We start from the raw sequence: 144,179 nt of genomic DNA on the forward strand, positions 1-144,179 counted from the left end.
TGATGAGCTGATGAGCTGTGCTTCTGGCCACTGGCTGTCATATTTTTACTGGGGATGCTTCCAAACTCAATTAGAGACTCAGCACATAAAAAGCCATCTTCTAGTTTGTTGGTTAGTATCTCTTGCCTTGTCATGTTTTTTTAGTGGATAAAACTCCATAAACCTACAGTTGCCCTGTCGCAGAAAGGAACAAGCAATATTCCACTTTACTTTGAAATTTTAATTTTACATTGATTTTATTTTTTAGTGCCAGCAAGCACAGATATTTTTCAAGCAAACTTTTAAAATAGGATCAGCCTTTTTTTATGAATAGCATCTAAAGCATCTATTTAAACCTATCGAAGTCCCATTCTTCCACCTGACAAGCTTAATGGGTTCACACATTCTACATGTCCTGAAAGCTGAAGATATTTTGTGGCAGCCTTCTGCTACAGACTGAAAATGGAAACTCCCAGTTATGGGATGAAAGCCAGAGGAAAAAAATCTAAACAGAGAAGTATCTACTGAAGAAACAGCAGCAAATCAGAGGCGGAAACACAGCCAGCAGGACACTGAGCTCTACAGTGCTCTGCAGTGGGAAATGAGATTCCGTGTTCCATTGCTGCAGAAATATAAGGAAGGACCCACGTTCTTTGAAGGTGCAATAAGGTGTGTTGAACAATTCAGATTAGAGCAAAAGTCTGCTTCTAGTAAAAATCCATTCCACTGTGCACGAAGCCTGAGTGAACAAGCAGGGGATTTACATCTTCCTGTACACCCAGAAACCTGCCTGGCATGCAACCTGCGCCGTGGGGCACGTGCACAGCTCACCACCCTCCCAGACCCACAGGCTCCGTTCTGCCTTACTGGTGCCCCGAAACAGCACCACGAAGACCTGATATAGTAGAGTCTATAATTATGTTTAAAAAGGCAAACCAAATTGAGTAGACTGGTCGTTTGATATTTCTGATTTTAAACAGCTGACTTGAATTAAAACAAACAGACAAAAATCTAAAAAAAAAAAAGCCAGCCTTGGCACACATTTAGGACAAAAAACTGCTCTCTATCAGAAAAAAAAAAAAAAAAAAAAAGATGCTTTCTCTTTTTCCAGTGCATTAAAAAAATTTGCTTATCACTCAGTGATTATTGTATCTGCAGTTTGACCTCTTTTTCTCCATTTTCAAAGCCATAAACCAGCTTATGATGCTGAAGCAGTTGTGGGACAGCAATTAGGAAATGAGGAATATAGCAGTTCCCAAATGATGACTCCTGTTCCACTGTTGGAAGATCTGCACACATTTAAGTGAAGATGATTGGTTGGGATTGGATAGGAGAATTTATTTCAGTTTTCTTTTAAAAGCTTAAAGAAGTCAAAAAGAGAAGGCAAGGAGTATATATCTCTGCCTACAGTTAGTGTTGGCAAATACCCTTCTGAGTATTTCAGATGAGACTATTTTAATTTATTTATAAACCTCACATACTCTGGAGTTTTATTAGTCTGCATTCCACTCCCAGGAACAAGTTCCAAAGACCTCCAGGAACACAGAAAAAGATAAAGGGGACTGCTGTTTTGCAACTGACTACAGAGGCTATAAAGTCGTGCCACTGAACAAGGGGTGATATCCCCAGAAAGGAAACAGTGTCAGGTACAGGAGAGAGCTGTTCACTTTGCAATTAGAGGCACAATGCAGCAAAATGTATGTGAGAGAGAGGTGAAGGCCTATGCAGTCATTAAAACTAGGGTCTGAATACAGGAGATACAACTTGCAGAAGTCAGGTATCAAAAATGCATCCTAAGAAGTTAGGAAATGGAATCTGCAGTCACTCTTATGATGGAGTGAGACTGATCCCAGTACCTAAATCTTCTGGCTGTTGCCACTCTCACCTCTGTGCCGAAATATACCTAACAATTCAGGACCAAACGTCATGTTTTTCTTGTATCTTCAAGACCTATTGGAAATATAGAAGAAAAAATAATTGTCTACAGTCTCTGCAACAGTTCCACACCTGAGTATCTCTCTGAGCCAAATGTAAAATTTCCATACCTGCATTTACTTCTCAGTATAGAGTCCAAGGAGTAGAACAGTAGAATTCCTTACCTAATGACGAAAAAATAACTGCTGCTCATTTTGCTCAGCTCAGAGTTTCAGGTTACAGCATTATTTTCTTTTTCATATTTCTAGAGTGGTGACAAGGATGTTGTAACTGCTGTTTGCAAGCACAATCTGTAGACTCATACCTACACCTTTCTTCGGGAGCTATCTCACATGTATCTCAGAACATCATTCTTCCACACCTTACTACAAATGTTTCACCTTGAAATTGTCCTGAAGCCTGTAACAGCCACCTGTGAGCCAAAGAACTCAAATTCCAGAAACCTGGATGGCAGCTATTGATCTAGGACACCTGCCATTTCGAGAGCTGTCTACAAGAAACCTGTTGTTCAGCAGTATGTGGAAAGGCCAAGCACATTGAAATGCCCCTGAGACTTCAGTCTTCCTATAGCCACTATATGGAGCAACAGCACTGGAAAGAGGAGGCAAGTCTGCCTGCAGAGTGCTGCCTGGTTTGTGTCTACCACATGTATTAAGCATCCATTAAATCTGGTGGGATTTACAATCACTTGTCTTGGATTTGGTGACTTCAAGATGAATTCACGTTAGTTTAGTGTCCCTTCTGAACACTTAGCAGTTCCTGGATACAGTTCCATCTTTTGTAGATGCTTCACAAGGAGATGCGTTTATTCCATAGGCAACATGTAGACCAAACAAACTGAAATTAGTCTCTTTTATTGGAAAAAATACGCCCGGCACAGAATTCAGATCTGCACAGTTCCATGTCATAGTATGAACTGGTCTTGAATTTACTTCGCTGGAAATATATCAAATAACAGTTCATCAATCACCTATCACTGGCATGGGAGAGCAAAAGAAACCTGAACTGTGGTTTGCACTGGAAAGAATAAACTGCATCTCCACATCAAGTAATTAATTTGGTAGCAACAGAGTGATACTGATCCAAGCAGAGACAGGAATAATTTCCTTTCCAAATGCATTTTACTTTCTGACTAGTGAATTTCTGAATGAAAATTAGATAGGACTTTTATTTTAATTAATCATAATTTCACTTTTCCATCATTCATAGAAAATTGTACGATTAGTAGGAAGTTGCCTACAATAACACAATCAATGAAAATGAGATAAGAAAGGGACCTCAAAAGATTATCTAGTCCAATACTTTGCTTCAAAGCCAGAGAAACAGGCTTTAGTTTTTCCTGTCCCATGTTTGTCTTCCATATTCAGTAACATGCACAATGGGATAGGACTTTAAGGAGAATGGCAGAAAGAAACGCTCTTCTCTAATGCTGTCTAAGAACTGAATTACAGGACGCACTTCACTACAAGTTCCACTATTTGGACATGACTATTTAGTGAAACATGAACCTCATTTCTCAACAAACTGTCTTGCAGTGCTTCTTTGGTCCATTTCTTTCCCATTCATAATCATTCATTACTAAAGATGAGGCCTGGTTTTTCCACTTCCTCGTGGTCTTCTGAACAAAGATTATGTGGTATTCACTACACAGATGGCTACAGAAATTGAAAGACAGAAAACAATGGCCTTGAAGATTTGAGTTCAAAGAACAAGATGAAAGTCCCAAGGCCCTTTTTTTGTGAATCTATTGTGGGAAGAAGGACAGGAAGGAAATATTCATTTTCTTCATTTCATCTCTTTCATTTAAGACAAGCAGCTGTGTTAGCTATTGATACGTCCACCTTGATAGCAGCATGCATCGTTGGTTGGCATGTTACTACCTCTGAGAAAACTTTACTCACTGTCTGCTATTCCAGATCTTGTCCTTCTCCCTGGGCTCAGAAGAAATAGGTTTCCTTCAGAGTCTTCCGCATCCTACATGGTTTAAGCACTACAATTTCACCAATATATTAAAAAAAATAAATTGCACCAACCCTTCTGAAACTCCTCTCTCTGGCATCAGCTTTTTTAAGTTAGCTATGGACACACAAACACTAAAACCAGTATAAAATAATTGTGTTGCCTTTAATCAAAAAGGCAATACTCATCCAAAGTGTGCTCTCACAGAATCCAAACAAAAGTCACACTCAATTCTTTCTTCTTCATGGGTGATTATATATGTTCTTAATTGCTTACACATCTGAATACCAATAAACACGTTTATGGCTCACTAGTCAAAATGCAGTACTATAGCAGCTATATAGCTCACCTCTTACTATAAGGTTTACCTCTAATTAGAAGACCAAGTGTGTCATGATAAGTCCCCCATTGTCATATGACCAGACTTGCTAAGCTGCCTGTTTTCTGGAAATACAATAATTTCCATGACATTTATCTCACCTGCGTTAACATTATTGGTATCAAATAGCCAGCAAATGAACTAATAAGTCACAATTCACGGAGTACTTCAAAAATACCAAGAGCAGTGAAGTGAGGCTAACAATAAATACCTATAAAACCTAAAAATTTTATGTTCTGCCTCTCCTTTCTCATCAAATTCAGGGAAAAAAAAAAAGGCATGGAAAGAATTGTGCTTAGACAGAGAAAAGATTTCTGGCATTTTTGATTGAAATATAAATACTTAGTAGTATCAGTGAGGCAAGAAGAAATTTATTGCACTTTTGCATTTAAAGCGATACTATTTGAAGAAGTGTTGTAACTCCCAGTAAGAGTGAAACCTTACTACTTCTCTGCTACTCAGTGAAGCAGTGATTTAGCTTTCAATGTGATATCTGATGTATGTCCAACTAACACATTTGCAGTTGCACATCTATATATAGCAGCCTATTAGTAGTTTAATACTATTCCAAAATACTATGAGTCCCAGTTAAGCTGTTTATTTTCAGTCTATGACTAAATAATTGATATAGAAGTAAATGGAACCAGTTTAGACCTACTGAGCCCCTGGCCCAAAATCTCTTAGTGTCAGCTATTCTGGTAAGAAATCTATTCTCAGCAATAAGTAAACTGGGAGGGAAAAAATAAAGGCATCAAACCTTACATCACACACTGATTATATTTAATCAGAAGCACAAATAAAGTAACTTCCTGCCAATTTTCATGCAGAGGTAAGTGGGTAATTATTGACAGCCCATGCCAATATTAAACGATAAACCATCCCTGGCTTTTGCAATGCAGACTCACTAAACCTTATGAGATCTTTGAAAAACAGAGTAATAAGAGCATACCAAGAAGATGAAAATATTATCTTCACAAAAATATGTAGGAGTACTGTCACCTCAGCAGCTCTTTGTTGCTGGGAGTAGACAAAAACAGAGACCACCTTTTTAAAGGGATTTGTAGCTTGCTTTCTTTGAATAAATGTAATTCACACCTTATCTGTCCATCTGTAGGATAATGCCCAAAGCTGATCCGTGCTTGACGTGCAAACACTAGGTCTATCATTTGCATGCACAAGTGATACGCAGGGACCCATTTGCACTTACATATGTAGAAGATGACATTTTAAAAACTGGCTCCTAGAATCATTCCTTCTGTGAATGTTATGCAGCCATCTGTACAAAAGTAGCAACCAAATACTTTGCCATCAGCAGAGTGTTAGCCTTTCAGATATGACTGGTTGAGAATGTTGTAGGGTGTTTTTTTTTGTCCAAACTTAATTTCAACATAAAATTGTTATTTTAACTAATACAATTTTTCTACATAATGTTAAATATGCTGTTGGTTTTCAGCTGAATCCTTCCTTTTCTCACCATTGCCTAATTTGATTGATCTGATAGATGCTAAGCATGTTCATAACCCCAGACTTCGGTTTTCTCTGTGCTACTATGATCAGGGATTCTTGTGACACATCCTAGCAGCTCAGCAAGAGAAGTGTGATCTCTTGAGGGACTGTGGCTTATGAAAAGAAAGACTACCTCAGATAACACCACAGCATTTTTGGGGAAAAGTATCGAGGTTCTTTTTCTTATCCCACTTCAAAAGCATTAAAAAAATCCAACAAGGAAAGAATTTTCTCTCCAGTCCATTCCAGTGAATCTGAAAATCCCAATTTGCCACACAATGCCACATCTTTCTTCCAGGTGGGAACTGTTTCAGGACAAAGGTCTTTTTCAAAGAGAACTATTGTGACATATTGTCAAAAATATTTCTTTGCATTAAGATCAATGTAAAGTCAGCTGTTCAAACCAAGTATAAACTGGTCAGAGCTCTGTTTTCAATGAAGTATGTTGTCACTTGATCAATGGAGTGGATGGACAAAGTATGCAATGAGAGAGGCATGAAGGGCAGGACCTCAGCTGATGAGAACCATGTATGAAATCCATGGGTCATGCACTGTGCAAAATGCTCAGTATGCTAAAGCTGTCAAGGGCTACACTGTTGAGACTGCAGTGTGCCAGATATTAAATACGGATGCTACATGTTAGATTATATCTGACTCAAATAACCTGAACACAGGTGATGGCCAATGGGAGAACCCACCAAAGTGCATGGAAACAAGAGTGTGGCAATTTTCCAAAATCTGCTGAAATAGCACACATGCCATGACAGGTGTCCTCTGCCTCTGCACACAGTTAATTAGACAAGGGGAAGAGGGACTTCTGTTTGTTGTATTAACCTGTGTAAATACTCATTCCATGTTATCCTTCCTCAGTATTTTATATGAGACTAAGATCATGTGTGCACACGTATTCACAGATCCGAGATGTGAATGGGATTTTTGCGGTGAATCATAATCAGTTTCATATTCTTTCAATCCTCAGCTTGGAGAAAAAAAAAAAAAAAAGGACTTTTATATTTTGTCTATACATTTAGGATAAATTTTGCTCTCAGTTATATGAGTATCTGTTGAACCAAACAGAATTTTATATGTGAGGTAAAACAAACAAACAAAAACCAAAAGCAACAACAAAAAAACAAAACAACTGCAACTAACCTCTTCCTAATGAAATGTTGCTGCAAGCCAATACCTTTTAGAAGGAAACAAACATTGCAGTGGACTTTACTCGCAAAACCTCTTTGGAGAGCCAAGGTGCCCAACAATGTCTGTGCTCCCTTTAGGAGGAGATATTTACAATTCACCATTTTTTTTCCTCCCTCTTTTCCTTCACATCTTGCCTTGCTGTTTAAAAGAACACTGAATGCAGGAACGAATCAATTTTATCCCACTTTGGTAACGCTTTATTCCCCCATCCTACTTTCATAGTGTTTTATACACACTTTCTGATATGGTGAATTATTGCACAGAATGCAAGACAATGACAATTCAGGATCTAGAAGCCAGTGGACTTGAGATTTTCTTTTGTATATGTTTGAAAAACGCATTTAGGTGCCCAGCCCTCAACTAGCAGCTGAAACCAGCCAGCAGTGCTTTGTTTTTGCTACCGGAAACCTTTCTAAGTCAAGTTTTAGTGAAAAAGTGGCATCAGGTAGGTGACAGCTTTTACGAAGTATATGTTTAAAATCATTCTCCCTTCCCCAGGCTGACATCCATTTCCATAGAAACAGAGGTGGAAATGAACCATTATCAGCCATGAGTCAATTTAAGCTACTAGTGGTCAATTTCTATCACTGAAAAGGAGCTTGAATTAGTGAAAATGGGAGTTATAAAATGACCCTTTAAAAAAATTTGTAATGTATTCTTCTGCACTTGCGAGGCTGGGTCTCTGTGGAACACACGACAAAAGCACTTGGAGCCAGCAGGGAAGCAGAGGAGGAGGATGAGAACTCCAGATCACAGGCAATAGCTGGAAATAAAAAGCAAAACAAAAGGCAGGTGACACTTCGGCATTCTAAAGCCCCAAAATTAAAATGCTAATCAAAAATTGCATAGACTTGTTTTTTTAAACAATGACTTTTTAATATCTTTGTTTGAAAACCAAATTCTCAATTCCCTTTAACAACTGCAACTATATTCTTCAGGAATTCACTTTCCTTGGAAAGGTACAATTACAGGAGAGAAGCAGCTATCTAGGTCATAGGGATATTTAGTTGCTAATCATATATACTGTGATATGTTGTTTTACCAGTGCAGTCTACTCCCAAAGACATGAAAGAAGGAATTCCAAAGGGTTGGTTTTTTTTTGCTATGTAATTGCAGAATGCTGAGCTGTAAGAATGCTAGACTTGAGGTCTCTTGAGATTATGGTTTAGCAGCATGTTACAGATACTGAACCTCACATTTCTTTTATTGTGGTGAAGCTCCATTGCCATTAATAGCATTACTCCGGCTTTCTAAGCATGAGAAGCTTCCTTTGTGGGAAATCAGGGCAATGAAAACCAGTTTTGCAGTGGCTGCTTTCAAGCCTAAGTGTGCATGTGTTGTGCTCTATTTGCACATTACATCAACCACAATATTCAACTGACATTCTTGCTCTTGTGTCTTTATATGCAGTTAAAAGTCTACATATTCTTTTTGGAGTTTGTACCCACTGCACAACGCTTTAAAAGCAGCAACTATGGGTCTGTGCTTCAAAATCACACTTGTATTTGAAGATAGTGCAACAGGATTTCTGCACAGCAGTTTGGACGCCCAGTAGCTTCTCCTCTCTTTGGATGAGTTTCACTCCCCCAACAGACGGTTAAAGGATGAAAACTACACGCTTAGTATTCTTTTTTTCAGGAATTCTGCCTGATTTCTACAGTGCATTGATATAAAGGTCAAATTCCAACAGCTCCTGCCAGAGAATTCTCTGAATTCTGTTCTTTTTTTTTTTCCAGGACATACAATGAAGCAGTATACTGGCCTAAAAATGTTTCAACTTTTGGAGGAATTGTTAATTTATTTTCTTCCAAAAGAAGTGTCACCTTTGCAAAGCATTAGTTGATTTCTGTATTTAGCTCCATTATTTCAGTATTTAGTCTTCGGCTTTGGGTTGCGTCCTTTTTTTTCCAGTCTCTAAAGCTCTCAGAAGCGAAAAAGAACATCATGTTCCTGTGGACTGCCCAGGACACATGCTTCACAGCTGTGCCAAGTTTGCAGCTGACCAATTGGCCTGCACTGCAAGAAGACTCATTTTCAAAATTTACAATCCTTTTTTTTGGTGTTTGCCAGATAGGCCGATTCACTGTGAGACTTCTTTGATTTCATTGATGTTTAGAGCCCCATCCAGTTCCCAGTGAAGTCAATGAGTGTCTTTCCAATCCCTATAGCAAGACTTGGATGAACCTCTAAATGAGCAGAACTGTTTCCCATTACCTATTTTGCCGGCTGAGACATTCAAAAGATCACTGACCCCCATCCTGTAACATTGTATAATGGCATTTATCCTGGAATTTAAAAGAGTTGCACGATCTTCAAAGGTAGCTACCAAATTAAAGGTGGCAACTGACTTAAACTAACAAATTCCCTAATGCTAAGCCTCTCATTGAAATGGTAATATTAATGGCGTTATTCTGTTTGATTTGTTCCAGAAATAATATGTGTCTTTCAGAGTCCTAAGTCCGCTCCCTGAACATGGTGGCTTGTCTGGGTGAAGGAAGCACATGAATAGTCAAGTGTCAGGAACCTAATCTAAAATATTACTATGTCATTTCACTAGCAGAATTTTTATAACAGTGGAAGAAGGTGTAATTCAACCATAAAACGTTTTGATTAGAGTTTAATGTCTGAAACTTTCAGACCGAACATTTCAGTTTACAGTCCATATAAACAGACTTCTGAAAAATCAGCATTTGCAAAGATGAAATCATAAGCTGGAAGACTCCAAACCCAGATGACATTTGAGTCTGTAGCCAATAATAGCATCAACTCTGCAGCATAAAACGAACAGGGCAGCAGAAATGTTCGTATATGTACTTGTATGTGTATGTTAGTATACAACCACAAAAAGCTTGTATACTCCACATGCTCTGATGCCATTTTTCTGGTGTGTGCAAAAAGAAAGAAAACAAGAAAAACAAAAAAACCCAACTGTACAGTTAGGGCTTTTTCTTCCAATCACTCACCAAACTATTGGAGGGAAATGAAAGAAAATGAGGCTGAATAGTTCCTCTCTGCAGTTGCTAGGGAAATTCTTTTCAGCAACCTGAAGTAGCATGATGTCAGTGTGGTATATGTACAAAGCAACAAAGGAGGAAAGATAACCTATCTGCTGAAAAACTGGACTCTCCTCATATCAATGTCACCTTCCAACTCTGGAGTCATTATACACAAAAGAGATAGAAATTAAAACCAAAACCAGAAATTGTTACAAGTAAATAGAAGAATATTTGTCCCATAGAAGAGCTGGTGCACAACACTTTTCCTCCTATACTTCTTGTGAAAAATCACAAACACCTAGTAATTCCAGCACAGTTAAAACTGCCGCACTCACGACTTTCTGGTATCTGAATTCTGAGTCTGAATCTGCTTAGGACTCTATATTTCTTGAATTGGTAGATCTTCATGCATATTATTTGGCACTGGATTGTTCACTCCAGAAAGTTATTGGAGTAAGTCTCCTGAAAACAAAAAGAGAGAGCAAGGTGCCTATTGTAGGCACAAAGGCATGTGACTTGTCTGAAGTGGAGCTAAATTTGGGTAACATAACAGGGAAAGTTTTCAGTAGTCATGCCTATGGGAACATGAAATGCTACACCAAATAGAAGAGTGGGAGAAACACTTACAGTGCTATCGCTCAAGGCACTTGAGAATAGGCTATATGGAACAATTTTGGCATGAAGAGCATGAACTAGAAGTATAATGGGTCCTTTCCATCTCCACTTTCTCCACAATCTAACATAATTGGAAGTGAACTGTTAGAAAAACTGGTAAAAGGTACACAATGTTTTTCTATAATACGTTTCTGTTAAGAGAAGTGAAATGCTATGAAATCAGCTAAGAGAAGCACTAAATCCAAGCAATTATGGAAGAAGTGATGTTAGACTGCAAGAAGAAAGGAAGAACAGATTTTCCTCCAAGAAGCGAGCAAAAAAAGAATAAAAAACTGTCATAGCCAACATTAACATTTGACTGTTTTCTCTCTAAAATAGTTTTAATTTCCAGTTGTAGTGTTTCCCAAAGAGAAAACAAGTAAGTCAGTCATAGAAGACTGACAAGATCATGCTACCACAAATCAAATGAGAAGTCCAAAAATAGGATAAGCATCAGCCCAAGACCCCTGGACAAGTTACTTACAAAGCAGTTTAGAGTCATACAAGGATATTAAACCTGTTTTCCCTTTCCTTCACTCTGCCTTCACTTTCCTTGCTCCCAACACACTCATCTCCATTCCTGTTCCTGCCCCACCCAGACAAAAGTAGATGACTGTACTGAGAAGGACCAAGGAATGACTTTTCATGAACCACTACATCTGGGGATCTGCAAAGTCTGGATTTTGTCACTATACCAGGAATGTAAAATATGAAAATAACAGAAATCTGCCCCAGCTACTGGACTGCTATTACTAGCCCAGTGGCTAGCTAAGGTAGCAGTCATTTTTTACTTATACTACATTATCATTCAGAAGGTTTGTATGGGCCAAGGTTTGTAATTGTTCACGCTATGTAAGGACAAAAAAAAATCCTCTCCTTGGGGCAGGAACTGTAAGGTAAAATGAGTGTCTTGAGGATGTGGTAATCAGTGAGGTGAAAGAGAAGAAGGAGGCAGCAGCTAGAGCACACACCAAAGAAGGGGGCTGAGAAACAGGTCTCCACTCAACACTTCTGCCGAAGAGACCTGATACCGTTCATGGGCTTAGCAGCACATCTTGTCACTTCACCTCCATGTCTGGGCAAGAGTGGCTCATACATGGGGAGAATCTGACTGTGAAAATGGCAGAGTGTGAAAGTGATGCACACAGGGTGGCTGTGCATGCATGTGTGTGAGCGGGAGGTCAGGTCATCTTTCTTGGGGTTTGCTAGGAAGGTTTATTCACTGTTCCCTGAATTTCTTTGCTGACCACTGTATCACCCATAGTAGTACCAAAACTCTGAACTACTTCAAATTAACTAGCCTCTGTACGCTGTGTATCCAGAGGCTTTACTTATTTATTGGAAATACACATGTGGGAGAGTGATTCTGGGCAGTACACCTGGCAAACAGCGAGCTAAGACTGCTGGAGCCGACTAGGGCTTCATTCTTCTTCTACACCTACCAACTACACCCAAGGAAAGGGAAGCTGCATAAAAATATTCTCAGGGCATTGCACCAGGGAGTGCTAGTGGTGAGGACAGGGCAGTGATCTGCCCCTGCAGTCACCAGCTCTGCACTTACAGTCATGCTGCTGACCTTTAAATGGAAGCATGAACTTAACTGCAGGACAAAGGGAAATGCCCCCAGAATGCAACAAGACAATCAGCTACTCTGAAATCCCAACTGAAGCAGCAGTGATGCTTGTATTGATCATGAAAACCCGTTTTTAGGATCATTATTAAAGATGAGCCAAATTTCTCTCAGCTTATTTGTAGCAACAGACTTTTGAATCCTATAACAGAAGCAGATAAATGCTCAATTAATAAATGAATTGTTATGTTTCTGAAATAATACTCGGTTCCATATGAGCTAACAATTTGCTTGGAAAGCAGCTGATAAAAATCTTAGACACAGAAGAGGAAATGGTTACTAGTTCCTTGCTCAATTATTTTTACTTTCAACGCTGCCTCAGATAACATTCATACATTGCCCACTGAAGAATTCCAGTTCTCTTTCTCAGAGATAAGCATACCCACGGCCAAGATGTTCTCATAAAAGATTAAAATTCCTTCCCATATCAACAACAAATTAGTCATTCATTTTCACACTGTTGCACTCTGGAATCAGAAAAATATAAATTATTAACTATTCTTATAATGCATTTACAAAAGCAACTATCTTAGTTAATTGCTAATTTGAGCATGGATTAAAAACAATGTAACGTAAATATTAGCACTGAAGTATATAAAGTGAATTCTACCAGAAACAATATTAGCTCTTACCAGGGAGATCTGGGGAATAATTCTTCCTAGGAATAACTCTTAATAAAAAACAAAGATTTGCTGAAGACTTCATTTTCCTACGTGGTAGTATAAAAATGGATCAAGATACTTAGGATACTATTTCTGTGTTATGTATCACTTATAACTAAGACTGTATTTTGTTCCCTGCTACAGAGGAGAGTACTTTTATTGGTAGATACAGGAATACGTTTACATGCACTTGTGACTATTTAAGAAACCTATGTAGTAACCTAATGATAAAATCAGTAAAGTATTAGCTATTGACAGAATGAATAATTATGACAAGAATATTTAACATGTTAGGTTCCATAACATTCCAGAAAGGGAATCCTTTAAACAGATCTGTCTGCCTCATACCCTTTTACTAGCAATGAACCCAGATACATCAATCAGCCAGTGGCATAAATAAATACTTGCTGGTTCACCTCAGATGAGGATTGACAAGCAGGCTTCAACAGGGCTCAAGGCAAGGACATGGGACTACGTGGTTTGGTTCTTTTGCGGGACTGGACATGACCATGATTTTCTAAGGAGTAAAATATCTTTTCACACAGGTAGAGTAGGTCCTGAAATTATAAGGAATGTTCAATGGAATGCATCATGCAAGGTAGTGGACATGTGTAAATAATATATCAGTCAGCAATTTTCTGGCAGAACAGAGGGCTGTACCTGTCTCTTAAAGCTTCAGTTCTATGAATTAAAAATTACATTCAAACATTAAAAAGAACGTTCCTTTTTCTTTCTTATTCATGCATCAAGCTCCCATTGGGCTAAGTTGGTGATCCATCACAATGTCCTACCAGGATCTTCTCCAGCTCTTCTGAAAATGAGAAGGCTTCAGCACAGACGCTCTGGCCAGATGAGTTGGACAGAACAAACTCCAAGCACAGAACTTCATGCTTTCTCCTCAGGCTACAGAATAAACAAAGGCTGGTGAGAAGCCAGGACTGTTGAATTGGCAAAGACATAGACCCACCACCCCAGGCTTATGTTCCATGGGCACAAATGGGAAAATGGAAGCTGCATACTTATTCTGCTGCTTTAGAGCATGTGCAGGATAAAGCTAATGTGGAAAGTGTGAGCTCACCTGCCACAGAGGAGGCTATGTGGGCTTCTAGCAGGTCTCTCAGTTTTGCACTGCTCTCCTCCAGCAGATCTGTGTGTTGCTTGATGCATTATGGAACAGATGTCACTGCCACTATCCAGAGTCTAACTGCAGGGAAAGCACACTGAGACTCAGGGTCTTTCTTCATTCTGGAACTCCTCAGCTTGACCCTAAGCCTGACTGTCCATTCCTGCCAACAACACTGAGGGCTACTACACTTCCCTGTTCTACCACACCACACCATTGAATCAAGGTCATATGTGCAAATCAACCCAAACAGCAGTTTTCAGGGAGAAGGAAGCCTCCAGCAGAAACAGTGCTGCAACAGTTCCCAGTCCTGGGCACAGGCAGGGGCAGTTTCCGCACTGAGCACAGAGGGAGGCACTGGTTGGGCTAAGCCCTTTACCTGCCTCTCACCACACGGGTCTCCAGGATGGACCTCTTTTTGCAGTGCCTGCGACAAAGACAAGCATAGCTGGGGTTCGGATCCCACTAATGCATAAATCCACACGGCATAAGCAAATGAAAATTGGGAGCTTTGGATCACATCTGTTGCTGTGAAGACATTTCTGCAACAAAACTACTGATAAGATCTGTCTTTTTACCTGGAAATGGTAACAGAAGTTTCCTCCTTTTTCTGTAATCACCCTGCCGTCATCACTCAGCATAAGCTATCTCAAGGAGGTCTCCTTTGACTGAGATCGACAGGGCAACACACTGAATATCCTGTTGTCTTTGTGGATGGAGGGAGGAAGAAAGGGAGGGAAAGAGGACTCTTCAAGAAACACTGAGGCTTCAGAACTAATACTGGCATTGGAAGTGAAATCTCTTTCAGGCCATCTCCAAAAATTGTCTCCTTTCAGCTTTTTCTTCCCAAGGTTCACTGAGATTCCATGCAATGCTTATATGATGATATGATATGATATGATATGATATGATATGATATGATATGATATTATATGATATGATGATATGACATGATATGATATGATATGATATGATATGATATGATATGATATAAAGCACTGTGCAGGAAACAAGCTCACTAGGCTTTCTGGACTTGATTCCCATCTTAGCTCTTACATTACTGTATGGCACACAGATACGTAGATCAGGCATCCATCCAGCTTATCCCTGTTCCCACTATAAGTGGTGGAAGAAAAGTTTCTATTATATGATCACAGTCCTTACAGAGAATTGTAACACTTCATTAAAAATCCAGAATACGTGATGGTCTCCAACTCAAATTAAGGTACAACTCCCAGCCTCGAGTGAAGAATACCTGTAGACTACAAGCTCCTTCACCTTTCTTTTGAATAAGGTCTCGATCAGTTCACTACTCCGTTGCTGAAATGCTATACTAAGCATTCTCTGTGATATTTTGTAGACCATTAGCAATCACAGGAAGAACAACAACAACAACAAACTACATAGTGGAAACTTTCAGTGATTTAAAAGTGAGATACTGGGCTGTGAATTCCACGGGCCCTCTCCCCTGTCCAGCTCTCCTGAGTGTAGCACCATGGGGTTGCATGTGCAACACAACACACTCTGATCACCCAGACCTCGCTCTGCCTCTCTATAGTGTCCATGGTCTCCAAGGACAACAGCTTACACTTTTTGTCACAGGTGAACCTACCACACCTGTCCCTATAACTCATTTTCCACGTGGCTTATATTACTCTCATTTTTGCTCTCCAGCTTCTTTCATTTCATTGTTACAACAAGCAACTGAGGGTAAGTTATGGCTAGACTAAGGCATGTCACTTGGAAAGGGCACATCATAGGCTCATCCAACTTGGAGTTTCCTTGGATGACACTTTTGTCATGAATATCTAAATTAAATTTATTACTGTCCTGGTTTTGTTAAAAACAAGTTTCTCTTTTAGTGAATTTGCCTGCCAGCTAAAGCCTTCACATTAGCTGCATTTCCTGGAGAACCAGACACATGTTTTGGTAAACCTAGCAATGGAATGCAAACTTACTGATAAGCACGGATGGACATCTCGCGAGAGGGACAACGAGAAACAAGTGACCAAGAAACTGACCAACTATGTATAACATTCCATTCACGTGAATACTTCATATAAAAGTGGGAGATCATGAGGATCTCGTCCCTTTGCCTTTCCCTTTTCCATTTTCCTTATGGCCGACATTAGGAGAGGACCTTGCAAGTTGTCCCTGCAAACTGAGGCCTAGTGACAGACTGAATCCAGCTCCGGTTGGCTGCAGAGTCCAATCCAGGACTTTGGGTGCCGGCTCTGCAGTTGCCGAGACTTTCAAGATTGGTTTTGTATATTTTGTATATTTTCTCTATTCTTATTAGTAGCATTAGTAAAACATCTTTAATTTTTTCCAACTCTCTTCTCTCTGTCCTTCTTTCCCTCCCGATTGCCTGGTCTTAGTGGGAAAGGGGGAGAGGGAGGGGTAAAAGGGGGAAGTCGGGGGCAGAGGAGGTTAACAATACATCTGCCAGGGTTTTATTATCACCCCGCAATCTAACCCTCGACAATTACCTAAATACCTAAAGGCCTCTGTGCTGGGTGCTCTGCAAGCACTGAGAGAAATCAGCCTTGCAGGAACATTGGCCCTCCCTGGACCATCATTTTCTGCACCCTGGCCTTCCAGAAAAATGAGATTGTAGTCCTCAGGTGCTGTGGGGCAATCAGAGACAGAGTATTTCCTCCCTACAGTCAAGCCCGTTGGCAGTCTTGAGCTCAGCCATATACAAGAACAGCCACAGTTTCAAAACACGTCACACTGCTTTAATAGCACTTCCTCTCATCAGCTTCCAAGAAAATGTTTGCTGTACCAGCAACTCTTCTGTCCTGCACTTAACCATGATGTTTCTTACTGTGCATCTGACCATATCACTGTGTTGCCACACTCTGTACATTTTGCGATTTTTCCCTTATACTCAAGCCATCAGTATCTTCTGCTTCTTTTAAGACTTTCTCTATAGAAGGACTCACGAAAGTCAAACCATTTCTTTCATGTGTCACATTCAAGATTTTTTATGTTGGCTACTGTCTTGATCCATTTCTGTACTGAGTTTAGCTATCTTTTACATCTTCAAGGCTGTCACAAGATCCCTCTGAGATCTGACTTATGATATGACACAGCTGATGAACTACAAGTTCCCCAAATTCCTCTACTTTAAAGGGAGATACTTCAGGAAACAGGCCAGAGGGCAGTCCTGTTTTTTAAAAATCTGGTGACCCTGCCATAAGCCACAGTTGCATCACATCAAGGGATATTTCAGCAGCAAGCTGCATGAATAAATTGCGCTGCACAACACAGCTTCTGCTTCCACCAGCTGGCATGCTCAAACAAGGGCCTGATGAGGTAGCTCATTTAAATCGTGATCTGAAGAGGATTGTGGTACCTTTGCACCAGCCACTGATTTTTGTTGGCCACTCAAACTTATGCCTATCCCAAAAAATGGCCAGCCCCCTACATCAGTAACAAATACGGTCAAAGACAATACGGCTCTGTTCTAGGTCCATTTCTTTCTTCTGTAATAGTTATTTGGAGGCACTCCTTTTCCAAAATGCATTTTGTTTCCAAAGTCATACAGAAGTGAAATGCTCATTCTTACATGAAACGTGCAACAACAATGCACAAATTGGTGAGTAATAGGCAGATACCACCATCCTTATCTTTAAACTTCCATTCTTCTCCTTAGACCCCAAAACCTTACTTTAAAATTGTGGTTTTCTGCCCCCCCCTCTCCTTTTATTTGTGGTTTAACAGATAAAGTCAGAATGGGAGGAGGTTTCACCGCTTTTGCTGCATGTAAAAACATTAAATTATTCTGTTATTCTGAGGCTCACTGATAGTATGAAGATGACAACTGAACATGAAGGATAGCACCTTCTCATTCTGCTCGTAACAGAGGGCTTCTTTGGTTGGGTTTTTCAGTTTAGCAAATTCCTGTTGCAATTGTCTTGATACGAGCTCTTGAAGTTTTTACCTCCTTTTTTTTTTCCCCAAATAGCATTTTTCTTTTCCCTATTTTTTTAGTTTTGCAAAGAAAACTTCTAAATAACTATCCAGTTTATACAGAAATATACTAGTTCGCATACGTTTGTCAAATCCTAATCTTAATCCAATTTATAAAGGTGTCCTAGTAGCACATACCAAATAAATATTTTCATAGAAATGTCATGTGTTATATATGGACTCTATCACATCCCAAATTAAAATAAAAGCCACTCAATTTTCATAGAATCACAGACCCACAGAATTATTTAGAGTGGAAAGGACCTCCAAGGGCCACCTAGTCCAGCCTCTCCAGTTAGCTCCTACCAGGGCTAGATTCAAAGTTAGATCATGAAAACAAAAAAGGGTTCCAAACAGTAACTGCTCATATAATTCCTCTCACATAATTTGCACTGGCATTCATTTAATAGTTTTGTAACACTTTTACAATGAAACAATTTCTTGTAGTACAGCAACTACACCGTAGCCTTGAAATGACACACTCAGAAAACAGACACAGTTAGCAACCAATTGCATGTGCATGTGTTGGTACACACATGTGATGAGGAGACCCATGAGGAATCACGCTGTCCTGTAGCTGCTAGGTGGAACTGACACTTTTGGTTCCACTTGCTGTTGCTACCAAGGAATAACAAAGACAACTTGCGGCCATGCATTTCCCCTGCAAAAGTGAGACTCAAATATTTTCGGCCTTCTTGGCTAACTGAGATTTAAAGAAGCCTGATTTTTTAAGAAGCAGCACGTATATTATCATTTTGAGCTTGTTAGAACGACAGCTTTCATGTTGTGTGATAATATTCGCAAAAAACAGGTGGAAGCCATGTTGCTGCATCATTAGTTAGCAACAGAATACCATGATACAGCCAATTAATCATGTTGCAAAGCTGTCTTAGAGTTCAAAAAACAGACAATCAGATTAAACAGCAAAGATTAAGTCTTTTATTGCTGAAAAACAAAACAAAACAAAACAAAAACCTACTTCCCTAGACCAGGCAGCAAAAAAAATACACTTTTCTTCTGACCCTGAGTTCCTACTAGCTTCACAGGATGAGCCCTAATTTTGTGTTTGCTTCCCAGCACTGTAATTGTTAGAGATGTCATTCAAGATATATTTTATGTAGGAGCAACAGCACATGTTCCTGCCTGGCAGAATCTGGATTATTCATGCCCATATTGCAGTGAATTTCGCAGGCTCCACAAAACCACATCTAAATTGGCAAGCTTTCCAAGGCTTGGTCTTGCATCTTATGCACTTTGCAAGAGAAGGGAAGGTACCATCTATCAAGTACCCATACTGACACTTACTGTGATGAGTGACTCCTATGAATAATTGATTTAGGGGCCAGGATGGCTCAGACAACTGGTAACAAGATGTGACCGCTTCCACCTCAGTGTTATTGGAAGAAACTAGACAACTCTTGATCTATACAAACCGACAGAAAATGACTAAACAGTCTCAACCTACATTAAACTGCGTCTATTATACTTCCCAGACCAAGCTCACTACTGCGGGATGTAAATTTGCCTGTGATCAGCTGTCAATATCAAAACCTACAAATGGCACCTTTAGGGAAACAGGCTCAGTAGAATACTCATCTACCAATGGCAGTGGAAATTTAGATATATTATTACTCACAGGGGTCTTACTGCTCTCGGTGGTCCTATTCAGATGGCGCTGATAGATGTCAGATGAACAAATGATATAGTGCACATGCAAACTTCCAAGATTTCTGTTCATGCTGCACCACTTGTTTACACAGAAGACATGAGCCTTGCACAGCTGTCAAGCCTAGACTTTTCTATCACTTAGTGTACAAGCACTGAAAGAGCAGAGGAGGAATTACTCACAGATTTCATAAAAAGCAGAATCTATGTTTATGTAATTTTACATGGTCGAAAGATAAACACAGATGTTGCATTTGCAGATATGATATTTATAACAATATTTTATCAATTATGCTGTGCTTCAGAGATAGAAAAACATGGTCTATTTATTTGTCTTAATAGCCTGTAGATCCAAAAAATAGATTTTCACAGATTTTAAAAGGTTTCTTGACAAAATGTAAATTTTTATACATTTAGTTAGTCAAAATTATGAGACTAGAGAAAAAAATTATATAAAAAGTCAACTTTCAGATGACTAAAAATAGTTGGCTTTTTTAAGAAAAATAATTTCAAGACTTTTCATGAACACGAAGTATTTTCTGGATGTGATTTGCACACAGAAATCTTGTTTTGTGTTTTAGAAATGTGCTTCAAAGCAAATTGGAGAAATTCCTTGCTAACAGATCATATTGCAGAGGTAAAGTCCTCTTCTTTTACAGCTACAGTCTTCCAGTTTTCAGATATTGGGTGGGAGCAAGGGAGTGATTTTTGGGTCAGTTTGCTTCTGGTGGGAAAACTTAGTCAAGAGAAAGTATGATTTCTCAGGGTTTGTGTCTTTTTCTGATAATTCATATATACATGCACTTACAGAACCACAAAAGGCCTCCAGTGGTCACCTGCTGCACCTCTCTGAATGGGGCAGGACAACCAGTATCTCTGCCAGGCAGCTGCTTGACTACCATTCCTAAAAACCTCCAGTGATGGAGATTCTACCAAAAGCCTTGGATGTCCACCATAGCATGAAATGAATCGTACACTGAAAGTGTCTATAAAGGGATATTTGTCTGATTAGCTGAGATACTGACATTCATTGCTGATGTCAGGTTTTTGGCTGGATAGAACCCATTCCGTCGTTTCCACAGAACCTAAATAAATTCAAATCACATCACGCTGTGATGCCCAGCATGACAGCACACTGCTAATCAGCTTCTGTCCAGTTTTAACATAAAGGTTGTCAGGCTTACTTCTCTTATTCTAAATATGATAGCAAGCTTTGCTTCTTTCTTTCCTCAATTCCTCTATCTTATTTTTAGCTTGTTCTTTCTTTTTTATATGCTAAAATGTTTTTAAGGAGTGAAGAAACTTGCTTTTCATGCCACTGTTTTGACTTCAGAAACACACTTAAGACCAAATTTTTGGGCAGCAATATTTTCTTTGTCCTACCTATGACAGGAGCACATCACCATTCACAGTCTGATGCTCGTCCTTCGTGTGATCCATTTTATTTATTTTGTATTTAATTCATGTATACAATACTGTTGCAGGGGTGTAATTTGGCCAGGGCCGGGGTGGGGGGAGTGGTGGTGCAGAGGAGCACATCGAGTGTATCTGCCACAAATAACTATGGACAGTTTTTCCTGTTGTTTCCCTGGCTCCCCACTATGGTCACTCCTTTGGGAATTATACATGAGTCACTTAGCGAAGTGTGCTAGTAGAACAGCACAGTTACACTCTATGAATTCATTTTCATCTTTGGGAGTAAGAAAGGATGTAAGAGTTGATTCTCTTTCAACTTCAGCCTTCAAATCAGTTGTTTGAAACCCCACTGTTGCAGGATGGTACAATATGGTGTCATGAATCACAAGATTCTGTTCTGAACTTAGTAAACGATATATGTTATTAGCATTCATCACAGCTAAGGTATATCCCAATAAAACTCCCCTGCATGGTCTCTTCAGCTTTTGCCCACGCTATCGCAGAAGATCAGATTCAGCACTGATAAAATTCACTAATCTAGGTATCTTACTTTACAAATGGATTTGCCTTGATATCTTAGAAGTAGCAGAAGGAAATGTCCCTGCTCAAAATGTGCTAAAGAAGAAAAATGGACTGTGCTAGTTGCAGTGGAAGAGATCTAATGCTCTGGGAACTCTGCTTTCCTCACAGATCCTCTGATGAATGCATTTTCCTCTCAGTTTCCATACTTCAAGATTTCCTTTCTGAAATCAAGCTGAACTTTTTTTGCCAGACAAAAGGGAACTTCCAGGGTAGATTCCCTCCAGGGCTGCATGACCTTTACCACAGAAAGCTCACCCAGTGGTAAGATGCAAAGGCTCAAATCACCTGACTGCTACTAGTACTGAACAAAAGACCTGCTTCCTTTTTTATTGCATTCCCCTAAGCAGCCTCTGGCAGAAAGGCTCAAGAGATCTCCTGACAGATGGAGACTACAGTTGTCTTCCTCAACAAGAACAACTGTGTATGGCTTGTACCTTGATTATCCTGCCCTCTACCCACATATCACCCTTCTCTCTTTTCTTCTTCCCACTGACTGTTGCCTTGACAATCCCTCCCATTTACCTGTTGCCTCAATGAGTTTTGACCTTTCAGATGGTAAAGAATATCCTTCTCAACAAACCTAGACCTAATCAAACACATCTACATGCATAACACCCAGTGTAATCTTTATAAGAAAAAGCTTTATGCATTCCTTAAGACCTCCTTAAAAGTAGCTATTGAAGAAGGAGCCCAGGTCTTCAACACGTGCATCCTCCTCCTTATCACACTTTACACCAGAGTACTGTTTTGCAGTGTTCCCGGAGCAAACCTTATTGCATAGCCTTTACCTACCAAGATTAGACATACGAAATTATTCCTGCAGACACTGGGATATTGCTGCGGTTGGCGGTGGAAGGAAGGTGAGAGAGTTGGAGTGATTTTGAGACAGAAGTCACAACAAGTCTGTCAGTAAAGCCAGCAAGCAGTGCAACAAAGCAACCTGCTGCTATTGCCTCTCCTCTTTCTTTGGGTCCCTTTCTCTCCTTGATCGACAGAGAAAGCAGCAAGTGAGGTGCTTGTGGCAAACTCAAAAGTCAAGTTCAGGGTGGAAAACTGGTGAAGAAAGCAAAGACTGAGCTGGTCATCTACTGCAGAGGGGAGGCAGGAAGGAGGTCCTCAACCCTGCCCTGCAGACTTTCTCCTCTAGTGAGGGACACCATGCCAGCAGGGAAGGAGCACTAGCCCTGCACCTCACCTGTGGGACAAGTCTAGTCTCACCAGTTGGAAACCATTACTCGAGTGTTTTTTAGTTCCCTTAAATACCCATTGTCAGGCCAGTGCCCAGGACTGGCATTCCAACCAGCCAGTCTGTCTAATCCCCTTCAAAACTCATGCTGTTTTTGCCCTTAGCAACAGCAAATGCCAGAGACAGCAGTCTGGACAGAAGAAATGGAACATTCTTTCTTAACTCTGCTTCTGCCTGCATTTTCAATACCACAAAAAAAAAATGTATGAGACAAGGGCTGGCATTTCCCTCAACAATTTTACTATTCAGTATTTACATCACAGCAAGGCTTTTGCTTATGTACAAACACCACCCTCTGTTCCAAAAGGAGTTTCTAGTTTAAAAGTCATTCTGGGTGTTTAGATTGCCAGATAGGCTAATGAGGGCATTTCTACCATCTTCTGGGGACTGGATGCTGTGATTCAAAGACTGCAGCCTTGCAGTGCTCTGTCACGCCCCTGTGGGGTCAGATCCACACTGCCACCTCAAGAGGCCTTGGGAGCTGTCATCTTCTCTCATCTGCAGTCCTGAAGTGAACAGAGTACTAATGAATCAATGTGGAAATGATTAATGGGTGTCAGGAAACATCCTTCTAGTGTCTCTTGGAAGCCTGCAAAGTTTCAATGAGGAGAAAAGTAAAATCCTCTCCAAAGCATAAGAGGCCATGAAAGGGCATCTTTTAAAGAAATTATAGATTATAAGGGATTTATACCTTTTCCTCATACTCAGTACAACCAAGTCGCTTGTTTCAGAACATTTTTCAGGAAAAATACCTCCAAAGGTCTAAGAATTCCAAAACCACGCTCTGACCTATTGCGGTTGGCAAAAACTGGTTACATCTTGTAGTAAAACTGCTCCACTTCTTCTCTCAGTTGTTCATGATCAGCCCATAAGCTAATTCACTGTTTCAGGATGTCCAGCTGCCAAATTAAAGTAACATGAACTCTTCCCTTCCCTCCAGCCAATATGTATTCTTCTTTCAATCCTAAGACTTCAGGCTATCTTTACCAGTCCTATAGTTTCTCATAGGGTATTTCAAGGCCTGATCCTTGCACGCTGTCCTAACAAATGCCTTGTTCTTGCTTTTGATGTTCTCCATATCTCTCATTTGGCTGCGTCTAATCAGGTCAACCCCTGGCACTTGTATTTGCAGCATGGATCTCAACGGACCTTTAGCTTATTTCTTGCATGGCCGCCCTTGCCTTTGCTCCCTGCCAGCATGGATGTGTTACACTTTCGCTTAAACCACTTTCTTCTCTTTCACAGCGACACCTACAAGGACTGACTCATGGTAACATATGTACGCATATTTAGTATCTAAAGATAAACTGAGACCTGTTCAAACATGGAACACATACCTCAGCAGCACAACTCTCTTGCTGCAACCTCGTGGTGGTGTGTCACACCCTCATGTTGTCAGATCCACTGGAGATTGTGTGCTCCTTGGGGCAGGGAATGTTACTTTATTCTGCCCTGCACAGAGCCCAGCAAACCTACGCACCGTGCGATGGTAATTAATGGTACCAACCGACCGTCCCTGCAGCTGCAGAGGCAGCTGCCGGCCTCCCCCCGCGCCACCGCCCGGGAGCTCTGGCCGGGCCGGGGGCGCTGGAGCGGGGCTAGGGCGGCGCACGGCTGGGCACTGGGGACCGGAGGCGACAGTTCTGCTCTGGGCACACTCCACCGATGTAACATATTACGTCAATTTGAGGGGGAGGGAAGGAAAAAAGAGGAGAAAAATCCCCAAAGAGGAACTCGGCAGAAGCACATGTTCCGCGCAGTGCCGCTCCCCGGCCTGGCCGGGCCTGGCCTTCCGCAGCCGAGGCCCCGCGCCGGGGGGAGGCGGCGCCACAGACTCTTCGCCGCGGGCGGGAGCCCCGGACGGCCCAACACCGCCTCCGCCTGCCGGCCCCGCGGGCCGGGGCTGGGGTGAGCCCGGGGCCGGGGCTGGGGGCCGGCGCGCACCGCCCCTCGGCAGCCGTCAGTCAGCGGGGCGGGCGGGGCGGAGGACGGCACAGGTTGGCGGGCGCGCCGGGGGCGGGGCGGAGGCAGCGCTGGCGGCGGGCACGGCGCCGCTCCGGCACTGGTGCGGGGAGCGCGGCTGGGAAAGCGGCGCCGGACGCACGGCGGGACGGGCGCGCGGCGGAGAGCGGGGCAACGGCTGCCCGGCGGCGGGAGAGCGACGGTGGAGGCATCGCCGCCGCTGCTGAGGTAAACGAGCGCCGCCGCGGACGCCTCATCTGCTGCTGCCCCGCGAGCGGCTGCCGGGGCAGGGGAGCCCGTGCGGGACGGGGCCGGGCCGTGCGGCGCCTGGGACCCGGGCACCGGCCGCCTCCGTGGCGTGACAGGCCGAGCGGGAGCGCCGCCGCCGCCGCCTCGTGAAACTTTTTCCCCCATCCGGGGCTGGCTGTGGCGCCGCCGAGCCCTCTGGCGCGGCAGGCCCGGGCGGGCGCCCGCTGCGGCCGGAGCCGAGCCCTAGGGGCGGTGAAGCTTCTCCCCCCGCGGCCGGGGCGCTTCCTGGTCGGGCAGGGCGGGCGGCGCGCCGTGCCGGGGGCGACACCCGGCGACCGCAGGGCTGCCCGGGAGCCCCGTCCCCGCTGTGTGCTGTGCGGAGCCGGGCTGGTGCCCCCGCCCGGCTAGTGTTCCCAGGGCGGCGAGAGAGGTGCCCATAGGAACTGCTGAGGCGGCCGTAGCCGGGGGGAGCGGACGGCGCGACGCCGACCCTGCCTGTCCCCAGGTCTCCGCCGAGGACGGTCCCGGCGGCTTTCTGACCGTCCCTGGGCCAGAGAGCGCCGTCCCCGCGCAGCCCTTCCCAGGCGGTGGAGGGGCGGCGACCCCCAAGCGGGCCTGGGGTGCAGGGACCAAGCTCCGGCCTCTGGAGAGCGGCAGCTCGGCGCCGGGAACCGCCGCCGGCGTGCATGTCCGTGCAGGACGCCCGGAGGGGTGAGCTTGCCGGCCTCCTGGCAGGATGGAAGCTCAGTCTGTATTGCCTTCCTATTTTTTTTAGTTAGTTTATTTCTTTTTTTCTGAAGCCGTCCTTATGCTCCCCTCCTTCTTCCGTAGCTTTGCAGCCTGTGTAAAGTCTTGGAGATGTTTCAGAATAGGACGTGCTTTACGGTGTTTGCAGTGAAGTTAATGTATTTCTTCCGTGTGGTATTCTACTGGTTCAGCAGTAGAATCTCCACAGGGTCAAAATTACTCTTTCAAAGATGGGAAGTGGTATAAAGGTGTTATAATATGCATCTCCTTCACAATATATCATGGACCTCACTTTCTTGCAGAAAATAATTTTCTGATGTGTTACTTGGTCATCTCCATTTGGAGAGTGACAGCACCGTACGTCAGAGGTAACTGTGGCTTGAGTTACAGGTGTATAGACACCTGGTGGGGAGAAGGTTCGGTCTTCAAGCACATTCCCTGCTTACACTTTGATTTGTGTTATTTCAGTGCCTCCCTGAGTATGTTAGTCTGCTCTTCTGTTGATGAAGCTCATAATTGCAGTGGAAGGGAAGTTCGTGTTAGGCAGTGTTTCCCTAGAGATTTTTGGAATGAGGGAGATGGCTGTATGAGGAGACACATTTTTTAAATGTGTTAATATATTAAGATGAAGAAAATCTTTGCTTGCCTTGTATAGGGGTGCTGTGCAGTAACACATACGCACCCCTCTGGTTGGGCTGGTAGTAGCATGGATTCTCAGAGCTGAAGTTTTTATACTCAGTCACCAAAGGAATGCTAGCTAGTGTGGGAGGAAATGCTTGGGTACCAGTGGAGTGGGAACCAGACATCATTTTTAATAAGGGGAGCAGGGTGGGGTGGAGGGGAAGCTTTCATGTCCCCTTCCTTTTCCACTTAAATTTACAAGAATCTCTTGTATCTTTCTGTTGAATTTTAAATTTTATAACTGTTGAAATGCCCAACATAAACCATTCTGCTGAGACACCAAAATTCTGCCTCAACTCAGGAATCTTTCATTGGGATCAAGCTCTTAGACAGTAAATAAAAAACAAATGAGCATTTGATTCTCTTACAATTCTTCTTACTCCTTTTCCATTCCACCAGCCAAATGGAAATCCAGTAATACATCATCTCAAATATAACAATGCTTCTTTCCTAAAGTGTTTGGTTTGTTTTTTTTCTCCTCTACTTAAGATGGTCTCCTAGCTATTTATTTTAAGACTGAGTAGTGTAAGTCAGTTTGAGTCAAAATGTCTGAGTGTACAGACCATTTAACTTCACTAGGAATAAAGGGGAGCTGTAAGTAAAGAAAGGTCGAAGCAGGCTCTTTGGAGATGTTGCAGTGTTACTGGGCTGGTGTGGAGAATTGGTCATTGTGCCAGTGTTAGGGCTGTCTGCAAGGTTCTTGGAGTCTAAGTCTTCCTCTGTCCCCAGACGTGACAGATAGTGAGAACAGAAAAAGGCATAAATCCAAGAAATGCAGCATGGCTCACTCATGGGAGTGTCTCCAGGTACACGGACAATAAATCAGTGGGGAGACAGGGTGCTGGGGGTCCTGTACCAAGGGCAATGCTTAGGAGTGAGTACGAACAAATATCATGGCTCTGAGCCCCAGGGAAACTGGATTTGGGGAACCTCTCCTACCATAACTGCGTTGAGTTGTTTTAACATTCAAGTGCATCAGACGTTTTGGCCCATCTGATTAAGGTTTAGAGATTTTTAAATATACTTTAAAAACTGTCATGAGCAGTTTTTATGCTATTATGACATTTCCAGTTTTGTATTGTCAGACCAAGCATAAGAGACACAAGTACTCATTTTAAATATCTAGCCATAAAGTTGCTATGATACATTTGATAATAAAAGATCAGAGGAGTAGGTCAAGTCAGTTAAATTATGCAGTGTTTATAAGACTGACTTCGTTGACTGCCAAAATGCCCGTAAGCAATAGGAGTGAAGTGAGTAGCTGTAGCAGAGCGCTTGTTGAACCTTTCTTAAAAAGAAAATAAGTATTTCGGAATAGTTAATGTAGTTGACGTGGTAATTTTCTAGCAGGTTTTGCTGTGTGTGTAGTTGGTTTTGACTGGAAGCATTTAGATTGTCTCCAACACTTAGATGTAAGGTATGTGAGTGCGTTTTGTTCCATTCCTATCTGACATGGAAGGAACTCATGCTTTTGAAAAGGCTTCTGTACAATTTAATTGATACATGTGCTTTAGTTTTTTGTGGTGTCTTTTTTTTATTCCTCTCATTCTGTCTGTACGCTTTCCTCTGGTAGGAGCAGCAAAATGAAATATCAGTGAAACTCTCTCGACATTACCAAACATCACAGACTTTGCAATTAATGTGAGCTAAGCAGCATAGCTTGGTTTTTAAGAAGTGGCTGCAGAAATTTCTCATTAAAAGTTTGGTGGGAGCTGGATGCCTAATCCACGTGGATAGATTTGCAGGTTATTAAAACAAATACTTGTTCATAGACTTTTTGAAATAAGAAGTGTAATTCAGGCTCCGCTAATTCTTTCCTTCAGCAAAAACTCATTGCAAGGGATGATAAGGAAGTTCTTAGAAAACTTACAAGATTTTCTTCTGTGTTTTGTTACAATAGGTGTTGTGCAGTAGGCTGCAGGGAATTATATTTAGATCTGATAGACTGAAAAGGAGCCACATAGAAACTAGGGATCAGGGTCATTCACTGGCAAAAGAAGCCCATATACATTCTTATAAACTTTGTGGCTTGTCAGTCATTTTCCAGGGACTTGGTGACTGAGATATTAGAGAATATGGTGTGGAAAAGAGCTGACAGAGGTTCTCTGTTCCGGCCCTATCTACTGATGCCTCTTTACAATGCAAAAGGCAGTGTTTCTCAAGAAAATCAGCTTTCTGTACGCTTAAGTACGTAGTACACAGTCGATGTCTTACCTGGTGGTATTACATAGCCCCTCAGGTCTTTTATTCAACTGTAATTTAGAAGCTTCAATGACACTGTGAGTAGTTAGCCCTTTCTGGTTCCCAGTGTAGAATTTCAAATTATGATTGGGCTTGTCTTTTTAAGTAGATGAAAATGACTTACAGTTGAAATAATGTTTAGAAAACTTTCACTGTTCTATATGTCTTTAAGCTACTGTTTTCTAAATGGATTTATTTTTAAAATGGTTGGGCAACCTTGAGTCAGATGTTCCCACCTGTATTCTCTGGCCTTTAGTGTAATTTAATCATACACCCTGATATTTTTCCTCCTGCTAATGCTGCTTAGGTGGTCTAGGTGTGCCTGTTTCAGTTGCTGATTGTTTTTCTACTATTATACCGTAAACACATTAAAAAAAATCTGGAAGATGGGGGAGCAGGGAAGCCCCTTTTTTTTTAAGAAAACAGAACTGTGGTACTCAGCAAGTAATGGCATTTTGTATTTTTTTATTCTCCTGCATATTACAAAAAGACCTCTCCTTGTAATAGGTTTTTGGAATATATGCTTTGGGCTGGGTATTATTGCCATTCTTTACCCTCTGCATGAACAGCATGAGATTGAACGCCCCAGTGGTGAGTGTCAGCACTAATTACCATGAGCTCCTCCTCTGTCCTGGCAGACCACTGGGGAAGGGTTGTAGCTGTGCATCTTCAGGGACATAACATGTAAAACCTTGCTGCCGGGTTAGATATTGCACTGGAGGGATAGCTCCAGAGCTTAGCCCTCTCAGAGACTTCAGTAGCCATAAGCCACAGAGAAGGGAACATGCCTCGTACTGCAGGGGTGCAAATTTGGTTCAAGTAGTTAGACATACATCCTTTATAAAAAAAAAAAGCATTTGCTGGCAGATTTTATGTGAGGTCCCCTTATTGTTATATAGGGCTCTTTTGTGGGACACAACCTCTGCCAGTGTTGCAGAAAGCTGAAGTAATAAGTGGAAGCCCAAATTCGCAACTGTTAAGAGAATTTGAAACTATTTCACCAGTTTTCTCTTCTCTTTCTAGGAAGAGCATGCGTGCAGAGTTCAGTGGCAGAATATTTAAGGTACGTGGGCGATCTGTGGCAAGTACATCTGAAGAAGGTGTGAGCAGCTACAAGAATCAGATGAACCTGAGGATGGAGACTCAGAAGTGCCAGCAAGGCCAGAAAAGGAACTAATTGGGAGAATACTGCTAGACATAGAAGAAGCGGAACACATACTTCTGCAACAATCAGAATAATCAACAGTGAAATGACAGATCCTGGTGCTTTTTGATTCTCTGGTGGATTTTATTTCTTAGACATTTCTATTGACATTTTTATTGTCCCATTTAATACATTTTGAATCTCTTTGTACATAGAAGTATAACTGGACAATTGCATTTTGATACTGTTTAATAACACTTTTGAATGTTAAACTGTTTGCCAAGATGAGTGCTGAAGGATATCAATACAGAGCTTTATATGACTACAAGAAAGAGCGAGAAGAAGACATTGACTTGCACTTAGGGGATATCTTAACTGTGAATAAAGGTACCTTGCTAGCACTTGGATTCAGTGAAGGGGAAGAAGCAAAGCCTGATGAAATTGGTTGGTTAAATGGCTTTAATGAAACCACAGGGGAGAGGGGGGATTTCCCAGGAACTTACGTAGAGTACATTGGAAGAAAAAAAATATCTCCCCCAACTCCGAAGCCTCGTCCTCCTCGACCTCTTCCTGTAGCACCAAGTCCTGCAAAAGTTGAAGCAGAAAGTGAGCAACAAGGTCAGTACTGCTATCGAAATGTGTGTGTGTCCCATGTTTTTCAGATATTTTTGTGTCATAGACTTGTCTGATTGTACATTTATGTGTATTACACCTGCTGGTCAGCTTTTTTTAGTGCATGGCTTGTTTCAAGTCAATTAAAAATTGTTTCTGCTTCATAATATTTAGCTCACACACTTTGTAATTCATGTGCTTTGTCTCAGGCACCACGGAGACCAATAACTTGCTGTGAGGGACATCTCACAGGTTGGAAAGTATGCTTGTAATTCACAACTGTAAAGACTTAAATGGGGAGTGAGCAGGGTAGCATTTATTTTTGGTTTCTAAGAAGCTGGTGGAAGTGTTTCCCTCTGCAGTTCATCAAACTCACTATTGAGAAACTTCTTGGTGAATATGACAGTACAAATTTCAAATAGACAGAGTGTTCCTGTCATAAATTTCTTGCTAACAGCAAAAAATACGTACTTTTTCTTGGAGGTTTACCTGTGGCGTTAAAGGTAAGAGCAGCTATTTAAAAATGAACAATGAAATGATGAAAAATTAAGATTTAGCCTTTGTTTTGGGCATAGAGCATGAAGTAGAAAAATAGCATTTATGTAAACAAAGGAAAATATTTCCTTTGTCTAAACAGAAGTTGCTTTCTAACCTACATTTGCAACAGTATGTTGGGCAGAAGTCGGAATTTGATCAGAACTCTTCCGTTTCAAAGAAGAAAGAGTTCTCTTTTTTAATTAGAAAAACTTTAGACTAAAAAAATGACCAAGCTTCCTCCAAGTGATTTGTCTCTTTTACCTGCTGACATTCAGATATTTGGGCCCTTATTTACATATTAACAAGCCAAGTCCATCTTAGGATAGATTTTACATTGTTCTTTCACTTCTCAAAAGCCTAGAATGGCTTACACTGCTTCAACCTCTAATACTTCTTAGGAAGCAGGAAATACAAGTTGTAGTATATGATCCTTATTCTCACAGTGAAACAATAGCTGTGAATAATATCATCACCCTCTGCCTCCATAGAAATGTTGCAGCATCACTTACAAAGTTGTGGTATCAGTTGATCACTGTGTCTGTTATGAGTTTGTATACAGCTGTGCTGATAACCAACAAAGGTAAGAATGGAAATCTAGGAAATTGTATGTGGCAACCAAGTGGAAACCTGGCAGAAGCATTTCTAGGTTGGTGGGGGCTTAATAAAGAGTAAAATCTGAACTGTTTTCTATAGCAATATCACTGAACACTTAAGAACTGCTTGCAAGTGTATAATGCCTAGGTGTACATCATTGTTAGAGTGAAGGTGAGGGCAGATGGGGATGTGGCATTTTAGGTTATGCTGTCACTGTTTCTGAAGTCCTCAAATGCTCAGCCTCATTAGAGTCTCATGGTTTCTCATTAGGTTAACTCTGAAAATGAGGATTTTGAAAGAAAATGCTATTACTTCTTTGGTCATTACTGGTATTGGGTATTAATGTGTGCTGGTCAGGTAACATTGACTTTTTTCTTAGCCCACCTGTGGAGATGGTTGTCTCCATCACATGTAACTGCAGAATAAACATGACCCTTTGGGTAGACACCATGCTGACAGATTATTTTGAAAGACAGAAGGTGGAAAGAAATCTCATTCTTTGTGTGCATGCTGCGGTGAAGAAAACAGCATCCCAGGCTTCAATGCATTTATTGCTTGAAACTTGAAGCAATGCTTTGTAACTTGCTTGGTCTCTGTGCTCGTGTGTGGTTGATGCTCGAGTTCACAGCTCCATGCTGTGAGATGGTCACAGCGCTGTGCTGGCAAGTCCTGGCGTTAATCTCGCAGTTTCCAAGCCAGCCCCAGGACTGTGTCTGTAACAGACGTTTATGGGAGTTTCAGCTGCTGGGGCTTACTCTGGGAAATTCTGCTGCAGATTTGGGGGTCTGCTTAAATGTAGGCTTTTCTGCTTCCTTGGGAGGAGACAATGCCCCAGGCCTTAGTGATGAGATCTCCTAAACTGACATTTATTGCCTCTAGACAGAGTACTATTTACATACAATGTGTTTATTTTTAATAGCTTGAGACTGTATGGTTTTGAAACAAGAAATTGTGCTGTTTTACGAGGAGTTTTAATCTCAAAGTCTGCACACATGATCCTGCCTTGCTCTAAAATGTTTAAGAATCAGCTTGCAGTCCAACCTTGTATTTTTTCTGATTAAAAACCCGAAATGTTAAGTTCCTATACCTCCTTTTGGATTGAAGATTTTAAGCTTTATGTAAAAGGCTCTGCGCCTTCAGGAGTGCCCTAGGGTCAGTGATTAGACCCCCTCAACAGAATTGTGGGAAACACTGAAATTTAACCTACAAATAGGTCAAGAGTTAATGTTTAATTACTTTTAAAATAATATATGTTTACTTAAACTTGGAAAAATAATAAGAAACCATCTCTTTCCAGATCTTTTTACTGTAAAGAACCAAGGGAGAGACCACTTCAAGTCTTAGAAACAAATTTGGGAAATGTTGTACCAAAAGAAACAGAAATGAAGGTGAAATTTTTAAGAGAGCAGCATGATACAAAAATGATATCTATGGTGAAACTAGAAGTACAGGCTGAAATACAGTTCAGATAAAGAGTAATGTAGTAATACACAGTTGACTTTCAGATGTCTTCATTATTTTTGTATATAAGATTTGGTGCAGGGATAGCACAGTTAATATTGTCCAGCAGCCAATATAATGGGCAGTGAGCCAGAGGATTCTTCCCAGGATGATACTTCTCTCCACGTCCCTGGAGTGGGTTTCAAATAAATTAATATGTAGTATGAAACTTGCTTGACCAAATACAGTCAAGTTTACATTTTCAGTACTTCATTATTTGAAACTGCTGTGGATCAAAATGACAAATTAATAGGGAACTGGAAGCAGACTCTTAAATGTACCTCAGTTATTTGTAATCTGTGAAGAGTCAATTCTGTATGTACCCCTGTTGTGTGTATGTTGAATGAGAATATCAGAAACTTAATTGGAGATTTTAAAGAATACATATAATCATGTGAGTTCTTTTAATTTTACCACATATGTAGATTTATTTAAAAAGAAAATGATTTCTAATCATTTTAATACATATTTATTCTGAATATGTTTTTTTTTTCCCCTCTGGCTTTGTTAAGCTTGATCACTTCCTCATCAACATACAGATTGTTTTGTATTAGATCAAATTTGCAGTATTTAGGCCCAGTGCTCCCAGTATTCATAATGCAGTGGTATTCATACACAAATTAATCAAAGACATCTTAACTGTCACCATTTAATGCAGGGCGACAATAAACCATGACAGATGCTCTCTGTTAACCCCCTTCCCCTTCCCTCCCTCCCAACTAAGGAAAGGGAATAGGAAGAAAATAGAGACAGATTTGCAAGTTCGAAAAAAAATTTAAAAATGCTTTACTAATGCTACTAATAAGATAGAGAAAATAATACAAAGTATACAAAACCAATCTTGAATTTTCCCAGCACAACTCGGTGTCAGAACCTGCTGCTCCGGCAGCTGCAGGGCAGGCACCCGGAAGTCCTGGGCTGGACTCCACAGCAAACCAGAACTGTATTCGGGAATGCAGGGTCTGGAACCTGGCCTTGAATCATAGGGATGACAGGCAGGGTCCTCTTCAGGTGATGGCCATAGTCGAAGAGAGCGAGACCCTCTTGATCTCCCACTTTTATAGGGTGTATGATGTGGATGGGATGGAATACTTAGTTGATCAATTTTAGTCATGTGTTCTGTTTGCCCCTCCTTGCAAATATGCCCCTCTCACTTATAAGATGTGCATTTTTATCAATATTTTACATACCATTGCTATGGTAACAGCTACTGTCTACAAAAACAACCAGCCAAATTCAGAAGAGTACGGTTACTTAGAAGAACTTAGCTGAAAGGAAAATTCAATAAAAGAGAAATTGGTCTTGTTTTTAACAAAACCAGGACATGAACAAACTTTGCAGTCAGTGAGGCTCGTAACACAGGCAGAGTTGCTCGTCTGGCCAGTGTCTTTGCAATCATAGTCTTACTTAAAAATAGGGAGCTCTTTAAAAGCCAATCTGAAGACAAATAAAGCTGCTGGTGATCTCAATTCTATTAAAACATGCATTTATTTATTACAACACTTAGGTCTAATCTTTCCTAGGTTTTTATTTTATCCATAATCTATTTAAATCTGCAGAACCATTGGTCAAGACCAGAACTGGGGCTCCTTGACTGAAGTTATAGGACTGTTGCCTGTCTTCTCCTTAAATTTGTTGGTAAAGAAGTAGATTTAGTTTGAGTTTGTGGGGATTTTTTTTTAATTGCATCTGAAAATATATGAACATAAAGGGGACACAGGAGCCCCAGGAAGTCCCTACAGCTTTCAGTTTCAGGCCTGGTGCAGGTCAGAGCTATGGCAAGGCAGATTTAATTCCTGTTGCTGGTGTGAGGCTCTTGCTGGCCCAACCTGCCTTTCCCCCAGGTTTCTTCTCCCACCATCTGGTGGGACTGGCTACTTGTTGGGGGATCAAGGCACTTGCAACAGTGGAGACCCAGCATAGGGTCATTTTTGTGTGCTCCATCAGACATCTGAAGTTTATGTGAAACAGTAAAGATTTGATTATTATTTTTTTTCAAGAAATAATTTCTTTTGAAAATGGAAAGTGCATAGGCTGTACTGAGGCCAGCTTAGTTTTGAGAACTTTGATTCAGCTCATCTGGTACAGCTGTGTATGTTTTGTGTTGGTTCATACATGTATTGTTTCTCTACCTGGTTTGTGGAGGCTGATCTTCATCAGACTTTGGAGCATAAAGCTTTGATTGTTTGACAGATATTATTTCACATTTGTCTTGGAATGCTGAATTCCTGCTTTGAAATGAACATCAGATTGCAGAAGGGCAAATCAGAACTTTGTATTAATGTTTATCTGTTCTGATGTTTTGGAGCTTCCTGCAACTTCCTGCATGCTGACACTTCATACCATTTCAGCTGGTTTAGAGCCTAAAAATAATCTGAAGCTCTTCCTTCTTGTGATGAAACTATAATATAGATATATAGATTTCTTTTTTTTTTTTCTTTACACTTTACTCTTAGAACAGATACAGATCAGCAAATTAAAGATAATGACAGAAAATATTTGGAAACTCCTTTTGGAGAGCAGGTTATGCAATGTCTGATGAAGATCCAAACTGACAGAGAGCATAAAACCATTTGTGCATGCTTAAACTGAATATGCTGTAGGATTTGTTTCTTTAGTTTCACTACAAAGCCAGTAGAGTGATTGTGGTTTTTAAAATTATTTACGTTTGTAGACTAGAGGACATAAGAGTAGAGTGGAATGCAGTGAGCCTGGAGCCTCCATTGGGAAGAAAACAGTCATCATTTCTCCTGATTTAGGCAAATGGAAAAAGGAAACTATGGGGTGAAGTGATGAGTCACTATCTCATTTGTTAAATGTACTTGCTGTTGAAACCAGAGCCCTTGGATTCATTCTAAAAAACCTAGTTTGAGTGTAAGTTCTTGTCCTGCTGCAGTTATCAGAACTGCCCTGCAGTCATGAGCTTCAAAAGTTGGTTGCTTTTGACTTGCACTGAGAAGTGGTGCAAGTTCCTGCCAGTGAACCTCACCAGCTACTTCTGGTCACATTTCTTGGTGTACAAGGCATATTTCTAGCTGCCTCATAAATGCATGCATCTGAAAATAAAAGTTTTTGCCACCTGCTTTATCGCTAATGAAAACAAAGATTTTGCAAGCTCCTTTGAAGTGGGACAGAACACTGTTTTCACAGTGATAAAATCAGGATGACAGTAACTAAAAAAAGTCTTTGTAAGGACCAAGGAACGTGCGGGGACGTGCTTGGAAGTGCGAGTACAAATTGTGCGTTAGCTGTGGAGCTGGGCAAGTTCACGGTTGATACATGGCCCCATCTGCTGGTAGAGGAGGAAGTACTATAGCTTCAAAACCAGCATCTTCCATGTTGTTTTAATCATCAGGGAATAAAAGTGAGAGAGGGCTTTTGAAAAGAATATTTTTATTGACCAATTGATATTTCTGGGAAAAGCACATTACTTAGGGCACACAGAACCCTCTTTTGATCCTCCAAGGTGACCTCAGACCTGAAAGGATGAAATGAATCTTTTTGTTTCCCCCAGTTATATCAGTTAATTTTTAAAAATATTGCATTTTGTTAAACATTTTGCTTTAAGAAACTGAAAGAATAAGGCACTTCTATTTTGATGCTATAAGAAGTATTTGGTTTGTATCACACCAATAATATGCCTTTCTGTATTTACAACAGCGACATTATGTTGAGTGACTTTTCTTACCTTTCTTTAGCCTTCTGTAGTACTGATTCAGTCTGTTAATACGTCCTGCTGACATGAATGCTCCTGGGGCAGATTTAAAATGAGGCAAAGGCAAATGACTCTCCCTTGGAGTCAACTTCATCTGTTCCTGTAGCTGTGATCCAGGAACATTAAAAAAAAAATGAAGCATTGATTAGCAAATAGTTCTTACTTAGGCTCGCATATGGTAACATCAGTTTGAGTTTCAGCAACACATGGTGCTAAGTATTTACCAAGAATGGATCATTCTGCACCCTGAGCAAATAACCATGCCCACTGAAATAGTTGCGCGATGCCATATACGCATCCAGATTTTCTTGTGTGAAAGAACACAGGTGTTGTAACTGCAGCTGGCTGTGTGCTCTTTCACATCTGCGTCTTACTTCAAAGCTGCTCTCCGTGATGAACATCCATGAAATCAATCTGAAGGCTAGAATACAAAGAACTGCTTTATTTTCATAGCTAAGAATGACAAGGGGAATTACAGGATTTTAAAGAAATATTTATTTTAACTGGAGAAGGATTTTCAGTCCTGAGAATATTTTGGTGAGAATCTAGGTAATTATGAGAATGTAAAGAGAATTTTTGGCTTAAAAAAAAAAAAAAAAAAAGGTATTAACTGTGGTTAATACTTGCTAATATCCATTCATGCTTTCAGCAAAATATATGTTTAAAATACAATCCTATTTTGTGGTTTTACTAACACAAAATATTTTTTTTCTTCATCTGTTATTTGCTTTTTTATACTTTGTTACAGAAATGCCTGCATCCCTGAGCATTGCTTGAAGTCTTTTGATGTAGTGTTAGCAGGTGTAACTTTTTGTACTGATTTGGCTGCTCTTTGTCTACAAGAGTAGCGTTCAAACTCTCTTATTTTCTTTCACATATTGATCCACTTTATAAAATACTTTACATGGAGGATGGCATTTAAAAATAATATTTCAGCTGACAGCTTTTCAGGTAATAAGGATCTAGAATGGAAATCTTCAGGGCAGAGTTTCAAAAACACACTACTACCCTCTGGGAAAAATGTATATGGTTGCTAGACTCTAAAAATATCTTTTAAGACTATCTTGTACTTAAAAACTGTTATGTAAGCTATGCCATGAATGATGAAAAAGTTCATCTTTAACAGTTCAGTTAGCTGTCAGACAATTTGCTTGTATAATCCACTGGATCTGTTTGTATATGCTTGGCATCATTTGCTGTGTTAGAGCCTTTCCCAGAGGTTAATGTCTGAGATAATTTCTTCACTGGAGATTGTGAATGTCCAGCGCAAGAAGTGAGATCTACCCTTGGCAGGTCTGAACATGCCATTCTCCATCCGTGCTGGCAGACACTCGGTGGTTCCAGCGTGGGAAGATGCTGCTGCACAAGGCAGACCTGCCACAGGAAGAGCAGTTACTTCTGGTCGACTCAGCATCCAAAAGCTCTTGAGCAGCTATTTTATTTTTCAGTAAATAGGCAAGGTGTAAACAGTGCTGATTTTTCTTTTTTTTTTTTTTTAAACTCTGTGGTTTCTTTGCCTTTTTTTTTAATTGAGTTTCTATATATTGGAAAACTAGACAAAGTTAACTCTGCTTTCCTTTAAAGTTTTGATGCTTCCCTCTAATTAACTTGCACACTTAAAAACATAAAGATACTGGCCAAAAGCCAAACTGTTGTCTCAAGCACATCTGAGTGGTGTAACTCAAGGGGTGTCTTCCTTGCTCTTTGTTTCCTGTGGGATCGGCTTTGTTGGATGCAGCATGACTGAGCACTCCTGTGCCGCAGCCTCCTGCTCACCAGCTGGGAAGGAAGGAAGAAAGGGAGAGTAGTGCAACCTGAGATCTGTAGTCTGAGTAGGGAATGCTCTTTGCAGGAGGCATGGCTGCACCAGTTTTGTATGTCTTGTTTAGACATATGGCAGTGGAATGTATTTGTTGGGGTTGGGAGAGAAAACTTCAGTGCTGTGACCAACTTCTTCCTAGATCTGCCCATTGGTAGGTGGCAGACAAACATGGAGGATTATTCTTGGCAAAGAAACTTCTCAATGGTATCAGACACTACAGACCCATGCTTCAAAGCATATTACAGCATCTCCAGCAGCCTGTCTCAAAAGGAAGGCTTTTGGTTTGTGAGGTTGCCTTTTAATTTCCAAGACCTCTTCGTAAGCTTTTGTTGGCTGGAAGTAGACCAAAGCACTTAAATTAGGGAATTAATGAAAGAAACCACTAATTATGCACAGTGGTAGATAAGGCTGCACAGCTATGTCTGGTTTTGTTATCTTTCTATCCAGGAACGTTCCAGAAGTAAGAAGTTAAGAGGAGAGATTTGCAGTCTTTTTCCTGTTTGCACGTGGTGTTCAGCCCTGTGACCACACTTTCCAGTCCTCTGCTGCTAATTTGCGATTTTTTTTTACGTGCTGACCTTGGATGGAGATGAGAAAATGCCTGCTGTGTTTGTGAACTTAACTTTTAATTGTCTCCTCACCAAGACACAGCTGGTTGGCACAGGTGAGGACCGACAGAGGCCACAGCACAGCCTTCCATGGTTTCCCTCTTCCCTCTGAGTTGACTGGTGCACGCTTGAGGGGCCTCTGCCCTGCTGTGGTCTGCAAAGAGCTGTGAGGCTCTGCGAAACTGTGGCGTGAAGTGAGGTGTGATCCACTCCCAACGTCTTCCCACCTCTGCTGATGTGTGGGTCTTCTGCAAGGCGTTGGCACCTTTTGAGAGTTCCTCTACAACAGGACCATCTTGGCTGACTGGGCTTTGTGCCTCTTACTGTAGCAGTCTTTCATTCTTCCTTTGATATTTGTTGCAGTGTTTGTGAAGTAGCCATTCGCTTGAGAAAAACATCAGAAAATCCCATCCTTTGATGTTTTGAAGCAAGTTATTGTGGGGACTTTGGAGTTTAATCTGTACAGATGTTTGAGTGTAATTTAGAATGTATTCTTTCAAGTCCAAATCTACTCCATCGTTCTGAAGCCAGGGCAGCATAGCTGGTCCTTAGCCTACCTAAGCAATTTTCTAATGGAGAGAAAAATTTAGGGAGTTCTTTTGTTCCAATGCAAGCTAGTTCTTAGAATAAAGGGATTTTTTAGAGGTCCTCAGAATCTGATTTGGTCAATAGAGAAAGTGTTAAGGAATGCATATTGAAAAACAGCAAGTAGCAAAAACTTCGTCTCAAATATCTGGAAATAAATGGCCTCTGTTCATTCAGAGAGGGGTCCTAAGGGCACAGAGGGATGGATGTTTGAATTCTCTTTGCTCTGTTGTATTTATACTTTACTACCGTTGGTTGAAAGATTAGCATGCATTTCCCACCGCTTTCATGTTTTTGTAACTTCCTTTTTGGTCAAACTTAGTGCTGACAATTCCAAAACCTTTCTGATAGTCTGTGCAAGCTAGAGCTCCCTACATGAAATGATTTTCACAATCCAGTTGTTACTGAGGACACTTTTGCGGGCGGGCTTATATTAAATCACTGGTTTAATGATGTTTACTACATAGTGACTAGCATGAAGTCTTGCTTCTTTTGAGCTGCCTTCTGGCTTTCAGGGAGAATTCTGACTGTCTGCTAGAGGAGCATTTGCTGGTCATCAGTTGTGTGTAACACTAATCATTGCTTCAGATTAATCTCATAGTGATAGTTAAAAGTCTCATATCTTTTATATTAGAATTTGCACTGAAAAGGATGGTGGGCTGTGCGTGCCTTCCCCAGTGATTTAAGATGCAGGACTCTGAATTGCATGTACGGTTTAGCAAAAAAGGGGAAGACAGTTACTGACTGTTATACGTTTTTCTCCAGATGTTTCCTCTAAGACAAATATCTAGGGTTTTATTATGACACAGAAGGAACACACCAGTAAGATGAGAATGGTTGTGTTTGGGGTGTTTTTTTTTCAAATTTTCATTGTCTATTTGATCTAAATAGCCAGTCAATCAAATACTGTGGTAAATTGTCTGGTAGTTTAGATGGAACATGCCCATGCTTGTTAATGTGAGCTGCTGTCTTATAAACAGGGTATTAAAATACTTTATTCAAATACCCTTTGGATGCAAACTAAGATAAAAATTAAATTATTTTAAAGTACTGATGTTCTTAAAAATATTGTGTATGGTTGAGGTTTTCTTTTGTTTAGTTAAAAGACTTGTTCATACAAGAAGTAGCAGGCTCCTACTCTTCCTTAACTTGGTGGCAAAGCCCATTTTGACTTCAGAAGGAACAGGATCAGACCTATAGTCAAGGTTTAGCAGCACTGGGACAAATCCCACGGTTCTTACTCTCACTTCTCTCAGGAAAAAATTCTGTTGCCTTTAGGGCTTGGAGCACAAATGCTAGCTCAGTTTTGAAGAGATTCCAGTACACCAGACTGCATATAATACAAATGTGCATGAAATACTACATGATGAACACTGACATAAAGAATAGTGTCTGAATGTTCTTTCATCGATTTTTGAAGACATGGAAGGGAAATGCTGTTACGATCATCTCTTCTGAGGTCCTGGGTTAATGCAGGGCATGGCATTTCATTCAGTCATTCCTATATCAAGTTTGTAACTTCTAGGTAGATTTAAAGCATGTTCCTAATTAGTCTAAACTGCTCCCTTTGGTATATACTTAGTGTAGGTGACTTACCTTTTTAGCCTTTTGTGTGTCCATTACATAGTTAGAACTGCAAAGGTAGTAATAGAAATGTCTTCATTTGGAGGACACACACACATATTTAATGGCATTTGATGATGGCAGTATAGAGATTATTTTCATCAAGTTATTTTCTTCCATTGTATTCAGTCTTTTCCACTAATGCATATGAAAAATTTTCTCCATGCTGGTAGATACTTTGGCAAAGTTCTTTTTCTTTTATTGTTTTTTACCTTAGGGCTGCCTGTTTGGGTAACCAGTGTGACTATAATGAATATTTCTTAAAATTGAGGGAATTACCTGATGACAGTTTTAGCTGTATATTCTATTATTGTAACAAATTGTTACATTTATAATCCAGGGTTTTATTACATTGATGCATGTACATATATACAGTGAATTATACACTATAGTAGAACATTGTTAAGATTGCAAAACTATATATCTGAAACTTGTGCTTGTACAGGTAATTGCACCTTCTCACAGTGTATGCCATCTGATGTGTTTTTAATTACATAGTTGCCTAACTCCTTTTCCCGCTTACCCTTGCTTTGTTCATTGTTGAGGTCTTGACTGAATGAGATTTTCTTCATTTTGGTCATTTAGTTTGTGATCATAAGCCACCTTTTCTTCAGAGCCTTCAGGCTTCTCTCTGGAAACAGGTTTCTTCATTGCCAGTTCTGCTTTTTCCAGTGATGTGGGTGATAGCAGCTTCATAGACCTTCAAATAGACAAATATTGAGTCACCTCCAGTACACTGTTGTGAGCAAAGGTGGTATCATGATTCCTGTGATGAATGAGGTAGACCAAAAAGACAATTACAAAAATCACTTTTTGCAGATAGTGTAAACTTAATCTCTTTGCAATAGGGAGGTCATGTGGAAAAAAGCACTTCAAAAAGCTGAATTTGGGGACGGAACTTTTTACTTAAAGCACTCCTCACTCTAACAGTTAACTAAAGCCAGGAACCAGAACTGCATTAGGTTTGACAGCTTAAGGCTTTATGCGTCACAAGGAGTGTGTACCATCTGCTCACTCCATGGCTGGCTTCAATTACTGGGTACTGGGTGTCCAAGATGATTCCTTGCAGAACAAATCTTCCTGGCATACCTCTGCCTGCATCATCAAGCTTTACCAGCTGGAATCCAAATGCGAGCATCAAAAGCAGAAGAATTATTAGAATTTGAGTGCACAGATTCAGCAGATTTGGTGACATAATTTAGTGTTGTCTCGTTTGCTGATTCTGAGAATTCAAAGCTGCAGGTTCTCAGTACTTCATTGTACATGTAAAGCATGTCTGGCAACAGAAATATGCATTTCAGGGACATGCTGATTTTAAATACCTTTTGCTTTACATTTTAATGGTGCATATCTAGCAGTTTTGGTTTCTTTCCCTGTATCATGGTTGTGATTCACAATGGAGGAATTTTTGCAAATGATGACATTATATAGTAAATTACAGTCCTTGAAACATGATTTTAATTTTCTAATACCAATCAGTAACTTGCTTACTTGAAGGTGCTTTTGCTACCATCTGTATTCTGCCGTGCTGTAAACTGCAACCTTATTTAATCAAGAGGTGTGTCAGTGCCACTTCATCCCAGTGTGACAGACAACTTTTTTCTGGTTTACTCTATTGCTAGCATCATACATTAGCTTTCTCTTTTGGCAAATACAAGTTTAGAAACTAGAAATCAAGGTGGCTTCAGTGTGATTGATAGATGAGTAATAGGGGAAGTATGAAATATACTCTTGATCCATGGAGTGGTTATTCATTTACTTTCCAGACACACGAGAAATATGGGAAGAGTGTTCTGCCATGCCAGAATCTGTGCTGTCTCAGGCCAAGTTGGAGAAACTGAAGGATGTGTTTATTCCATACAAAGTTGTCTGCATAGCCTTTGTGTTTTTAGGTTTTTCGTATTTTGTGTCTTCTAGATACTGATGTGGAAATTACAGGGTCATTGGTTTGTATGTACATACAAGACGCAGGACTCTGAAGAACCATGGCGTTTGATCTTTGCAAACCGAGTGTATGAATGCATGCTCCTATGAAAACCTCGAGTTGCAAAAATCGTTTGTAGTGTGCTAGAGAGGCATTTGACAGATTACATGCAAGTACATACATGTGTGTTTCATTATTTGATTGCCTTAGGAGGCTGGTGTTTAAGTTGGCAGATATACTTACTTGGCTGGCAGGATTACAAAATACCAGAAAGAGACCAAATGCTGAGAGAGAAAGAGACAGAACATGTAATGCGCAGAAAGCATGGGGAAGCTATAAAGCCAGCAGGAAAAAGTAGACTTAAATGTGGTTCCAATTTGTTCTGTTGAGCTCAAGTTGATAGCTGTGTACAAGTAAAAGCACTGCAATGTAAGTTTAATGTTTTGGAAAACAAAGTTTTCTGTCAAATTAAGTATGATTTGGTCACCTGTTCGCAGCCTGTCAGAAATCTTTAATTCATGCTTATTTCTCTGACTGAAATTAAGAAAAAAAAAGGCAGCTTGTTTTGAACCTTTACATAGTACTGTCAGACCACAGCATAAGTGGACTTTGAAACTTTGGTTCTAGTCTTTATTAGCTTGACACAAGACTACAGTATTGACTCCCAGTATTTGTTAAATTTCTGTGTGTAATTTGGTGTTATGTAATTTATAGCTGTGTGGGGTGGGGGAAACAAAAAAAAAAAAAACACCCGAACACAGTCTTTATACATAGTAAGTTAGAACTAACTATCCTGCAAGGTTTTACAAGCAGCAGACAAACAAGTTGAGTGTGTGTGTCTAAAGAAGTCTACACCCGTGGCCTCACACTTTCTGACTTGAGGTGGGACCCTTCGCAACGTCAGGCAGCACATATTTGCGGTGATTAGAATATTCACTTGGTGCTTTGCATTATTTATTCCTAGCTGAATGCCATTAGAATAACCTGCTGCCTTGCTCTGTCTCCTAAGACTTCTCAGTTTGAGAGCAATGTTTGAAATGTGGGAAGCTGACTGGTGGAAAGCTTGACTGTTGTAGTGAAACACAAGAAAAAGAGAAGCAGGAGTGCTGGCTCCCCTGAGAGATCAAGAAATATGCTATTAAAAAAATTAAAAAGAAAAAGAAAAAAAACCACACAAGAACAGATAAACACAGACAGAAAGCATTTCCCTTAAAACAAGACCTAGATTTAGATGAGTGCTCATACTAATCTCTCTAAAAGCGGCTACTAGCGGCATATTTACTGCAAAATACTAGAACCCTTTGGAGGTGGCAGGCTCTAGTTTAGCAATTTTGAGTCGTGCAAGAATCACATACCTGATAGCATCAAAGAATTTATGTGAGTTACACCAGCTGTCTGCTGCATCTACTGTTTCTGAGGAGCTTTACCTTGCAAAAGCCTCAGTAAAGATATCTGAAAATGCCACGGCTCAGTTAACTAGGATACAAGTTTTTCCAGCTTCATGCACAAGTTTGGAAGGGTAAAATTAGGAGAGACAGGTAGAGAAAGATGGTTGTCCTGCTGTAGCAGGCAGTTTATGTGAACTACACTTAAAAACTGGGAGTCATAAGCCTGTTAGAAAAATCAGGTCAGTTTAAAATTAATGCATTGCTCTTCCTTCTGTTCTCAACAGGGAACTGGTTTTCTGGAAGGATTCTCCATATGGGAGTCAAATGAGACATCCTTTCTCTTCTTGACATGGCCCGTGTATGAATAAATATATAAATTCTTTTAAAAAGGTAAAATGAGATGAGAAAGAGGTGGTCTCTTCTAGTAGGGTCAAATGAAGGTAACTCTGGTTATTCCTTTTTTTCTTTTTCCCCCGCTCTCCTCTTTTTACCCCAGTAGGATAGCAGGAGAACAAGCAGGATATACCTGGCCTTTTGACAGAAAAGCTGCCAACTCCCAGTCTTTGCTGGCCAGTGTGGAAGAAGCCAGAAGCCTTTCAGCCTCACAAATGTCCACCCATTTCTTAGTGAGTCATAGCTGGAAGATCTTTTCACACGTTAGATCACATCTTGTGCAAGTCAGGGATGTATTTTTACTTCTTTATTGCATCCTATAGTCAACATCCTGAAACAACTGAATGATTGTAACTTTAACTTCTGTTTGTACTTATGTGGAAATAGAGATAGGTGTGTAGGTAGATAAGACTTAGATTTTTCAGATGTGGATGGGTTAGCTAGAAAACTAGCTAACTTTCATAGCAGAAGCAAGATGGTGGAAAAACTGTTTGGGGTTTTGTGTGTGTGTGACCTGTAGAAGCTCTGTATACTTGCAGCACTTAAATATTCAACAGATTAGTATTTCTTGCTGTGCTCATTTCTTGTTATGCTCATCTTGTAAGTTCAGAGGCAGTCAACTTGAGCATTGATACTGCTCCCCATGAATCTTCTCCAGGGAAGCTGGAGAACTTCCACAGCATGTTCACCTATGCTGGAATAGGCCAGTATAGGGCAGCTGTGTGGAGGCAGAGGTAAGAAAGGGAAGCAACAGGTCAGAGGGCTTCTTGCTCACCTCTTGAGTCTTTGTGGAAGAGGGAAGAAAAACTTCTGCCTGCCCAGCTTCTTCCCTGGAAGAGCAGCCTTCATTTGGTGCACCCAAGTCAAAAATCACGGAGAACATGTTGTCAGTTCTTAACCAGATGCGTTTGCTTTTTTCAGTTTGCACGCCTCTCTACAGTTTAGGCTTTCCAAGACCACTTACAAAACAGTTCTGCAGTTATTTCAGCCTCTTCTGCTTGGCCTCACTCTTTCACAACACACCGCCCCTTTTCAAGAGGGACACATTTTTCTTTGTTTTAGACCCCAAGAAACTCTTTTACACTGTAGGGCTGCATGGAGGTTGCAAAAGGATTTTTCTGTGTTGAAGTGCTTGGAATTATGCTTGGCTTTTCTTAAGGAGAGGCTTAGCTTTTAGTCTCTTTGCAAATGAATACTCTCAATGCTGACTGAAATCCTGTTCCATAACTCCTTACCCTGACTTCAGTTAATCTTTGGCTTGCAGATGGTAGTGTAAAAACATAGCCAGTTTTTCACGCTAGCTTTTCATTAGCACCGTCTTTGTTGTTATTTTCAATTCTTTTTTTTTACACTGCTTTTAAAGAGCTTTCATGCTATATAAATTTCTGCAACACAGTATGCTAAACAGTACACAAATGAAGGTCTTTGTCCAGTTCCAGCTAGCCAGCCAGTTGAGACCCTGACTGCTTTGTAAAGGTCCATGAAATTCATTCACCAATTCAGCTGTGGAGGTCTAAATTAAAATTACTTTAGCAGTGGAGGAAGAACAAGCAGTGATTTATAGAAAAGAGGTATTTAAGTTGATTCATTGAAAACACGTACTTCATATTCCATTACATCCTTCTTGTATAGCATCTTGATAGTGTGCAATAATTTGGAATGAGAAGTTGACACTGGCATTGCTATGCAGAGAAAACTCGACAGGTGTATGATATGGGTCAAAAAATCTTATTATATACAGGCTATACAGGCTGAAAGTTTTCTTCTTGTCCTGAAACTAAAGACAATGGTGGGATTAACTCTCTGTATATACAGTTCAGGAACTTACTCATGTTGGTTTTGTATCTTTGTCAGATCAGCCCATGGTTTATAGGCTGTCAAGATTAACCTAGTTTTATTTTCGTATAAGATTGCCTTTCAGCATTGCTGTATTTCTGTTGCAACAGCTAGGGCCCTAAGCTTTTTTTTTGAAGAGGAAGAAAAAGGCTTGATTTGAAATACATTAGTTTCCAGAATATAAAAGTTGTCCCGATGCTGGATTGCTGTTTGCATTTTTTTTCTGGGTGATCACTATGCACTCACTATTTTTAACTTTCTGTGTACTTATAAATGTTTCCCATAATCCCCAAAAGATGAAGGAGCTGTTTTGGCTTTTATCTGTCAGCAGTTTCTGCCAGTACTTTCATGTAAATCTTCTAGATCTAAACAACTTGACTTCTCAAGCACAGTAATACACACTATCTTTTTTCTTGCAGTAGTGAAGGGCTTATTCTTTCCCTCTGGATAGTTTAAGGGTGATTTGTTGGCGTTTTCCCCCCATTAGTTTCTCCACAGCAAAAAGGTAGCAAAACTAAGTATTCTTTCAGAGGAAAACTGCGTACTGTCCTGATTTTTTATGTATTATTATTGAATAAAAATAGATTGTTTTAAAATATGCTTCTCAAGTAGAGTCTAGTTGCAGACCTGTATCTGGTGGAGTCCCTCAAGGGTCAGTACTGGGACCAGTACTATTCAGTATGTTCATCAGCGACTTGGATGAGGGAATAGAGTGCACTGTCAGCAAGTTTGCTGATGACACCAAGCTGGGAGGAGTAGCTGACACGCCAGAAGGCTGTGCTGCCATCCAGAGACCTGGACAGGCTGGAGAGTGGGGCAGGGAAAAATTTAATGAGATAGAACAAAGGCAAGTGTAGAGTCTTGCATTTGGGCAAGAACAACCCCAGATTCCAGTATAAGTTGGGGAACGACCTGTTAGAGAGCAGGGTAGGGGAAAGGGACCTGGGGGTCCTGGTGGACAACAGGATGACCATGAACCAGCATTGTGCCCTTGTGGCCAGGAAGGCCAATGGCATCCTGGGATGTATTAGAAGCGGGGTGGTTAGTAGATCCAGAGAGGTTCTCCTTCCCCTCTACTCTGCCCTGGTGAGACCACACCTGGAATATTGTGTCCAGTTCTGGGCCCCTCAGTTCAAGAAGGACAAGGAACTGCTGGAGAGAGTCCAGCGCAGGGCAGTGAAGGTGATGAAGGAAGTGGAGCATCTCCCTTATGAGGAAAGGCTGAGAGAGCTGGGTCTCTTTAGCTTGGAGGAGACTGAGGGGTGACCTTATTAATATTTATAAATATATAAAGGGTGAGTGTCACAAGGATGGAGCCCGGCTCTTCTTGGTGACAACCAATGGTAGGGCAAGGGGCAGTGGATACAAACTGGAACACAGGAGGTTCCGCATAAATATGAAAAGAAACCTCTTCACGATGAGGGTGACAGACACTGAAGAGGCTGCCCAGGGGGCTTGTGGAGTCTCCTTCTCTGGAGACATTCAAAACCCGCCTGGACACATTCCTGTGTAACCTCATCTGAGTGTTCCTGCTCCGGCAGGGGTATTGGACTAGGTGATCTTTTGAGGTCCCTTCCAATCCCTGACATTCTGTGGTTCTGTTACTATCACAGGCTACTCATGGCCTTACATAAGAAACAACTTATGGTTGGTACCGCAAAAAAAAAAGCAACAGCAGTAAAGAGCAAGATCCTTCTTTTTTAGAGATGGCAGAGGTCATTCTGGAGGGAGCTCAAGCATCCCCACTATCTTACAGTGAACGTCCATCCAGCAGTCCTGTCTCAGTTACAAAGAGCAGATGCTGCTGGAGCACTATTACTAACCATCACCATGGTTATATGGAAAGGGAACTGAGGTTGGTTAGTGCCAAACTATTCCGAAAAAAATACGTGTCACTGCTGTTTAGGTAAAACAGTTCCAGCACATGAACTCGCTCAACCTACGAAGTGTTACTTGATGGAGATCATTGAAATCATCTCACCATGGCTCTCTGCTGGCTGGCCAGAAACAAAACTTTCAAGTGCCTCTTGAGATGAACCTCAACATTCCTCCTCTTAAAAAGATAGGCAGCTGTCTCTCATTTGATGAAGGTTTCTGGGTACAACGGAGTACGTATTTCCTTCCTCACTTGCTAGGAAGAACTCGAGACCAAGTTGTCGAGAAAGTTCTCTTGCATGGCAAGCTGAGTTGGGATGAGATAATAGAAAATTTAGATTGGAAGAGGAGGGTAAACAGGCAAATATGAGCCTACTAGGCCACCACATGTCCTTGTACAATCTGGACAATGTTGCAGGTAATAAATGCCTCAACTCTTCAACTGGATTCTGTTCCTTTAGAGCACTAGGCTTTGCATGCTAAAAATGGGCAGGATAATTTCATGGGGAAAATGCTGTGTCATCATGTAGAAAGAGAGGAAAGGAAGAACTGAAATTGCACATGCAGCCTTAGTTCTTTCTTGTTTTAAGTTTTGAGTGCTTGACCTTGTGGCCTTGGTGCTCTTTTAATGTAGTTTTGTTTACATGTCTGTGTAGTATAGCAGGCATCAGACAGAGGGAGCTTTGTTGCTGATTCCTGGTAGAGTGATTGCAGTAAATTACTATATAAATGCATTAACTTACATATAGTCTCTTTAAAATAAATAATGCTTTTACTAGGGTTTCACTGTTCCTTTAACAAGAAAAGAAGTCTAGAGTGCAAGTTAGTAGAATATCATGGTTTTACTATCCTTTGAAGGATGAGGTAGAGTTTGTGGAAAGGCAGCAGACATCAGTTCTAAGAAATCGCTTAGTTAATCATAAGACCATCAAGGGAGGTTTTGTTTGTAGAGAAATGTCATAAGTTTGTTCTGATTCTGGTATGGGCTTCTAGGTAATACTACTGCAATCTGGACGTTTAATGACAACAATAAGCTAAATGTTGCGCTGGGAACCTGATAAGTAGGTCACAAGATGCCGCTTCCAGTGGAACATGCTGTTTGTCCCTACATCTGCACTATCCACACTACACTTGAATATTCAGTGTGATCTGTTTTCCGTTCCTGGTGTCATATATGGTTTTATGTCAAACCAATGCAGAAGGTGGAACAGTAAATTTTTCATTGCCAGTTAGTGTGTCTGAGGAGAACTGGGCAGAACTGCTCAAATTCTTGCAGAGCTCAGCTCTTTTCTAGCCCCGGAGCAGCAATCCTGAAGAAGGACGGGGGAATATAACAAGCCTCACTCGACGAAAAAGTCAGTGTTTTGCATTTTGCTGGGTCCAACTTCTTGGTTGACACTGTCCTGTCCCTCCCTGATTGTCATTGCTTATCATCACCACCCCGCTCCTTGGAAATACAGTAACTTGGTACCTACGCCACAATTTACCTTGCATCTGCTAATGTCTCTCTGACTGAAAACTGCTGGCAGGGAATCTGCAGGCATAAACAAGACATGAAAAATATATGCTGGCTTATTAAAATATTTTCTTTCTCTGTCCTCAGAAGCAAGCTCTGAGGGCCGTGCTGGCTCGTTCTGTTTAGAGACAATAACCTGCTCTCTCATTTATTGATGCTCATTGGGACAGTGAGCACACCAGTACCTGCTGTGTTCCTGCACGTCACACATGTCTTGAGGGGATCCCTGAGACTGAGTGGTAGGAGGGAATTACACGTCAGCCTGCCACCCCGAGAGCAGCGTGGGAAGCCTCTGGGCATGCCCTGTGCTCCAGACCGCGGGAAAGCAGCAACATACAGCTCTCCTGGAGACCAGCAGGAACGAAGCCTTGGTGACAGCCTGCTTGGGGTTCAGCTCCAGTGGTGTCTGTCTGGGGTCCCCTCTGTACTTCTCAGCTTACTGAGTAGCCACCTCTACTTAGAAGCAGAAAAGCATGTTTTAGTACGTTCTTGCTTATTTCTTATTTTACTCTTTCTGCTTATCTCACAGCTCTTTGGAAGAACAGTTGAATAAGCAGGTGGTTTTTCCATCTCATCCTGGCGGTTTTGGATGGGTTTCTTTTGTGAAACAGTTTAAGTGTTATGTATGGTATTATAATGCACTGTACTGCATACCAGAATATAGCGCTTAGATTTTTTTCTTTTTCAGAAGCCTTGCAATTTTTACTCAGAACAGGGCTTCTCATTTCTCTGATTACGTTAATACTAATTGTAAATATTTGCATCCATTTCAAATCCTGAATTCAGTTTGTTTGAAAAGGTGTATTGCAAAAACTCAACCATAGAGGGAAGCAGAATACTGTCTTTACAACAGCCTTAACTACAGGCTGCTTTTTAAAAATCGTCTGTGCTTCAGTTGAAGCCAATGAAGAACATCTGTTGTCTTATTTATAGCTCCCGTTTCTAAGAAGTATATTCTGTAGCAGATGAGAAAAGTGCCTGACAGCTCATAATTCATAAAGTTACTGAGGTTTAATCTGATAGAATATTATGTACAGAATTCCTTCCCAGTACAGACAGTATCACTTCCCTTTCAACAGATGACAGAAATAGGGCTTTATGAAACATTAAATTAATAAGTGTGAAACATGATTAGCAGCCACTATTGAAAGTATTAAACTATTATAAAGGAATATAGTACTCTACACTACATTGCTTGGTGGTTTTGTTTTCCCACTTATTTAAGCAGCTAAACTTCCCTCAAGCCAGACACTGTCTTCTTTTACTTTCTCTCCACACTTCCATTTTGCTTTGTTTTAGAAGAATTCTTTGTTGATTAAGACAGCAGCTCTGTGACAAGCATTCAGTTTTGTGCTAGAGAAGAGTAAAGAGACCCCAGATTTCGTTTGGGAGAACTGGTACGTTATAAAGTATGACTTTCTGTATAAAATAAAAGCTTCCTTCTGTCTAGTTCTGCCATCTATTATTTATAGATTTTCTTACATTACTCTGTATTTGCCAGGACTTGTTTCCCTTCTGTTCCCATAGTTGCACCTTATGCTCCTTAGCCCTGAGAGTGCAGCTGATACAACCTTATAAATGGAGATGAAGAGAGGAATTACTTCTCCTCGCCTCTTAAACTTCCTACTTAACCACCATGCACATGGTATTTTATTAATCCCTTCATTGCTTGCATATATTGCTGATAAACCTTAAAACATCTAGGCAAACTATTTAATTTGTCTCTGTTACTGTATTGGTTTATACAGGTGGCTCTTTGCTTTTTTGCAATATTAAGTGTAGCCAGGATAAAATGAAGTAACATTCAGTTTTTATTCTGACTCCCCTAGATTCAGTAGGTTGGACTTAAAATGGCCCAATCATAATATACATGTATTTGTCCCCCTGCAAAAATGACTGCCTGGCTTTGTTTTGTTAAGTGCCACATATAACAAGTTGTATACATTTTTCTACAAAAGTCAGTGTGAAATGCCCTTTTCGAGCTTATAGGCGATGTTGTCAGTACCTGCCTCACACAGAGGATTCTGGGAATGCTGGCTATGTATTTTGGATGGTAGACTGGGACTGGCTGGAGTTCAGAAAGTCATGCTGGTGAGAACTCCTGCAGTTTTCATTCTTTGGAATAAGCCCCTTGGGAAAGTTCTTGTCATTCTGGATTACTGATGTAGGATGACAGCAGAAATAGGAATGCTTTAAAAAGCGATTTGAAGTCCAGAAGCATATTAACAGAGGACCTTTTATCCATGAGAGTCAAAGGTTGTCATTGAGATGCCCTAGGAAGGGTATTCTGCTTTATTTGGTTGTTTCTCCACTGAAGATGGAAGAAAAAGAGGAATGACAGCTGTTTTGAAAAACCATTTTTTCAGTACAGTTCTGTATTTCCTCCTGTGGCTAAAATCTTCAGCATCCTATTAATGGAGAACATGTGAATGAAATTGTCATTTCATCCTCTAGTTCATACCCAACACCTACTGAAGAATTGAAGAAGTAGACTGTGCTGGCAACGTAGTATTGAAGGATTTTGGAATTGGCAGTATTTCCATCCAGCTTCCCAGTTGTACTACTGTCATGTAAGGCCACCAACAGGCATCATTTCCCAGTTCCTTTACATAGCTCTGGGGTCACTCACTTCTCAATACGTGACTCATGGACACTTTTCTGCCTCCATAAATATGGCCTTCTTGTGAGCCAGAAGGCTGATAGTGTTGGTGGGCCAAACCATTCCTTTTTCTAGTGCTAGGATAGTCTTCACCTCTTAATTTCTCCTGGATCTCGTCTCCTTTGGCTGTCAAGGCTTCTGCGGTATTCTGAGTTTGCAGTCTGCCTGTTTGACGACGACATCTGATAAAAATAAAAGACAAATCATAGTATACTTATTAAGCCACTTGTAATGATGTGTCGTAGTATACTTATTAAGCCACTTGTAATGATGTGTCGAGTTCACAGAAGCTTAAATCACTTTCATATTTTTCCATGAATAGTGTTGTCTTTTAGAATCATTCTAATTAAACCAATATTCAAGAAGGTGGTTAAGCCCTGAACAGCTGCTTCTTCCTGCTCTTTTCGGTGATGCTCTCAGACTCTAGGGGAATTTACCTATAGCCAAACTAAATCACCTCAGGTCAGTGAGGTCTAAGGAGAGGTATATTTCTCTTCCAGCAGTTACAGCTGAATTTACTATCACAGTCCTTGATTTATCTGAGACAGCCAGTGACATCAACTTCTTTGTCTTCGCTCTCACCTTCTTGTCTTTCTTTCATCCTTGCCCATTGAAAACCTTTTGCTGATAGCATTTGGGCAGTTCTGAACACTCTGTCTGCCTGTTCTTTTGGTCGATGTCATTAGGCTCTCTGAAATTACAAATGCCAAGTCCTGAAATCTCCGACTGAATTTCTCTCTGGTATTTATTTGGAATATCCAACTTGTCTTTTTCTGTCTTGATCTGGTACTGAATGCAAAACATAGAGCTCTGTGGAAACTTTCTCCCTAGGGTCTGGGGGGTTTTAATCTTTCGTACTGTTCTGCTGAAAGTTTCTGCAGGAGCTTGCTGCTTCTTAAGACTATAAAGAAACATATAATGGACCCTGAAATGGCCTCTCACTAAAAGTTAGGAGCTTTGTGTCAGTAATAGTTGTTTCCCTCTCTGATGGGTTGTGAGGGTTGTGTGGCCTTTGGTCCGCAGCTGATGGACGCGGGTGCTGAGGGGGCCGTGGCACTGGGACTCAGTGTCTGGAGCAGCTGCCACGACAGGGAGCACTGGGCTCTGCCGTCAGCCCTGCAGGGGCACCTCCTGGTGCCTTCCAGTGCCGTGGGATCTGGACCCATGTCTCCGCGGGCCTGTCTTTCGGAGTTTCACGAAGCACTGCTGTCTGTGGTCTAGGGCTTGCCAGCAGTCGGCACACGGGAGTGCATGGGGCTGCCTCGGTTAGGACCCCTGCTCTAAAGGCTGTGTGGGAATGCCAAACTGCCCGTTTCCAATGTGCTTCCTCTTGAATTTCACATCGTATACTGACGAGTGATTCCATTCAGCTATGTGGATCCTTACTGAAATCAGATTCTATTTGAAGGAAGATGGGTGATAATAGGGGAACATTTTTTAATCCCATGCCTAGTCGAGTATATAACTACTGAAATAGCAGCATTTCTGTCAAGAAAGCAAGCTCCTATGTTTCCTAGAATTTTCAATAGCAAGCATTGTGGAAAGCATTGCAGAAAACCCTCCACTGTCCACAACTTGTCATGCATTATGTCACTGATGATGCCACTCACACGAGTGTATTAGGTGCTCAATCAGCCATTGTTTCTTCACTTTGCTAGCTAATTTTGTTGGAGGCATTATCACAACTTGCTTGACCATGACCCTTACTTTTGCATTTGTTCTTCTGTGTTAATTAATATTCTTATGTTTATTATAGTTAATATCAGTGCTGGTCAAACTATTCACATTTTGACATATTGTATGACTTTCAAACAAGGATATGTGTAATTCAGTGTGTTAGTGGATACGGTGCATAAAGATTATATCTGCATGCACGTAGGCTGGTTACGATCATCTTAAGACCTGAGCTCTCAAATACCAGACTTTTATGTAGAGCTGTGTTATCTTCGAATGTAATATGTATGCACAAACTTAAATGTCATTTCTGAAAAAAGAACATGCATGGAGTAATCTTGACTCAAGGCTAAATTCAAGTAATGTTTAGTATAGTTCCTGTAAAATATTTAGAAATTAAACTGCTTACCATGGTTTATATTGTTACATTTTAAGTTATATTCTTTATGTATATATTCATTTTCATTCTTCTTCTAGCATTAATGAAAGATTTGGCTCAGAAACTTCTGGAGCCAAATTCCAGCTTTAAATTTCCACTTGTCGTTGCCAGGTACTAACTCTAAAGTATCTCTTTTTACTGAGAACCCTTCCAAAAGGTGCAGCTGTGTGCTGGTTTCATCTTGCACTTCGTAGCAGTGTTGCCAACCCTTGAACGTAAGGTATGCTCTCATCTCCCACACGTTGCCATTGCTTTAGAGTTGTTCATGCCTGTCTCTATCAAGGAGGGGGAAGAGTTCACAGATTGCAGCATACCCTGGCTTGTGGTTCATCTCATTGGTTCTCACTGCGGCAAGGTAAAAATAGAGCTAGTGGAAAATCCAGCTTTTATCACCTGTCATCAGAGGCGTCCTTACTATCTGGAGACCCACAACCAGACTTGTGGCTAGAAGGAAGACACAAAAACTGTATGACAGCTTTTCCCAAACAATATTTTGGAGACCGTGGAATTTCAAAAAAATTACAGGAATTTGGGGGGGGAAGAATGATTGCTTTAAGTGAGAAACTGATACTGGATTGTAGCAAAGGAATCTACAAAGTTGCACAAATTCTTAAGAGTGGATTTGGTTCTCCAAACCTTTGTGCTGTGGTACAGCACACTTCAAAGCAAAAGATACTTTTGAAATCAGGTACTAAGTGCAGATTACGTGTGGGCTTTTGTTTTCTTCTCTTTTACTCTGTAGATCTTAATATGCATGCTGAGTTTTCTTCTGAACCATGTAATCTAGAATCAGGACTTCTTTAAGGTATCTTGTATTCTGGCTCTGAGAGTCAAATCGGTTTTTTCTAAAAGTAGCTGTAGTTTAATTTGGTTTAGCCTCAGCCATTTCCTCTCAGCATTTTGAAACTGGAGGGCATTATTCCCAAATTTGGCTGTCTTCTCTGTAAATGTTATAAACTGCCTTCGGTTCTATAAGTACTGTTAAGTTGGTTTTTTTTTTTTTTTTTTTCTGACAGATGTCTGTTTCATGGGGCCTTTTGCCTTTAAATGAACATAATTTTCTATTTTGTGCAAAGGTTGGGAAGTTTAAAGAACAAGTCAGTATGGTGCTATGAGTTAATTATATTGGAGATGGCGCAATGAGTAGGAAATCCTGGAACAGGTGGGAGGCTAAGTGATTTTAATTTGTTAATGCCATCTCCAACATGCTGATGAAGTGAGTGCTTTTTTCAGTGTTGCTGAGCACTGTAACTTTGTGACTTAGATGTATTCTTGTGTCATTGCTGAGTTGAAGGTAACTATAGGTTTTACACCTGCTATTGTGCATGTGTTATGTGTTTGTCTTTTTGCTGTAGAGCTTCTAGTAACGAGTGTGTACATAGTATTAGAAGAGAGGTGAATATCCTGAGTTTTCAGTCATATACACGATTATTTTACAGTTTATGTGTTTATGGGATTGGTGTCATTATTTTGAAGGCTCTGTTCGTACCTAAAAATCAGTAGTGTCTCTGGTGGATAGAAATTTTCAGCTTTGGAGAACAGGAATGGGATATAGGTAGGAAGAGACAACAGAAATCCTCTAAACTCCTAAAACTGTAATATTTTTCCAATTGCGTATTTGAAGGTAGCAGAGAAGTATTGGAAGTCTCTTTCCTTTTCACCAGTCTGGCATTTGCTTTACATACTTATGTTCTGTAGAACTGTTACGTATTTTGTATAAATGCAAAGATAAATGTATAGCTTCCAGAAGTATTTTACTTTCACTAAGAATATTATTGATCCAAGAATACTGTACAACAAAGAGATTTGGTAACAGATTAGGATACAAACAGAGTTTATAAGCTAAGATCCTGCTTAAAGTGTAGATGCAAAGCATGGAAAGTCAGGGAGGTTGCAGGAAGGGTCTGGATAGGGTCTTCATCCATCCCATTCCTTATGTTCCATGGAGACAAACAGTTTTCTGTAGTGTCTTTCTTCACCCTGCAAGGGCTTCTTCCCATGAACTGAAGTCTTCCCCCTGACATTGTGTTTTCCTTTTTGTTTTGCTTGGACTCCATCCCTCATGTAGAAAATCTAAATCTAGTGGGAAATCTTTTTTTTTTTTTTTTTCCTTTTTTTTTTTCCTTTTTTTTTTTTTTTCTAAATACACCTTGCTTACAGGTATTTCAAATGTTTCTCTTGCCATGATTTCAATGCACAGTTAGATCAATGCGAAAAAGTGTAGTTCTCTCTGCTGCTCAGTAGCCTGGATGGACCATCCCTGAGCTGCCCAGCTGTCACCTGAAATGTTCCAAGTGTCTTGTCAGGTTTGACTTCTGTCCTCTGTCTCTATTTCTACTTCTTCATCTCCTTTCCTTCCTCAGATTTAATTTAGGCTGTTGACGGTTGCTGCATGCTGCCTCCAGCTGGAATTGTGAGATGAGCATCTTTTTTCAGAGATGATGCAATTTCATTGCTGTTATGCAAGAGGGAGAAGGGTACTTAATGTAACTACCTCCCTACCTAAGGCAGCAGAAAGTTATGTTCATAAGTAAAAATACATAAACTCTGTTCTTAAAACCTGTTCTTCCTCTGCTACCATGTACAGGATTCATTTTATGCCCTTAGCATTCTGTGAGTCTATTGGTATCTCATAATTCGATTATTTTCATAGCATGTGATGTGATTCTGATTTGATCATTCATTTTTTCTTTCAATAGATTTGCTCTCATCAAAAGATTCATAGTTTGGGGTTGAAAGGAACTATTTGATCTGAATATTAAAATCAAATGGTCTGTATTTCAGAATGCCTCAGCAGAGCCTGCTTGGAATGCAGTATCTTCCATTTGAGCCCACCTTGTGTTTGATAAAGCAGATACGATGTTAAGCTAAAAGAGTTGCTCCACATGGAACCTGAAAGTGGTTTGAAGATGTAAAGAGGTGAAAAGTCCAGTCCTTCCCTGAGTAGCTTGTTATGCATTAATAACTATACTTGGAGAGCTGCTCATTAGCTACACTTATATACCATGTGCTTTCTTTGAATTTTGCTTCTAATCACAGTGTTATAACAAGTCAACCATCTGACAAAACTTTGAGTTTATATATCTACTTACTTGCATTTTTAAGCTAATTATGGTGCCACCAAGGAAGGAAGTAGTGTGGTTTTTAACAGAAGCTACCCTCTGAAGAGCTATGCAGACAATCCTTAGTTACAGTGCTGACTATTATTGCTTTATTATATGAGTTTAGAATCAGGTTTTCGTTTATTTTGCCCAGGACTGATAATGTAACTAGCATGTAGTCATCCTCTCAGGGTGTGGTTCAGGCTTTAGAACTCTTGATACTCAAGAATTGCTCTGATTTTCCACAAGTTGTTAAAAAGTAACATCAGCAGGCCAGAGATCTGCTTAGGCAACTCTTTTGGGACTCCTGGATGCTCATTTTCTGGGCCTCTTAAGTTAAACTGTTATGACTAACAGATGTTTTTCTAATGTTCTTCTCAGTTAAGAATGGACTGGAAAGTATTCCATCATTATCATACCATCATTCTGCTTATTTTTGCAAGGGACTTGTCTCAGTGTCACAGTATGCTCCACTTCCATTATTAGTTTGTAAACTATTATTATTTATTGATTTTTTATTTTCTCTTCAGTTTTCTGCGCTTCCAGACTTCTTCTGTACCTTCCTTGCTGTCTTACACTTCTAAATGGTTAGCATTTAAAAAAAACTCTAATTGTTGCTTCCAAAACAGGGTGAATTCTCAGCTAAAATTGTCTGCTTCCTCTCTCTTAGTTGTAGTATATTTAATTTTTGTGCTATCTCAAAGTTTTTATTTAAAAACTCTCAAACTCTCTATTCATATTTTGCTGTTGGGTTTGGCTTTTTTTTTTTTTTTTTTTTTTGGTCTTTTTCTCTTCCTACTTATTTATCCTCATAGTTTTGTTCTGCTTTGGTCTTCCAGAAATACTGGGTGTGCATGTATGTATACTTGTGCACGTATGTATACATGTGCATGCAGGCACATACATGCATGTGTGTTTAAGAATTGCTCTATATTTGTCTGTGGTGAGTTTAATCACACAGAGATCATAATCTCTTAGGCAACTGGCAGTTTTTACTTCAGTGATTAAGATTTGTTTATCAATCATAATCCATTAAACTGTGCCAGATGTTTCTGGCAGTAGTTTAATAGTATCTTTATGTACATGTTCTTGCTTTCCAAGAGTTAAACAGGACTGCTCTAAAACTTTTAAATTATTCTTTTGGCAAAAGATAGTGTGTTTACAGATAGATCATCCCTCATATTACAGAGCCAGAACATTCCTTTATACAGTGTGTTTCCTTTGTGGAGAAACTGGATTGTGTGAAAACTGACTTTGTAGAAGATCTGTATACAGGTTGGTTTGAAGCTGCAAAATGTCTCTTTCTGATTATACTATTTTTTATTCGTAACCATTCATTGTAAAAAAGAAAATTCTTGCATCAAAAAACCAATACTTTTAGTAGTATTATGCTTAAAAATCAAAAGCAAACGTAAGTTATTGAATGAGTGTGAAATACTTATTTCTACTGCTATTTCAGGCCTTTTAAAGTCTGTTTTATCCAGGGGATCAGCAGCTCCCAGGTGGTGATGTGTTTAGCTCCCTCATCTGGTACACACTGGATCTAAATGTTTCAGACCAAAAGATTTTTTTCTTCCTTGCACTGTCTTTCTGCCCCTCCATAGACTGCAAACTTATGTTGTCTTTTCCTTTCCTAGGAATATGGAGAGTGATTCTAGGATTAACTGAGGTCGCTAAAACAAAGTGCTATAAAAATGCAACTGTCAACATTTTTATTCAGCTTCCTGATTACTTGTGGCGTGTTCTCATTTAAGCCTGACAAGTGGGATATTTGTTCCGTACTTAAAAATTAACTGGTTGCATTATGTGTCTTGACTGTGATAAACAGAATTTGCATTCAACTGTAGCTTGGCTTATTTTTTTTTTCTTTTTCTTTTACAGCTTTTTCACTTCCAGATCTTACAGAGCAGTTCGCACCTCCTGACGTTGCTCCACCGATTCTTATCAAGATAGTGGAGACCATTGAAAAGAAAGGTAGGATGAAGAATGATCTGCCACTTTTTTTTGTTAGTTATGTGAACTAAGACTGCAAAATCAGATCCAAAGCTGGCATCTCCCCTTTCTAGAGCTGCTAATGCATCACATTACTCAACAGATATGAAATAATCTCATTAAAGGTTTGTTGCATTGGTTTCTGCTATGTAGAGGCTATTTGGACTGTAGGAGCAAAACTAAAGTTTACCTCAAATGACATTTAATAACTACTATAAGTATTATAGAAAAGTAAGGGAGATTGGTTTGGTATTGCTTTGTTTTTTTTAACTGATAAGCACCTTAAGATGGTTATGGAAATGCCATCTAAATATTTCATTGGATATATGCAGCCAAACATGTAATGGTTTGCACCAAAGCAGGAAAAAAAAATATGAAAAAATTACAAGAACTCTTTTTATACTTCAGCACCCAGTTTTTTATTGCTGCTCTATGCTGAGCAAGCCAATGTTATTTTTATGGTTTTTCGCTGTCTTGCTTTCCTGTGTTGATGTCTCTCCATGCTGTGGAGGCTTTCCCCTTTCTTCTCCTACATCTTGCCTCTTTTGCCCTATTTCTCTCCTCCTGGCTCTTGCCCTGATGTCACCTTCACAGTCCTCATGCGGTAAGGAGCAGCTCAGTGGGTTCTCCTTATTCAGTGGCCATGTAGCTGAGGAGTGAGAGGAAAAGAGGTGTTCTGATCAGACTCAGGCTCCTGTCCTTCGGGACACAGATTCTCACATGATGCTCTGACATTTTCAGAGAGCATAAGCCTTTCCTAAATGAGTGGGAACTTGCCAGTAGAAAGAAGGACCAGTATTTAGCAACAGTTTGTGTACTACGTCCAGAAAATGCCACTGATACTATTAAGTCATCGCTGCTCTGCATCTCTGGGTATTAGTCTCTTTTCTTATGTCTTCTCGGTTTCCTCTGAAGTAGCTAAGTTGTAAACAATATCTTTCACATGAAAACACTGTATTGGTGCCTCTTACTCAGGTGATTATCAGACATACCCTGTAAGGTACACAGACATTTTCTCTCACACCAGTGATGTGCCACTCACCCTGCATACACTGTGAGGTTATGGGCTCTATGGAGAGTCAATTGTGATTTAAGGGTTACCTGTCCCATGGAAGGGGCTCTCTGTCTCTGTTAACTGCATAGAGTGCCAAAGGTTAGGTACACTTGTAACTTAGAAGTCTCAGTTAAATATTTAAAGCTAATTAGGATGTGCGCCAGAACTTCTGTCACGTCTCTGTCCCATTCCTGTAGAGTGGCCTAACTTAGATTGCTTACTTCTTATTGGCCTGAAAGACCTGGTGTTTCCAGCTGGCATGTAGAGTGTAAAAGATAATCTGGCTCCTATGTTGCTCCTGCAAGCTGTTTTCTTCCCTGGCGTGTGTTAATCGGTTTCCGAATCCTGGCCTTCTACAGCCAGCCTGTGGAGAGTTGTACAGAATACATGGGACTGCTGGCCCCTCTGGTCTTCCTTGGCCAGCTCATTCTGCAGACCCAGCAGTTTCCCTGTACAAAGAGCAGTCTCACAGCCTTAAATACAATGACATTCCATAGTGTGGTAGGTGGCTGGTGGTGGGAGAATGTTGCTAATTTATACTGTAAGTACTTGTTTGAAGAAAACAGAAGTATGTTGTGTCATGGCAACAGTAACTGGAATATTAATGTATCCCATCGATTTTGTTTTGAAGGTCTGGACTCATCAGCTTTGTATGGAACACAAGGCTCAAGCAGCTCAGCAGAACTAAGACAAATTCTCGAAGGTGGTAAGTATAGTTCCCTTCCTTAAAGCACTAGGCAGATTTTGTGGTCAGACTGCCTTTCTTTTCATGGCTTCACTGTGTGTTTTTTTCCCAAGAATAATTATTTTAATCACTTTTTGGTCACTTGCTTGTTCAAACACTGACAGTCTAGCTGTACAGAGAAAAACAAGGTGTTCTGTTTAGAAGCAGGATAGAGACACTATTCCTGTAAGGCTGCAGCGTATTATTTTGTAAACAAATGGTCGTTTGTTTACATACAGTTCTGTGTGTGCATTTTTTTGGTCCAGTAGGACAAGAGGCAATACCTGCACAATCACTGCTTGCTACAGAGATGATGCTGGAAGGGAAAGATAACTGAATTAATGTTGCTCCAGCAGGCTGGGTTCTCAGGTTTTGGACAGTAAAATGCAACTACACCACTAACAACCACATACCCATTCACGTTTGCTGAAATATATTTCCGTCTCTTTTAGATACTCTTAATTTCTGCTTCAGGACAGAATATACTGCCATGGCAACACTCAGTTGCAGTATGATTGATCAGGAGCTGTTGTAGGAAGAGTGCTTGGCCACAGCATCGCAAGCTGGGGTGCAGTGTAGGGTGTGAACTCCCACTTGCATAAAAGAGCACAAAAATACAAGGGCTAGAAAATGAAACTGGTTACATGCCATGTTGCCAAAGGGACAAAGGAGGCAAACTCAAACTGTGAATTATCTCTCTTCAGTTTTAGTAATTGGAAATATTAACAAAATGAACAAGAGATGATACTGTGAGTTGTCTGTTCCTTCAAATCAAAAGGGCATCCTGTCTTCTGATTATGGTGGCAGTGAAGTAGTATATGAGTGCAGCAAACAGGAAGAGGAGATATGCATGTGGTGCTAGCTGCCCAAGCTGTAATTTTAGTATTGTAGTGATATTTTTCAGTCTAGATAAATTCAGATATTCTATGGCAACAATGTGAATGTATCTCTTAATTTATCTGAATCCCTTTTTAAGTCTCTAAACTGAGATGTACTTTTATGAAAGGTTCATCTATCTCCTCAGATCAAGGAACTGTGGTTTACTGGTATTCTTATTTAAAATGTAATTAGGTTTGACAAAAGAAAACAGGACTTTACTCTTCAATATATCTTTGAGTTCTCTTTGTGATAGGATCAGAATCTTCCAGGACAGAGCCGGTGTAGTGGGTGTCCAGATACATGGATGCAGACAGATCTCATCTGCTCCACCTACTCTCTTTGAATTAGCAGAGTGCTAATTGAGAAAGCAAAGTTGGCTTTGGTCTCAAAGTTGTCAAGTGCGTTAGTGTGCTGTTCTGCTTATGGTTAAAATGCTCTCATTAATAGCCTAACTGCCTGCTAGCTTCAACACAGTGCTATCTAGCTCCAAAATCAAAGATGAGTTGCATCTGGCCAGCCCGGCAGATGGAAGAGTTCAGGTCTGTTTATGACATTACACCCAAAATGTGGCAGAGTACCGCAAGTTTATTGTTACTCATGTATTCATTACAATAATTTGGGATATACTTCAGAGAATGGCTCAACACTGAAAGAACCAGGATTTGACTTGGCTTATGAAATAAAAAAACATGCTGTGAGCAGCAAAACTAATGAAAACTATTTCTTAGGGATTTGTGGTTGGATTATTTGACACATAATTGCTCTTGGAGAATTCATATCCACACTGCAAGTTTTTTTATCTTCTGAGCTGTTCACAGTGTCTTTTTCACCAGGTAAATTCTTTGGTGCCTAGTAAGAATTGAGCTCATACTGCAAGCTTTTCTTTGAGGAAAAGAGAAGGGAGGCAGAGCAGCAGTAAGTTTCTCACTACCTGCTCTTGACGGCCTTTTTTCACAGTAGGTGTAGACATACCACAAATCTGATTCCTCTGCCTCCCAGATGAATTTGGTTGAAACTGGCCTACTAGGTTTAGGAGTTATTTTACAGGGGACTTGGCTAGCCTAGAAAGTTGGTCAGCGTTAATACCTCTAAATTCTTGAACCTCTAAGTTCTATGCACCTTTGTAAACATTTAGAACTTCACTGAGTCAGAGTTTCAAATTTTAAGATGAATCCTAATCTTGCTTGCACTAAGTAGGCCTTTCTGTATTTTCCTGTTTTTATTTTTGCTGCTGATATTCCTTGCTTCAGGGGTAACAAGTAGTCTTTGATGTGACTTTCCCAAACACTAGACCAAGTCATAACTATCCCAGAAGGATGTCAGATTTTACAGGATAAATTCTAACAGCTGTAGAAAACACCAAGCACCTGGTTCTGCATGTGTATATTTGTTTCAATTTACTCACTTAAATATTTACAGGCTTGAAACCTGAAGTTGTTAATGAAACTTCCAGTCATAATAGAAGTAGCTACAAGTAGAGAACCTGCATTTTCCCAAACCCTTGATTAGTACTTATTTCTCACACAAAATACTTACAGGTAAAAGAGAGACCTGTTAAAAATATTCTGATGTTCTGTAACGTTGCCAACATACAGCACGTCACTACTGTTATTCTGAGTTCAGCCCTGCACTGTATATCACAGAAGGCCACACACACCTGTGGAAGCTGTTTAGTTCATCAGGTACCAAAGGCCTGGGCATGGTGTTGAGCACTGTGTGGTCTTCATCTCAGAGATGCTTCTTGGTGTCTTACAGTCGTTTCTAAGAGTTCTTCTCTTTAAAGCAGATCTAAGTTAGCAGTTTTGGATTGATATAAAGCCCTTAAATAATGAGCCTTTATATTTTTCCAGTTTCTGATGCCTAACAAGTATGTTGCTCTTTCCCTTTAGATGCCTCTTCATTGGATTTAGAGACATTTGATGTGCACACTTTATCAGATGCTCTCAAGAGGTATCTCCTGGACCTCCCAAATCCCATCATTCCAGCAGCTGTTTACAGTGACATGATTTCTGTAGCTCAAGGTATGACTATCACATTATTTCAAATGTCAAGCAAAAAAGTTTTTATTAGCATTCTGAATATCCAGTGATCCAGCTGTCACCCACAGAACAGGGAAGATTCTGCACAAATTGGCAGCATCTCAGAAAACAAATACACTTTTACCACTTTTGATGACAGCTGTTTCAATTGAGATCTAGACCTGCGTTATTTACTTATCTATTTGGGTAAACATAATGGAAAATACAAAGGATAACACAGTTCTCATTTTAGTAAGTAGAATAACTACAGAAAAACTGGGGAGAAAAATCAAGGACTTATCTGTATGCAGAAAGCTAATTTTTAACTTTTTATCAGTGCTGACAAAGTAAATGTAGTAGAGGTCATGGTGTTCTGCAGTACGTTGGAAGTTGCAGATTATGAAGTGAGAAGTACATGCATGTAAGATTCATCATCTACAGTGGTAATTTCAAACAAATATAGCTTATGGGCTTTCAGCATGTGGGCCAAGTATTCTGTTATATATCTCAGGACAGGATATTGTTGCTGGTAACCTTCAAAGTTAGAACAGCACCTGTGAGACTTATCTAGTGCATCTCAGAATTACCCAATCATGTGTGACTCTAAACACAAGACAGACTTCTACCAGCACACTCTGAACATATTGTGGTTTTTACCAAAATGCATATCTGTTTCCACTTGACTTTTAAATACTTGTTCTTTACTCTTCCCTGAGCATTTTACTTTTTGCAAAAGAAGAAAGAAGTCTTATGGCACTAATGCAGGACAGAATTTTATTTTTTTTTCTGTAAAATTGGTGCTTCCAAAGGAGTTATATTTTACTTGTTCAATATTTCTTTGCTGATATCAAGAGCCTTTTATCTGTTTGCTTGCAGAAGTGCAGAGCTCGGAGGAATATGCTCAGTTGCTGAAGAAACTCATCAGATCTCCAAATATACCTCCCCAGTATTGGCTCACACTCCAGTATTTGCTCAAACATTTCCTCAGAGTTTGTCAAGCCTCCAGCAAAAATCTCCTGAACACAAGGTCTCTGGCTGAAATTTTCAGCCCTCTGCTTTTCAAATTCCAGATAGCAAGGTACGTGGGTCATCTTTATTATATTTTGTACTGTAACTATGAGTTAATTATATACAAAAGTAAGTTTAATGAATTAATTTTTTGATCTTCTAATGATGAAGGCATTATTGTATGTTTTTGCCTTTTTTTTTTTTGTACTAAATCTAATGTAAAATTTTGCATTTTTCCTAGTTCTTACTGTCTAATCCATCTCTTGCAGCTCTGATAATACTGAACAGCACATAAAAATCCTAGAGGTTTTAATCACAAGTGAGTGGAATGAGAGACAGCCTGTACCAGGTAAAAACTACTTTTAATTTTTGAAGTTATATACCATTGTTTCTTTTAAATTTAAAAATTCAACTTAAGGACAGCAAATGCGTGTTGGTTTTCTTTTTTAATCAAACTCAATTCAAAAGTGCGTAACTACAGAACTAAATATAAGTTGTTCATGTGTTCTATAGCTGTGTGCAACATTTGTTTTGTAAGAAATTGTCTTTTTCATTAAAATCATTTTAGTACCCATAGTTATACAACTTTAGGACTTCCATTTCTTCTTCAGTAAACAGCGAATAGGAATTTGGGCATTTTTATGACCTATAAACCAATAGAATGTATATACGGTGGTGGTGTGGTGAATTCTGGAAGATTTTATTTGACTCTCACTCTACTCCCGGGCAAATCTTGTTAGAACTGCAAGACCCCGTAGAGATCATTGGAAGAAGGTAACATTTCCCCCTTTATTTACACATATGGGGTTTTTTACTCCAGAGACTCAAAATTTTTATTTATCAATATCAGTAAACAGTGCAGAAAATATTAAAACCCCATTCAAGAAAATTAGATTACGCTTCTGATTCTATGAGTTAGCATCTGATTTGGTTAACAAACAGTAAAACCCACCTTCGGTTTATACAAAAGTCTCCAGTTTTAAAATCAGGTATTTGGTAGGTGCAAGGCAGAGTTGCTAATGATATGTGCAAAATAAATTATTAATGCATGGGGACTTTAGATGTTAGTTTAAAGTAATTCAGTTTACAGCTTATAAATAGAGAATATCTGAACAAAGGATAGGGCAATGGTGAACAGAACACTGGGCAGGCTGCAGCTCTTCCGCCTTTCTATTCAGAGCACAAAGTAAAGCTCATGGCAGTAGGATTTGTAGGGCTGCTTAAGATTTGAAGAACTAGAACACAGAAATAGAAAAGCAGCAGCAGAAAAGCACTCTTTCTCGTATTTCAGGTGGGCACTTTGTATAATCCACTTCATCAACGAATGAGGATTAATTTACAATAGCTAAGGTTTTTTTGTTCCTATTGCTGTGATTGGAAGGCTTTTTCAACCTTGCAGGCTTTATTACTTAGGAAACTTTCCCTAACATTTAGTGTACTTCTGTTTTCAGCTAATTTATACCTATTTGGTTTTGTTCAATTTTGTCAAAATAATTAAGCGGGCATCTCCAAAAGCACTGTGTATTTTTCTTACTAATGCTTCATAACAACCGGGGAGTCTTTCCTTTGCCACCTGTTATAAGCCTTAAAAAGCAAAATGTATTATTGAATCCTCTAATATTCTAAAGAGTTTGCTAGTAGCATTTATTAAAAATTATATGCTTGCAAATGCTTTAGAGTGTGTGAATTTATATGGCTAGAGGCACTAATTGGATAGTCACAAAAGTAGGGTCAACAGTGAGAGTTTCTTAAGTTTCAAAGTGATAGTTTCTTAAGTTGCACTTAAGAGATCACTTGATTGCATATCATCCTGAGTTGCTTCATATGAGGAAAGTATAAGAGTGAAAGGTGTTGATGCTAGAACTACTAATGAGGACAAGTCTAGTCATCTAGTCATCTTGAGAGTATCATTAGGGTGCTTGAAGAAATGTTACTGGATCCATGAGATTCATAGGGTTTGACACTACATTGATAATTGCAATCTGAGATCTGCTGGTTTTCAATATGGCTTCTGTGTTAGTTAATATTTTGTAATGCTATAGTTTACTGTTACAAAAATAGAATTCCTTCCCTGTGCATTTCGAAGTCCATCCTGGGCAGTGAAATGTTTTTTAGTTGAAAATTTGCACATCTATTAATATGCTGAAAAAAACTTCAAATAAATTTTTTCAAGCTTCGTAGTCTATGGTTAGCTAGCCTCTGCTCTTAGGCCTGTGAAGTGCTTGAATAATGTTATGTAAGTTTACAGGATTAGGACACAAATCTGTTTTCCACACCAAAATCATTCATTGACCTGATAATCTGAAGTGCTCTGTTTTTATAGTTCTCATAGAAGTTTCTAAGATGTATTTTTCAGAATTATCATCTTCAACATTATTGCTTGTACTGCCTTGAGTTTCCATAAAAGTTGTTTAGAGACATTGTAATAAAAGGAAGATTCTTACAAAAGATAACTTCTGCACTTTTAAAATTGTATTCTAGATTGTCATTCTCAGAACAATTATATGACAAATAAGAGGTTTTAAACGTAAAGAATCTTACTTGCTGAAAATAATGTAATGACAACTAAGCCATAACAGGGAATTCAGTGCTGCCAGGTTTCTTCTTCACAGTCTGCAGTGATAGCTTCCTTCTTTCTTTTTTGTTTTTGTTATTCTTAAGCCTAGATGAAAACATTATGTCTAAAACAAAGCTCTGCATAATGTGGTAGTGGTTTCTTACACAGTACACAGATACATTGCATGTGGTATTGGAGATAACTGATGTGAATAGGGAGGAGATCTTTGCACAACTGTGGAGTTTTTTCTTATCACATCACCCACTAATTATCCTTCTTGCCTCAAAGGAATAGAAAGTATGGAATCGAACCTTATATCTTAACGTGCCGTAAAATTAGTATCTTAAATTAGGTATCTTTAATTGGACATCTTATAGCTAGAGTGATGCATTGCACACCATAATGCAAAACCAGGAGTTACTCCTAGGCAATTACTTGATTGTTTTAATCACAGAACAACTGTGAACTGATTTTTTTTTTTTTTTTTTTCTCTGTCACAGTATTCAACAGCAAACTGCATGTTAGTTTGTGAATTAGAAGTGCTTAGCCCTCCACAAAAGTTAAAGTATTGAAGTTAAAATACCTGTTGTGCCTCTGTGTGTAGTAGGTGAAGACAAAGTAATGTTGCAGGAGAAGTAAGATTGGAGAAGCGGTTGGTGTTTTGAAGAAGTAGTAATCAGATCCATTTTATGACTCCCGTGTCATTCTTTATCAGCAGAAGAGCCAAAAGATGATGTTAGTGGTCAAACTAGGTGATTTAGCACCTTGTTTTAACACCTAACCTGATGATCAGCCACACAGGCCATAATTTGAAGAGTAATGCTGATTTTACAGTGAGAAGCAAAAGCATGCCTCTGAATATGCTATTCAAAGCAGTCTGACAAAAAAAAAATCTTAGTTGTAACAGATTATAGCTAGCAGTGCTGCATATGTCTCACACATCATACAGAGTTGTGAAGGTGCATGTGCATTTAAAGGTAAATATGCAAAAAACAGGCTACATTTGTAGGTATAGAAGACTGGATTTTTTTCAGTTAATTCTCAGGGATAGTGAAGGCACCTGGCTTTCCCGTCTGGTGGAGACCTGCCCTGGATGCAGGTCCCAGAGCCATCCATGGGGCCCGTTGTGTGCTGGGGGCAGACAGTGAGTTTGGAGCTGGCGGCTGGGATGCAGGTTGTGCACAGGACAGTGGACAATGGGAGAGCTGGCAGAGGATTTTCAGGGGGAACTGGTGGAGACGGGGAGGTGTTAAGGAGCACGCAGTGGCTTTGGGTGTGTGAGATTAAGGTGTGTCCTACCCCAGGAAGGTGAAGGGGGATGTGGCGGGAGGGTGTGGTGAGGTGGGCAGGTGGGCTGAGGGGAGCAGGGGTAGAGCTGCAATACGAAGCTGCCGTCCTGTGGGCAGACTGAAGCCCCGAGGGCCTGTGCTCTAACTCAGGCTGAGCTGCTTGTCTAGGCTGTGTATTCCTGTAAATAACACTGTAAATAATGGCTCAAGCTGTAAAATATTGCAGTTTTGTGCATGAAGAGGTAGGTTTTACTCCTCACAGGGCCATAGGTAAAGAATGACTGAGGTAATGAGAACTGCCTTACATGTGACTGGGATGGTGTGACAGTCCTGGCAGTATTGCCAAGATGCAGACCTTTAGCTTTTAGCTGCGCAAAATGTTATCAAACGCGATAGCATAACTGCCAGATCAGGGGAGTGTCTGTGCTGATTCTGTTCCCCTTGGGGTCAGACGCAGAGATCCCCTGCACTACTTTGGTGCTCAGGCTCGCCCCACTGCCTGGTCAGTCATGTCTTGGGGACACGAACAAATGTAGGAACGCTGCCCCTTGTCAGGACTTTCCTGCATCGTATCACGGCCTGGGCTGAACTGTCGGCAATGCCGAGCCCTGTCTGGAGAGAGCAGAGGACAGTCCGTCCGGGGGGACGGTGCAGACCGTCCTGCGGTCCGTCCGGGGAGGGCGGTGCGGTCGGTCCTGCCGTCCGTCCGGGGAGACGGCATTGCGCATCCGTGCCTCACCCGGCAGAGGGCTCCCCTTCTAAGGTAATAAAAATCAGACTTTCTGCCCGGTTTAACGGAGAGCAGAATGGTTGTTAATCACCATACCTAGAAATGCTGCGTTCTTGTTTTAGGTTTTGCCAGCAGCCTATGCTTTATGTTTCCCAATACCTGATTTAAAGTATTTGGCGAAACTGGAACAATATGTACGACCTTATTAGACTTTTTAAAGATTAATGTAGGTGTGTGTGTGTGTATGTTAGTATCTGTAACACAGACATGTGAGCCTGTCAGACCTGATCAGTTCTCTTCCTGCTTCGTACATAAAGTTTTAGGAAAAAAATGCTGTATAGGTAGAAGAACACTTTGAGTATGACTGCTGAAAATAGTAGGCTGCTGACTTTCTGCAAATACAAATCTATAAATTCAATGAGCATGACTCGAGGTTTTTAAATTTAAATTTAAAAAGTCAAGATAGGGCAATTGTGTGAATATGCAGGTGTGTGTGTGTTCCAGTATTGCTTTTGGACAAGATACTTGATTCCCTTCTGCAGGATGATTAGGAACTCATTTTTGCGTAAGGCACTGGAATAAAAAAAAAAAAAAAAGAATTGACTTAGGGACAAAGCCTTATCTTTTATCTCTATGTGGCTACCTGTGCTTTTTTTAAAACTATAAACAATTCAGTGAACTGGGTTTGGGTTGTCTTTTCTCCTTTGAGAATATGTTTCTCTGTGGTGCCCCTATAGAAGTGTTATCAACCCCTTCTGTAATTTTAAGAATAAATAGGGGGCATATTGGTTACTGTGAGAAGCTGTACCTTTATGTCTGTGCTGCTTTAAATTAAATATAAAACTGGCAGTTGTTCATGTAGGCAAAAGCTAAAACTAGAAAAGCGAGGGACTGTTATAGATGAAGCTAGTCAATCAACTGTAAAACATCAAAAATGTGCGGCAGATACATGGGGTTTTTTGTGAGGTACATGTGAGCTCGGTAGCATAGGAGGAGCATAGGTGGAGTGTTTGGTTTATAAAAACTTTTCAGTGCCATTTGACTGCTCTAAGGAGCACAAGCTGATCTCAAGGAACACAGCTACTAGAAGTTCTTGCTGTTTCCAACAAGTGGGAGGAAAATATTAAGCCCCTTCTCATTTTTCTCTGAATTTAATCTTGTGGTCTGCTTCTCCTTTCGCTTTGAATCTATTTCCTTGTAGAACTAAAGCTGGCAAAGAAGTTAACCTCTGTAGGCAAAGCAGGGGAGCAGGCTCTTCCATTGCTGCTCTGTTGCTTTAGCAAGTCAGATCTCCACCAAACACTGAGGAAAATAATATTTGACCTAAACTGCTCCCTCTCTGTACAGTCCCCTTTCCCGCCTGCCTGCCCAAGAGACGAACAATCCTGATGCGCTGGAAAATACCATGGATATGGTCAAGTATTTTTCCTGCTATTTTCAGTTTATAGGAAATGGATAAAATGCCTCATAGAGTCATGCTAAGGGTCCTCAGGCAGCACCTGTATTTGTGATCCAGCATGAGTGTGTAGGAGGTGATGCTGTGCTTGCGAGCAGACTCTTTGCTTGCTCAGGGCTGCTCTGAGCGATGCATCTCTTCTCAAGTATTTTTGGTGCTATTTTTTTCTGCAGTAAGTTAGTTTGCCACTTTCTGTATTTAGCTGTTCGTGGAGTTTTCTCAGCTTTAATACTGCACTCAGCAGCCAGTGACAGAGACTATTTTAAGGCCTCTTACAATGGTCTTCTCATTTACTTAGCTAAAATGAGAAAGTTAGCCCTGCATTGGCCACTTGCTAGCTGATGACAACTTTTACTTTGAATCTGGCTCCCCCTCCCCCACCTGAAATCCTTGGCTCAGCAAATATTTGAACCTGCCCAAGTTAATCATGAAACTGAGATCTTTATCTGAGAGAGACGTGCAAGCTACTGAGGGTGGTGGTTTCTTTTTTTTTTTTTTTTTTTTTAACTGTACTAAAGTCAGGTTCACATTTTAATGATGAACCAGAGAGTAAGTGGATACCTCCTGCACAGCACAGAGCTTTAAGCAGTTAAGAAGAGAGAGAAGGCTTAGATTTTTCTCAATATATGTTACAGCTTTTTTAAGGGATTTTAATGAAACATTGGTTGGAAAGCAGAGCAATCTCTTTTTCAGAATCTTTTTTTCTTCATTGCTTCAGAGAAACTTCCTAGTAAAAGGAGTTTTTGGGGGATTTTTTTAAGCAAGATTTCTATAAGAGAAAACCAATTATTTTTTTCAAGTTATTGGATTGTATTTTCAGGCTGTATTACAAGGGCGAGCATCTGCGATGCATAATTTACAAAGTAAGTGATTTTGAATTTCTGTGTGTTTTCTTCTCACCTCGTGGAAGTACATTACTGTAACTGATTACCAGGTAGAGCTTTCAATGGTCTTAAGATACGTGAGTGAAAGTCGGGTGCCTCAGCACCTCTCTGGGTCATACTGGGAATGAGGAATCGCCCATCTGCCGGCTGTCTTTTCTTGCCTGCAAGCTAGGCTGGTCTGAGCTGAGCGCTAACCTGATTATACACATGTGGGCAGTCCGAAATTTGGCTACCAGTGAAACCCTGGAGAAGTAATTTTTCCTGACAGCCCTTATTCAATTGAATAAAAAGATCTTACTGATCCCACATGAGACTTCAATGCAGCAATGTAGTCTTTATAGGAAATCTTTATAACCTAATTTAAATAATTACCTTGGCAACTCAACTGTTTGGGTAGCAGGTGGGCTAAACCACCAAGTTCAGTGTTTGGACTTGTGTCTGGGATGATTTTAAGTATCCCATTTCATTTTGGAAATGGAAGGAATCTTTGGAGTATGTTTACCTAAACAGGGAGGGGAGAGTCTACTTCAGAATCAATTTAAGCTTGTTAACGTATAAAGCAAACTAGCATGCATTTTTTTTTGGTAGCTGTTAGTACTCCAGACATGTTCTTGTATGTTAATGCTTGTCTAAAAGGGGTAAGCTGCTGAGGGGCACAGAGCAGGGGTAGATATGTGTGAAATATTTGGGAAGGATATAAATGGTATTAATTTTTTTTAATGAGTATTTGTGAGATAGAGCACATTTCAGCCACACTAGGATTTCTTATGATGTAGGCACAGATAGTTGCTACAGCTACTCTTTGTTGTGGTTATTTTTGGTATCTGGTTTTCTGCCTCCATAGATTATAGCGAACATAAAGCATTCACATTGCTTTACAGAGCATTCTACTCTGGAATTAATTGTCTGTTCTGTCCATGTTTCTTCTAAGAGGTCTGAGAGAGTTACAGTGAGAAATGGGGGGGAGTTAAGAAGGAATATTTCTAAATGGTAGAAGGATACTGATGACATAAAGTGAGGAAGGAGACACTGGCAAGGGTCCGTTGCTTTTAAAAACAGTTAACTTGATAAATATCTCAATGAGAACAGGGTAGTGAAAAGGCAGATTAAATCTCATTGTATCCTGACAGACTGGCCTTTTATGTTCAGCGAAATCACTTCTCAAGATGTTCAGTTTTAAATTTCTCCCATGGTTTGGGCAAGTCTGCTGAATGTAGAATTATTATTATTATTATTATTATTATTATTATTATTATTATTATTATTATTTCATCTAGGTTGATTGGAACTGTATTTTATTACAAAATGATTTTTTGGGGGGGAAGACGTCTCTGCATTAAGCACCATTTGTATAATAAAGTCAAGTGTGTCAGACCTGTGTGTCCATTAAAACAATATGAATCTGTACAGTTTAAAAACATAATCCGTATTTCTTTATGTGGAGACATGTACATATGCATGTGTAATGTGGGTGCGTAAAGGATACACACACACACACACAGACATAAATACACACACACACAGAGCCTTTCTCCTTTGCCTTTCGCATCTTTAGTCTGTACAGCAGGTCCAGAAGCCTTTTGAAGCTTTTTGCATGGTAAACTTGAGGCACCCGCACAGGAGAGCGCAACGGAGATGCGACCGACCTCGCTCCAGAGGGAGCTGCCCTGTGTGCTGTGTGCGCCTGTGTGCAGGAGCTACGTGCTGCAGCACATCAGCCTTTTGTCATGCTGCCAGGCTGGACTGTACCACGCTGCTCGGTCAGGAGCACCAGCCGGGCAGGTGGGTGAGCGCAGCCGCTCGCCCCTTTTGTTTGCAGTACCAGCTTTACATTGCAGTTCTGCTAAATGCAGATGCTTTCCGAAACTGATTTTTTTTTTTTTTTTTTAAGATTAATGTAGAACAAAATGATGAAACAGGAGTGGTCTGGTGACATTATTTTGACATGATTGGCTGAGGATTATGATGTAATAGGTTACAGTGCAGCCCCTTATAGGTTTTAAAATGAATTCCAAGACACCATTACAAAGAGAGCCTGACTCTTTTCTTGTATCTGAGCTTACTCAGTGAAACTCATACAAATGTACAATACTGTTTGGAATATGGAAGAACTGGATATAGAATATCCTAAGACAGATATAAATTGTGGCACAGACTTGATGTTTTACATAGAAATGGATCCACCAGGTAAAACTGCAGTCTTATTATGGAAGACTTAATTCATTTTGGTCTTTACAATAGCTGCTGAAAAATTCTTAGTGGATATGTAGCATTTCTTTACTTTGTCATTGATACAAATAGTTTTCTTTTTCCTTTTTTTTCATAAATTAGAATTAAATTGTGGTTTAGTGCATGATTATAGTAATTAGAATCATAACTTGTAGAAATACCTGTCTGCTTACTTAATTGAATTTTTACTGAATTGACCTGTTTCTGTTTTGATTTTATTCTGTCAGATGTAGTTCTAGTTCTGATGTTATATCATAAAATTTTTGTATTTCTTTTATTGTTATTTTTGCTATCCCTGTTCCACACTGTGACTAAAGGGAGATGCTGTAGTAACACTTTTATTGCCTGAAGCAGTGATTACATATCATTGTTTTGGATTGTGTAAGGAAAAGCAGATTTTAAAATCTGGCAAACTAATTGAATACCTGATATTGCATCATTTTTTCATATAATCTAAAAATATTATGCTATCTTGATATTCGTTGCAACTTTAAAAACATCATCTTTTGTAGCCAGACATAATATACAGGACAGAGATGTTCATAAGGAATGATGTACTTACTGGAGAACTAAAAGAGCTGGGTTGATTTTTAATCCTGATTCCAATGTAGTCCCCCTTGTTACTAAGTCAGGAGTGCTGCAGTATCTTCTCCGGCACCCACTGGTGTACATATGTAGCTTTGACATTGAGAAAAGGGGGATGTGGTTTTTAATCAGTCCTGGCATTTGGAACACAATTTATTCTGTAGAATACTAAGATTAACACAAGGCATATTTGGGTCACAGATGGGTTTCTGAAAGTGTTCTTTTGGCAAATCATCACACAGAATGCTGAGGATCACAAAAACCCAATTTTTCTTCTTCTTAAAATACACTGTATTGCTGTGGATTTGCAGCTTTTATTACTCAGCTTCTAGGTGAGGAAGCAGCAACATTCCTCTAAGATTGTTGCACAGGAGGAAAAAAATGTACATGTTTTATTATTTATATTCACCTGAAGATAGTGGAAGAAGGTAAAAGCAAAACTTCAATTTATTTTTTTTTTTTCCTGAAATGCTTTCTTCAGAGAGGGAGGAGATGAGCATGGTCTTATATTTTGCTTAAAATATATTGTTGCAAAAGTAACATACTTTTTTGAAACAGTACATCTTGTTGGATTATATTGTTTTCAGTAAAATATCTTGATTCCTTCAATGTCTTTTAAGACTGTTAGTGATCAAAAACTCTATTTTGTAACTATTCTTTTTTTTTTTTTTTTTTTTTTTCCCCTTATTCATGTAGTAATGTGTAATTTCAAGGAATATATGGTCAGGCTTTCAATGAGTTATAATCAACTTTTTTTTTTCCCCTTTCATCTGCAGCACTGCCTCCTAAGCCACCGAAACCTAATACTGTAACTAACAACGGCATGAATAACAACATGTCATTACAAGATGCTGAATGGTACTGGGGAGATATCTCAAGGTAAATCAGCTCAAAACATCTATTTCTAATATCTAGCTTTGTGTTCTTGCTGTGCTATTCTGTGTACATGTATTATGCTTAAGTATAGAAAAATTATGGTTCTAAGAGCCATTTTTAGGATATTTTCCACCACAAACATGTTGCAGTTGGTTTTATTCCAAACATGACTAAAAAGTTACTGGCAGTCAGAACATAGTATGTGAAATTATTGTTCTGTTACTTTAAGACAGCTATAGGAAATGCTGTCATGAAAGGACAACACCAAGAAATAAGTATTTTCTTCTTATCTTTCATCCAGAACCTCAACTGTTGGCACAGTTGTTAACAAGCCAGACAAGTGCCATATATTAGCAACATTTTTAACTGTACTATATATAGGTACAGTAGACAAGCACTGGCTGCTCCAATTGTGCAGGCTTGTATGAACAAGCAGAAAGACCTTTGCATTAATATAATTTTGTCCAGCAGTGAGAGGACATAAGGTATACCATTTTTATTTCGCAGTTGTTCTCCAGCAATGTTGAATAAGCTATTAAATAACTTATTTATTAATATAGACATCAAGAAGGCTTATAAAAAAACCTTACTTTAAAACAGAAGAATTTAGAGCACAGTGAGAGAATAAATGAGTGAGAGGCAGCCGAAATGATTGGTTACTTTTGCTATCATTTTAGAGAAGAGGTAAATGAGAAGCTTCGAGACACTGCTGATGGTACATTTTTGGTACGAGATGCTTCAACCAAAATGCATGGGGACTACACACTTACATTAAGGTGAGATTAGTTGTGCTAGGTCTCTAATACTTGACAGTAAATGCAATACTGCATTTAAAATACAGTGTTCTTTAGGAAATAGCACTTGAGGTATGCCTAACTTTTCAACAAACTTTATTTTCAGGAAAGGAGGAAATAACAAATTAATCAAAATATTTCATCGTGATGGAAAATATGGCTTTTCTGACCCATTAACTTTCAACTCTGTGGTTGAGCTAATAAACCACTACCGGAATGAATCTCTAGCCCAGTATAATCCTAAATTGGATGTAAAATTGCTGTATCCAGTATCTAAGTACCAGCAGGTAATTTGGTCTATATTCTTCGTGTTTCACTTAAATACAGAGAAATTTCTGCTGACTGGGGAGTCATGTATCATGAAGAACTTCAACTCTGTTAATATTTGAAAAAACAAAGTGGGTATAAAAATGGATATTTTGTTTAACAACTCCACAGCTTGCATATAAATACTTAAAACTTTAAATACTGCAGATACATTATTAAGAAATAAACTTACATTAATAGATATCCCACTGATTATTTATGAAATAGAACATTTTCAATATAAAGCTGAACAGTTTCAATGCAAAATTTGCTTTTTGTCACTAATATCTCATTTGCATATTATGCATATAGTGTATTATCTCTCCATATTGGTGAAAGAGCCGTCACATTTACCATGTAATTATCTAGGCATTTTTAAGCAGTTTTATGTTGAGAATCTGTGCAATGTAATTGCTTCTTCACGGAATATCTTTCCTTCTGCTCATCATTCCAGGATCAAGTTGTAAAAGAGGATAGTATTGAAGCAGTGGGAAAGAAATTACACGAATATAATACCCAGTTCCAAGAAAAAAGCCGAGAGTATGACAGGCTTTATGAAGACTACACAAGAACATCTCAGGTGAGCTAGATTTGAATCCAGAGGGAGAGGGGAAAGCTTCTGTAGATTTAGAAGAATATTATTGTAAATTCATACTACCATCTTCATCCTCCTCCCCCTCCCTTCCTCCATCACCACCATTGCCCAAAAGAGAAAGCATATCTGATGTGCTTGTTCAGGATGGTAGAATCCCTTACTCATGTTTGAGCAGTCGTCACCTGTAACTGAACCCACCCTGTGCCCAAGTCTGACCTGCTTCCAAAGCAAGCACAGAAATACCTTGATTTACCAACACCTTTGTACACAGACCTCATCAAGCTGAGTTGCAGTTTTCAAAACGTATTTGCAGGGAGGTATTGTATTTTCTTACTAATTTTTTAAGGATCTGATTTAATACGTGCAGGGTAGAAAGAAGACGTGTGTAGATACAGTGCAGGAAATAATTAGTAGACAAGTCTTGAAGTGCCAGCAAATTAGTGCTGTTTTACGGATCTAAAATCAAGAATGCCTCTTAAAATGTGCAGGAAATATGCCTAAAAATAATCAAAGACAGGTGGAAACATGCAGGCAACTTGAACTAATAACTTAAAACACTTACCTGTTGACTAGCAATATAGGGGCAGGAGGATGGACCAGATAGATGACTGACCACTCGAGATCTGTCCTGGCCAATATCTTACACTTTTATTTCAGAAAGACAGATGTGCCTCTAAGGACATTAGTTGGTACGATGGCCAAAGTGCATTGCCATAAAGCTCTAATAATCACAAATAAAACTTGTTTATACAAAAGAAAGATTGTAGGTAGCTTTTTGTCTAGCAATTTATCTTTCTTGGAAGACATCATCATGGAAAGCCTCATCTCAACAGCCTTTAGCACAGACCTGTTCTCTCTGTTGTAAGGCTCTGCAAACAGAATGTGTTCTGGTAAAGGGATATTGCAGTGTTCTGTTACAATATACTGAAGTGGTTTTGTGACACAAGCCAATAAATCATCCCCTCTGTGTGATAACAACAGTAATAACAATTATTTTATTTTCAGGAAATTCAAATGAAAAGAACAGCTATTGAAGCATTTAATGAAACAATAAAAATATTTGAAGAGCAGTGCCAGACACAAGAAAGATACAGTAAGGAATACATTGAAAAATTCAAACGAGAAGGAAATGAAAAAGAAATACAAAGGTCAGTATTTGTATTTACGTTTCAAATTGTATGATTTTGAAGAAAGAAACAATGCCAAGTATAGATCTGCCTAAAACTAAACTAAAACTAAAGCATGATGGCAAGCTTAAAGTTGTTCTGTTGTAAGCAGAGCAAGCCTTAAATGGGGTAGATATGAACTGGCAAAATGCGTCTAGAAAAATAATCTGTTATCTTAAGTGTCTACACCACTAAATAGCAGATTATAAAATGATGAATAAGACATCAACAGAGCGTAACCTACTGCATTATTCCATTCAGAATTATGCACAACTATGAAAAACTGAAGTCCCGAATAAGTGAAATTGTGGACAGCAGGCGTAGATTAGAAGAAGATTTGAAGAAGCAAGCAGCTGAATATAGAGAGATAGACAAGCGTATGAACAGCATTAAGCCAGACCTCATACAGCTGAGGAAGACAAGAGACCAGTACTTGATGTGAGTATCATTATGAATTAACAATTTTTTATATGAGTTTGTTTGGGTTTTTTTTTAATTGGTATTCAACTTCTGTGACTAACAATTCATTTTATTTGCAATTGTTGTCCAGGTGGCTGACTCAAAAAGGTGTTCGACAAAAGAAGCTAAATGAGTGGCTTGGAAATGAAAATACAGAAGAGTGAGTATTAAAAGATTTAAATATATCGGGTATTTCAAATCGTCTTACGCAAAAGCGAGATAAAGGATATTTAATTCCTGTATCACACAGAGGAAATCTCAAGCCTAGCTCTCCAGTAACGATGTGCACTGTTAACACGTGGCAGCCTACATCATGCAAGTATTAGAAAGGACTCTGTCTCACCCTCTGCTCAGCATTATTCAGGGAAGTGCAAAATCAAGTTACTCTAGCAAAGCACTGGAATTTAACCGGTGTCTCTATTGTTACCAGCAAAATGAAGATCATAAGGTGTCAGTATCTGATAGAGATACCATATAGATCGATAAAGTGTTCAGAAGGTCTTTTAGGCATGGGCAGGATTTTTCCAAATTTCAAGCATCGGTACTATGGTGCTATCTAGTGTGGTGGTACCCACATCAGTGTATCACTTTGCTGTTATTGGAAATGATAAAATTGTATATGCTAAAGAGTGGTCCTTCTCTGTTTTTGTGGTCTGGTTAATTTTTCTGGGAAATGGCAGGATGGTATTCTGTCATTTCTGTCATTTCAGCTTACTATTGTTTCTGACAGGGGCTTGGTTAATGTATACATTCCACCTGGATGGTGTGAATGTAGACCAAATTAAAACTAAAGCAAGCCACAAAATAATACCAAAAGTGTAGTAACAGTGAAGAATGGACAGATACAGAAACATAGTTGTCTGAGCAATATTTATATCAACATTTTCTGCCTGTGTAGTTTCCTGTGCATGCCTTTTGCACTGTCTGGCTGAACATATAGCAAAAGCAGCAGACTGACAACAACTGTTTTGCGGATTTACATTCTAGCCTTGTCCACATCTATTTTAATTTCACTTGGTTTATTGAGTCTCCTGCTGTTGTGCTGCAAATTGTGCATCTCCGCTGTGGCTGCACTGGTAGAAGCGGGGGATAAAAATGGCATCCATGTTTTAACGCACAGCTCAAAGGTGGTATCATAGAGAATACATAGGCATCTGTTTCCAGTGGTACTCCCATCGCTTAAACATCAGACAAAAAATAATGCCAGGCCGTAGTTTTAATGTAGCATCAAAGTAGTAAGTGAAACTGTTTAAAGAAAATCTTCCTTTTCTCTCGCTCTGTGGCTCTCCTTGCCAGTGAGTCTGATAAGTGCTCAGGTTTCTGCTGAAACATTAAACTTTCAGAATATGACTTTAGAAGAAAAGGTTGCAATGTGGAAAAAATCAATACAAAGAGCAGCAGGAAAAACAGGAATCACTTTCTCCAGGTGCTGGTTGAAAATAGAGCCATTGCTGAATGCATTTGAATATCATACAGGATGAAGCATGATGTTGTAAGAGACCTAGAGAGGTGTTGTCTGAAACAAAAGAACCCTCCTTCTTTCTGAAAAGTTGAAATCCGTGTGAGAGTGCTGATTTCTGTAGACTACTTTGAGAGCCTTCAGAAAGGCAGAACTGTGGATGAGTGGGAAATTATGTTTTCTTATACCAGGGAAAACTGATTAAAAAGTTGTTACAGAGAGAATAAATACACTAGCCAAACACAGACTGATTGCAAGCTGAGCAGGAGAGGCAGCGCCCACCAGTGCAGGCTACTGGGTGAGTCGGGGGCTCTGGAACTGCAGAATATCAAAGTGGTGTCCACACAGGTGAACTAGAGACATGTTCTTTCATGGTGGGCTTTAGCTCAGAGGGTTCTATATAACTGAATCAGGTAGTGCTTGTTCTGGTAGAGAAGGCCCTATGTTATATATTGTTGTAATACTGTGTTCATAAGGAGAGAGAGAGCACTCCACTATTCCGCCCTTTCCACAAACCCATCTGCCCTATAAATAATCTGTCTACCTATACAACAGCTCATAGCTTTCCCAAGCAGCAGCTGTACTTGATACATTGCATGATTTTTCACTGCTGACCAAGGATTCTGATCTTTGGAAATGAAGCTGACTCAGAGGATATTGATTTCGTTGGGTTTGCTATTTACCAAAACAGTGAGCAATGGTAGAAGTACTCAAGTACTTTGCAGCAGATTCTGAAAGATAATGCAGTATCCTTTTATATCCTTTTTCAGGTTTACATGGGTGTTTTTAAAAGAAACAAGAACCAGAACTTACGTTTTTGTTAGGTGGTTTAAATGGTGCAATATTACATGATTGACAGCCCTAGTTTTACCAGGGAGGCATCCTACTAACGACTGACTTATTTTTTTTCCAAGTAATATGAAATCAGGACTACAAAATTCATGGATTTTGCCCTGCTGTTTGTTTCACAAACACACATTTTGTCCTGTCTCAACAGCCAATACTCAATGGTAGAAGATGATGAGGACTTGCCCCATCATGATGAGAGAACATGGAATGTGGGAAATATCAATAGAAGCCAAGCTGAAAATCTGCTGCGGGGAAAGCGAGATGGGACATTCCTTGTTCGGGAGAGCAGCAAACAAGGCTGCTATGCCTGCTCTGTTGTGTACGTACCATTATTAATGAATGATGTAAACAACATTCGAGGCACCTACCTTGAGCCAGGACAGATAAGACACGTAGATATGTGTGGATCCCACTGGAACTTCGTGCTTAGAAGCAGACCAGCAAGTCCTGAGGCCATCCTTATCGCTGCTCTGTTTCCTACACAGTTCAAACCTGTACCATTCCCGCAGATGAGCCTCACGCAGTAGGGAAACAAAAGCATGGATGCACTCCTTTATGTGCAGCTGCTAAGTCCTGCCTATTTACTGCCTCCCTAAGCTAACACAACATCTGGGATTTTGGGTTAAACCTAGGCTTTTAGTGTTATGCCACCACAGAAGGCAGGAATTCTATGTAATGACTAGAATCTTAAGATTTATTGCCAATGCTTTATTTTCTAGCTTAACTTTACTGTACTGAACAACTAAAAAGTGGTTGTGTTTTTTTTCTTCCTCTTTAGGGTGGATGGAGAAGTAAAGCACTGTGTGATAAACAAAACGCCCACTGGGTATGGATTTGCAGAGCCATATAACTTGTACAACTCACTCAAAGAACTGGTGCTACATTATCAACACACATCACTCGTGCAGCACAATGACTCTCTCAATGTCACACTAGCCTACCCAGTATATGCACAGCAGAGGCGATGAAGATCTTAATACTCTGGGCTGTTTGGTTTTTTTCTAAAGAAAAGATTTGACAACATTGAGGCCTCTGGAGAGAGAAGGCTCCTTTCAGCCTTACTCAAGAATTTGAGCTGCAGTATCAAAGCTATCTGTCTTCAGATGGGACTAGAGCTTTCCTTTACAACTGCAGTGGGAGAGATCACAGTACGAAGCTGTGAACATATGTTTCTAATCTGAAGTGCTTTTTTTCTTTAAGAAAAGGAAAACACAAGAGAGAGAAATCCTAACCTGATCTCCCTGCAGGGACATAGAGGCCTTTAACCATGGTGCTTGTTTACGACCACTTCTGAAGCTTTACCAGCTAGAACATTGGATTCTCCGGACACAAGGTGTAAGAGGTCTTTGTCATTCGGTTATTGGAATTTTGTGGTCACGACCTGGCTTGGATTTGGTGTTGCTGCACTCAGTGGATCCAGACACACAGCATTGTGGATTTTTTGGTTTCTGGTGAATGATATGTAGCAGAATGGCACTTTCATTTCTAAGGGACACTTTAAAAGGACTTCAGTGACAGTATGTTGGTCAGAGTAATTGTGATAGCAAAGTGCCAGGAAGTGTTTTGTTTAGACGTTTAAAAATCCTGTTTTGAGAATATATTTAAGACTGAAGAAAACAGGACTTTCAATGGCATACAGTATATAATAATGTACATAGTATTGGATGACTTAACTATCATTGATGGAAATTACCAATACCAAACTGCTTCTCTTTTCCCTTTTCTGTTTGCCGAAAGCTGAACTCTTAGACTGTGCTATGCAATGCTGAATTTTCTTTAGGCCGTAGTCTTCTCTCAAGCATATCTACAGGTTAAGCTTGTTTTTTTTCATATTTCCTTGTCTTCTTTATTCTTCCTTCCATTCTTTTGCCTGAAAATATTTTTCCTGATGATTATTTTTTGTTATTCATTTTGTTGTTTGGTTGTTGGTTGTTTTGTTGTTGTTGTTTTTTGTTTGTTTGTTTGTTTTTTTAATTGTACAGGAAGCCCGCAAGAGTTGGCTTCAGAATTAAAACTATGAAAGATTTTACAGTTTTCTTTGTATAGAATATTGAGCTACTAGCTCGAAGTTTTAAAAGTTCGTAATTTTTTTTGACTAAATATTTTGTTGGGCAGTGCCTGATAAGCTTCAAAGCTGCTTTATTCAATAAGAAATGTATGAACATTACAAAATATCACTGAGTCCAACAATATTGTTTCAGAGATATCTTTAGAATACGGTACCACGCTACGTTTGCTTCTTGAAGCATTTTGAACTTCTATCATTATTGTCTTTGTATTTGAAAGACAAAAACTTGTGTATCTTTCTCTGATAGTTATTTCAAAACAGGAAATTTGTCTATGGGGATATAGATAGTTTGGATTTCAGAATGACTCCATTCTTTATAGTAAATAAATTTCTTCTTGACCTACTGTGGCAGAATTCTTGTGAGCATGTAAAGGTATTTTCATTTCATATGAAGGAAGTTTCTCTAATCTGTTGCCTAAGTCTGTTTTCTGTATTAGTATTGTGAAAAAAAGCTGTCACCTTACTGAGAATGTTTGGATACAACATAGAGCTAATTAAGGATGGAAAATGTCTGTTTTGAAAATGATTAGTTTATCATATTTAACATTTTGGATTTATTTTCGTAAGTTTGTAGGCTGAGGCAATATCAAAATGAACACTTCAGTAATTTCAGGCACCAGAGTCTTACGGAACTCTGTTTTGTTAAAGGAAACAGATACATGGATCCCACTAGAGCAAACTTATTAGTAATTCTGGGACAATTCACTGTGGGTGATTTGCAATGGTTATTTATTGTCCTGACCACACGTTGCAAAATGATAAAGTAATGAAGTTCAGAGAAATCTTGGAAAAGTTTTGACTTAAGTGAATTAACATGAATTAATTCTTAACCACGATGCAAAGGCAAGACCCTTTACTATTAAAGGGTGTTGCAGACACAATCAAGAGTAAGACCCGTGGAGTTCTATCATAATAGCTCTGTTGAAGAGACACACGTGTTTTAATACAAAGTATGCAGTGCTTACTAAGCTATTGGAAATAATAATAAATTTGCCAGTCTCCCATACTTTTTATATTATCTTTTAATTTTTACATTATTCATTCATTTCTGAGGCTGTAAGGCTTTTGATTTTATTTTGATTTTGTGTTCTTATATTTGATGGGTTGTCTGTGATTTCCTGTAGATGTATTTTCTTACTAGAATTTATATCAGGAAACAGGATTCAACCAACATTAATGTTTTGGGATAGTTACCACTTACAAAATTATTCTGAATATTTTCTCTGAATAGAAGTTTAGTCATCGTTGCTTTCCCTTCCTCATTCCACACTATTTTTCAGGCCTGTAGGACCATGTAAATTTGGTTTACTAATAACTGGCCTTTGCTATGAAAAGCACCAACAATTACCCTAGTTTGCCAGTTATTTTACCAGGCTTGAAGTTACAAATCAGTTCAGTATACAACAATTTAACACTTGTAGCAATCCAAGATATTCTTTGGACATATATTCATTTTTAAATGTTAAATATTTTAAGAGTAAAATTGTATTTTTTTTTCTATAAGCAAAATATATGTAATCTGAATTGTTGTTTCACGTAGCATTTGTTAAGAAATTTTATCATAGTTAAGGCATTTGGATCTAATTTTCCTCGTGTTAAGAAAACCTCTGCTCTGTCAGTGGGCCTTGTCCTTGGTGTGCCCAGCCCAGTATGGGACATCATTTGTCCCTGTTGTACATCTGTCCCTGTACATCTTGTCTTCGTCTGTAGTTGTAGCAGAGAAAAAAAAGTAGTGTGTGTGCAAATTTGGCACTTGCTTTTCTTGCACGAGCAGCGATGAGGAGTAAGCGCTGTGTTGTGAGGATGAGTGCGTAGGGCTTCCTGAGGGGACATTCTGCCTGCACAGGGTGTGTGCAATTTGCAAGGGTCACTTACGCCCTCAAATTGGCTCCAGTGGGCGTTCTTTGGTACTTACATACTGTGTGACCTCTGCATTTCCCTCCCTCCTTAATGCACAGAGCCCTAGGACAAGGCCCTATTCACTGCAGAGTTGTTTGTCCTTGATGTACCATATTGTTCACTCCAGTTTTGATTTGATCTCGAGCAGGCTAATATACGTAGAAAAAAAGCACATGGATATAACTCAAGAAACACAGTGCTTTTCTGTATTTCTTTCAATATGTAGTTTTTCCATCTAATACGATTGAAGGTTGGGATTTGTTTTGTTATGTTCTTTGCTTTTGTGAAATTTTTGTTTTATTTTAAATCCCTAGGTTATGCTGCACTGCAGCAGCACTTTCGCAAGGCCCTTGAAAGGCATGAGACGTAACACAGAACCCACAAGCAAAATTAGGAGTTTCTGATTTCCTTAAGTTTAAATTTTCAGGTTTGGGGATGTTTATCTGTGCATATGTGTGGACACTTGTGTGTTTATGTATGAATAGATCCCAGTATAGCTGCGTTTCCTCCCAACATGATCATTTTGCTTAATTCAGTAAGCAGTATCATTAACTTTGTTTAAAAACACATACACGTGCACACTAGACCTTTGTGAGTGCAGCATGTTTCCAAATACAGTTAGAAAACTGAGTTTCTGTGTTGTTGGATATTTTCTTTCTTTTTTTTTAAAAAAAAAAAAACTTAAAAAAAACCTAAAAAAAACACTTGTCTGTATGGTTCAGTTATCTAAGAAATCTTGTCAAGCAATCTAAAACCAAATCTTCAGATTTTCTATTTGATGTCAACTGTTCTGTAGTGAAGAAATGGCTTTGTCTTGTAATTGGCAATGAAATAATAATGCTTGGAAAAACATTCAGATGCTTCTAATGGGGATAACTTCTGCTGATTTTCACACAGTGCTTTTGCTATGCATGGTATTAAGTTGGGAAAGTGAATCCTGATATTATTTTTTTCCAGGGTCACTTTTAGAAATGGGCAGCTCAAAGCACAATGCCTCCCATGGGACAAGGTTACAAAATGCAACATTTTACATAGAATTATGTTGTATTTACTGCAGTTGAAGACTAAACTGGACTGTGGGAGTTGGTAATGTTACATTGCACTTGTCCTAATGAGACTGCATTAGCTGCCCAAGATGCTGCTATTTTTTTTATTCTTGTTTTTAAAAATAAAGCTCTGTTCTGTTAAATGTCTTTAAAACATTAAGATTAGTTTGTTTAAAAATGGTCTTTGAGGAGGTGGAGGGTAAAGTGGTTTGTAAATTGCCTTTACAAGGCAACAATGGAATCATGCCTCCTTGAAATTTTGTTCAAGCTATAGAGTTGATGGAGCTGTGTCTTGTTTTTAAGTTGCTTTAAAAATTGTAATAAGTCTTCAAGCAGAATAAAGGTTGTTTTGAAACTGCATTTTGGTTGTTGAGGCTTCAGTAAGGACTGAGATGTCTGTCTGCCAGAATTTTCGGCTGGCTCTTCCTGTCTATTTGTGGCCTACTTTGAAACGAGACCCAGGTGCTCATATTATTAGAGGGAACTAGGGAGCGAATAATTTCAGCAGACTCACAGCCATTCTGTGTATTGAAGTGGATAGAGAGAGTAGTTGAGTAGCTCCAAAACAGTCTCGTGTCAAACGTAGCCAAAACGACAGTTCTGCTCCTGACATATGCTTGCAAAAGCAGTACAGTATTCATGATCTGTGATACACCTTTCGCACTGCAGGTGAAGTTCTGGTTCTGAAATGAGTGGGAGTTTTGTCACTGATGTCCATGAAGCCAGCCTGTCTGCCTTTGTAGCTAGAAGTCATTGACCAGTTTCATGGCTGCATCTGATGGTGAAAAACCGTGAGAGAATGAAGAAGAGGGAGGAAGCGGGGTTGGGTCAGATTGGGGTAAGAGCGATTCGAAGCACTGGTTCCTTCCCCTTGTTATTGGTGTGTGGTATCTGACTTCTTCAGGCCCATCCATATCTTGCCGCAGGAGAGGTCCACCGGGGAAGTCAGACAGCCGCTCTGGAAGCAGAGACACTTTCCTATTCACATTCTGTTAAATGTTTCCATTGCAAAATCTGCCCACATTTTGCTCACAGTCACATAATAACCCCTGACTCAGGTACTCAGGACAGGCTTGGAATAATTATAAATATTCACACGATTTTCACTGGCCCTTAGATGTTATAAGAAGCACAGATTAAAGGCTGTTATACTTTTAGCCCACTTAGTAGAAAGTCGGGCTAGGTCTCCAATGAATGTACTTGTTGCTATTTTTTTAAGTAAGCTGGTTCTTCTAAAACAGACACTGAGTTTATGTCGTTCCTGCCCCCTGAGCCAATGTTAAGCAACACAAACTCAGCTGCTGCCACAGAGCTCAACATCTGAAAATAAGGTCAGCCAGGTCACAGTCACGCATTGTCCATCATCAGCTATTGGGAGAAGTTATGACCGGCTGACCACGAACTGCAGAAATCTACAGACTGGCAGATTTCACTACGACCCTCCCTTACACCATGGGCAGCAGCCCTCTTCTTCACAGAGGGACCCTTTGGGAATTATTGCATTTAGGATACACCCAACACCTACCCCAGGGGCCTGACACCCCACAGGGGTCCTGGTTTAGAGGGTGGAAACTGAGGAAATGGCAAACTTTCCTGACAGGGCCCCTGGCTGGAAAGAAGGGTAAAATTAGGGAGTTTGTATTTCCCTGTAGGACAGCTTGCGGGGGAACGGAGTCAGACACGCTTCCCGTCAGACGTGAGCTGTACAAAAGGCACTAGGCCTTCCCTGTCACCTCCGAAATAACAGAAAACGTGAACTGTGGGAGCACTGCTGAGGACACAGTTCTCTTTTTTTTTAGTCCGTCTGAGGACCTATGTCCTCAAATAAATAGACTGCCAAAAATAGAAACTCCATTGGGACCTTCTGGGCAAACAGGTATCGATTGATCAGCCACTGTTCAAATTTTGGATAATCTTTGCAGGGACCCGCACTTTAACCTCTGAAGGGCAACCAGACAAGCAGAAACGTCCTGATAATTCTTTGAAAAATCAGGTTTTTATCCATGGCTGTGCCAGGCCACGTTTCCTGGCAGACTGGCGTTGCAAGGACACCTCCTGTTGCACTGCCCTTATGAAGAAATTACCGTTGCATACTGAAAAAGAAGGAGTTTAGGCTACTGATTTAAACGTGTGCAAATATTGACAGGAGAAAAATTTAGCAGGTAGCACACAAAAGGATCTGAAACCTGCCGTCAGGTCTTTGAGCAAATATTGTTGACAAAACTAGACATGAATGTAGTTAATTCAGATAATTATTTCACTGTCATGTGCCTGGTATTCCTCACGTGCTAGAAGACTGTAACCTGAGAAGAAAGATAATTACTTCATACCTAAGAGCATTTCTTCCACTATAAACATTTATTTCCTACATGGTTTATTTTTCTACAAATGTTGTGCTTGGTGTTGAACAAACATTCTGTGAAGGCTGCTGGATCCTTTTTATTTTTGATGCTGCAACCACCCATCTACTTCAGCAGATTTGTCCACGTGGTGTTAGGTGAAGCAGACATACCAAAAGTCAACGTTTGGTGACCTTTTTTCAGGGAACTGCACGTCTGGTCTGCGTGGCAGCATGGTACCCATGGCAGCATGGTACCCATGGCAGCACTTCATGCCGATGCTGTCTTCTGTGTGCCCTCAGGCCATACGAAGGGAACAGCTTCACATCTCTCACCGCATCCTCTGGGCAAGGATGCAGATTACACCGTGCTGGGGCTGCAGGCACCTTCCACCTTCCCTGTGAAACCCATGCAGAACTATTATTCTGTTGGGTAAAGACTGACACTTAAAAACAACATCTGTTTGCAGGCACATGAGACTTGCAGCTCTTCTCTGTTTCAGGAAGACAGTGAGGCTGCATATTTTGAAGTGGGATTCATCTCATCTAATTTTAAGCACCTAAACAAAAGGCTTGTCATCGAAGCCAGGCAATTCCCCGGGGTGATTCACCCCACCTACCTCGGGCACTATTCTTAGGATGCAGTGAATCACGCTCTGGAGTCCCTCCATCAGCCGGAGGGGGAGCCCAGGGAAATGGCTCACACTAGATGTGCAGCTTTAAGGCAGCTGAGGCTAGACGAACTTAGTCTCTTCCCTGCTGATAGATAGTTCAGCTTTAATCTTTCCAGAACCAGCTGCAATATCTCCTGCTCTTAGGCATAATGATAAGGGACAGTTAATTTGGGGCAGGAAGTTCAGTCGGTTTATAGATTTGGGGTTTTTTGTAATAATTGTGCAGGTGGCAGACAGGTTCAAAAAGATGCTGGGCCGTGTTCTGCTTGGAGCTGCAATGCTGGATGCCACACAGAGGAGCGCAGATAAGCAGTAATGCCAGGATACCACCAGCATCTCTGTCTGCTCCAGGGCAAAATCCTGCCTTCCAATGGCCGGTCTATGTGAAAGCCGTAGACCTGTCTTTGGGGGAACAATTTGGTCTCTTGCCATGCCATGCCAACAATTTGGTCTCAGACATGTGGTCAAGTGAAAAGACATGGATGAAGAACATGCTGCTGGTTTTTCTCAGTGAGATCAGTTTGTTAGTCACCTCACCTGTGTTTCCTCTCTTAACCAGGGGAAACTTAGGGAACTTGATTTTCCTTCTAGCTGATCCATAGCCAAGAACACAGGACGGCATATTGTGACAATAAAACTAAGACAGGAAGGACCAGACAAAATACCTCCCAGTCATGCTGAGCTCTGCCTCAGGGTAGCAGAGCTGTCTGAAGTTCCCCATGCATCTACTACGTAGAAAATTCAAGGAGATGGCAGGCCCTACGATATTTTTTAAGTACAGGAGTACATGCCTACCTGCCCTAGTTAAACCAGAACTTTCAGTGCAGAATGCTGTGCTGAGAAGGATCTGGGGAGCTTCTCTGTCCAGTGAAATGGGAGACCAGGCCTTGCATAGCACCGTAGCTAGAGCAGATGCAGTGACAGGTCTAAGGCAGGAACAAAATTTCGCAGAGAAGCTTCAGGAGACTTGAGATGAAAGAGGAGAAGCTGTGACGCAGACAGCTGTTGCTCTGCTGATAACATGCAATGTAAACAAGAAAGCCATGGACTGTCAAACAATTCATAAGCACCAGGAGACCTCAGGATATGTGAATAAGATCCTCAGCGTGGGTTCATGGCATTGCACCGCTTTAACAGTAGGCACTTTGGTTTTACAGACAAAATAACAGTGCTCCTAGGTGAAGACAGACTGACCTAGCAGGTGAATAAATGTGCGCAACTGCTCTCTTTCAGGGCTGTGAGTATTTCAGAAGAGACAAGAGGACAAACTGATTAAAAAAAAAAAGCCAAGTCATGTACAAACACATGTAATTGAATGATGTTGATGTTTCAAAATGTCTTGATCTTCGTTACCAATAACAGTGTTACTAAAACTGAAATCTTGTCATGATATGTCCATTTCCCCTTCTAATCTTGGCAGGCACAGATGGGCAAGGGCATGTCCACAGTTCTCCAGTGGAGAAAATGTCTCTTATCTGTCTGGGCCACATGGGCTTCCAATGGGGTGCGGCCAGAGGCTGGACCCAAGTTGTCTTCCCTGAGCACAAGTCCCTTGGCTGTGTGTGCTCTCTTCTGGCCAGCTGTGTGTGACAGAATCTCTCTTTTGGTATCACATACAGAAGAGTGCATCCTCTATTAAGATGATTCAAGAAAACACCTTTTACTGGCGAATATCGTTGGCTGTGGCTGTTAAATGAACGGGTTCCTCACCTCCCTTATTTTCAGAACATCTATAGCTATGTAAATGCACACACTCTCTCAGCATGTCCATGCTGCAGACACTGTGACTACAATACCTGCAGGCACACCTGGACATTTCTTAGCTGAATACAACAGATAATGTGGACTCAGGTCTGCAGACAAGCTGACTAATTTGGAATGTATTCAGCTTTTTAGCCAGGTTGTGCCAATGAAGAGTCCTAACTTGAAAATGCCACACTCCAACCATTTTTAAAATTAATTTGTTCCTTGAAAATGGTATAAAATCGGTGAAAAGTGTACTGAGAAGCCTGAGAAGTCCCTGTCGATGGCTTGTTAAAGTAACCGTGCTATATGAGTTAAATAGACTGCTGCAGTTTCCCAGAAAATGTGGTCTGCAGCTTGGAAAGTGAGTCTACCACAGCTCCGTCACTGCGTCCCATACTTGTTATACCTATGTGAGATCTCCAGATCAGATTTGCTGGCTTAGTCTCCAGGCCAAAAAACAAAGACTGTGGTCTTTTTGATTGCCGTCAAATCTTATTATTCTAGCCACTGACAGGACAAACAGCTGAAGGGGGCGGAAGCTGCTCCCACACACACACCAGGGTGGCTTTCTGTGGCAATCGGGCTGCAAGGGAAGGTGGTGGCTAGCTTGTGTCCTGGTATGAAATCAGCGTGCACCTAAGGAACAGGTCTGATCTCAGAAACTCCAAGAAAGTGCTCCCATATCTGGCAACACGTGTGTAGGCCTTGACTGGTGCGTGTCCATGCCCTGTGTCTTCTTTGAGCTGTCGTCTTCAAAGCTTTTTAGCTCATAAAAAGCACCATCACAAGTTAAGCAGCTGGTTTCTTCTGACTTCTTTTTTTTTTTTTTTTAGTATCAGCTCTACTCTGTACAGTCTTGAAGCTGAAATAGCTGACTGTAAGCTCCCCATGAGAAAAATAATGTGTATCCGTGGGTATCAGTCTCTTTACACTTTCACCTCTGCACCTTTTGAAGCAAATCTGGCTCTGAAGCTTTGAGAACTGATTCCCGCAGAGATATAGGGAGCATAAGACCTGGAAAAAAGCTTTTCTTCCAATATTTTCCTGACCTACCCATTTTCAGTGGATCAGTTTCCTGGGAGATCTCTTTGAATGCCAGGGGAAGGCTCAAGGCAGAGAAATATGACAAGATTGTTAATGACTAGCTTTTCTATTCACATAGTCTTCTAAAACCTTGAATTTACTTAACTATTGCATTTTACTGTGCAGATCATAAAGGGAAAAATTTTCCAGCCCAGCATCTTTGTCAGTTTAAAGTTGCTGATGTATTTGTTAGTGCTGATGCATTTGGTAATCCAAGGCTACGTTCCTGTGTACAGATAAATGGCCCAGTCAGCAACAAGATGCCGTCATTCTCCATCCTTTCTTAGAAATCAATCGAGTCATGGACTTTGAGAGAGACTAGGAATATAACACTCATCATGCACATACTAGAGCTGATCCAGAATACTTCTGCAAGGACAGTTCTCACTGAAAAAAACTTCACTTGTTTGACATGAAATCTTCACAAGGCTTATGGATTCAGAAGAACTTTTTCAATGTTGAGAACTAAAAGCAGGACTCCATTTTCCATCTAAGATAGCCCATTAACCAACACTGACCATGCTGGTAGTCACTTAGTAGATGTGAGATCTAGGTGAGTCTCTGGTGAGCAGTGGCTGAAGTTGGAGATAATGCATCTAGGGTGAATGCTTTTGCCGCCAGACTAAAGAGTTACCTTCAATCCACTGGTGGTTTCAGTCCATATAAATAAAAATAGTATCTGGGATAAAGAAAACCCGTCACAGTGCTGAGTCATTATGGCACTCACCACAGCCAAGGGAAGACCGAATTCACATCCCTGCTTCAATAGTTCCTACATGTGTACAAGATGAAGCCTCCAGCTTCCTGTAAACTCTGAGACAGGTAACTGTACAGCTATAAAGGTGGTGGTGTCTTTCTCTAAGCAGTTTGATCTCTTGGCTTTTTACTGAATATTACAGCTCAAGAAGTGACATCTAGACCAGAACTGCTTTTAGATCAACACATTTCAAGGCCTAATTGGTCTGTGATGTGAGTCTGGCGTTGCATTCTAAAGGATAAAAGTCTGGGAGGTTTTTCCACCATGAGAAACGATCTCATGCAATTGCAGAAATCACAAACCTTCTGCTTTTAACATATAGAACTTAGAAACAGAACAAGAAATCAAACCCAGACAGATCTGAGTGTGACACAGGAACAAAACTGGACTGGCGGTTTCATAACTGTACTTTATCCACCCAGAAATCAAAGGTATTTTAGATCCTCAGTTTTGATTTCTCTCATTTTTACTGAAAAGCTCAATACTGCCTGGTCTTTTGGATCAGAAACATGGACATTTGAACACAGCAGTTATAAAAAGGCCAATGAACGTGTTAGAAGCTTTTATGGCTTTAAAAACATACCACAGCGTAACTAACTGTTAACTGATTGGAAGTTCCAAGTCAGAAAAGACCCTTGTGTCTTCATTTCAACCCCTTCTCTCCGGACTGCTCCAATCCCAGAACAAATTTCTGTTAACTAGAGATGGACAAATATACATGACAGCGCTGTGTGTGCCAAAAGTCTCTTTAGGTTCATTGACTCCATGTAATCCCAGCACAAGAATCTCCCCAGAATTACGTTCATTCCCTATAGACAGATTTGGCTGCCATTCCGGTTACTATTTTTACTGTTAAGTTAAAATCAGTAGCCCTGCCTACTTGCTAAGCCAAAATATTTTAAAATAGTTTCTGCTTTCCTTAGCAACATTTTAAGACGTGACTGACCAGAAATCACTGGTCAGGCCTCCTGGCCTTTAAGACATGCATGGTTTGGCAAAAGAGTTTTTCTCCTCCCATTCGTGTGGAGCAGTATCGAAGTGCAAATGTCCTGAGTGGATGATAGAATTACACCCAAGGTATTCATTAAAGAAGGTTCTGTAGAAGAAGAGTCACATTAAAACTTCGCTCAAATAATCCCTTTTGGAGGGTACTGGAGGAACACCTGCTCAAATGCTGTTCAACCAGCAAAATGGTGATCATATCCACTAGACAATTAATTTGACAACTTTTTCAATAATTTATCTAGCACTGGTGGTACTTCATCGGTGAGAAACTGTAAATTGTCACTCATTTAATGTTGCTGCCACAAGCTCCCGTGGGGTGCTTTTGTATTAGCTCAGAGAAACCTATTCCCCTTGTGTGCCTGACTGCATGGACCTGGTGTACCTGAACAATACTTGCAATGGAAAACAGAATTTGTATTTCCCAATTAGAGAGCTTGAATATTCTTACAGATGCCTGCATTTCTTGAGCTCTTTTTCTGTTGAATCTGAACTACAAACTTTGTTTAAATGTTGTTCCCACAGAAGGAATGTAGTTTTTAAATGTTCTTCTGCACGTTCAGATTCCTGCCTAAGGAAGAAGCTTTGGGTAGGAAGAGAGGGCAAATTGGCTCACCTGGTCATCAGCTGTGACTTTCAGGACGGGACAGACAGTTGATATGAGGGCAAATTCACAGTGACTGGTGAAAAGGTGCTCTTGTGGTGGTCACCTGGACCAGAAAGATTCAACCTTTTCTGTCTTGGTTTCGCTGTGCAGATAGCAGGGTGTGGGGCAGAGGGGCGAGGGCGAGGAGGAAGTGGTTTTTTCGTTAGTGGTAAGGGCAAAGGGAGGTGTACATTTCCTCTTCTAAAAGTGCAACGTACAAAGTGTCTCAGGGGTGTTTGTGTGTGTAGACAGGCATGTGGGACAAGTCAGTAAGTAATTGCCACTGGTGCAGCACCAGATAAGCACAATCAGTCACAAATCCCATACCTACCTTTTTTTTTCTCAGCTTGGCAGTGGAAAATCACACCTCAGCCTATTGCCTCATCAAACCTGAATCTGTGAGAAAGCCCTTATACAGTATCCAACCCAAAAAAGATCAGTTCATAAATTGGTATGCAACTCAGCTGTTTCAAAGATAGTAGAAATCTTAGGCTGCATATGGTTGTGGTTTCCTTCATCTGAAAATGCAGATAAAAAAACTAGCAAAAGTATCAGGTAGGACAAAAAAAGACTGTTGAAAGTGTGGAGAAGTTTCACTGAGAGAAGACATAGCTAAGGTAGGGTGCCTTATTTTGGAAAAGAGGCTGGTGAGGAGGTGTGATAGCTACAACCACTTCTGAAAGAGAGAAGATTTAGTTACTGCTCCTCAGAACATAAGGTCCAAGGGCTTCAGACGACCTTAACAGGTAGCTGATTTAAAACAAATTAATACAAATAATACATAGGTGAAACTATCAAATTCTTTGGCTTGGGAAACTGTGAATAATGAACAGGTATTAGACAAATTCATGGCAGTCAAATCCATCAGGACTACTACACAAAAAAAGGCTGCCACAACTGCCAGGCAGTAAAATTCTTATACTGCAGGTAGAAATGAAGCAATGATAAACCAAGAAAGCTACTACATGGAGGCTAATCAAGTATCTGGAAAAAATTTATCGAGGTAATTCAGACCTAGATTCCAAACTTATTAAGTATTTGGTAGTCAGGCTCATTGTAACTTCACCTGCAATGTTCAGCTCCACATAGTTATTTAAACTTCTACCTTCTAAAAGGTGGGCTGTTGTTCTGTGTTGCCTTTTTTCTCTAGAATTTTGATTCAAACTTGTGTCTCATTAATGTACCTTTTTTTTAAAGTCTCCAGGAGCTCATGACTGATCTATTAAATGTTTTGGAAAAATCTGTCAGAATTCCATGTCCACAAGAGGATGTGGGACTCACTTTCACACTCTCTGCTGTGCAGTACCATAGCTTCGTGTACTAATATTACACCAAGTATTCGGCAACATAAACAAATAAGGGGATATTCTTACTGCATTCTTATGACCATTTGCTTCAAATGTAAATGCAAGCTTAATTTCTAGTATTTCCCAGCTTTTGCAGACGCATTCTAAGGGGCTCAGTTTTAAACAAGATTGAACATGTTCACAGCTGAAATCTAAATGGGTTCTGCATCCCTGTTGAAATGTTCTACTTCAATGTTTGATCCTTAATGCAATCTACACTCTGCCCACAGCAAATGTTCCTCCCAGCTGCTGTTCTTCCCATTAACAGAAACAGGAAGAAGAATTAAGGTACTGCTCTAGCCAAACATGTTGAATCCAAGAGTTCTGTAGCTGCCATCCAATATGCAGTGGCCTGTAATAGACTGGGTAATTGCCTGCCCATATATTCAGAGCTCAGATTGCATGAAAGTAACACTTACTTTGTCAGAAACATTTTCTTGATCATTTAGTTCTTCTAATTTCCAGTTATTCAAATAGGGCTTCCTCCTCTTTTCATTCTGGAAAACTTTCCCCAAAAATATAAGAAGTTTGGATTTTTTTTTTCATTATTACTCAGTGTTTAGCCATAAGGGGAAATTTCATCATGGAGGGGAAGGAGGGAAAACAAAAGCCCTAGGATCAGGCCAGATTCAGCCCATTCACCTCTCTATTATGTCAGTCATTGCATTTCCATCTGGTGAATTTCTAAATTTGAATTCCCGCCTGCCATTTGTCTATTTTGTCATTCTCCATTACTTGAACAAGTACTAGTAAAATTGAATGTCTTTCTATTTCCAAACACTGCAAATATGAAAAATAAACACAAAAAAAGTCTCTCACAGATGAAGACAGTGATAAATAATTCTTACTCCTAGCTTCTTAGATAGAGAGTCACACTTGTACCAAACTATATAAATCTAAATAATTTTCAAGGCAAGCATCCCAATGCATCCTATTCAGTGGTACATGAAGAAACATGTGGAATTCATTCCAGTCACTACATGAAGCTCTGTCATGGGAGAGACTATATAACATTGGTCTGATAAACTGAGTAAAACTGAGGAATCAAAGAATAGGACAGGCTGATGACTCTCATCAGCTTGCCTCCTCAACCTAGATGGCTCTGGGGGGAAGTGGATACAATTCACCTAAAATATCTGTGTACTGAAAATGTATTAATCCCTCCCTGGGAGTATGGGTGGATTCTTGTCTCCTCAGATTATTTTTCCTTTTGTTTTGTGTTTTATTGCAGCCATCTGACTACTACACTGACTAATACAGTGTATTAGGCAAGCAGACATTCATTTGAGAGTGTATTAAATTACCCAGTACAAGCTTGTCATTACAATTCATCACATTTCATCTTTTTCTGTTTCAGCAAAGCCTTATCTCTCAGCTTTCTGCCACGATCTTCTTTGAGGTGGGAAAGAAAGTCGTGAGAGAACACTCAATCCATACAAAATTAAAAGTGAAAAATTTGGCACACACACACACAAAATAAAAACCTCTGAAAGGTAAGAGAAGCAATTTCCACAGGCTCTCTAATCGCCAAGCGTCAACTGGTGTCCGGGAGAAATAAACAAGGACACTGCACTTCTGGAAGAGTCTTGTGGTACTATAACCACTCACTAAGTTCAGCAAACCAGTATCCCTACCAGACTCCATCAATACCAGTCTCTTTTGTGGGTGTTATTCTTCTCTATAGATATAATTAATCATTCACAGGCCCAGAGCAAGCACAGGCAATTAGAACGGGTAAGATGGCCTAGTGGCTGTATCTCCCACCGGGGGATGTAGGAGAACAAGGTTCAAAATCCTACTCTGGCATCCATTTAATTATTTATATACCCTAATAGACACTATTCATCTACTTTAATAGCACCAACAAGAGATCTCACTTGAAAAAGTCTTCTTCCAATACCTATTAGCATCATGGTGAGAGTGCTCCACTATATCGTGGAAAATAAATGCTTTTTTTAATTCTTAAACTGTCTCAGAGACAGAAGCTCATTAGCAATTAGCCATTTTTGTGAGCAGAAGACTGGTCTCCCTTCTTCTTGGGTTTTCTCCCACCAACCAACCATAATTTTATTTCTATTTCATTTACTTTCATGAAAGAAGGAAGCTGTTGCCTGCCACTGATACGGTAAAAAACGTGCATCCCAGCTGGTGGGCTGCCTTGGCTCAGTTGATACCTTTTCAGTGATTTGTGGAGTACAGAAGGAAGCCAAGGACTATTGTAATTGGACTGTGAGGTCACCTCTGCATGTGGAGCTGCTCAGCAGTCTGGCATCACCTTGTCTTGTCTACATCCACACAAAACAACCCGAAGAGGAAACATTCAAGACTTTAGAAGTTCAGGGTCAGGGGGGAGAGACCAAGAGCTCTGGCCCCAGAACTGAGCTTGTGAAAGAGACTTTGTTACAAATCAGCTTAACGGAGAAACAATTTTCTGACGATTACTGAGAGAACAGCTAACAGCAGAATAATTTGATTAGAGACATGGAATTAGATGAAGGAGTGGCTTAAAATAAACTGCTTAGGTATTTTAAAGCTATGAGTAATAGGAAAGACTGGGAGAGTGCTCTGGATATTTTTTTGTTTGGATTTTCAAAGAAATCATTCAAGAAGATTTTCCAATGATGGAGGCTGTGTGGAGGAGGAAGTCGTGAGAGCACAAGTTTTTGGAGAGGGTCAGAGGTAATAGGCCCCAAAGGCCTGGTGCAGAAGAGTCTGTCTCATGGGAGACGGTGCTTGGCGGGGCATGGTTTAGGAACTGCCCTACAGACATGGGATGTTATTTCAGTGTGGAATAATATTTTTCTTAGTTTTAATGATGTTTTATGGTTGTTCTTTACCTCAAGCAGAAATGAAGCAACAATACCAGCAAACATTGTCATCTGTCAGAAGACTTTGGGAGGCAGAAAATTGGTATCATGCTGTATGCTTGGGGAGGGCTTGCAGCAGTAACAAAACACTGGTTCACCTGTGACTTTAGACACCCTGAGTCTGAACTGATAGGGATCCACAATACCTTCATCTCTTTCTTGAACTGAATCTAAGTGCCTGGAAAAGCTAAGGCTTGGTTCTCATTCTGACTTTGAAATCAGAAGCCAGGAAGCAAACCCTTGTATGAATTCACTCACATGAAGCTGCCATGTGCATTAGGAACAATGGACGAATGTATTTCCTGTACAAATTACTCAAGTGAACCAGAACTATTACGCTGATTTAGCTTGACTATTCAATAGGCTAAGTCTCATTCACCCCAAGTCAGGGACACAGAAAAGGTGTCTTTGATCATGTGTCTTTGATCCTTCTTTATGAGTTGAAAAGGTGTGGCTAAGTTAACTTAAGGTGATTGAAAAGCTCAATGCAGTACATAGCTGTAATCTGCAAAAATGTTACTGTCTCTCTAATATCCAGTAGCTTTTGCATGGGCTTTCATTTCAGTACTATGAACGCCACTGGAAACCTGCTAGAAAAGTTAGATAGTGAAGCTATCTGTGTCTGTCTGCACACAATCTGTGATGGATGTGCCTCTTTGGAGTCCAATTATACTGTTTCCTTTATATTATATTAATTATGTTTATGTTATATTAATTATTTTTATATTATGTTAACCATAAAGCAAAGTTTGAAAGTGTAGTACTCTATGCATTGTAGTCTAGACTGTACCCCAGCCCAAATATCAGCAGCTGACAAATTTTTGAGCATAGTAGTCTGCAGCCTAACATAATTTTTGAGCTGCATCGGTTGCATTGCTTGAGCTAACAGGAGTGAAAAATGACACTTTTTAGCCTACTGAAACAGAATCTCTGAAGTAGGAACAGAGTTCAGAATAAAAGGATGGCCTTATCCTGAGGATTGCTTTTTCTGCCCAGCAAAACAATCAGGCACAATCCTGAATGGCTGTGAATGTTGTCATAGCTGTGGTATAGATGTGGTGCAGAAGCTGCTTGCTCTTCACTCTCCCCAGTGGGGTTTCTAGTCCCAAACTCAACCATACCCTTACACAGCCAGTGAAGCACAACACACTTTATAGTGCTACAGTGCAGGGAAGCAAGGAAAGCTGCTGATTTATAGCTGACATGCACAGGACTGCCATGGATGAATAGGACTTCAATTAGGCACCCCTTGTCCAGCCAAGTCCACCTCTCTGTTACACAAAGCCAAACTGCTGCACTATCCCAAGACTGCATCTGAGCCTGTCTGGGCTGATGTTGATTGGGGATTACAGACCTTTCAACCTCTGTCCACCAGCAGATACGCACTTCCCTGACTGCACTGCTGCGGGACATGATTTGCAATGAGCCTATTGGCTCAGCCCTCACAGGAGGAGGTGCTGAGCACCTACTGATCCTCTGACTTCTTGGGATTCAAAAACATTCATCACCACTGGGAATTACGCAACATTTGGCAAGCCCTAAAACAGGAAACACTAAATCAGATATATTTCTCTGTTACGTCTCTGCTAATAGCTGTGCATAATGTCAGGCCAAGCACAGGTTTGGTGTACAATTAATGACTCAAAACCACAGCTAGTTTTCAGAAACCCTTCACTGTAGAGTTGTCAGCTCTCTGCTCCCTCGATGGACTCAGAATTCATAATCAACAATAAAGACAGTGCTTTCAGTTCACAAGTTATCTCAAAGATGAAAAGACTTCACATTTCAGATTCTGTGACTAAGAAATTTTATTAGACACTTCAGAGCTGTAACTTCTAGAGGTTGCTTTCCACTTTGTCTAGAACAAAGTGGCTAAGAATAGGCATGATGGAAATTGCTTCTCTATTATGGCCAATCTATTCTGTAGGCCTCATTCGGCCTTGGGTATATGATCCTCATCACACTGCCAGGTCTAAATGCTTAAAATATTTTCTGACTATGGACCACTTCTCTAGAACTGTGCAGACAACTCTGTTTTGTATCCTCTGCTTTCGCTTCTTCCATCCAGTCTCTGCCTCAACCCCATGAGAAGGAGAGCACGTCTACAAAGAAATTAAAGACTGAGAAATACTTTTAACAATTTTTAAATTATTAATTTAGTTATGGAGAAAAACCCTGTAATCCTGCTGTTCATTACTGCACTTAATTTCCACTGCCCCTTGATCTGTGGAGCAGCAGACACCAGATAGCATGCCTAATCTCCTGAAAATCCAGGGATAACCAACGCTTCCTCATGGACAGTTTGGAGATTGTTAAATGCCCATCTCAGACGTTCAGCAGAACAATAATTAAAACAATAAACCTTCCCTCACTTTTTAGCTTCAGAAATAGCCTCATAAGCGACAGGCAGTAAGCATTAGGTCTTTCAGTTATCTTCCCAATAAAGCAAACGGTGTAAGTACGGCTCCTTCCCAAGTCACCAGCCTGCCTTCACCTACTGCTTTTTTACTTTGGTCCTCATCCACTGAGGAAATACTCAGGATTGAATATTGATTGATATTGGGAGAATCAGCTCACTGACAAAGAGATTTAGATTTTCAGATTAGGAGCAGAAAAGCCTCCACACGTTTTGAAGAATTTTTCTTTGTACTACTATGCTTACCTTTTCACCTACTTTCCAATGTTTCCCTTCAACGCACCCTACCAGTTTGTGGGTTGCATTACTTTATCTTGCAGCTGTAGCAGATCTGAAAGGCCTAGTGCCTGTACTTGATGTTACTGAGGAGCTCCTTAACCCTCACTAGACACACAGCTGTGGTGTGCACTTGGAGAGAAGGGATGCCTAATGGAATAGTTTCTCAGTAGTGCTGGGACCAGCAGAAATGGGACCCCAGAGCAGCTTGGACCACCAGAACAATTTTGAATCTTCTGAGTGTGGAACTTGGAGATTAGGAAATCGAAATCTGCTAAGATTAAACTAACCCAAACTCAGATCATGTTTGATTTATTCAGCAAGACATATATACTTTTAAGCCAGGTCTCTCTATACTAATCAGGCTTCATTAATCTCCAGAAAGGTCAGACTATTGTGAGCTTTTCACTGATTTCTTCTTGATGGTATAAATCCAAAAGAATGTGTAACAGGACAAAATACATTCAACAAATAAGTTTCAGCTCTTAGAGACATTTTATGCAAATGGATAACCAAGTGCGATGAATTCTCTGTTGAATACGTGTAAGTATTTGTGAAAATCAGATGCAGATTTGTAACCTTATGATCTAATTTGTGTACTGTACTATATGCACTGTCACTGATACGACAAACCTCCTTTAGGTACTTTCACCAGAGTGCAACACAATAGAATCTGGGTTTCTCCTTAAAAGAACAATGAGAAACTTAGAAATCTCTGTGATAAAGTTAGTTGCTGAAAGGACTGTCTATGCCATGTAACATACTGTGCATGCAGGTTATCCTGCTGTGCTGTGCTGACATCAATGTCTCAGTTTGCAGTTTAGGTTAAAGATGAGAGTCTACAGATCAAAATCCTCACATTTCCAGAACCAGACAGTCAGAACTGGAAGGTCAAAAGTTAAGCAAAAGGCTAAACGTTAATAAACACACGGAGTCCACACACACCAGACAACCTAGTTCTGAAATACTCTCTTCCTGTTTAGATTGCATAGAAATATAACTCTGTGCAAATTAGCACTTCTCTCAGATAAGATAACACTCCTTTGAGAGCAAGGATACTATGTCAAGAGTTTGCTGTTCAGAGTCCCAATGTTCTTCCTAAGAGCTTCCAGAGATTTAAATCTTTCCAAACCTGTTTGTAGAATATAAGTATTTCATTAACCTTTGCTTGTTCTGCTGGAGACAAATTGCAACTCAGAAAGCTGGTTTTATCCTCAATTGAGGACTGGGTCATTATCTGGCCCATCCTGAGCTCTGCTACTGCCCAGGTTCATGGGTTTCATCATTGTGTGATCTGCTATGGCTCATTCCCACACCATAACTGGTGTCACCACTGTTTGCTAGAGCTGTAGAGCAGAGCCTGAAGCAATCCCAGGCAGCCTGGTAGATGTGACACACAGAGGTGCAAAAAAGGAAGAACCCAGAGAAATCTGAACTTGTTCTACCTACCAAGTGCGTAGCAGCCAGGAGATGAAGCCAAGATGAGCCTCAAAGTCATGACACTGGGGAATTTCATGAGCCCCAAGAATTATATGGTTCCTTCTTATGTGCTTTTCCTCTTCTGCCAAGTGCTTTGTTCAGTACATTTGGGAAACTTTCCTCAGAAATAATCTAATAAAAACATCATTCCTTGTTCTTCTGTTCCATTAGAGTAGTAGTCATCCAACTCCAAATTTTGGCCTTGGGGCTTTTTTAGTCCCCACCCTCAGTCTTTAACTGCAATTCCTGTGGCAAAGTTTCAGATGCAGAATGGGCTACATTATTCAATTGATGGGCTTTGTCACTCATTTTCCCAAACAGCTTTTACAGTAACTGGTTTTACTTGCATAGTAAAAGCTAAAATAAAAGGTTGCATTTATAGCTCATTGCATCACCAACCACAGCAGCAGGCCCCATTAACAGCCACCTAGCTCAGGGAGAACTGCAGTACCAAATGCAAATCAGTTAAATGAGGACTGGCATCTAATGGTAGATAAAATTATTTGACATTGTTGAGGTCACAATTGCCTGTCTGTTTTTGAAAGATACTGCTATCAAATTAGAAAGACGTAGAAGGTCAAGTGTAACATTTTAGGAAATACAAGGTTAAGGGAAGAACAAGAGGAGGTGATTTAGCTGCATGTTCCCTAGCTTATGACTTTCACAGATTATTCTTCCATTAACTCATAGAACAGATGAGAAAGAACAATACCTGTTTGTTTTCCCCTTACACCTGTCTCTCTCTACTGCATAGGCTCCACAGGCTATAATCCAGCTTCAAGTAAAGAAACTTGGCATGCTTCTGGTGGGATCAGGATTTTATAGACCTCTGTGGTGATGGGAGCAAAGTTTAGAGATTTCTCACCGGGCATGAGTCAGCTGTGGAAATCTTTTTCCCTAGACTCCTGAAGCTTGGTTTGAACCATTATCAGACAACAATGCCAATGTCATATTTCAAGTGCAGAACAACAGCTAATCTCCTATCAGGGAAATATAGCAGCTGCAAAAACAGAAAACCACCAAGTGAGACTAGAGTGCTTCTCACAAATAGGAAACCAGAAAATTATTCTCTTTTGTATTCTTCTTCTCAGTGTGAAATGGGAGGCTGCAAACCTGTCTGTAGATATATTTCCTTTGAATTAGATCAAAATTTAAGCTGCTTTACAGTGAGTATCACACAATATGCTTTCTGAGACAAGTCTTTGTCCGTATACTTTTCTTTTTTAGGTATGAAGATTCAAAATCATCCATGCAGTATATGTTTAGTCTGCTTTGGGGAAAAAACAGGACATGAGCAACAGAACAGTAGCTGTACCTGTGGATAATTTAGGCCCCTGGAAAAGAAAAAAAAAAAGAAAAAAAAAGGTTGTTCCCTTTTCAGACAGGCTTTGTGATAGGAACTGTCTGATTAGCTGATTTACATTTCTATCTGTAACAACATGACTTAAACGTTTTTCCTCTTATTTTGAGTTTGCTGGTATGTTTTATAGCTGTCTGGATCTCTGCTTAGATACTAATTGTGGAAGATGGGGACTGCTGAACTGCCTCAGCACTGTCCATTAGGTTTGGCTGCTGGGGGATCGGCTACCTTCTAGCAAATCTCTGGGGCCAGACCTAGTCTTCGGCGGCATCTTGAATTCATTCGCACTGTGATGGAGCTCTGATCTTTTTAACACGATGGCTGTTCCCAGGACAATGCTGATCACAGAGCCTGTGCTGATGTGTTCAAGACGTGTTGTGTGTGCTCAGCTCAGTGGGAACAAGCTGTCAGGGCACATTAGGCAGGATAATCAGCAGGACATAGTATGGATACTTTCAAGAGACACTACCCCAAAGCATATGGCCCTTATGTTTCTCTAGCTTACTTCAACCCAACCAGCTAAGCAAAAAAAATTTAAAAATCACATGCAAATGCAATTAAAACAGGCAAAAGAAAACTAATTTCAAAAATTCACAAACAAACCAGAAACTAAACATAGTTTTTTACAAAAAAGGAAAAAGTATCTGAGCTCTGCAGTATTTCACTATTGCCATCAATTTTACCTGATCGGCTTTCAGGTACTCTGTTAATGGATGGCTACGGAGAATCCCAAGACAAAGAGTTGTAGACATATCTCTCAGTGAAGGAATTGTTTTGTCCTGAATTCTTGAATTATTTATCCACATCACAAAACTCCATAGTGTGAAAATACCAAACCTATAGATATCTGTAGTCTAATAAAGTGGGCACAGCTTCTCTTAGGAACACTGCCTTGAACTAGAATTATTTCAACGCAAAGTGCACTAAGGACTTGTGATGGCACCTCTTCCCTTTTCCTTCAAAAAAGACCCGGAGACTCCTTTATGTAACAAATACTTCCATTTCACTCTAGTAAAGCAATCTGCTATGTATTGGCTTCTATTTTTCTATTACAATAACCAAAACAGCTGCATGAGGCAAAAGAAGGAATTGTTCTGGCTTTGTCTTTTTCAAAACAGATACAAAAAAATCACTACAAAAATTATCTCTCAATGACTGATAAAAATAGAACTGCAATTTATGCTCCCAAACACTACCTTTATCTTAAGGCTCTTAAGGAGCATTTTCAGTAATAATGGCTGATTTAGATGGATTCCCAGGGTGCTGGATCATTGCCGATGACATTAATGGTTTAAGGCTCCCTGAATTTTGATTGATTGCTGTAATCTGCAGAAACTATTTCAGGACATAGATTTATTATTATTAAGGCTATAAAATGATGTCAGGGTCAAAGCAAGCTGATGATTTGTGTTGTGATGCAAACATTACACAGGAGAATATGAAATCTTTTAATAAATGTGAAATTCAGGAGAGAACAGTGTTTCAGCTTCTTTGAAGAATCTGTGGGCAACCAATACAGATTACAGCAGCAGGGAGGGCGTATTTAGGCTAAGGTTGTGCTGCAAAAAATAACCTTCAACAACACACTGAGGCCATTGAGTGTTATTCCACTCAGTGACTGAGACCCTTCAAGGTATTTTACTAAGTTAAACCATGCCTACCTCCCCTTTCCCATTCTCTATCAATATAATCTGATCTGATACCATTGATTTCATGGAACATTGTGGACCTAAATTCATCTAATAACACCCAGAATTTAAAAAAAAAAAAAATTAAAAAAAAAAAAGGTGGATAATTTTCCCCCATAGAAAATGAATCTGGAGACCAATGGGGTTTTTCCTAACTTCATATGTGCTCTCAATCAGAATCATAGAATAGTTTGGCTAGAATCAGAGCAGCTGTTTTCTTGTACAAAGGAGAAATAGGAAAGTAGCAAAGTAATTCACAGCATTGCATGGAAGAGATGCAAAAATATTATTTTTTTCTTTTTCCCTTGTAACAGTACAGCCAAGAAGAATGGGAGAAAGGCATATGCTCAAAAATGAAGTGTCACATGGATGTTTTGCCTTAGCATGCTGATGGGTTAATAGATTATTTATACAACTGAACAGCTTCAGGCAAAGGTTTCTTTTCTGCAGTTGAGAGGACATCTACTGAAGAACTACGAGGTGCACAAAATCTGATAATTCATTTATTTTGTTGGCTCTGATCAATTGATGACTTGGATAAGAGACTACCAGTAAGCTTCAAAAACCGTGTTGATTATTTCAGACTGGCACACTTTAACTTCCTTGTGACCTACTACCTCTCAAACTACTGCCATCTTGTTTTAACTTGTTATGTTATTATTGCACAGTCCAACATGATCAACAAGATGCAAAACCAGAAGGAAAAATCCTTCTTGGTCCCTATAAGCTTTCAAAAACAATATAAAAGTGGAAAGAACTAAAGAAAAATTACACATGAATAATAAATAAAGTTCTTGGGCTTTCCAGTGGCTATGCTGTTCCACAGTAAATTGTACTCTTATGTAAATATTTGTAACTGCTTTGTTTTATGTCATTAGGAAGTGTTCACTGGAGCTGAGACAGGCTAGTGGAGGAGTAGGAGAGCAGAGAAGCAGGCAGGGCAAGGAGCAAAAAGCTGCTACAACGGGATATAGGTGTGACCAAAAGCCAGTGTCTGTACAGCATGTAAGCAGACTCTTAGAATATAAGTACTGCCAGCATACAAGGTTTAGTAAACGGTCATGTTAAGAGACTGCAAAGGCTTCTCCTGTTCCTGGAAATTTGGCTGCTGAGCAAGAAACCCTGTGAGATTAAACTGTGTTTGATAATGGAGGTCACAGAAGTGGAATAGAGAGAGGAAAGGAGGGGAACTCATGTCTGGGTGGGACTTAGAGGAACCTTTTGCACTAGTTCCCTCAGTTCAGATGTCACAAGAACTGGGAGCCTGTCAAAAATGGCCATAAGTACTCTCAACCCCTGATGACCCCAAAAACGTTATACAAAACTAATGGATTTGCAGAAAGAATACGGTTTGATGAATAGGTAAACTTTCAAGAGGCTATTTGAAATCATAAAATTCTTCCGAGCAAAATGTTTTCCAGCCATCTTGGTTAATCTAATAGCTGTTGTATCATCTGTAAGAGTCTGTTTTGAGGGTATCTTTCATGGCCTGAAAGCACTCAAAATTAACTGCTCCACCTAAAGACAATGAAAACTTTATTTGGGCCAAACCCTACATAGGTGGTGCTGAATCCCTTCAATTTTCTGTAATATCACTGGAGTCAGTCTGGACTGCCTGGCAGGATAAAGCTCAGGAGTACCTGAAGATGACAACCAGTTGGTGTGTGGGAGCTCAGTCCTGCATCTTTGGCCACATCTGGGAGTCCTGCCCATAAAATCTTCTACAGAGTGGAGAACTAACACCACTGGAACTCCCTTTAGTGAGAATGTTCCCAGAAAATGCTGTCATCCCTATAACCACTGCTAAAAATACTTGTGCAGGATTTGCTAGCAGTCTGGGTTGCAGAGCTGAGGGAACAGCTTTAATGTCTTTGGAGAAGCTTCCTCTGTGACAAGCAACATGTTCCCATTCTTCAGAACAAGCAAGCTTCATACCCCATGTAGATGATAATGCCAAATCATTCTGTTACTGTAGTTAATGAGAGGGAATAAACACTGCATCAAAACTGAACAGTGGATCATGTAAGTAGCTGGTGGTTTTGCCCTTTTCTCACTTTCTTCATGGTTTCCAAATCTCTCTTGATGTCTCCCGGTGTGTCCAAGCTCTGTAGTACTCTTTGGTGTACTTTTGGGGCAATGGAAGGAAAGGACCAGGGCCCTTTGTGTGTAGTGGCTGAAGGACCACTGAGGAGTTTTTCATTTAAAGCTGTGTCCTTTGTCAGCCAGTCTTTGCACACCTGGCCTTTTATAAGTTGTTTTCAACAGGAAAAAAAGGAAAGGGGCAGAAAAGGGGAGGCAAGTCTGAAAGACACAGAAAATAATCCAGTGAAATTGGAGTGTAAAAAGATAAACCAATTGATAAAACAGTTTTTCTGTGAAGACATTTGAAAACAATTATTTCTGCTTATTCAAGTGGTAGAGTGTGAGAAGCAGAAATATTACCAAGTGCTAAGCTTGAACGTTGGACTGTTTTTCTAAGGCAACAAAGACTATGTTATTGATCTGCTGTCTCTCCAGTATCTTTTGAATAGATTGGTTGGTTTCCACCACATTTAAGAAGGGCAGAGAGATAGACTTCAGCTGATTTTGTGTTTGTGTTTTTTTCAGGAGAGACCCTTGTTATACTGAGAGTGATATTCACTCTTTCTTTAAACCATAAAAAATACATATGGATGTATGTGTGTGTGATTTTCTAGTTAAGTATGTGTAGAGTTATATATAAAAATTGTATAACTTTAAACTAGCTATGCAAATGTAACCTACATTTATAATTACAAGTATATAACTGTACAGCTATGTATAAATAAATATATACATGTGCTTGGGTTTTTTGTATAAACTCAAAGATTAGCCTGATAAATGTTCTGACATGATAAATGTTAAAACATTTCCAAAGGTTCTGGGTAGCTGCAGGACTAGCTTGAACTTCCTAGAAGCTTGGTTATTCCTTTTCTCTGTTCTCGGAGGCTATGCTGAAGCAAAACAGACCATACTGGTGTTTTTCACTCATTGTCTTCCTTTCTAATATGTTATGGGGCCATGATAATTTCTGCATCTGTTCAGAGCAAAACTTTGGCTGGTTAAATCCCCCCACTTTACTATTAATTGACCCCTCTACATTACAGCTAGAAGAAGGGATCTGCTTATGACTGCAGATGAACTTGGTAGCAGAGCATTGAACAGATGCCAGACCTTTTGAGTCACAACCCAACTAAATAGCTATTTTGGCAATTTAGCTCAATGCAAAAGCTATTCAGCATTGCTGATAAGATTTCTGAAGAATGTTTGGAAGTAAAAGGTAATATTTGAAAAACTGAAGTGCATTTCCAAGGTTACATTCCCAACCTCACAGGCAGGAAAGACGAAGCAAGAAGGTTGTGGCTATAGGTTTGAGAATCAGTGCTTAGGTTTGAGAATCCTCTAGGAAAGGAACTTGCCCTTAGCTCCCAAAACCATGCATATGGCGTGAATGCAGGGTGACCTGGTGGGCCAAGAGCAGACTCCCTCTGAGGCACAGGACCCACTGTAAGACACTGCTTGCCTGAAGGACTGTCTCCGAGCTGTGCACAGCAAAGAAGCTCACATTACCCTAAAACGGCAAGCAGTTACTGATCTGAAGGTAAGCATCGCATCCGTACATTAAGTAAGACTGAGGTGGAAGCGAAATCCTAAGGGTGGACATCAGCCTTCCTCCCTGCATTGTCTGGAACCCTGCATCTTTCTCCTACGGCAGCTGAGGGACAAGTGACCTGCAAAGAACCGCTGGTCTATGAAACAAAGATTTAACAGGAAGCTGGGCATAGAACAAGGAGTGGAGAGGATAGGAAGCAAAGGGGCTATCATCAGTCACCTATCCTCATCTCTCATATGCAAATAATCTTTGGTACCAAATCCAAAATATTCTGATAAGGAAGCTGAAAACCCTGTCACTGTTGATGATGGGACCTACATAGTAAAGGAGTCATTCTCTGGGGGCTACAGGAACAAAGGAAACACATCTGCAGCAGAGCTGTGGTGATGGAGAGAGGACTAATACGACCTACACAGGTTGCAAGGACAAGCAGAGATCCTGACGGACAATCCAGATATTAAGAGGTGTTTCTGGGTGAGTTGTGTCCCCACAGAAGTACAGAGAGGCCTAGCAGGCCCAGAGCAGATGACCATGGCAACCAGACCAAGAGCAGAGCTTTGTCCTCCCTCTCTGAGAAGAAGCAAACTGCTCTGGGTGCCTTGGCTTACATGTAAAAAGTCTGTCAGGCTTGCTGTGATCTCACTTTGCTGAAAAGTGCTTTCCCAAACAGTTCAAAGAGAAGCTGAATTTTAATGCTGCACTTTTTTTTTTTTTCCTGTATCTTAAGATAAATAATATACATTAGCCAGTGTGTAACACAACTCCTGTTTTCCTTTGCTGAAGCAGAAAGACACCATCATTCAAAAGCCCTCTACAGTTCAGATCAACCTTGCCAAAACATCTTAACTCTATGGATAAAGGTACATCTGCTTTACCTGGTCTAAACTCAGACTTTTCCAAATTAAGTTCAAGAAGAACTGAACTGGCTCTATTCATGCCAAAATGAAGCACAGACTTTTTAATTGCACATGTAAACAATTGACAAGGTTTCTAGTAAAAGTTCAGTGTGAATCATGTATTGTTTCCGAGTCACATCTGAATTATTTCTTTGTGTAATTTAATCCGTGACAAGTGCCCTTGGGCAGGAAGCCATTGTAAGCAAGTTAACTAGTTTACCTTGTTCCTTTGTCAAAATGCCTTACCTAAGTAACCAGCTCTGCATTTACCTGAGAAATCTCTGAAGAAATTCAAAATGGGCTACAAGAATAAAGAGACTTGCTAATCATCCAGGTGGAATAAAGAATTCACATCTAAAACTTATCCAATTAAGTTAGCTTGTCTGCTTCCAGAATATCCACAAGCAGACCAGAATTCTCCCTCATTTACTCTTCATTTGCATTTGCCAATTGTTCCAAGACTGATTATACTCTATGACCTCTATCCCTCCTCCTCCTGTCAGCAGGACTTCTTTAAATTGCTCTTTTTTCCCCAAGAGTCTCTCCTCATCCCTTGTCCTCAGCAACTCCTCTTTGCACATTGAAATCTCAGTCTCCTTTTCTAATCTCCTTCAGTATCTGGCTGCCACTGGTCTCAGAGCATTTTTTTCCCTGTTTTCTGACTGAATGGTCCATAGTGAGGGCAGAAGAGAGTCTGAAGTAGCTCTGAAGCAGCTGTAGTGAAGAGTTACAGCATCTTATAAAATGTTTGTTTAAGGCCACACAGGCTTCTTTCTCAGGGTCTTTCCTGAGAGCAAGCTCTGTTTTACTGGGTAAAGTCCTGGCAGTCTGTGTCTTTCTCTTCCTTGTCTATAAGACCAGATGGCTTCCTGGAGGATACACTTCATTTAGGAGAGTGTCACCAGAAGTTTTCTGACTGATTTATCCTGCAAAATTATGCCCACAGGCAAACTTCTGAGCCCAGACAAACTTCTGAAACAGTCAATCCATGCAGAAGTGTCTCCTCATGCACGTGCAGAATGACTTCCATGCCACGATGACAGCAAAAAGCTCTGGAAACCTTTTCCTTAACTTTTTTCCAAATGTCAGTTTCATCCATTTGAAGTATTCCAGCTGTATGTTAGAGATTGCTCTGGAATTTTCTGTCATCACTTCTGTCAGTAACACAAAATAAACAAATGGGTGCGAATCCATCACCGCCATTTTGTCTCCTCACTCTGCCAAAGAAAGGAGGAAGTTCACAGAATCACAGAATGTCAGGGATTGGAAGGGACCTCAAAAGATCATTTAGTCGAATCTCCCCGCCGGAGCAGGAACACCCAGATGAGGTTACACAGGAATGTGTCCAGGAGGGTTTTGAATGTCTCCAGAGAAGGAGACTCCATAACTTCCCTGGGCAGCCTCTTCCAGTGTCTGCCACCCTCACCGTGAAGAAGTTTCTTCTCATATTTAAGTGGAACCTCCTGTGTTCCAGTGTGTACCCATTGCCCCTTGTCTTATCATTGGTTGTCACCAAGAAGAGCCAGGCTCCATCCTCGTGACACTCACCCTTTACGTATTTATAAGCATTAATGCGGTCACCCCTCAGTCTCCTCTTCTCCAAGCTAAAGAGACCCAGCTCCCTCAGCCTTTCCTCATAAGGGAGATGCTCCACTCCCTTCATCCTCTTTGTTGCCCTGCACTGGAGTCTCTCCAGCAGTTCCCTGTCCTTCTGGATCTGAGGGGCCCAGAACTGGACATAATATTCCAGGTGTGGTCTCACCAGGGCAGAGTAGAGGGGAAGGAGAACCTCTCTGGGCCTACTGACCACCCCGCTTCTAATACACCCCAGGATGCCATTGGCCTTCCTGGCCACAAGAGCACAGTGCTGGCTCATGGTCATCCTGCTGTTCACCAGGACCCCCAGGTCCCTTTCCCCTACACTGCTCTCTAACAGGTCATTCCTCAACTTATACTGGAACGTGGGGTTGTTCCTGCCCAGATGCAAGACTCTACACTTGCCCTTCTTATATTTCCTTGAATTTTTCTCTGCCCAACTCTCCAGCCTGTCCAGGTCTCTGGATGGCAGCACAGCCTTCTGCCGTGTCAGCCACTCCTCCCAGATTAGTGTCATCAGCAAACTTGCTGACAGTGCACTCTATTCCCTCATCTAAGTCACTGATGAATATATTGAATAGTACTGGCCCCTAAGGCACCCCACTAGATACAGGCATCCAAATGTCTGGCCCATTGACCAGACTTGGCTTCTCTGGCTTCTTTCCTTCAGCCAGTTCACAGTCCACCTCACTACCTGATCATCCAGACCACACTTCCTCAGTTTAGCTGCGAGGATGCTGTGGGAGACTGTGTCAAATGCCGTGCTGAAACCAAGATAGACCATATCCACTGTTCTACCATCATCTATCCACCCACCCCTCCTCTTCCCCTTGTGAGGAAGCTGTAGCCTCCCCTTAGTCTTTTCTTCTCCAGGCTGAACAAACCCAGTGACGTTAGCTGCTCCTCATACAGCCTCCCCTGCAAACCCATCACCAACTTCCTAGCCCTCTTCTGGACACTCTCCAGTGGCTTTGTATCCTTTTTATCCTATGTTACCCAGACCTGCACACAGTGCTCCAGGTGAGGCCGCACCAGTGCAGAGCAGAGCGGGACAATCACCTCCCTGCCCGGCTGGCAATGCTGTGCTGGATGCACCCAGGACACAATTGCCCTCTTGACTGCCAGGACACACTGTTGGCTCATGGTCAACTTGTTGTCAACCAAAACACCCAGATCCCTCTCCACAGAGCTGCTCTTCAGGTTGGTGATTGCCCAGTTCTCCAATTTGTCCAGTTCCCTTTGCAGGGCCTCTCTGCCCTCAAGAGTGTCAAAAGCTCCTTCCAATTTTGTGTCATGGGAGGTGCTCAAGCTTACTACCTCCCATAGATTTGTTGATGCACATATAAGTTTTCATTTAAGACAAGTAAAACAAATACCTACAGGAAAAACATTGTATTCCCATTAAGCGGTAGTACTGTTCAGAATTAATAGTATCATTCTTTGCAATGCTTGTATCACCTCAGAAAGCAAAGAGAACCATATGGCATCTGGCATATAAAATCAGTGCTGCATGCTTGGCCCAGTGGAAACACAGAAGTGCACAGGTGATGCAAGGATGAATGGATAAACAAATAGACAAACGGACTTATTTTCAATGTGTCTGAGACCTGCTTTAAGACTGTGGTGTTCATATGTACCTGTTCTAATGCATTTGTTCCATAGAGCCACAAGGCAAAATTGGGTGCAACTGACAACCAGGCTGAAGAGACCTATTGAGCAATGCAATATAGTTCATCATGGTCTGAACACTAGGAAAGAAGACATCTGACTAGTTGGTGAAGATTCATAGTGGTGAGAGATCCACCATCAGACATCTGTCAGATTTTAAACTTCCGTGCTTAAAATGCACCCAACCTGAAAGTGGGGTCTATTAGTGAGAACTATTACATACACTTTTGTAACTGTCCCCTGTCCCATTCTACTGCAATTTTTTTTCTGCTCTGTTTCCATGGAAATGGGAGTGAGAGGATCAGACATATGATAGAGGCAATTGTTTTAAAGGTGCTTGAAAGGCCTTGCTATTCCCTGACCTCATTTTTTTTCTGAGAATGGAAGTGAGAATGAAAGCTAGACACTTTTTGTTATCTTTGGTGGTATTTAATTTGGGTCTGTAATCCCAGAAAGTCAGGAAATGCCATTTTCCTTCCTTTTGCCCCTAGAAGAAGACGGTTCTTGGGGGAAAGTGACATAATGGGCAGCCCTGGGGTCTACTCCTGAACACATTAGCACGGTGCTCTCATGTCACATGCCATGTGACACGGCTATGCAGTGCCTAAAAGGCCCAGCCTGAAACAAAGACTCTACATACCTGGCAATGGAGCTTCAAATCTAAAAAGTATATTTTTCCAGTATGAAGTGGGAGCACTATTTTCCTTGGGGATGTTTTGAGGATAACTACAGTTGTGTTTGGAAAGCACTTTGAGATCTGCTACTTGAAACTGCTCTAGATAGACAGTATTTGCCTTGTTGCTACTGCTAAGCAGAGGTAAGATAAAAGTATTAGACTGCTCTCTTTTGATGATTTTCTCCCATTTTATTGTCATGCTGCTAGCTTCCATTTCCATGGAAACAGAGCAGAGAGGCCATTTGTAGCAATAGGCAAGCTATGGTTGGGAATGACACACGTAGATTTTAGCTGCTGGATGTCGACCAATAGCTACAAAAATGAAGGCACAGTACAAGACAAATGACAACAGGGAAAGAGATGGACAAAGGAAAGGAAACCCAAAGATTTCAAAGCTGATGAAGACTCCTTCCTAGTAAAGGTTATGGACATCGTGTGTCTTCCCTCTTTGTTATTACCTTCAGTTTCCAGGCCTATACTTAGACTTGGCCTCCTTGCTATTATTTCTGTTGTCATTAGGTGATATTTTGTTGCCATGGTGCCTGAAGGCCCCAGAAAACCTGAGTCCCTCCTGTGCTAGAACCATGCAAACTTGGAGCAAGAGATGATTCCATAGTGGGAAGGAGAAAAAAGTGCAGGAAAGGTAAAATGATCTGGCTGTTATCACAGACACAGGCCAGCGACAGAGCTGAAGGTGGTCTCTTATCTGGAGCTTGTTGCAGATCTTCTTCCAGTTTGCTCACTGCTTGCGGTGCCGGGGCTGAGGGAGACATGTCTTTGCCACCTCTTCCTCCAGTGCTTTCTGTGCTCCTTCTGAACCTGATATTTCCTTCCAGATACTGCCTCTCCTGCCTGCATATTAATTTTGAGTTGCTCTTCCGAACACCATGCCTACAGCAGCCTACAGACCACTTCTTCACTAGCTCTTTTACCTGTACTACTGTGTTCCTCCATACAGCACTGCTCAGACTTCTCTGTCAAAGCCAGTGCAAAAGAGCCATCTTTCCCTCTCCCCAGTGCATACTAAACCTCACCTGTCTGCCCGAGCCACCTATAGTTCTTCAGAGACAAGATTTTCCTGTGAATTTATTTTTTCTTGGAAACTGCTGGTCAAACTGCTCCTTCCCTTGAAAGCAGTGAGGCGTTGTAATAGCGGGGCAATTCTCTGATCTCCAACTCACAGTTATGGATTTCACCTTTGAATTGCTCAGCCTGATAACACTCCACCTTTCCACTGAATCCTGAAATCAATCATCCTCTTTGCTATCATAGAGGTTGTCTGGGTTTTCTTCTTTGCTATCAAGTATCCTAATTAGGGGCCATAAGTCTCCTAAGGACACCACTATTTCTGAGTGGAAATTTATGGTGGAATTATTACATTTCAATTACTTCATTTTAAATGAGGTCTGTCTAAAATTTATGATATCAAACAAACTTTTATTGTTCACAAGGCAACAGGATCATAACCTTATTGGAAAATACTGATAAGTGAGGAAGATATTTGACACTGGTTGACTGGGTCTCTAAGATATACAACCTGTAACTCACCTGCATTGCAGGAAGCACAGTGCTGTTGCAGGGAGAGAGGACATAGGATGAACAACCCAAAGGCAAGTCTCCTAAGGCAGAACCAAACTTATCTTTCTGATGATGTGGGAAAGAACTATATGTGGGCCAAATAGAAGGAAGGACTTGTGTTTTGGAGATTTCAGTATATATGCTAAAGTCTTGATCAGGCCGAAGAGACATGAGCTATGAATTATTCTATTACCACAGCTGGCTACAGCCTCTACTCCAAAAGCACAGGAATAGCAGGACAAGGGGCATTACTGTGAATGCCACTTTTCTTGTGAAAGTTGCATTAAAGTCTCTGTTTTTGGAGGAACTACAATCAGTGTGCTCGTTTAGCATTTCTGTTTGAATACTCTCAAAGCTAAGTTAAATCCAAATGATGTGTGTATGTGTCCCTGCCCTTCCTTTCTTCATTGAAATTCATTGTACTCTCAGGGTCTATGTATGACTCTTTTCAGCCTAAGAATGAGAAGACTGAAGCGCCCTAAGTATACAGCCCGACCCAAAAGCTTATTGTTCTGTAACTACTTGAACAGGTAAGTATCCAGTCTTTCTCTGGGTGTCAAGGAAGGTTTAGTTTTCATAATATTGGGTCAGACGGCGTAAAAGCCCCTAAAAGCAGGTAAGCTAAGAACCTCATGCATCAGTGCGTCACATTAAAGAATTAATTTGGTTTATCATGAAACAATTCTAGTAGGTTAGATTTTTTCTTTTTTTGTGTGCATGTGTGTTTGTGTATTTTATTTATTTAGTGCACCAGGGCTCCTTTAATCATTTGATCTTCTTTATATACTTTCCAATAAGAAGAGAAGCTCAGAGACTTTTAGGACATTTTGTACTACAGGGAGAATAAATAAAGGGCTGTGAATTTATTTTATGATACAGCACTATTCCCTTCATACCTTGAAACTCAACAGAGCAACAGCTCTTTTCTCTCAGCCTCTTCTTCCATCTTCAGCCTACCATAAACCCCTTCATTGCTTCACAGCTGAAGTGTACCCTGCTGGAATGTTGTCTCCACCCTGGAGCACCTAAAAGCTGATAAGGAATTACAGCTAAGTACCAACAAGAACTGCTGTCACTGGAGTACAAGCTGTCCCAAAATCATTCCTGCAGAAAAAAACCTCAGGTTTAAACATGAAAAAGGAAAATAAAACAGAAGGCATGGAAAACATTATTAGATTCAGACATCCTCCAAATGTTCCCCACGTCCCCAAATGGATGTGTCAACAGCAGGGAGATGTCTCAGTTCTGCCTTTGCAGCAGCTAAATTCCTTCCCACACCCCAGACTGTCCCAACCTCTACATCCACTTGTCAGCCCTCAGTGCTTCCCAGTCTCTCTAGAAATCAGGTTTGCACAATGTCAGGGACTCCCAGACATGTGTCAGGCATCCCTGGCACTGCAGAAGCCCTTTCCATGTGGGAGCAACCATACCAAAAGCACATGAGAGGATATGTTTCCCCTTCTTCCAGATTTCAGCACATTAACAGAGCCAGGCATCAGGGAAGTGCTGAGAGAAATCAGAGTCACCACATGTAAGTCAAACCCATTCCAGCCATAGCTGACAGAAAATACCTACGAGCACCATTACTGACAGAGACTGTCAACACTGCCATGAAGAGTGTCTCACTGGTTCTCCTAAACCAGACCTTGTCATGTACTGGGAACACTTTTTAGATCTGACTGATCCTGCATATTATGCTTGGCTCCAAAGCACTTCTGAGTAACAGGATAATGAAATAAACAGATAAATATTTTCTTTTCAATCTTTTGACCACCAGGAAAGCCCCTGAGACTAATTCATGATGTTGCAACATGTTTGGTAACACTTACAGATTAGCATCTACATATAGTCTAGAAAAAAAATCTGTATTTTCTCAGGAGATTTGATACCAATCTTAGTTCAGAAATTCTTTGTGTGGCTGGAGAAGAAACTTTTGAAAGAGATTAGTTCTGATTAGCACCAAAATAATGGGAAGGGAGTGAACTCTGAGCAAAGATGAAATTGAATAAAAAATACCTCAGTAACAAACCCTGTATAAGAGCAAACAACCTCATGGTGTGCCTCTACATCAAAGGAGTTTGCTCCTGCAGCATCCAATAGATTACTATTCAGCAAGGTGTCTGGTTCCTCCAGGCTGTTTTGCCTGAGCTAAAGACTGGGCATTAACTGAGCATTAGATTCAGCAGAAGAACTGTGAGCACCGAGTGCTTCGCTTCTAATGGCAACCCCAAATGAATTTAACACCCAGCATCTGGAAGCAGGCAAACAGAAACTATCCTAGGGCAGCATACAAGAGACTTTTATTCCACTTCTTCGCTGTCTCACCATGCAGTGGATGTGCCACAGGGTGGCGAAGCAAAAGGTTCAGGGAAATGTAGATGACTTAATCATTTTGTGTATGCCTAATGTAGATGACTTCATCCTGCAAAATAACTGAAGCCAGCAGAAAATTTTAGCTAGAAGAAGAGGCTCCTGAATACAGTGATTACAAGACAAATGACATTTGACAGGTAAGTTATTTATTTTGTGCTTCCTTAAAAATCTTTTCCCTTAGTCCCCAGACTTTCCATGGAAGAACCTAGTAGCAAGCAGAAGTAGTAAGAGGGAAGAAAACCCTTCCATCAGGAATGTTTTATTTTCTTGGAATTATTTTCCACCAATTATTCCTATAGTACAAAGATACAGTATTGCATTCTTTTTACTGGCTTGGGACCTTGGCTAAGTCTCTTTCTTTTAGACCACAGAAATCACCAGGGCTCACATGTCCATGTGTGAATAAAAGGCACTATTTGCAATCAAGCCATGTCCAAATATTTTCCTCCTTAGCACACTCAACGAGAAATGAAAGCAAAACACGAAGAGGAGTGTGTGCCCTGGAAACTGAAAAGACATTGCTGTTAATTCACGTGCCAGTGGATCCTCAGACTACAGCCTCTCACAGCCAGATCAGCTGTGATGGCTCTTACTATGGCCTCTTCTGCACGGTGAATCTAACCTCTGGGGAGCTTATACACCCTGGAAATGAACATCACCTCTTTGTGGCAGAAGGAGGGGAAACAGTGATCCTCTTGTCATCTTCTCATTCCTTGCCTGCTTCTGATCTGAATAGATAAGTGTGCACACAGATTTGCACAGTACCCAGAGAGCGGTCAGGCACAGTTTATTACATAGAGCCAGAAAGAGCTGCTTGCAGCTCCCCAGATTGTAGGGTGGCTCCATGATCTGCTCCCACCGAGTACAAGATAACTGTCCTAATTTTTGTCTCTAGGAGGCCTAGGGAGCTCCTATGAATTTCAAAGACCTGAAACTCTCTCTCTCTCCAAAATAACAGAGAAGAGGAAGATAAACAATAATGGGAAAGAAAGAGAAACCCCAAAGACTAAATAAAAGGCAAATGGCCAGCTTACAAAGCCCAAATCTACCTTTCTTTGCTGTGAAAATCAGGTATCTATCATGACCCAGTTACAAAGCATAGTTCTGGCCAGCTCATCCAAGGAAAACACCCATGTCCCTGAAGTATTCCCCATCTCCTCTCTCTCTCTCTCCAGAAAGTGCTGTGGTTCCCTGGTACTGTCCCATATGCCAATACCTCCCTGAAGGCCAAACTGCCTCTGTCACACCTCCTTAGCCACTTTGTCCCAGCATGCTTACCCCTAATGCTTACAGTGCAGCTGGCAATGGAATTAGAAAAAAAGTTGGATCTAGGAGATTGTACAAAGCATTGGCCTAGAAAATAATGAGGAGCCTACTATGAATCCCTCCTCTTCAGGATTTTGAATCATTCCAGCTTTCCATCAGACACACATCTCTGATAATTTTTTTTTAATTGAATGAATTATCTGAAATGTTTCCTACAGTAGATTTCCAAGTTTAAATATTTTAAAATTTACTAAACTTGTTTCTACTTGAAGAACTGTATCCTTGCATTATTAAAATCTTCCTATTTCTCTACTAATTTCTCTTTATTTTCTCATTTAGGTCATGGATTTGGGATTGTTTTCTTTACTTCTCCAAACATTCTTTGTTTTAAATCTGACTCAAACTTAGAACTTAGGGAAAGAAACATGGTTATGATATGTGTTTCATATTCTGTGCAGCCCTTCTCAAAGTTTATGAAAGAACTTGGTTAGTCAAATCTTGGTATTTGTCAGGAGTTAGCACACTATAGATCTGACTTATGGCAGATTCTGGAAACGCATTTGTAGGGAGGAAGATTTGACCACTGTATTTATTCTCTAAGACCCCTCATGAAAAGCTTTTATCTGAAACAGTAAATCTACCTACAGAGCCTATGGGATAAGTCCTTAGAGTAAGAAAGAGGAGAAAAATGGCATGGTTTCAGAAAGGCACAGGGGATCACAATGATAATGCCAGCACCAAGAGGAACATAGACTGGAAAAATCATTTCATAATGGTGGTTCACATCTTGTTAACCTCTTAAAATGGTATTCCTAATGGTTACAAACACCATGAACAATGGCCTTACAATCTTCCCTGTGATAGAGCAATTTCAATCTACTATTGCAAAAAATGCCTGTTTTCTTCATCCCAAGGAACTACCATCTGATTGTTCAAGCCAGGAGATGAATCAGGTGTTCCTGCACTCTGTGTCTGACTTTGTGTGACTGAGGCAGACTCATTTGACCCTTCTGTGATGCAGTTTCCTCATCCATGGAAACAAGAGAATTCCTGCTCGCACGGAGAGTAACTGCGGATGCAAGTCTTGCAAAGTGTATTCTAAGCAGCATAACAAGGAGCTGCATTGCATGAATGTGAAGATTCATTCTGTACAACTGCTAGTACGTTACCACTAACCACCCATGTTTGCCAAGTCCTCAAGTCTATCACCCCAAACCCTTTGTTTCCATAAATGTTTTCCATAGTCTTACAAGCGTGGGGCATGCTTCTGGAGCTATTAGAGACAAACTCAACTTCAACTACATGTCCCAGGTTGATCTTTTTAGGCCTCTTGTCAGTTCTTTTTGCCTGGGGACTTTGTCTCAGGAAAGGGTGAAATGGGCAGTTCTTTTGGGTTGTATATGCTGTAACCAAGAAGGATACACTGAACTTCGAACCCCACCTTTCAGCAGCAGATCTGGAAATATGGAGCTGGGTGGCAGGAGTTCATTTTTGTCACAGGTAATTATATTTGTAGTTGTGCGTGGTCATGAAGATAAATCAGAGTTTATGCTTTGTGGTAAAGGAGAAAGCTTGTGAGACTCAGTTTCAGAAGACTTCTCAGTGAATCAGTCACCTTCAGGGCAGTCTCTGGCAGTGCACATGGCGCTGGGCAGGAAAGGACCGTGTCTGTCTTTGACGTGCAAAAGGAAGGCATAAGTTTGAGTTAAAATAAGCACAGGGGGGATTAGCATCATTTATTGTCTATATACTGAGGGCCTGCCTTAATATCTTACCTTGGTTAAAGAGAATAGCTCCTCAAACAGATGAAGGCTTATCAAGTCCTGTAAATAATCACTCTAAGGCCTTGTCCATGGGAAGATACACATCCAGGGAGGGATGCACCAGGCAGTCCTCCCTGCCCCCATGTGTGTATCTGGCTCACATAGCAGCAAGTAAAGAATCGTTGGCATTGTTTATTCAGCTGTTTTCTCCCATCAGCACTGCAGCTTGCATCTCGCCCTAGCGTCCTGTGTCTTTTAACTGCTGATCAGCAATTGACAATTTTAACAATAATTTCTAGGGCCTCTTGAATCTGAAACTGCAATCCTGAAGAGAAAAGCAGCCACAAATCAGCAGATGAAAGTTTTCATTCAGATAGGAAACGAATAATTGCTCTTGCATAAAAGCAAAGCAAGCTGTAAATCCTACCTACAAGCCAAAAGAGGGAAATTGCAAACCAAAAAATACCACCCTGAGACAAACAAAGCAAAATCTTGTGATTACCTGCAAGTAGACCCAACTCAAAGAACACCTCACAGCTCAGCTCCTTACATCATCACCAATGGCTGCCTTGCAAGAGGCATGAGTCAGAGGTGAATTGACCTGCTCATAGAACCCAGACAGTAACAAAGAAGTTGCAGAGCCACTTCAGTCCTGAGAAGTTGCATCCTTCCTCTATGTGCTACAAGGGCAGGAAGAAATTTCTTACATTTTATCAGCTTTACCAGCTGATTGGAAGTCCTAAAGGGTCACTGCTGTGTTTCTACAGGTTATTCTGGTCACTGTGAAGTAAATAACATGTGTTATATACTTTCTAGAATATGCCTTCTAGCTGCATATAACATGCATGCATATAACAAACATACATAGCAACATATATAGCTTCAGATGGGTTCATCTAGCATGTGACATCTTTATGAAAATCTGTTGAGAGAGGGGGTCACTTTACCAAGGCACTGAATACCAGGAAACATTTCTCACACACTTCTGCAGAGGAAAGCCCACCCAGTTCCACACAACCTTGGCGGTACTAGAGCAGACTTCTCCCCTTCACTTGTCATTCTCTCTCTTTTTCTTTCTCTCATGATTTTATCTGATTGTGGTGCTTCTCTGACACTGGCTAACACCTTAGCCCCCTTGTGTTTGCTATTTGCTCCCACCAAACCACATTTAGTGATGTTCTCTGCCCACAAGGACGTCACAGTCTGACCCTTTGTGCTTATACTTCAGTTTGAGTTTTTATTAATTTGAATAAAAGATATATTTTACTTCACATTTTATTGATCAGTTGTGTACAGTTTTTTGCTTGGGATAAAACGATGTTTAATGAAAGTTGTGCTGCCTTCTCCCATATGGAGAGGGATGGAGTCTGTAATTGCACATGACATTATATGCTTCTGCTACCCCTCAGTGACCACAGACGTAAATCTAAACAGATCCAGGTAGTTATAATGATGCAGCCTGTCCCTACTAAACGTTATTCAAACAGACCAGTATCCATCCATGAGCTTCTCCTCATCAGCCCTCCTGAAGAGGCAGTTTTGGGCAATATAGCCATGCTCTTCTGCTTCATGTGGAAGTGATATGCAGCTAAAATGGGTTGTTTCTTTGTCACTAGGTTCATGGGAATTTTTCTTCCACAGATGGTCATTATATAATGGCTTTACTGCAGAGTAATGTATGATTACTATTCTTGAGACACTAAATACTGCTTAGTCCTAAGCAGTTATCAGGCTTTGCTTCAATATGTTGGAAATCCTTTGCATAGCAGAAGCCTAGGACACATGTAAATATAATTTAGATTTTATCTGACATCAAAAATGGTAAAAGAAATCTGCTCATGAGAGAAGTGACTCAGAGGGGATTTACAAGTTAAGTTGTGTACAATTTCTTAGGAGGAAATTATTTTCCCACTTCCTTAAATGAGCACAGAAAGATCCCAGGGAGGAACAGATCTGTGTAGGTGAGATGGTACAGGCTGTAGAAAGGGTTCTGAGAGGGAAAGACACCCAGTTTCAGTAGGGCTGTGACAGCAGGGGTGCTGGAGGACCTCGGCATCTCTTGGCAGAACCCCAACAAAAGTGGCACATTTGGGCTGGGAAGGCAGCTGAGCAGGGCTGCCCTGCACCGAGAGTCTGCTCGCCCCTGCACCCCATGGGCCTGGGACTCTTCTGTCAGGATTTGCACCCAGAACAGGCACAGGGGCTGACATACTGATGAACAGCTCGTTACTGACACTGCGGCAAACATGGTGCCTCAACAGCGTGGTGCACACGTGAAGGATGTGGAGAGAAGGGAGGCTCCTGCAGTACCACTCTTCATTGCATCAGTCTAAAATTTAGATCTTTGGGCAAGAGCTGTGGTTGCTGAGAGCTGGTGGAGAGCTCATTCTGGCACTCCGAAAATGATCTCTTTTCCTGAACCCAAATCCAAAGCTAATGTAATCACCAGTGTTATGTTTTTAACGTGGGGCTGTATTTAAACTTGTACTCTCCTACTGCCCCTTACTTACTCGTTCAATGTCAGATAGTGCTTGGAGTTATAAAACTGGAAAAATAAACATAATGCTGTACTGATGATCTTACATTCACAGGACTGCTTTGCAGTACTGTAAGGACCTCTACCAAAGAAAGAGCTTACTGCCTTAGACTGCATGTAAGAAGAAATAATTTACCCAGGAGCTTTTTCATGAAGGCTGCAGTAAAACCCCAAGGCAGTTTCAGTTATCCCCGAGTTCTCACCTTTTGCGCATCTGAAAAATGTTCACTTTTTGAGCGGAAAATGCTCATCTCTGCTTCTGAACACTAACAAATCACTTTAGTGAGCCTTATGCCTTCAATTGTTAATGAATTACAGCAGAATATAAAAACCATGTATTTTCTTGTGGTGTAAAATAAATTCTTGCAATGCTGTTGGGTTTCTCTTTTTTTAAGCTAAAAACCAGCAAAAAACAGCTGAACTCTAAAAAACAAAATCTGGCAAGGCCACAGTTTGGCTCAGGATTGATCCTTCTGCCAGTCTTTGCTCAGGAAAATAATTCAGCATGGACAGCAAGTTATGTGCTCACATCCCCTTCAGGTCAGTGCTAAAGTTACAGTTAAGTATGTGATGAAGTGTTGTATGCGATAGGGATGGTTTACTGAATTGTGACCTAGCTATAATTTTTGTCTGGAAAACAGGAGCTGAGGAAAAGCATTTCCAAAGAAAGTTCTTAGGGCACAGACGAGACAGGCTAAGCCTGCAGCAGCACACTTAAACACAGAGGGGCAGAGCCAAAATATCCAGGATACTGAGAGCAAAATGTGCTCTAGGTTCTCACTGCAGCTCAGGAAGTCCCAGAGCTGCAGAATTTGGGAGAGGAAGAGGGGACATGGCTCTGTTTTGTGGGGATGCTAGCCCAACACTTCCCACAGAGCATTCCCAGAGTCCAGGCAGGCTGGGACAGACAACATTATTAGATGTTTTCCCCTCTTAGGATTCTTCAGTCTTCTTCACCCCATGCTGCTGACTGGGCTTTACAATGGAACAGGGAGCCACTGAGCTGCTCTGCAGGACCTTTTTTACCCCAGGACCCTTCATCTGCCCTGCAACCAGTTTAAATGCATCAGCTTCGCACTACTGCGAAATCACAAAACAATGTTAAACTACCAAAATGAAAATTCAGCATCTGCAGTATAAATCTAACACTTTTGCTGATATTGTGCCCCTTATCTCTTTTTCCTTTTTTAAAAACTAGACAAAATAAATGACAACATTGAGCTAATATCTCTATTCATATTTTAAGAACAGACCACATTGGTACACTATCCAGAAACACCAAAATGTCTAGTTTTCTGTTCGGTTTCTTTCATGGAAGAAGACTCTTGAAGGCTGGTGGTGCTCTGCTGGTGGGGTCTACTTACCCCAGCAAGCAATCTGTTTCTGGCTTACTCCACTCCTGTACAGGGATTTGGAGATATTTTTGTCCATCTAATGTGAATTTCTAAATCATAGTGCTTTCTCTCAGTCTGTAAAATTCTACTTTCAGGATGCTGTGCTTCATTCAGAAACCACAAGTCGTGCTTAACAAGCTAAACGCTGGACCTGTCGTGAACTCGTTGACTAAGACCAGGCAGAGGCAACGTCACGTTCCCTCCTGAGCCGGCAACGGAAGGTCACATTGTGAAGTCTGCAGAGCCCAAAAGCGACGTGAGCAAAGCTTTCCTGTAAAATGGAGACACATTAACTCAAGGTTCAGAGTACAGAGCAGCCATATGAATGGAAACCTCTGATTAGGGATTGCAAAAAAGAGGTTAATGTTTAGCTGGCTTATCGGCTGACAAAACATTGCCAAAGATCTTCCTCAGGTTCTGATTTCTAAATGGTACACAGCACGGGTTAGGTATCACGGGGCACTTTCAGCTGGGTCTTTTTGAGCTGAGCCAGAACACAGCAGATACATAGCCAAGTATATTTTGTTTAGTGTTAGCTTGTCTGTTTTTCAATTCTGCCATCATCTTCAGTCTTCAATAATGCATATGAGGTATCTGTTCTTTCAACATCGGAATGAAACAGGAAGGTGGAAATGGTTTAAAGTGTTTGAAACCACTGAAACCTTGTGTGTGTGAGGTTTAAAAATGGAAGATAAATAGTCCTGAGCAAACAAATTAAAACTCTGCTTCAGACTGAGTTGCGAGATGAGAGCATGCACTGTTGCAGTCACCCCAGCAGCCTCACGTGAAAACCCCACAGCTCCCTTTTGTGTTTGAAGCGGTAATAGTACATCACTGCCAGGGGACACACAGCATCTTAACATTGAATTCTAGTGCTTATCCATCCATCTTGAAGGCAGTGAAGGAGCTGGAAGAGGCTGGACCAATGCTGAGGGAGTGCAGTGCTCTCTTCCTTCCTCCCCACACCTCAAGTGACACAATATGTTTTATATCTGCAGAATGTTGTATATCAGCGGTACACGCATTGTGTGTCCCTGCTGGGACCTGCCATGGTAGCAGGTTTGGCAACAGTTCCCATTGACATGCCCTTGACATCACTCCTCTTTACAGCTTTTTCCAGGGATTTCTTCACATCAAAAGCTGGCCTGGGACAGAGCCAGGGATGCAAGGCTAAGAGCTTTCCCATGCTGTTCACTAAACCACACCAATAAGCCAAGGCATCAGAAACAGTACACAAAGCCATTTTGTGTCTATCAGGTTTTTACTGAATCTCCAGTTACTGTCTTTTCTATTTTGCTGTCATCCCTTTTACCTATATCACATTGCAGTTTCAGTCTTTGAGGATTCTTGCAGAAATGGAGCTGGATGTAAAATTCATTTGTGTCAATTTGCAAAAATCACCTCTTGCATCTGGATCAGCTGATTGGGCCTATCATGCAGGGTTAAACAAGAAAGTAGGTTCATTCTCCTGATTTGTGGGCACAGGAAATAAACAAATGGTTCTTACTTGAAATAGAACTGCGTTGACCCTATCTATGTGCATTTACCCAAAATTGCATTATTGTGAAGATTTCACAGAGCAAATGTCAATGCATCATTTCCCTTTTTGAACTGCTATTTTTGGTGTCGACAACAAAATTTTCTAGGGCAATGGCCATCCCTGATAGCTGTGCACTCAGGAGGCCAGGAGACTTTTAAGAGCAGTGGTTGTTTTCTCTATGATATTTTTCAAGCACGGTCCATTGTGACAAGGTGCCTGGGGCTGCAGGGAGTCGGCACATCCCCAAGTACCAGCCTTGTACTGTTGCTCCTATCTCTACATCTATAAGGATGGATTTAAGCAGACTTCTGTTTCTGCTCAACCTTCTGGTTGACTTTTGTGCACTTGGGCGGTGGTTGAAAGAACCACAAGGCAACTTGCGGAGGTACAGCTGTTTTTGCAAGTGTCTATGGATAACCTGATAGCCTGTGTGCTGTTGCAAGTGTGTCATTTCAGCTAGTGCCTGCCTACTGCTTCCCTGTGCTCTTTCATCTGCCCAAACCGTCCTCTTTCTGCTACACTGCAGTCTCCCAAAGGCGTAACTGCCTTTGCTCTGTGGTCATTTCTTGCTTTCCACTGTGGCTCCTGGTGCATAGCAAAGATGGTCAGCTCCTACAATAATAACATTAGCTGACTGCTACTGCTGCCATTTCTGGGGCAAGAGAAGGTGCAACCTGTGGGACTCAAATGGACCTAATGGCCCTGCCTGTTGTGGCCATCATTAAAAGAGACATAATGAGCACCAAGAAATAAGGTATGGCACTGTGGAGTTAATGCTTTTCTCTGGGACAAGAGCAAGAGTGACCAAGAGCTGTGACCAAGGTTTGTAGATGTCACAGCAATGCAAGGACATGGGGCCCCTCAGTTCAAGAAAGACATTGAAGTGCTGGAGCGGGTCCAGAGAAGAGCAACAAGACTGGTGAAGGGACTTGAACATAAGACCTATGAGGAGAGGCTGAGGGAGCTGGGGTTGTTTAGTCTGGAGAAGAAGAGGCTTAGAGGTGACCTCATCACTCTCTATAACTACCTGAAGGGAAGTTATAGCCAGGTGGGGATTGGTCTCTTCTCCCAGGCAGTCAGCAATAGGACAAGGGGGCATGGGCTTAAACTCTGCCAGGGGAAATTTAGGCTGGATATTAGAAAGAAATTCTTTACAGAGAGAGTGATCAGGCATTGGAACAGCCTGCCCAGGGAGGTGGTGGACTCGCCGTCCCTGGACGTTTTTAAACTGAGATTGGACATGGCACTTAGTGCCATGATCTAGTAAACAGACTAGAGTTGGACCAAGGGTTGGACTCAATGATCTCTGAGGTCTTTTCCAAACCAGTCGATTCTGTGATTCTGTGATTTTGTGGTAGCTGTAATGGTACGCAAAAGGGTACCAGGTTACACAGCAAACCACCACAGACATCACTATACTCACTACTTCAGTGACAGATGTAAAAAAGAAGTGATGTTTTGGGCCCTTTTTCTTATGTAGAGACTGAGCATTGAGAAATTCAATGAAGTTGATTCAAATTTAAGCAAATCAACTTGAAAAATAATCAATAAAGACAACAAAGGAGATAAATACAGAGGATAGAGGTACACCAGATCCCTGAAAAATCCAAAGGCACTCTGAAAAGCAGTTTACAGCAGTACAGAACCCTATATATCATATTCATAATCTGAGGAAAATCAATAGTAGTCTAACCATTTCCTCTGCCATCTTGGTGAAGACTGCACATATGGGTGTCTGTAGGTGATGTGATTTACTGTGTCCTAGGCAAACTTTGGGCATAGACATCTATTTGAAGCTAGATTCAGGATCTGTGCTTGTGCATCTAAATAAAAAAGTTTGAGCTTCAAAAGTGCTGAGCTTTATTTGGACCTACTAGAGTAACCAGCATTGGAAAATGAGGCCAGTTCCCTCTGGCGTCAGTTGTGCTGTAGGGTGAAAAAGCTCACCTCCTGCCTCTCTCTTACAAATGCAGGTCTTGGTGCTTCACTCACTTTTACCTGGGAGGTAGTGAGACATCAAAACAGAGTTGTACCCAAATCTAATGTCTATGACAGCAGATCCAGTGGAGGACTTTTTGCCTTGACATCTTTGGAAAAGCCTTTTTACATTTGAAACATGTCATTTATATGATTTTTAAAGTAAAAATATGAATTATTTGTTATGTCATGTGGGGCAGGTACTACAGTAAGAGTTAGAGGGAAAGTGCTGAGGACCCCTACACCAGCTCAGCCCCACTGTCTGAAAGGAGGTGGTGAGAGGGCACAGCCAGAGGTGTGGGCACTTACTGACTTCCAGAGAACAGTAGGAAAAGGAAGATCAGATCAAAGATGACATATGCATTCTTCCAAAAGATAAAAATAGAGGGAGGAGGAAAAATGCATTTGAGATTGAAAGCAACTTTGGACAACATGATCCAGAAGGAAGCGGCGGCAGAGGATTTGACTTGGCTTTCTGTATTTCAACTTTCTGCCTTGATATGAGATACAAAAAAGCTGTGAAAGCTTAGAAATTCCCAGACTCACTCTGCCTATCATTAAATGAGGTATTGGAGCTTCCCATAGTCAGGTTTAGGAATGCGCTTCATGTGCCTACAGATGGTGAGCTGTGATCAGTACAAAGGTGCTTCCACATCAACTAACACTGAGGACTTGCCAGAAGAATGAAGTCTGAGGCTTATGCCCAGGAACACTGAAGAAGATTATGAGCAAGCTATTGATGTAATTTAATTATATAACTTGTTGAATGTAACTTTCTGTTCAGTATATAAAGTTTTTAAACTATTTTAACTGATAATAGAATCTACATCAGAAATGATGCTGCTTGTATAATGATCTGATAAAATGAAAACTTATTTTGTCTTCAACACGGACTTCTATATAAATTAATGTAGCTACAGACCATGAGCCTTGTGCCACTTCAAGGATTTTCTTTACTGAAAAGGCTGCATTATAACTCTTCATATAGAGGAATCAAGCAAAGGCTTAAGGGAGCTGCCTGTGCTTAGTGCATGAGCATAAAAGAAGTGCATGACAAAACAGTAACAAGTTAACAGGGGCTCAGAGGGACACTGGACAAGTACCCAGGGGAAAAAAAAAAATAGAGGAACATCTAAGGCAGGATATCCCCTGAAGTGAAGTATCCAAGGATGAGACAGTGCTTGGGGCAGTATCATATGGGTGCCCACTCCCCTAGGAACGCTGGTCCCATTGATTTTCTGCAGCCTAGCCCTAGCAAAAGTTTTCTCCCCTTATTTCCTTCCACCCCTGCAAAACAAACAAATGAACAAACAAAGAAACAAACAAAACAAAATAACAAAACCAACAGAAAACAAAACAGAAACAGAGAGGATTAAGGAAAGAAAAAAAAAAACCAAAACCTCAGGAGAAAAGACAAGTGGTCCCAGCACAGAATACGTTTCTGGTTAAAGGTGATCTCCTACAATATGAGAGATCCAGATCCTTCCTCACTGTTGGGTAAAGAACTTGAATGCTGAATCTACCATAGCGAAAAATGGGAGCTCTGTCTTTGGGCTACAAATTCTCTCTTTTTCCTGTGAGTTTTTCTTCTCAGGTTTTCACAATGAACATCAAGTTGCAGAACCACAGAATGTCAGGATTGGAAGGGATGTCAAAAGATCATCCAGTCCAATCCCCCTGCTGGAGCAGGAACACCCAGATGAGGTTACACAGGAATGTGTCCAGGCGGGTTTTGAATGTCCCCAGAGTAGGAGACTCCACAACCTCCTGGGCAGCCTCTTCCAATGTCTGTCACCCTCACTGAGAAGAAGTTTCTTCTCATGTTTAAGTGGAACCTCCTGTGTTCCAGTTTGTACCCATTGCCCCTTGTCTTAACATCAGTTGTCACCGAGAAGAGCCTGGCTCCATCCTCCTGACACTCACCCTTTACATATTTATAAACATTAATGAGGTCACCCCTCAGTCTCCTCCAAGCTAAAGAGCCGCAGCTCCCTCAGCCTTTCCTCATAAGGGAGATGCTCCACTCCCTTCATCCTCTTTGTTGCCCTGGGCTGGACTCTCTCCAGCAGTTCCCTGTCCTTCTTGAACTGAGGGGCCCAGAACTGGGCACAATATTCCAGATGTGGTCTCACCAGGGCAGAGTAGAGGGGAAGGAGAACCTCTCTGGACCTACTGACCACTCCCCTTCTAATACACCACAGGATGCCATTGGCCTTCCTGACCACAAGGGCACAGTGCTGGCTCATGGTCATCCTGTTGTCCACCAGGACCTCCATGTCTCTTTTCCCTACAGTGGTCTCTGACAGGTCATCCCCCAACTTATACTGGAACGTGGGGTTGTTCTTGCCCAGATGCAATACTCTACACTTGCCCTTGTTATATCTCATTACATTTTTCCCCACCCAACTCTCCAGCCTGTCCAGGTCTCTGGATGGCAGCACAGCCTTCTGGCATGTCAGCCACTCCTCCCAGCTTGGTGTCATCAGCAGACTGTCTGACAGTGCACTCTGTTCCCTCATCCAAGTCATTGATGAATATATTGAATAGTACTGGTCCCAGTACTGACCCCTGAGGCACTCCACTAGATACAGGCCTGCAACTGGACTCTGCCCCATTGACCACGACTCTCTGGCTTCTTTCCTTCAGCCAGTTCACAGTCCACCTCACTACTCGATCATCCAGACCACACTTCCTCAGTTTAGCTGCGAGGATACTGTGGGAGACTGTGTCAAATGCCTTACTGAAATCAAGGTAGACCACATCCACTGCCTTCAGTAAATTTTGCTGCAGGAACAGCAAATTGTGGTAATCACAGAAGTTTCTGCTGGACATAAAAACCACATTTGTAGCCCTCTTCCACTAGTGGTGATCTGGGACAAGTGACCTCTCAGGCACGGGTAACCTGAATGAAGCTTTGTGTCACCTGGATTTCCCCTGCAAAACTACACCACGAGATTGCAAGGCCCACCGTATCCTCGTTGCATTGTCCAGGACAGTTGCTGTGACTACATTGCCTATGTCTCTGGTCCTTAGGAGTCTGAGCAGCAGTTTTATTGGAAACACACTAGATTATTGCAATGAAAAATTCCACCCCTGCAGTGCTGCCAGGTCTCTTGTGAAAGTGGTTTCTTTTAACTGCTTTGGACTTTCCCACACACATCAGAAGTGACCACAGGGTCCTATGGTCAGCTGGCTGTGGCATTTCTGCTTTTCCAGCTGTTATTCCAGATAGGCTCAAATGTACCCCAGAGAAAACTTTTGTTGCGATACAACTACTTTTGCACCTCATGTTGTCACGGTTCACTCAGCCCATCTCACCAGTCTTCTGAGGCAGATCATGCCTCAGTCTGATGATTCACCCTCCCATCAGAATGACTGGCATGAACACTTGCAATTTGTTGCTTTACATGGCTTGTTCTCCAACTCTTTCTAACCTCTGTCTTGAGATTGCCTCTTAACTACCTTGATTGATGTTTTCTGTGTCATGCAGTTGGCTGTATTTCTCTCAAGTTGATGATGTAATAATTTTGGTAAATTGCCATGCTTCACGTTACAATGTCCCTTTTGAAAAGAAGCCAGCTAGGTACATCTCAGTCTCCTGAAGCGTATATTTAAATGCCAGCTCTGCAATATCAGTAGCATGTGATGAAAGCTTCCAGAAGCTGATAGTAATTGCTTTATGAAAAGCTAACTAGTCATTCATGGTCACATTCTCTTTAAAGGTTTCCCATGCTCAGACACATTGAATGTATTTCCCATGTATTTTTCTCATGTACACAATCCTGCAAGCCCCTGTTTCAGCATGGTCTTCAATACAGAAGGACTTACTGCCACTGCAGCCTCTGTCACATTCCTCTGTACACATCCGAATATTTTGGGATGGGTAGGCAGTCTCAGAGGTATGGGATAGCTGTGCCACGTTGAGGTAGCAATATACCACATTTGTGTAGCAGTAATCATAAAAATTTACTTACACCTGAAGGTTCTGGGGAAAAAAAAAAATAGCGTAACTAGTTTTCAAATGCTAATAGTCTGTAAACTGAATCCCTTTAGTGTGGATATGTGTTTTATTATTTCTGCCTTCCCAAGGCCAGGTCACAGACCTTGCATGGTCACTGGACCCCGCATGTGATATCACTTCCAGCTGCAGTCCTGCACCCCTGGATGGTCCCAGAAGACAGTGAGGGTTTCTGCCATGAGTCACAGCAGCCTTCCCCAGGCTATCACTGTATCTGTGCCACCAGAACACAATCTGCTATGATGCAACTTCCTAAGAATCTTGCTTGTATGTCTTTCTGGTAACACTGAAAGTCTTGCCCTAAGATTTCACCTCAAATGTCATTCTTTGCCATTTCTATCAACCTGATGACATCTCAAATACAGTGAAGTAGCTTCGATGACATTTATTAACATTTACTGTTGGCACTGGTTGCTGACACGTTTTTTTAATTTCAAGTCACTTTATACTTCTCCTTTTGCAAACCTTTGATGTTGAGCTCTTTTTAGTGCTTTGCTTGAAGCACTAAGGATCCCTGGCAAATAGCTTGCCTGATTTCTAAGCAAGTACCGTGCTACTCATCTAACTCTTGGCTTCTGTGACAATATGATCCTTTACATTCTCTTTGCGGCTCCCACTGTTAGTTGTTTTGCTCTTGTAATGGAATTGATTTTCTGGGAGTCGGCTCCTATAATAGCCAAAATATTTTATCTATTATCACATATAACAAGCCTGGAAGACAACCCAGTCCATCCAAAAAAATAACATGATGGCAATTTATGAACCTTCTGGCTGCCTTGATGGAACAGAAGATTTAGTTCCTCCTGCTACTCCTTCAGTTTGCCATTTGTCTATGAGAGGAACATTTCTTTTGGCTTTGGCGTTGCTAGGGTCATATGTTTTAATAAAAGCAGAGATTTCTTAGTTTTACTTGTTGCCTACCTGAAACCCCAGCTTACTTCTTTGCCTGTGCCCTGCTTTTAAGTTACACTATGTTTCTGGATTTTTGAGCGTGCCATCTTATGATTATATTTTGCTTTGTTTTGCTGCAATTTCACTTTCTTTCTTTGCAAAAGGCACAGAGTGCCTTTATGACACGAAACACCAAACCATGTCTGTTTGGGTTTTGGCTTCCAGTTTATTCACGGCTTCAGCCCTTCTCTTCCATCTGGTACTCCGCTGAGCTTTACAGACATCTTCTGTTCATTTGTGTCATTTGTGGTTGATGGTTTCCTTTGCTTTTTAAGCTGTGTTGAGCTCAAGTATGTGCAAGTACTCACTCACTGGATGCCTGCTTTCTTCTGTGATTTTGTCCCTTTTTCATTCTTGTTTGTACACTTACTTTAATATGGCATTCACAGTGTTTTCTCTGTAGTTTGTCTTCTCTGTACTTGGGCATGTCCCCCTGTTTATGGCACCACATTTTCTGGCAGCAACCCCTTTGCTTTGTCTTCAGATGGAAGATTGCCTGTTAGTCTTGCCCAAGACTGAATCTTGGTGGAGTTACACAGCTACTTGGATCATTCTTCTTTGAATGCCATTGCCTTTCAACCTGGTTATGAATCTAGCCCAAACTACTTCACCTTTTATGAGCTGCTCCTTGCTCAAGTCCGTCCTTTTGCACACCCTGTAATTTGAACAGTCTCTTGTTCTCTCTCTCTGTGAGTACTCCTACTGAAAAGACAGTTATTGTTTTATGTTTTTGAGGAAATTAGTATGCTTTTTGAGCATTTGTAAGGTTTTGGATGAAGCCTCCTAGTCTGCCACTGCTAGATTCTGCTGAAACAGGTGATGGACTTTTACATCCTGCTGATATTATATCTAGTTCTTAACTTTGCTTTCTTTTTTAGTCAGTTTCTTGCAACCTTCTGGTTGTTCCAGCACAATCAAAAGAAAATAGTTTTGCCAAAAGAACTGGTAAATACATCCTTTTTCAGGAGCATCTGCTTGGGAACAGGAAATTGGTTGCTACCACAAGAACCATTTTATTTACTTGAGGAAGGTTGCTTGCACTGTAGGGAGCACTTTGGAGGTTTTTTTGTTTTTTCTGTCCCTGATTTGTGTACTCTATTGGGACGTCTTCTGTCATTGTCAGCTGTATTTTCTTGAAAAATGGCTGTGCCTGAATAAAGGTCACAGTCCCCTTCTTCTCCCTCAACTGAGGGACTGAGTGCCAAATTGCTATAGCTTTATAAAGAGAATGAATAATGACTGCACCATCTTCTCCTAGGACAAAATCTACAGGGGAAATTGCAGGTGTTATTCTGAACACTACAATATGCTTCAGCATGCTCATAACAAGGCAGTTCTATGCTGCCAATAATTCAACAATGCCTCACAAGGAAACAGTTTTGCCTCTTTTCCTACAGTGTTGTCCATGTATCAGCTGTTTGTACAGTCTATAGTAAAAACGTGGGAGGCAACATTACACAACAGGTTTATCCACAGTATTCTGCTAGAAGTGCTATGCATTGTGCTTAAAAATACACCAGGTATAATAAAAAAAAACAGTATAAATTGCCTCTAACTCATATGGGGGGAGCAAAATGCAGAGAGCCTTCCATAAGAAGTGCTTCCTGCTCCATGGGAAATTGTCCCATTTCCAGGGGAAAAAAAAAAAAAAGTGTTTTACAGAAATTCTTTCCCAAATCTCTATGGTAAAACACGTTATGATTAGAGTGATGTAGTCACATCCATGTAGCACAAGGAATTCCTCCTACATTTCATCTGGGTAGCAAAACGTTAAGGCTGCCATGTTGCCATGCATGTGTGGTGTGACATTCCTAAAGTGCAGGGTATGAATAGCTTTGTAACAACTAATAATTCCTCATGCTTAGGCCCTGAACTGTTGTAGGGTGCTGCTGCTCCACTGAAGAGAGGAGGCTCAGGGGTCTGAAGAAATCAGACATGTTCTGTAGAATCAACAACTCAACAGAGCCTCTCAGAGAAACATTCCAGCTCTTTCGCCTGTGTGAAACAACAAGTACTAGCGATTCCTCATGTGCTCTGCACTTAGCTCTGTAAAAGCACCCATTTTTCTTGTTGGGCTGAACTCCTCAGCTTCTGACAGCAGCCCTAATCTTTCAGCTAAACATGACTGTAATCTGGTGTGATCTTGCTGGTGGCTGGTGAATCAGCCCCCTTGGGCAGGCTTCCTACACGCCACTGAAGCCTGGTGAGCAGATAAGCGCCTCTGTAGGAGACTGCAGCATACAGCCACCTACTCTGAAAGAGAGGTTTTCTGGTTTCGTTAGTGTTTGGTTTAAATTAGTGTTATTTTTATTATTCATGTCATGGCACTGTTGGCACAGCTGCTCAGGAAGGAGAAGGTGGGACAAGAGCTTCGCAGCAACTTCCATCGTCTTTGTCAGCGCAAGAAGAACTTGGTGGAACAAACCTTACCCAGCTTTTGGAGACTGTTCACCTTGTGCTGGAAGCTTGTGACATTCCCTCTCTACTCAACAGCAGGAAAACATTGTGATATTCAGGGTGTGCACTGCTATGCCTGTAAAATTTTCTCTATAATCTATAGTCTGGCTTACAAATGCCAGGCTAATAATAATAATAATAATAATAATAATAATAATATCTCTACTGCTTTTAGATATTGATCCTTCAGTCTACCTTGTAAAGAAAATAACAATTACTGTAAAGAATATTGGAGATTACAGCTAAGCCTCAGGAGCCTTACAGCTACAGCTGCAGACTAGGAGACAGGCTTATCTTCTGACTCATAACCCAAACAAGCTCCTGAATGTGCATTGGACACGGGAATAGATGAGAATGCTCTAGAGGAACAGAGCCAGGAAGAACAGTACTGAAGGTAGATAAGGTCAGACCAATTCTGGTAATAAAGGCTAATTAGTAAATCTGCAAAGGAGTGTTTCAATAATGTAGGCTGCATTGCATCAGAAAAAGGAAAGACAGAGTGTACCACGTGCCTGAAGGGATGGAAAAACCCTGAAGGGATGAAGTCAGCATGACTGAAGAGCTACCTTTACTTAACCATTGGCGAGCTGGGTATGGCACCCTTCTCAAACACTTAAGGATTTATTCACTCAGCATTTTTTCACTGCTGGAGACCAAAAGGATTCTGGGTGGTGTTTACCTGGAATGGGAGCAGCTGAATGATGTTCAGCAGGAGCGGACACGATTGGTCTTAGACATGAGTTTAGATTTAATGTCCCACCAAAACCTCTAGCCTCACTTAAAAAAGATTTTCAAGACATAAGTGAAAGGTCACTAAAGTGTTTGAAAATGTAAGTATAGTATGTCCTGTGGTGATTAACATTGTCTGAAGAAAGATAAAATATAAATTATACAAGCCATAGCACAGGTCCATATCAGATTTGGCATCAAACATTATAAAGAGTAAAAACGTAGTATGAAAAGAGCATTTCCAACAAAATAGAAAGTGAACTAAGGAATAATTAACAAGTATATGTCATTTATGTTCACCTTTGCATGCCAACAGGCCTGACTTTTCACAGTGAGAAGGAGTGGGAGTGAGAATAAAAACATTTCTTTTGCTTTAGAGTGCAGTGGTATTTTTATGAAGCCCTTGCATGTGAGCCATCCTTGTGAGGGCTGCAATGCAGCTGCTCAGACCTGTGCCTGTAGAGTAAGGATGAAAAACAGCCTTTAGTTTTCTGTTGTTAAGAGGTGATTCTTCAGCACATGTGGGACCTCAGAGAGAAGAGGCTGGTAGCCCTGTGAAACGACCTGCTGAGAGTCTTTGCAGCACCAGGGATGTGATGTTACCCAGGAGTTCGGGAGGGACCCAGGAGTGCCCCAAAGGACCCAGAAATTCGGGACGGACCCAGGAGTGCCCCATGGGACCCAGGAGTTCAGGAGGGACCCAGGAGTTCGGGTGGGGACCCAGGAGTTCAGAACGCACAGAGGAGTTTGGGACGAACCCTGAAGTTGGGAGGGACCCAAGAGTTCCCCAAGGGACCCAGGAGTTCGGGAGGCACCCAGGAGTGCCCCAAGGGTCCCAGGACTCTGGGAGGGACCCAGGAGTGCCCCAAGGTACCCAGGAGTTTGGGTGCACAGCACCATGCAGAGACTCAGCACCATGAGGTCCCCAGGACAGAGACAAGGGCAGCTCTTCTTGCCCTTCACAGAATCACACAGAATCACACAGAATCACAGAATCGACTGGTTTGGAAAAGACCTCAGAGATCATTGAGTCCAACCCTTGGTCCAACTCTAGTCTGTTTACTAGATCATGGCACTAAGTGCCATGTCCAACCTCACTTTAAAAACCTCCAGGGACGGCGAGTCCACCACCTCCCTGGGCAGGCCATTCCAATGCCTGACCACTCTCTCTGTAAAGAATTTCTTTCTAATATCCAGCCTGAATTTCCCCTGGCAGAGTTTAAGCCCATGCCCCCTTGTCCTATTGCTGACTGCCTGGGAGAAGAGACCAATCCCCACCTGGCTATAACTTCCCTTCAGATAGTTATAGAGAGTGATGAGGTCACCCCTAAGCCTCCTCTTCTTCAGACTAAACAATCCCAGCTCCCTCAGCCTCTCTCCATAGGTCTTGTGCTCAAGTCCCTTCACCAGTCTTGTTGCTCTTCTCTGGACCCACTCCAGCATTTCAATGTCTTTCCTGAACTGAGGGGCCCAGAACTGAACACAGTACTCCAGGTGTGGCCTCACCAATGCAGAGTACAGGGGAAGGATCACTTCCCTTGTCCTGCTGACCATGCTATTTTTGATACAGGACAGGATACCATTGGCCTTCTTGGCCACCTGGGCACACTGATGGCTCATGTTGAGCTTCCTGTCATATCATTGCCTTCCTTCATATCATTGCCACCGGCAAGGTAGCTACAGGTCCTTCTTCTGGATCAGGATCCCAGCAACTGAGAGAGGGTCTGCCCTAATGAATGCCAAAAGACTGTCCCTTCTCCTGGGGATTTCTATTTCCTTTTAAACAGAAATGAAGCAAAAAATCCCTTCAGACTAGGGAGACCAGGATGAGTGAAGAGCTAATGAAACTCTGAGATTATGTAGAGCAAAAAACAGGCTCCATATGAACAGGTAGGAGTGACAGGATTTCAAGATGGCTTGTTCAGAGCTCTTCGTCTTTTGTGTGCTTTTATTAACACCTAGGTAACATCAACTATTAATTAACAGCTGAAATAAGGAAGCTTTTGTTAAAAAATCCACAGTCTTCACTTCTTTTCACTCAACCTGCTAAACGTTCCTGCAACTTCCCCCTCTGCTCCAGCAAACCTAGAAGACCAGAATGGCATATTCAGTGTTTTTAGTACAGTAAATCTCCAGATCCATTTTTAGCTACCTCCTGCCTCTCCTCCCCCTCTACATGTCTGTAGTGATGTTACAAAACATGGCCCTTTCTTCCAAAATTTATAGGGCGGTTCAGACCACTATAAATCAGAAGGGTGCAATCTACGGCAGTCTACATGAGCATTTTTTGTTACAAAATAGGAACTGGTCAGACCTGTATTTATTAGAGGAACATGAATTTGGAGGGATTATTTTACAGTATTGATCTGATGTTGATGCATAGTACAGTTGGCAGTGAGGGTTTTTTTTTATTAAAGATTTTCAGGGGAAATTGATGATTTATTAGCTCATGAAGAGTGTCCTGATCTTAGCAGTCTAAACACTTCTTTCAAATAACCAGTGTGGGGAAAAGGTGTCATTTCCATTTTACAAGGGGACAAGGCAAGTTCTTAATGGCAGAGCCTTTCTTTCAGGGCGTACGGGGATGAGGATATTTCTCTGGGCAGCGTTTACCCTGATGGCTACAGGCTCCTGACTGTGATGGGTGCTCTGGCCTGGACACTGGGGAGCTCCAGCTGTGAGCACACCCGGTGTTTGGGCCTCTCTGAGGATGTGTACAGCAGCAGGTGAAAGCAGGTGATATGGTGACCAGCCTCTCTTCCTCCTTTCCACACATTCTTTGTGTTCAGTAGGCTCAGGACATGTGTGTGACAATGAGCTGCTAAGTGGAATAAGCAAGGGGACGTAAACTTTGTGAATTCCAGGAAGACTTACTCATGAGTTCCTCCCTGGACAGCATTATCATTTTGATGTCTACCCACCACCAAAAGAAAAAAAAAAAAAGTACAGATTTAGAAGCTTTTATTGGAAAATCATATTCAGAAGAACTTACGCTGTCAAATGACAAGTTATGAGCAACAGTGATGCCTGACAGTTGAGTTCTGATGCTTACAGAGATATTTAGGCTACATTTATGCAGCCTTTATGATCCATGAAGGGAGCCTGGGGCTGCCAGTCAGCTGGTGGGGAATGACTCATGCTCACACTCTTCATGATCAGCCCTCATGGAACAGAACAACTGCAGCAAAACTCAGAGCAAACCTTGTCGTGGTCCCAGTCCCAGAGCTCTTCAGATTCATTCACCAATGTGTCGCTGTAGCCTCACTTCTCGTCATCTGTGCTGTACTCTGCACAGGGCCACAATGGAGCACACACAAAAAAAGGTTTCACACCTTCATCATTACTGCCTGGAAAAGAAGACCCTCAGCCTGCTCCCACCCTGCTTGCACCCGTGGCTTCTCTGCACATGATGGCAGAAGCCCTTCACTGGGATGGCCTCATCCTGGGGGACCCCAGCTGAGATGGGGCAGGTCTGGGTGAAAGGTACCACAAGATAGGGCGCAACTCTGACTCCTGGATCTGCAGACCACACTTGCTTTTAGTTTTCCCCAACAAAGCCCCACTTGCTAAACAACTCCATTTTTAGTTGCAAGCTATGGCAGTCCTTCCCTTGTATGGCAAAGGTTTGGATTTATGGACACCAGCCTCTGTCACTGTTGAGACTAACCTTGTGAGATTGCCAGCCCAGGATGCAAAATTTGGAAAGGTGGAAGGCCACCTCTAAGGTGCCTGGCTGGGAACTGGGAGCCCCCTTGGAGGCACATCACCACACTTCAAGCCACTCCCATGTCAGACTTAATGGAACCGCTGATTTAAGGACTGAAAAAAATCCAGTGTGGTCACACAGGCGACAAATGTTTGCAAACACCACTCTGCAGAGTCTGTGCATCCACATGGTCCACATTGTACAGTCAGGGTCACCCGTTTTTGGGGAAGAGCTGCTGATAAGCTTTGCATCCATGATCCAGCCAGTGGGCCATATCAGGAGAGTACTAATTAGTTTGTACAAGTTCAGTCACAAGGACCATCCATGGGCATGCCTCTTGAATGGGCGGCAAGCGCTTATTGCCACCTGTGCATATGTAACTGCCCTAGCAACAAATAGCCTGACTCACCCAGCACTAGCTCTCACCTGGTCCAGAAGGTCTGATCTCTCACACGAGCACCATCTACTGAGGATCATGAGGGATGAAAATCCAATGGTGAGGTGGCCCTTCCTCTGTTTCCTCCTCCTTAGTGCTGAGAGTCAAGGACATGGATATGGCAGCTGAGCTCCCTGGTTTATTGGACTCAAAACTTCAATTTCTGAAGTGCAAACTGGCTTAGCTCAGCACAATAGTTTTATCTTCTTGTGCCAAGCTGTCGTGCTATCTGGTGAGACCTGCCTGGCTGATGGAGTCTAAAGGCATCTTAGTGCACCTTTGATCTCTCCATCCTCAGTTTGGCCTTCTGTGCCCCTGCAACATCCTAATTGTTCTTAATGTACCAATTCAAGATAAGACAGATATATTTAGAGAAAGACCCTTGGCAATACGTGAGTGTGGTGTTTTTATCTCAGGATACCAGCAGTCTGTCATGCATGCATGGGCAGTGGGGGACCCAGGGACTTAAGTAAATAATATTGAAAGACTGGTGAGCTGAGTGTTGAACCCTTGCACAGCCCACATCCTCATTAGCTACATGGAGCAGATCCTGGAGCAAAGTCCTCATCCACCAGTTCTGGTTCTCATCTTGGGAGGAATTAGTTGGTCTATGACACAAAAAAGCTCAGGAGCAAACCAGCATATATGCTGGCTAGGCAATTATCTCTGTAGGGCTGGAGGGACCAAGGTCCAGAGGAACCCACGGAGAAGTATCTTCTTTAGTACCCTTCATCCTCCTTGAAAAACTGGACTCTACAGTCCCTCATGAGCTAGCAATGCCTTAATTGGCAAAAAGTTTAGCTACTCCCACTTTGAACATACTTGTGTGAGGAGTGGGATGGAAATATTGCTTCTAACAATGACCTCGAGATGATGTACATATATGGTTTCCTTGTCCTGGAATTAGCAGAAGCGCTGCCCCCCTCCCTGAGCCATGCTCAGCTGGGGATTTCCAGGAGGACCGAGAGCTTTCCTTTCGGTCTCTCTGGTGAGTCCACCTAGTGAGTTCATGATTTCCCCCCTGACTCAGCTGCATTCCTGCCACCCGCCAGTCTGAGACCGTGGACACTCATTAACCCCCGTGGCACCTGTGGGTGCAGCTGGGGTGGCTCAGCAGAGACAGTCCTTAACTAACTACCCATACAGACTTTCTGGTACCTGATGAAGCTCCCAGAAATCCATGTGGCCAGCATAACCTGACTGAACATGCCACTAACCACAGACTCTGCCCAGGGCCACCTCCCATCCCCTGCTCCTTACTTTCCTGTAGTTAAATCCCCTGTCTAATTTCTTCTCATTGTTTTGCTCACAGCCTTGAGAGATGCTCTAGAATCAAGCAGCTGTACCTGAAGACTATCCAATGCTGCACAGTGAGGTGCCTTTCTACCATGTTAAATGAAACACACTCCTGCCCTCAACAAACCATTTTCTGATGCTATACACTTGGCTATATTTGTTATATTGGAGGATATTATCAGAACCACATACTGTATGTGCCAAGCATTACATTTTTAAAACAAAGCAAGTACCAGGTATTCAACTACAAGAACAATTACTTTTTTGTTTTAAAAAAAAAAAAGAAAGCCTAGCTAGAAAATTGCATTTTCAATTAAAGGACTTGTGGTAAAATTCAGCTGCTGGGTGGGAAGTGCAGGCGACATTTTCTGAGTTGTTATTGAGCCAATTTACCAGCATGATGTGAAGGGGTCGCACCATTTTATGATATAGAAGAGAGAGAAAACTGAGCTCTTGATCACACGGTACTCATTAGTTTTGATCTATAAACAATTGTTATTTTTCTTAGGTGAAGTCAGTAGGTTTTTATAATGACTTCTCCTTTGTTTCTGGGAGAAGCCACATCCTAGCCTAGGTTGTAATTTTTATTTCAAATGTACTAAGGTGAGGCAGTACATGCAACACTGTTGTTACCTGCAGCAGGCACCACTTAATGCACAACTTTCACTGCAGGAAGGACAGTAAGGGGGGAATGTTGTTCTCTGGTGCACCAGAGGAGATATTGCATCACTGCAATCTCTGAGAAGTGGCAAATGTTATT

At 41.0% G+C, this 144,179-nt stretch overlaps 1 protein-coding gene across 2 annotated transcripts; it reads left to right on the forward strand.

The window, feature by feature from the left end:
- Positions 1-24,977: 24,977 nt before the first annotated feature.
- On the forward strand, positions 24,978-87,614 carry PIK3R1 (phosphoinositide-3-kinase regulatory subunit 1). 2 transcript variants are annotated; one of them, XM_080361927.1, is made up of 16 exons: positions 24,978-25,097; positions 29,811-30,549; positions 60,214-60,306; positions 62,010-62,084; positions 64,871-65,002; positions 65,876-66,077; positions 66,277-66,356; positions 76,514-76,616; positions 77,291-77,389; positions 77,514-77,694; positions 78,168-78,293; positions 79,314-79,456; positions 79,736-79,912; positions 80,025-80,093; positions 82,390-82,560; positions 83,020-87,614. In XM_080361927.1, the coding sequence occupies exons 2-16, from the start codon at positions 30,216-30,218 to the stop codon at positions 83,207-83,209; spliced, it is 2,175 nt and encodes a 724-aa protein (XP_080218053.1). In that variant the 5' UTR covers positions 24,978-25,097; positions 29,811-30,215; the 3' UTR covers positions 83,210-87,614. The 2 variants fall into 2 exon arrangements, with proteins under 2 accessions (XP_080218053.1, XP_080218052.1); XM_080361926.1 differs by lacking the exons at positions 24,978-25,097; positions 29,811-30,549; positions 60,214-60,306; ... (2 more) ...; positions 65,876-66,077; positions 66,277-66,356 and adding an exon at positions 72,482-72,902.
- Positions 87,615-144,179: the final 56,565 nt, after the last annotated feature.

This window comes from Nesoenas mayeri, assembly GCF_963082525.1.
Source record: "Nesoenas mayeri genome assembly, chromosome: Z".
In the NCBI taxonomy this organism is placed as follows: Eukaryota; Metazoa; Chordata; class Aves; order Columbiformes; family Columbidae; genus Nesoenas; species Nesoenas mayeri.

What these genes read in the sequence shown, in the direction of transcription:
- PIK3R1 (XM_080361927.1), top strand. Translation starts at nt 30,216, where the DNA reads ATGAGTGCTGAAGGATATCAATACAGAGCTTTATATGACTACAAGAAA. An exon ending in AGCAGAAAGTGAGCAACAAG is followed by an intron (nt 30,550 to 60,213) that starts GTCAGTACTGCT and finishes TTTCTTTTACAG; the next exon opens with CTTTTTCACTTCCAGATCTT. An exon ending in AAGACAAATTCTCGAAGGTG is followed by an intron (nt 62,085 to 64,870) that starts GTAAGTATAGTT and finishes CTTTCCCTTTAG; the next exon opens with ATGCCTCTTCATTGGATTTA.